We start from the raw sequence: 123,326 nt of genomic DNA, 5'->3' as shown, positions 1-123,326 counted from the left end.
GCAGACAATGTTTCTCCATCATCTTCCTGTAATGACATTAACAGTTGTGTTCAGCAATTATCAAGACATTATTAATAATCTGTGGAAGGTGAAGAATTGTTACAATTGCATGGAGGTTGGTGAGGGCATCTGGTTCCAGTAGGGCGATGACGCCATCAGTAACTGGAAGAAGATGATTAGACAGTGAAATTATTACTTGAGCCAGAATATTGCCCCATCTAATTTGCAACGCGCTGGGTTGCATGTACATATTTTATTATTTTGAATAACCAACCTCTGATAAAGGCACTTCTATCCTGGGGGGTGGGGGGATCAGAGGAGCTCCCTCCAGGGATGCCCTCAGCCACAGGACGCATACTCTGTTGGCTGAGGGCCATCTCCTCAGCCTCTGTGAGGGCTGCAGGTGGTGGACCCTATATTCAATCACATGTTGAATATAGCTGTTAAATTAGGTAGAGCAGGCAAAACAGCACAATTGATTTGATTTCAATTAAACATTAGTTTACCTGTTTGAACTATATTTGTGTACTTCATTTTCATTTGCTGCCAAGTCCTCTTGGGGCAACTCGGGTTGTTCCTGTGTAAATTGACACACACACACACACACACACACAATTTACATATTGAATAAGTGGAAGATATTAAACTTTCCTCTTATTTTATTTTACTATTTTATTTTACTCACGCATTGACTTGTTCGGCTATTTCCTGCCAAGCTCTCTCTCGCGCTCTCGCTGCCGCGGCGGTATTACTTTTTTTGGTGAAAATGGGTACCTGCTCGGCATATGCGTGCATTAATATTTCCAATTCCGTGGGTGAAAAGTAACTGGATCTACGTTTTTGGTCCATGTTTGATCATGTTATCAGAGATCCATTGATGATGGCTCTTTATAGTCAACAGGCACGCCCCCAACCCAGCGTGAACACACTCAGAGTTGATTAAGCCAACGCTGATCACCTGTTCTGAAACCGAAAACCCAGAGTTGCTTTTCAACCCTGAACTCTGAGTCAACCAACTCAGAGCGCAGGATTAAACTCAGAGTATGTTAAACCAGCTACCTGAAACAGGCCTCTGTAGTGTTTATGTTTTGTTTTTGTCTTGTTTAAAGACTCTTTTTATATTAAATACCCTTTTTGTTAAAACCTCTGCATCCTGGGTCCATCTCCCTCCACAAACCCTAACAGTGTGAGATTGTATAGCGATGTGACGCACACACATTTGAACCAAATCAAGATTAACACCAAGCAGCAACGGTTATTACACGTCATTGTGTGAAGGCCAAATATCTGGCCCAAACTGCTCCTGCCCCCATCCTCCTGCATTTGTTTAGGATTCAGTTCTTTTTTTTTGAAATTCTCTTTTTATTTAGAACATTTCCTTCACATACATTAAATACAGCTTTAGTCTGTCAAGGACATAAGAAAGGCTGTATGTAGTAAATATTAAAAATAACACGTGCAAATACAGAAAACATCTTCATCATTCACAAAGAAGTGATGAACCTGGCTGAAGTGCCATCACCTTCAAGAGTAGCAGACTTAACGTCACAAAGCATTGAACTGCAGCCACGTTCTTCACCCTGGAAACATTTCTGGTGTCCTTTTCTTTATTTGCAGCGTGTTTCTGTATTTGCAGGTGTTGTGACTTTATTAAGCGCATGTGTCATCAAATTATGGCTTCCTCTCTCCCTCATATTCTTTTTGACATGAGTTTTTTGTGTTTTCTCGTCTTTATTTTTGATTTAATTCACAGAGCTTATCGCAGAGAAAATGTGGCTTGGAGAATGCTAATCAATTCCACCAATCAGACATCATGGAAGCTTGGGTTAAATGATCAGAGAGAAGAGGCCTTGTGCTGAGTTCAGTTTGTCAGCTGAGTTGTCTGCTCTGTGGTGTGATTAATACTAATCAAATAACACATTACCTGAGAAATGGTTCAAATTCATAAGAGGTACATAGATGACCATGATAATAATGATAGAAATAAAAGGACAATAATAATTTGGCAGCCCAAGTAAATTCAGGCATATTCCTTTCTTAAAAGCGGAGGGAAATAGGGAACTAAAAGATTCAGCACAGGGCCAGGTAGAAAATTGGGAGCCAACAGGTGTGATCTGATCATATCTCTTAGTTCTATTTAAAAGTCTGGCTGCTGAGCTTTAGTTGAATTGTAGAAACTACAGTCTGTTCAGGGTTTTCAGATGAAGATCATAGGAAAGCACAAGGTAATAAAAGCATGTATGATTGATTCTGCTACTCTTATTTTTGGATCAAACTTTTGGCAATATTAAAGGGATGGTAAAAACACGATTTGATGAATTTTGGAATGGTTAACTTGTAGTCAATATGCAGTTTTAACAGTTTTGACATGTTGTGAGATGTGGTCAATAGATTGCAGTATTTCTTCGGCGATCTGTTGTTGCCCAATCCTGTTCTGAGTCGAGTTCGGCAACTCTTAGAGGGAATATTTGTTTGTTTGATCAAAAACTGTTCAAATAATGTTAATGGTATGAAGATGTATGTGTAGGGCTTTCTAGGCTGTGCCCCTTCACTTCATCCAGCCGTGTGGCACTGAGTTGGACAGGAGCTGTTTTTAGACAGGAAATCTGGTAAATTAGTTACAGACATTTTCAGGAGTTTGGCACATAAAGAACACAGCAGGAGATCTCGGTCAGACAGCTAATCTTTTAATGAATTTAACCAGATGACGAATATTTACCAAGTCCCCTGAATGCCTGAACAAATCCATTCCAAAGATAATAATTCAGTATCCATATAATTGGAACCTGATTGTTTTAAAACAATGGGATATAGATTTTATTGAATACATTCATCAAAATACATTTGCAAGGCCCAATTGAAATCATTGAGCCATGGAATTTTGTGAAATCCGTTTTTTTTATGAAGAATTATATAAACCATTACAAAATAATAAAATCACGGATTATATCCTTTAAAACTGAGTGAAAAAGAAAAACAAATCCCAGATTACGACATTCCCAAAAAATCCTTTAACTTTAACCAGCAATTACACAACACTGTGTTCACTGCACTGGAGGTCTGTGAGTGTGTGTTTGCTTGTGTGTGATTTGTGACTGTGTGTGTGTTCTGAATCAGCAATCTCAGAAGAATTATAAGTGACTTGAGGTCTCTAATCAAAACAAGCTTTTTTTGTATGTCTCAATTAAAAACTGTCCATGGCTAAAGCAGAATAGTTTCTTCGATTAAGTGTTTATTTGTGAGTATGTTTTGCATCAGTCGGTTCTGTTGACTAGTATTGATTCTCTTATGTTTATCTTTTTCTTCATAAAAGGTGATAACCTTTATCGGAACTGAACAATTTCTCAACTGCTGCTGGGAAATTGTGTAGTTGTGTTTGTGTTGACATGTGTTCAGAGAACTCTGGGAAGGGGCTGGTGAGTCGGTGTGGAGGTGAACTCAGTAGAGGAGGGAAGCGAGAATATAAAAAGGAGGGAGTGGCAGTGCAACAGTCGACATTGTCAGCAGAACAGAATAAGAAAAATCAGCGAGGAGGATGAGTAGGACTCCACTGTGGCTGCTGGCCTGGCTGGCCTTTTCCTCTGTCACCTCACTGGTTGATGGAGCTCCACTGTGAGTAGATCTGTCTTTGTTACGTCTGCTGGGGAGTTTATGTTTTCATCCCTGTCCATTTGTTTTTCAGCAGGATAACGCAAATGCATACTTAGTGGATTTCCACAAAACTTTGTGGAACAATTGTACATGGGCAATGAAAGAACCCATTAACTTTTAGAGGGGATCCATGCAGACACGGGCAAATCCAGAAACCCCCCCCTCCTATTTTTGTTCACAGAGAGAGATATGACATTTTTTTACTTTTAGTAACAATAAAATTAATAATATTAATAAATCGTATTTGTATAGCGCTTTTGAAAGAACTCGGATAAAAACATAACATCATTATATATAGAAGTTTTGAATAGCGGTTTGTAAGTGGACAGGTCGGTGAAACCTGATAAATTAGGGGAGTTCCACAGGGAGGGGGCAGCTATTTATGAGGTTCTGTCCCCCCAATTCTAATGCTTGGTCCTCTGTGGAATGGAGAGGGTTTCAGAAGTGAACGAATTCAGTTCTTACACTGTCCAGTTTAGAGTTTCATAAGTCAAGGTTATGTTGTTTTTCAAATCATGTCAGTAAGGCTCGATTATGTCCTGAGTTTGTAGAGTGATGTGTTAGAAAGGACAAAGCAAGCAAAGTCCAGAGACATGATGAAATGTTTAACTTGTAATTTAGATAAATAAAAACTTTAGCACAAACTCTGAGACAGTAGGTTGGTGCCTGAAAAGCAAACAAAACTAGGACAGCACTCAGTAGCGCGCAAACTGCTGCCAAGGTCCAAAAGTTCATTAACAACATTATATTACATTTCATCACATACCATTTCAATGTTAATGTTACGGTTTGAAGGAGGAGATGGACCCAGGATGCAGAGATTATAACAAAAGGGGATTTAATATCCAAAAAGGTCTTAAATAAGACAAAAACAAAACAGGAATACTAACAAAAGTTACACTGGCGACAAGGCGCACGGAGAACGAGGAAGCAGGAGAAGCTGGTCGAAACCGCAGGAACAAACAAACCATTTCTCACGACGTGGGGAGAAAACAACTAGTACAACCCGACACCAGACAAAGGGAAACAGAGGCTTAAATACCAAGCAGGAAGGCCGGGGCAATTACACCAGGTGAAACACATGAGGATTGGAGATCACAATCACAGACAGGAAGTGAGACACCGAGAAGCTGAAACAAGACAGTGAGAGCAAGGCTACAAAATAAAACAGGAAATAGAAAACACAAGACAGAAAACCAGAAACCTAAATGACTGAGCGTCACAGTTAAGGTAAAACACATGTGATGGGGCCTCGAAACTTTTACATATATATGTAAATACCAGAGTTGAGGATTATTATTAGACATTATCTTCTTAACCAAGGTGTAGTCGGAAGAGATGGGTTAGCCTGCCTAGTTCCAGCTAGTTCCACCATTTAGAAGCCAGGACAGCAAAAAGTCGTGATTTTGTTGAGCGTGTAGCTCGCAGTGCAGGAGCAGCAAGCTGATTGGTAGATGCAGAGTAGAGTGGACGAGTCGGATGTAAGGTTTAACCATGTCCAGGATGGAGGCCGATCCGTTACGGGCAGTCAGCACATTCATAGACATCAGCAGGGTGTTAGTTGTCAAAGAAATCAGAGCGGAGACTGTTTTAAAACATTTTATTCACTTAGCTTAATCATTTACCTCATTGGATGTATAGTCTATGAAGCATCGTAGGATAATTCTTGCAGCTATTTTAATATTTATATAATCATTATGAATTAAAATATAACTAATTCAAAACTTGGGCATATCAATGCATTTGCAGGAATTTATATGTATAGATATTATAATCTAATCATTAATTAACATATATTTTTACTCGATCATACAAGACATGCCAAATTTAAATCCTGCTCTCAGTGACAAGAGATATCTCATTTTTGCCCGTGAGTAAACACAGTTAAGTTAGCTTATTAACTTGAATATCTAATCGGATATAGTCAAATCCAAATAGTACAGCAAGCTATTTGTCAGACTAAGAAATGGGTCTGCTTCAATGGTGGACCTTTGTCCTCTTTTTATATTTTCCAAAAGTGTCAAGATTTCATGGTTTCTTTTCTGAACCACACCACATTCCTCCACAAAATGTCGTGGTAATTTGTCCAGTAGTTTAGCATAATCCTGCCTATAGACAAACAATCACACAAACACATGAAGATGAAAACACAACCTCCTATAGGTAAAAAAAGAGTAGTGTCAGTTCATATGGACGTGGGCCACTGTCCACGTCAGGCCTTCGTGTGGCCTGGACAAAATAGATAAGAGCCTAAAATAGCCCACTTGAAATATAGCAAAAGTGGCCGTGCTCTAGGTAAAATGTAATGCTGATGTAGACCTTTAGTGGCCAATATGGTAAATGGTGACTATGGCCCAAACACCACAAAACAAGTTCAGGTCACCTTTGGTTGACTTGCAGTATTGCTTAGGCTTAATTGTGGCCAAGATCTAGCAAACAGGAGCAGATTGATCAATTACCATTAGTCCTTGCTGTAGGTTGGCTAGATTACACTGTGGCATTATCACGGTGGTTTTATTTATCTTTTTCTTTTCCTCCTGCTCTGTAGGAAGGTGATGTCTGCCCCCAACTTGCTGCGTGTAGGAACGGCAGAAAATGTCTTTGTGGAGTGTCAAGACTGCACAGGAGGAAACATCAGGGTCGAAATCAACGTGATGAACCATCCAACCAAGAACAAAAGGCTGGCAACCACATCTGTGACGCTTACCAGTGTAGGACACTTCCAGGAACTGGGACAAATAAGGGTATGTGAACCACTGTTGCTGTGACTTGGCATCATTTTCTAACATGAACTCCGAGAGAAATGCTCCTCGCACATGTTCGTCCTGCTCCTCGTTCACACACTGATTTCTTTACATGCTGCCATTAGATCCCTGCTGGAGACTTTAGCAAGGACCCGAAAGTGAAGCAGTACGTCTACCTGCAAGCTCAGTTCCCTGACCGCCTGCTGGAGAAAGTCGTCTTGGTGTCCTTCCAGTCTGGTTACATCTTCATCCAGACTGACAAGACCCTCTACACCCCAAACAGTAAAGGTCAGTTCAATACGACTTCAGCGCTGACGAACTCACCCATATCTCTGCAAGTAGGCCATCATTTTTTCTTTTTTATGAATGACTGCACTGTAAGATAAACCTCTGTCTCTCTTACTGTCAGTTCATTTCAGGATGTTTGCAGTGACGCCCGGCATGGAGCCGGTGGAGAGGGACGAGCAAATTCAAAGCGAAGCTTCCATTTCCATTGAGTTTGTGGTATTGCATTTTATCTTTACATTTTACAAAGAAAAGTTGAATTATAATCAACTCAATGGCACATCATTTCCTATCTTTCACCATCAACTCCAACGAATTCTTAGATTTAAATTTTTTTTTAAATACCTTCAGTGGACCCCGTTTCTAAAACTAATCATTTCACGTTTCAAGGGATCTCTTGTAACAGTCGTCCCATCACTCATTGTTCAAGTAAAGAAGCATTGTTGAAATAGCCAAGTGGCCATCATTGAGCTGGTTGAAAACTGTTGGTTGTTTGTAATGTTAGACTTCACTAAATGTGGCAGGGTTCAGTGTTAATGGTTTTCCAATGATTTTTATTTTTAGACTCCTGAAGGCATCGTTTTACCTCTGGATCCAGTCTCTCTGAAATCAGGGATCCACTCTGGAGATTACCAACTCGGTGAAATTGTCAGGTTAGTATTTTATTAAATTAAATTCAACTTTTTTAGGCAGCTGTCAGCTTATTATTTTTATTTACAACCTGACAGCTGTAGTCTATTGGACTGACAGAAATAACAGAACAGGGACAGACTTCATGATTTATTTGAGAGTCAACCTGAGTACTTCAAATGCAATTGTGTGTGTACGTGTGTGTGTGTGTACTTGTGTGTGTGTGTGTGTGTGTATGTGTGTGTCTGTGTGTGTGTGTGTGTGCATTCATGCAGCCCTGGACTTTGGAAAGTTGTCGCTAAGTTCCACAGCAACCCACAGGAGAGCTTTTCTGCAGAGTTCGAGGTCAAAGAATATGGTGAGTCCCTTTTACCTCAAGCGTTATTTACTGTAAAACCTAAAAAGCATTCATTCATTTTTACTTCCACAATAAACTTACTTGATGTAATACATTTTTCATTCTTTAGTGCTGCCCAGTTTTGAGGTGAAACTGACGCCTTCGAGCTCCTTCTTCTATGTCGACAGTCCAGATCTCACCATCAACATCAAAGCTACGTATGTGAAGGTTTTTGTTTTGTGGTTCTACAGAGAAGAGTTGTCATTATTGGATTGATTGAATTAGAGGATGTGTAAGAGTTTTTGCTGAATAAGTCTGTTGTCATTGTTCAGTGGTGGATCTAAGAGTTTTCTGAAGCAGGGGCTATTAGGGCCCATCATTTACATGAGGCACCAATTAAATATCCAACATCAATGCATAACTCTTGATCCAGTAAGGTGCACATCTATGCATTCCTTTTTTGGCTCGATAGCTTTAAGCAAAGACACTTATCATTGAATATATTTTGAAAAGTGTTTCTTGTTCAAACACATTGTGTTCTTCAAAAAAGCTTAGAAAATAAAAAGTCTTCAAATGTTTGTAAGTATTGTGAGTAACTGACCTTGTTTTCATTATTATGATAACTTTTTTTATTTCTCAAAAAAAGGACCATTTACAAGGACATGGTCGCTTCAGTGCCCAATCACATTTCAACTGGGGCCAGGGGTGCCCGGTGGTCCTACCCCTGGATCCGCCGTTGTTTTGATTTAGTTTTTTATTTTCTTAGTATACTTTTCTTTTTATTTGTATTAAAGAGTTTATTGATATTTTCCTTAATTTTCTAAAGCGTCTTCGAGAGCATTGAAAAGCGCTATAAAAATCTGATGTACTATTATTATTATTGTCACATTTTTATAATCCCAATTTTAACTGCTCAGTTTTTCTTCTTTGTGGGTTTAAACCTTTGCTTAGTTATCTGTTTGGTGAAGAGGTGAGTGGCCAAGCATACGTGGTATTTGGGGTTCAGTATGATGGTCAGAAGATAAGCTTCCCCAGCTCTCTTCAGAGAATATTGGTGAGCACATACTATAATTCTGTCTGCCAATTTGCCAGTTGCATTGCATTTCGTTGTACTGTCACATTCCTATCTTTAGATATTAAATATTCATAATGTTCAGAATTAAGCCAGACTGACCAGAACCTCCAACTTTTTGCTTAATGTTCTACTGTGCCACTATACTGTGTTTTATTGTTTTTTATATGTTATGTCACATTAGATCCAGAATGGTAATGGGGTGGTCCAACTGAAGAGACAGCACATCACACAGACCTTCCCGGATATCAATAAACTGGTGGGGAGTCCGATATTTGTAGCCGTCAGTATGCTGACAGAGAGCGGTAAGAAAGACAAACTGTGAGTTTGTGCCATTTCAGCTTGTCTGATTCAGCAGCTCCAAGGACTTATTCAATGTCATTGAGATTAGCGTATATTCTATGTAGCCGAGAGGTAGATGTTGTTGTAGAAGTTGTTGATGATGAAGGAAGGACTCCGAGGACTTAGTATTTCCAGTATAACAGAATTTATTACACAGAAGTTTCACAGGTCAGGACGGGCATCTAGAAACCCGGAGATATCACACAGCCAAATGGTGAAAATCTGATATGCGGGGGTCTTACACACAGTTATATAGGGACATTGGTTCCGCCCTTGAGTTCAGGTAAATCACGTCCCCTATGGGACGTTTGACTAAATAAGGGCACGTTTTTGTGTCCGAACATGAAGACACACTGGTCAAAAGCATTCCATCTGGATCCATCCACCAGCTGGTCGGAGACAACACCCGAAGTCAAAGGTCATCCTCAACAGTTAGAGAACAAACCAAGCAAACATCTGGAGGACTCTCTGAGAGTCCAAAAGGCAGGCATCATAAATATAAGCCTATTATGTTTTAAGCAAACACCAAAATGTTTTACTCTAACGAATACACGACAAGATATATCCACACTATGAGCAAAAACATAAACTATTTTTGGGATATATGCAACAGAAATGCCAATTTTCATATATCAGTTTAGAATGTGACCAAATGTAATGAGGCTGTGGGTGGGTGTGCGTTTGTGTTTCTGCACAGGTGGTGAGATGGTGGAGGCAGAGTTGAGAGGTATCCAGATTGTCACATCACCCTACACCATCCACTTCAAGAAAACGCCCAAATTTTTCAAACCGGGAATGACCTTCGATGTTGCGGTAAAGTCCTGACAGATTTTTACAATTATATAAAATGACAGTGTCATTCTATATTTCGATGATGCAACATTAAGAAATTATAGGGCAAGCAGTTATTCATACATTTCATATCATGTGTTTATTTATTTGCTGTAGACAGTGCTCCTAAATCCACTGACAAAATACTGTAAAAAAGTTAGCTGTATTTGTACATTGTTTTCTACCAGTTTTTACCAGGCAACCTGAAATAAAATAAAGTACCCTATGTTATATAATTAAAAATATCTATGGATAATATATATGCAATCACAAATATTGTCTGAACTGACTGTCCAAAGAAAAGCATGAACAAAACACTTTTCAATGTTTGGTTTTGCTTAAATTATTCATCTTTTTATTTGTAATATATCGCAAGGTGCGTTTGGGTGTCTGTCAAGGTGATGTGAAATCAAATGTATAGTTATTAATATTGTATTATTATAACTATTTCTGTTGTTGTTGTTGTCTTGAGTTTGTATTTTAAAGGTTAGATAATTCCTACTCAAATCAACAGGTTAATTATTCTAATCCCACATAGCAAAATTGTTTGGGCCTACACTGTCCCACTGTCATCCAGCCCACATACTGCCTAGAATGATGGCACTTGGGCAGAGTCCGCTCCTGCATGCCAGATCTGAGTGGCCCTAATTAGTTTTTTGCTAACATTCACCATTGTTCTGTTCTGTCTATTATTGCACAGTACATACACTGCATACAAAAGTATGTAATAGAGATTTTTTGCCCTTAATAAGATGTGATTAACTGTATGCTTTGATAATACAGGTGAATATTTCTCATTGTTTGGCTGTTTGTTTCCTTGATGACAGATTGAAGTCACAAATCCAGATGGAACTCCGGCACAAGATGTTGAAGTGGTGGTGAATCCAGGTCAGGTGCAGGGTATAACCGCAGCAAATGGCTATGCAAAGCTTACAGTCAACACAGTGGCCAGAGATCAAAGACTGACGATCAATGTAAGTGTCTGAAGTTTCCTGGTTTTAATTTTTGCTCTTTTTATGACACAGTTCGTTTGGAAACAGGCGCCTATCACATGAACCTATTTCTGAAGAAAAACAAGACGGCATTAGCCTTGGTATCCAATATTGAACACATCATGGACAATCAATTAGTTATTAGTTAAAGTGTTGTTAAATTCTGCATTGTAAAAATGATACAACCGGTAAAATGTGAAGGAAACAATCGATTCCTAGAGAAATTCCTGTGTACACCGGCATATGCATGACATAATTTGACATGTTATTATAGATGGGATTTTTTCCTGAAACAAGTCAAAGCACTCATATTGACAGAGATCATTTTAGTATAACATAGTAGTATGGATAAAGCCTCAGTAGCTGGAAAAGGCTCCTCCACCACAGAGGTCATATTAGCATTTTCACCGATCCCAGTCACGGACGTAGGAAGGAAGATGAAGTGTTACATTTAAGCCATCTTAAGGTAATACAAGGATTTTTTTTTAACATCGAGTTTTAAAGATGTAATAAACTTCTGGGGTAGGACTTTAAAACCCTCATCAATTCTCGTCATGTCATTCAACAATAGGATGAGATCAGACGGGACTGTGCAGAGCTGAGATCTTTATATGTATTTCTTTATAACCATGTGTGTCTCTAATTGAAGGCCAAGACCAAAGATGATCGTATCTCACCTGAGAGGCAAGCAGAAGCCAACATGACAGCTGACAAGTACAACACTAAAAGCCAAAACTACATCCACATAGGTAAGTCTAAATAACTTCAGATGATAGGACAAGGCTTTGATAATGAATTACTGTCTGCGCCATAAACTGTTTAGTGTCTCGCACTCATTGCAAAATATCATTTCGTAGGGGTGGATACAGCAGAGCTGGAATTAGGAAACAATCTGAAAGTCAGCCTTTATCTAAAAAAGCTGTCAAATCAAGACAGTGACATCACATACCTGGTGAGTGATGTTTCTCTCTGCCTCTTGCCTCGACCTATGTAAAGTATAAACTCCGGTTTTAAGTACTTATGTGTGAATCTGTGCCCCTAGATTCTGAGCAGGGGTCAGTTGATCCAACATGGCCGTTACAAGACAAAAGGCGAAATGTTGATTGCCCTGAGAGTTCGCATCACCAAAGACATGCTGCCATCATTCCGCATCATAGCCTATTATCATCTAACCGACAATGAGGTGGAGTCAGACTCTGTGTGGGTGGATGTCAAGGATACCTGCATGGGCTCCGTAAGACTCACATCACTGCTTTTACAGAGTTAAACTATAAACAAGAAGAAACAAGACAAGCAGAAAGTGAAAAAGCTGGTTCTATATTTTTGGAATACATTTTTATGTGCTTTTCATCAAGAACGAAACTGCTCGTCTCCCTCATTCATCGCCCTTCCCTTCATGTTTAGCTGAAGCTGGAATCTACGAGAGCTGCTCCGTCCTACGAGCCGCGCAGGATGTTTGGTCTGAAGGTCACCGGAGATCCAGACGCCTTGGTGGGACTGGTAGCAGTGGACAAAGGCGTCTACGTTCTCAATAACAAGCACCGCCTCACCCAGAAAAAGGCAATTTCTTTATTATATCATTATCAATTGAAATATTTCTAAATTAAAAAAAAAGTGGCCTAAGTTTTCAATATACGTCGTTTCAGACATGAACTCCGAAGTTTGCCTTTCATACTGAATGAATGACGCAGGAAGAGATTCTCCGCTTAGACGTGTTCACAACAGCACAGACATCTCTGAAGCGTTCATGTGAGGGGAGGCGCAGGATGTAACGTATTCATCCGGCTAAAGAGATCTCGTGTTTTTTGTTTACGGCACATTGACAGTGGCATCGGCCCATATCACCAAAAGCTCTCTTCACGTTTTCATCTGGGTCTTCTACGTGTGTGGCACAGATTTTTCATCTTGGGATATTTGTTTTTTTCCCTTTTGCATCCGTCATGTGTTAGAAGGGTAAAGAAAACGCCCATTCGTTTGCCGGTGAACTTTCAGAGGATATCCAGCTCCAAGTCTCTTACTTGGACATTTGCGTTCTCACATACAGCCGCGCTGGAGAAGGTCAGATTTTCTCATGGTCAGTCCATGTGTGAAAGCATCTTATTTTTGAGGGTCACAATTCCTCCGCCAAGGCCCAATATATGATAGTCTAATAAATAGTACAAATACAAATGAAAAGAAATAGTGCTTATTTATTTGTCATTAAAAGAAAAGCAAAAAAATTACCGGATGTGCCTTAATCCATATTTGCACCAAAGAATAATGATCAGGACCGTTCCTCCAACAAGTTTGGGGGAAGTTGGTTCAGTGGTTTTGTTAAATCTTGCTGACAAAAATATCCACCAACAAACAAACCAGTAGACACAGGTGAAAACATAACCTCCTTGGTGGAGGTAATAATGTACATGTGTAGTGATGAATATCCAGTATACTGTAGTTATCTGTCATGCTGCTGATGCATGTTGTGTCTTTCAAGCAGCAGAGTGTTGTTGAAGTCCATGTTGAAGGAAGGAAGCCGCGGACCCAGTACTTACATGAGTACAATGTTTATTACACGGAAGTATAACAGATCAGGACAAGCTCTAGAAACTCAGAGAAATCACACAAGCCAAATAGTGAAATCTGCCTTGCGCTGCAAGACAAGGATTCTAATAGGGGAGCTGTAGACCCCCAAACTAGAGATAAAATAACGTCACAGGGCCTCTGACTAGATAAGGGCACGTTTAGAGGTGTCCCGGGTGCCCCTTGTTTATACGGCCACTTAAATGTCTGATCGGTAGCAGCAGCGAGCTAATGCTAGCCGGGCTCCAAATTAACGTGTAGAAGCACTACAAAAGTGGAATTTTCATAATATGTCCCCTTTAAGCATATACATATGGAACTCTCACCAAATAAAAACAAAACAAATGTCCAAAGTCAGGCTGGTCGACCCATCGAAACTTCCATGGACCTTTTCCTGCCTGGCCCCACTATCACTAAACATCAAGAAAAGAAAAGAAAGAAACAGCTGAGGTCCCAGTATATTTACCATATAACTGAAAGCCTAATTTTCCAAGTAATTAGTACACAGAGAATATAATTCACTTTTAATAGTACTCATGCAATATATAAGACATAAGAATGTATATCACTGCAGTTTCTCAGCAGCATTGACTCTCAGTTGTAGTATCAATGACGTTTTGAATCTGGATATTTTATCCTTGTTCAGAGTCCTTCAGTCCATTCGTATTGTCCATGTTTGAAGTGTCTGAATCCATTCAACACATCGGAGTCCCTGAACAATCCACCAGTGGTCTTCCCCCAATATGATCTAGAATGAAAGAAAAGAAAACCAGTATCTTTGCATACAGAACAGATACAATATCAAAAACATCGATACAGATTAACACTCTATAAGTAATTGTGAAATTTTAAGTCCCATTGTCCATTTCTCCCCTGCTAACACATCACTAACATAATAAGAAACTACTAAATAACTAAGCAGTAACAGAGGTAAATGTTATGATTATAATAACATCAGATATTCAAAATGGATATGTCTCCACTAGTGCGCCCCTTATCGTCCTCATCAACGTCCATGTCCGCACCATGTAATAATGGCATCTGAGTTTGATCTGCAGGCATCACTACTCCAACCCATCTCAATATCATAACCTTCACAAAGGTCAACAGCGTACAAAACATCACACTCAACACTAGAATGAGTGCTGCCAAAATCTGAACTAGCACTGCTCCTATATGTCCTAATTTCTCTTGCAACCAAGCATTTGCAGACCATCAAGCGTTTTCCAACAGGCCAAACGCATCTCCTATAACTTTCTATCTTTATCAATTTGAATGCTTAAAAATGCATTTGCCAGATCAACAACAGAGAATAATTTACTCTCCTTCAGAACTTGCTAAAGGATTGTTTAAGGATCTGGAACAGACAAAGCACACAGTTGTACTGCGACGTTGACAACTAAGAAATCTTGGCTGAATCGTAAATCATGTCATCCTCCGTTCTTTCTCAGATCTTTCATCAGTTTTCTCCTCCTCCATATTCTCTCCAGTTGTTGCACTCACAGGCAAAGCGGCCTAATAGTCCATAATTATAACATTCTTCTGAATGCTGTTGAAAATTTGGATCAAATCTTCCTCTCCAGGTCTGTGCTTAATCAAATGCTTACTGTGAGTTTTCTGAGGATCTCTTGGTCCTGTTCTTTCTGGTCATGTTCCTTTTTCCTATACAGCACCACTTGATGGGCTATTTGATCTGTATAAACACCCTTTTCAAGACCAACCACCTCTGCCAGTTTGCTCCTCACTGTTAGGGGCAACCCCTTCTGTATTTTGGCTAGCAAAATTGACTGCTCCATTTGATTCAAATCCGGGTCATTTCCTGTGACATTTCACACTTGATGAGCTCTCGACACATAGGCCCTCAGCTTTTCTTCCTGACCCAGTGGTTCAATAAAAATACTGTAAGGATATCAATTTTTCGGATATGTCTCTTTCAGCGCTCTGCACACTCTATCTCTATTTGCACAAAACAGTTCTGAATCATTAACAGCAGTTCCAACATATTGATTAAGTCTAGCTTTCTGTAGAATCTCTCCCATAGCATGAACTCGAAGGAGATTAGCTGAGATGAGTCTCCTAATATCTCCCATGGCAAGTTGTTCTCTCACCATAATCTCTTCCAACTTCGAAATCCAAGAATGTGCTCCATCTTGAAGAGTAGGTAACTTCTCAATTATGCTTGACATAGCTGTAGTCTGTCAAAGCTTATACTCCAAATTCTGCCCTCGGTCGACCACAGGAAACATTTTCTTGAGTGTCAACTATTTTCTTGGGCGCAAATTATTTTTCATGCACTATAGTTGGGAGCATTCTTTCTGCAGCCCTTCCCTCTGTGTCTGCAACTCCTCTACCTGGTTCTTCAGGGTTATTTGTCTTTCCATTTGTCTTGTATTTTCGACGTCCCTATCTTTCTTATCATTTGCAGCTTTGATTAATTTCTGTCCCTCATTTTCAAACAACTGGAGAATGCAAAGATCCGCTTACCTCTTTTCTTTGCGTTTTTCCCCCTTCTTGCCCTTCTTTTGCCCTGCTTTGTATGTAGACACAAGTATTTGCATTATTATAATTACATCTGGGTTCATAGTCCCCTCTACCGGTCATGGTTGGTAAATTTCAGGCCAGCGTTTATGCAATTTTTCTGATATTTTTGCAATGTTTGCGATGTCTTTAACTAAAGGATTGTTCTTCTGTACTACATCAACAGGAGTAAGTACTTTTGGACTTTTATTGCCCTTTTTCCCATAGTAGCAGCTTCCTTTTTTTCCCTTATTGTAAATTAAAAAGTTATTGCTAAGATTTAAAGCTACTTAAAGCTATTTAGATTACTCCTCCCACCTTTTTATTCAATTAATTAATCAACAATTCAATCAATCCATCAATTACGTAGTAAAACCACTAATTCACCACAGCCAATAAAAAGGAAATTGATTTGCCAACTGCAAAGGAATCAAAAGCTCATTAATGTAATAACACAACACAAAGGCGGTGGACTAGTGGCCGAAACTTGGACTATGGGCAGAAAAGGTCTCTGGTTCGTCTGTGGTTCGACTCCACGGAGAAAAAACAAAAAGACGAACCTGGATTTATCCGTCCAAAAATCCAAGAGGATTCTCCCTACCCTGTCTAGTACCCCTGAGCAAGGCACCTTACTCCCCCAACACGTGCTCCCCGGGCGCCGTACATGGTCGCTCACTGCTCTGTGTGTCCTTCACCAGATAGGTTAAAAGCAGAGGTTAAATTTCCCTACCTGCATGAGTGTGCCTGTGCATGTCTGTGCATGTGTTTGGGACAAATAAATGTATCTTTATCTTAATAATGTTTACAAAAAGACCACGCCCTCCCACAAGTGACTTGTTGTCACCAAATGTGCTCTTAATTGCAGCTAGACAATCACCCAATATTCATCTCAAATCGTCAAACAGTCACAATATTGAATCTCCGACACAGCTCAGATCAGAATAAACCATGCACAAACAATGAAACTCACATTTGCAACTCTCTGCGGAGTTTAAACCAAACAATCAAATTCCATTAATTAATTAAATGCATTAACTAGTCAGTCCGTTGCCAAGCCTCATATTTTGTGCTTTGTTTTGACTGACTACAGCATGTAGTCTTTCATGTGAATGTAAACAGAGGAATGTGCTCTATTAATATGAAAGAAGGTTTAAAATGTGTATCAGCAATAATAACTATAAATGAGAACACATAAAAATATGTAAAATGCAGGTTTTTGCTAAAGAGTTTGTGGATAAACTGTACTGGCCTTGATCAGACTGGAGACAGGAGCTGCTCATGCAGACGTCAGCAAGCCATAATCCATGTGATGCACCGGCCAGCTGCCTTCTCGTCTGTCCACCTCAATTCCTACTCATCGTAAGGGAAAAGAAAGAGGCAATGATTTAGTATCTTATCAATCAATCAATCAATCAAATTTTATTTGTATAGCCCGTATTCACAAATTACAATTCATCACATTGGGCTTTAACAGGGTGTGACATCCTCTGTCCTTAACCCTCAGCAAGAGTAAGGAAAAACTACTAAAAACCCTTTTAACAGGGAAAAAATACGTAGAAACCTCAGAGAGAGCCACATGTGAGGGATCCCTCTCCCAGGACGGACAGAAGTGCAATAGATGCCACGTGCAGGAAAACATCATCAAGATTAAAGTCTTCAAGATTAAAGATTAAAGTCTCTAGCAGCATTTGATGAGGGTAGACGTCCCGAAGGACAACCCCAACATGACATGCCAAGCAGTCCCGCTGCAATCACAGTCCATGGTCAGCAACCATCCAGACCACGATCCACCATCCAGACCAGACGCTACTCCAGTCCTCAGTCACCGTCCACCGCCGCCCACCAGGACCCATCACGAGCCACCACCGCGGTCCTGGTCCACCGTCCGTGCCCAATGCCAACGCGACACAGGGTCCGCCGCCAGCACCACGATCAGCCCACATAACTCAGAATCCGCCACACTCGATCCAACACTGCGACCCCCAGTGCGCGATCCACAAACCGCAATCCATGGTGCGGCCACAGAGGCCCTGGATCTGCGGGTGATAAAGCAAAGGGATCCCGGGGAAGGGGGATAGGGATGGAGAAGAGGAAGGAGAAGCTGGAAAGAGAAGCTCCGTGTGTCATGTGTCATAAAATAGAAAAAGTTACGTTCTTCCGCACTAATTAGCTCTAACTATAAGCTTTATCAAAAAGGAAGGTTTTGAGCCTACTCTTAAATGAAAAGATGGTATCTGCCTCCCGAACTGAAAGTGGTAGATGATTCCACAGCCAAGGGGCTTGATGGCTGAAAGCTCTGGCTCCTACTCTACTTAGAGACTTTAGGGACGACAAGTAGGCTTGAATTCTGGGAGCGGAGTGCTCTAGTGGGTTTATAAGGTACTAACAGCTCTTTAAGGTAAAAAGGTGCTATATTATTAAGGGCCTTGAAGGTGAGGAGAAGAATTTTTAATTCTATTCTAGATTTAACTGGAAGCCAGTGTAGCGATGCTAATACTGGAGAAATGTGCTCTCTTCTCTTTGTTCTCGTCAGGACATGTGCTGCGGCATTTTGGACAAGCTGTAGAGTCTCTAACGACTTACTGCTGGATCCTGATAATAATGAATTACAATAGTCCAGTCTCGATGTAACACAGGCGTGGATTAGTTTTTCTGCATCTTTTTGTGAAAGGACATGTCTAATTTTTGAAATATTACGCAAGTGGAAAAAAGCGGTTCTAGAAATTTGTTTTAAGTGACTATTAAAGGATAATTCAGGATCGAAGATGTTAAGATCCTTCTTTTAAGCGGACCCAAAAAGAGTGCAGACCAGGAACACGGCAGATTGAAGGCAGAAAAAAGGTTTATTTGGGAAGTCCAAAAAGTTAGACAGGTAAACAGGCAGGCAGGCAGGCAGGCAGGCAGGCAGAACTCAGTGGTAGGAGACAAACCAGGAAGGTGTGCAGCATAATCACACTGGTGAACGGACGATCTGGCAAAGACAGGGTGAATGAGCTGAGGCTTTATGGAGTGGAGGTGGAATTGATGAGATGAGTCTCAGCTGTGAAGGTCTCCCACAGGAGGCCCCTCCCAGCTCCAGGTTGAGCCATCTGTGGGAGGAGCACAGTGGGGGAAGGGAAGACAAGAGGTGGAGAGCCTGGTCCTGACAGAAGATCACTCCCAAGTTCCTGACTGTTTCATTGGAAGCAAGGGCAATGTCGTCTAGCGCAGCTATATCATTAGCTAATGTATCTCTAAGGTGTTTGGGGCCAAGTATTATAACCTCTGTTTTGTCTGAGTATAATAAGAGAAAATTGCGGGTCATCCAGGTTTTTATGTCCTTGAGACATGTTCGAAGTTTAGATAATTGATTACTTTGTTCAGGTTTTATTGACAAATATAACTGGGTGTCATCCGCAGCAGTGGAAATTTACCGAGTGTGTCCTGATAATGTTTCCTAGTGGAAGCATATACAGTGCCTTGCATAAGTATTCACCCCCCTTGGACTTTTTCCCATTATGTACTGTTACTAACTGGAATTCAAATAGACTTAAATAAACTTTTTCCCGTTTGATCAACAAAACATGCATAGTACTTTGGAGGTGCAAAATAAATTTTATTGTGACACAAACAATAATGAGAACAAAAAAGATGACATCTGTTTGGTGCATAAGTATTCACCCCCCTGTGTCAATACTTGGTAGAACCCCCTTTCGCTGCAATTACAGCTGCAAGTCTTTTGGGGTATGTCTCTACCAGCTTTGCACATCTAGAGATGGAAAGGTTTGTCCATTCTTCTTGGCAAAAAAGACGAAGCTCAGTCAGATTGGATGGAGACCGTCTGTGAACCGCAATCTTCAAGTCTTGCCATAGATTCTCTATTGGATTGAGGTCTGGGCTTTGACTGGGCCATTTTAAGACATTAACATTCTTTAATCCAAACCATTCCTTTGTAGCTCTGGCTGTATGTTTAGGGTCATTGTCCTGCAGGAAGATGAACCTCCGCCCCAGTCTCAAGTCTTTTGCAGACTGCATCAGATTTTCTTCAAGGATTTCCCTGTATTTGGCTCCATCCATCTTTCCCTCTATTCTGACCAGTTTCCCTGTACCTGCTGAAGAGAAGCATCCCCACAGCATGATGCTACCACCACCATGTTTCACTGTTGGGATGGTGTGCTCAGGGTGATGGGCAGTGTTGGGTTTTCGCCACACATAGCGTTTTGCATTGAGGTCAAAAAGTTCAATTTTGGTCTCATCTGACCAGAGCACCTTCTTCCACATGTTTGCTGTGTCTCCCACATGGCTTCTGGCAAACTCCAAACGGGATTTTTATGGATCCCTTTCAACAATGGCTTTCTTCTTGCCACTCTTCCATAAAGGCCAGATTTGTGGAGTAGACGACTAATAGTTATCCTGTGGACAGATTCTCCCACCTCAGCTGTGGATCTCTGCAACTCCTCCAGAGTAACCATGGGCCTCCTGGTTGCTTCTCTGATTAATTTTCTCCTTGTCCGACTCTTCAGTTTGGGTGGACGGCCTCCTCTTGGTAGGTTTGCGGTTGTGCCATATTCTTTCCATTTTCTTATGATGGATTTTATGGTGCTCAGAGAGATGTTCAAAGCTCTGGATATTTTTTTATAACCTAACCCTGCTTCATATTTCTCCACAACTTTATCCCTGACCTGTTTGGTGAGCTCCTTGGTCTTCATGATGCTGTTTGTTCAGGAATGATCTCCAACAAACTCTGAGTCCGTCACAGAACAGGTGTATTTATACTGAGATTAAATTGCAGACAGGTGGACCCTATTTACTAATTATGTGACTTGCAAATGTGACTTGTGAATGCAATTGGTCGCACCAGATCTTTGTTAGGGGTTTCACAGTAAAGGGGGTGAATACATATGCACTCAACACTTTTCAGATTTTTATTTGTAAATAATTGTGAAATCCATGTAATATTTCCCCCCACTTCCAAATGATGCACTATTTTGTGTTGGTCCATTACATAAACTCACGATGAAATAAATTTTAATATGTGGTTATACCATGACAAAATGTAGAAAAGTCCAAAGGGGGTGAATACTTATGCAAGGCACTGTATAATGAGAATAAAATTGGGCCGAGCACAGAGCCCTGTGGAACACCATGGTTAACTTTGGTGCGCACAGATGATAATTAATTTGCACGAATTGGGAGCGATCAGAAAAATACGATTTAAACCAGTTAATGGCGGTTCCATTAATGTTAATTAACTGTTTGAGTCTTTGTAATAAAATTTGATGATCAATTGTGTTGAATGCTGCACTGAGATCTAACAGAACGAGGACAGACACAAGTCCCTGATCTGAGGCTATTAAAAGGTCATTAGTGACTTTTGCCAAGGCTGTCTCTGTACTATGATTGGCTCTAAACCCCGACTGAAAGTCTTCATATATATTATTTTCCTGGAGAAACTCACACAGCTGATTGGCTACAGCTTTTTCTAAGATTTTAGACATAAAGGGGAGATTAGATATTGGCCTGTAATTGGCTAAAACCTCTGGGTCTAGAGTGGGTTTTTTGAGTAGGGGTTTGATGACAGCTATTTTAAAAGACTGTGGTACATAACCTGATGATAATGACAGATTGATAATGTTAAGTAACGAACTATCAATTAGGGGCAGAATTTCTTTAAGTAATTTTGTAGGAATGGGATCTAAGATACAGGTTGTTGGTTTAGAACCTGAGATTATTTTGGTAAACTGATCACGTGTGATCAGAGAGAAGCTGTCTAAGTAATGGGTAGGATTCTCAGCCGTTTCTGAGATCTCTGTTGTTGGGAGGGTATTAGTGCCAATTGAGGGCAGGAGATGGTTGATTTTATTTCTAACAGTTTGAATTTTATCATTAAAAAAGGTCATAAAGATATTGCTATTTAGGGATCGAGGAATACTGGGTTCGGTGGAGGTGTGACTCTCTGTCAGCCTGGCTACAGTGCTGAAGAGAAACCTGGGGTTGTTTCTATTCTCTTCTATTAGTTTTGAATAGTAGGCGGCTCTTGCTTTGTGGAGAGCCTGTTTATATTCTTTAACACTATTCTACCAGTCTATTAGATTTTCAACATTGTTGCTGGAGCGCCACTTCCTTTCTAGTTTTCTTGATAATTGTTTTAACTCATTTGTCTGGGAATTATACCACGGAGCTAATTTATTATGTTTGACATTTTTCTTTTTTAGAGGCGCAATTGAGTCTAATGTTAATCGTAATGAGTCTGCAGAGCTATCAACGAGGTGGTCGATCTCAATGGAGCTCAGGTTTTTAAAGAATTTGTTGTTTATATCTACTGCTAATACGGGTTTAAATGTAATTGGAATTATTTCCTTAAATTTAGCTACAGCACTATCAGGTAGACATCTAGAAAATGAATTTTTTATTAGTGGCAAATATTCAGTTACTGAAAAGTCAAAGGTTATTAAATTATGGTCTGAGAGAACTGGATTGCGCGGAATCACTGTTAAATTTTCAATTCTGACACCGTACGATAATACCAAGTCAAGTGTGTGGTTACAACAATGAGTAGGTTTGTGCACACACTGACTGAAACCAACAGAGTCTAGTATTGAAATAAATGCTACGCTAAGGCAATCTTTATTATTGTCAACATGAATATTAAAGTCACCAACAATAATAATGTTATCGGTCTTTAAGACTAAGTTTGATAAAAACTCAGGGAATTCCTTTAAAAATTCAGAATAAGCCACAGGAGCATGGTAAACTACAGCAAATATGATTGGCTGTTGGTGGTTCCTAGATTGGCGTGGAAGACTAAGAACCAGACATTCTAATGATTTGTAGCTGAGTTTAGGTTTAGGATTAATTGATAGACTGGAGTTAAAAATGTTAGCAACTCCACCTCCTCGCCCAATTTCTCTGGGAACCTGTGAATTTATATGACTGGGGGGAGTAGATTCATTTAGACTGACATATTCATCAGGATGCAGCCACGTCTCAGTAAGGGACAATAAATCTATGTTGTAATCGGAGACTATTTCATTAACTAAAAGAGCCTTTTTTGAAAGTGATCTAATGTTTAAAAGACCACATTTAAAAGTCTGGGTTTCCTGTGTTGTTTCAGAGGTTGTTTTAATTTGTATTCGATTTTTGTGTGGAGTTCTCGCTCTGTTTTTGTTTAATTTCAATAATTTAATCGGACGGTGAACAGACACAATCTCTATGGGGTTGTGTGACTGATCCAGAGGGAGCGCAGAGAAGTGTTTAGCACTGCAGCTCTGCTTCCTGGTCCCAACTATGGGTTGTCATGTTATAGACTGAGTAATATTCCTAGATAAGAGAGCTGCTCCATCCCAAGTGGGATGAACGCCGTCTCTCCTAACAAGACCAGGTTTTCTCAAAAAAGTTAGCCAATTATCTACAAAGCCCACGCCGTTTACAGGACACCACCTCGACAGCCAGCGGTTAAAAGATAACATGCGGCTAAACATGTCGTCACCTGTTGTGTTAGGGAGCGGGCCAGAGAAAACTACTTTGTCCGACATCGTTTTAGCAAAAGCACACACAGACTCAACATTCAATTTAGTGATCTCTGACATACGAAGCCGGGAGTCGTTGCTGCCGACGTGAATTATGATTTTATTGTATTTACCTTTTTTAGTTTTAGCCATTAACTTAAGTTTAGATTCGATGTCGCCGGCTCTGGCCCCTGGGATACAATTAACTATAGTCGCTTGTGTCGCTAACCTGACGTTTCTCAGAACCGAGTCACCAATAATCAGAGTTTGTTTATCAGCGGGTGCCTCGCTGAGTGGAGCGAATCTATTTGAAACGTGAGCTGGTGGCTCTTTAATCGTGGGCTTTTTAAGACTAGCACTATGCCCCCTCCGGACCGTCACCCAGCTGCCCTGGGCTCCCTGCTGCACGGTACTAGTCAGGGGGCTGCTAGTTAAAGCCTGAAACATGCTTCTGCGACTGCGTCTGCGTCTTTTCACGCCGCTGTGGCGCAAGACTCGTTGTCATTCATGCTTCCCCAACCCCAGCTTCTTACAAAGCAATTCCGCGCCAGAACACTAGGCGGAGTAATGCTTTTTGTCGAAGACGACCTGAGAGACGCCTTCTTTCTTCTTCATCGATTGTTTATTTACATAGCTACTGCGACTCCTTGTAGCCTTTTTCAGGCGGACAAATACGCCAGTCAGTGACGGGTTATACAACTGGACATACTTTCGGATCTCTTCTGCCAAACGTTCTTCTATTTGGTCCATATTCATTCTTCTAAATCTCCCGTTGTTTCTGCCTGTATTATGGGGCATGAACCCGGAAATGCAGCTCCAGAAGGGATGTAGAGCAGACCAATCACAACCTTGCGGGCTGAGTGAGCTTGCGGAGCTTTGCCGTAAATTTTAGAAAAGTGGAGAGAACTTAATGCGCCATAGATGTAAACATGTCATTGTAGACGAGGCCGCCTACAGAGAGGAAGTTAACAGCCTGGCTTCCTGGTGCAGCCAGAACCACCTGGAGCTGAACGCTTCAAAAACTGTAGAGATGGTGGCAGACTTCAGGAGGAGCCCAGCCCAAACCGCCCCCCTCACCATGTGCGACTCCCCAGTTAAAACAGTGGAGTCATTCAGATTCCTGGGGACGATCATAGCACAGGACCTGAGGTGGACGGAGAACATCACCTCCATCACCAAGAAGGCCCAGCAGAGGATGTTCTTCCTGCGGCAACTGAGGAAATTCAGCATGCCGCGGAAAGTGATGGTTGAGTTCTACACAGCCATCATTGAGTCCATCCTCACCTCATCCATCACCGTTTGGTTCGCTGCCTCCACTGCCAAGGACAAGGGCAGACTGCAGCGGATCATTCGGTCAGCTGAGAAGGTCATCGGCTGTGACCTGCCGGCTCTCCTAGACCTGTTCCACTCCAGGACCAGAAAGAGAGCAGGCAAGATCATCGCTGATCCTTCCCATCCCGGTCACCACCTGTTCCAGAGACTTCCATCTGGGAAAAGGTTCCGGGCCGTCAGGACTAAAACCTCGCGTCACCTGAACAGCTTTTTCCCCATGGCAGTGGGGCTCACAAACAAGCCCCCCCCATCACACTGACTCTGCTGACCCCCCCCCCCCCCACCCTCGCACATAATTTATAACACTACATTATTGGCACTACCACCAATCTTTGCACCTTAAAACCGCACAAAACACATTTACTGTATATATTATTTTTTCGATATTGTTGTTTTTTATATTGATGTTTATATTGCTCTATATTGTTGTTTTTATATTGTTGTTTGTAAAGTGCACCAACCACACCAAGGTAATTTCCTGTATGTGAAAATATACAAGGCAATAAAAAGAATTCTGATTCTGATTCTGATTCTGATTCTGATGTTTTATACCCATGTTAAAAGATCTCTTAGCTGAATATACGACATGCACTATAGATATACGTCTTTCTTATGTTGATTCAGAACTCGATTTATTTCCTTAAATCCGCAACTTTGTATCCCTATGTGTAAATGACCTCCACACTGTTCAGGTGTGGGACATGGTAGAGAAATACGACACAGGCTGCACACCCGGCGGAGGGAAGGACGGTATGAGTGTGTTCTACGATGCCGGCCTGTTGTTCGAGTCCAGCACTGCCTCGGGGACTCCATACAGACAAGGTGACACAGATTTTCTCTAATTTGTTTTCCTTTCTCACATTAAACTGATTTCATCCAACCGTCAAGATCAAAGTAAAACTATATCCCCCGTCAGTGGCTCTGTATAACATATAGTCTGTGTTGCATTTCCAGAGAGGAAATGTCCGGTCCTCACCAGGAGGAAACGATCTCCCACTATAATGCATGTCACGACCAGCTTGGGTAAGAACCACAAGTCTAAACTATCTAGTCCACACATGACTATTTGAATTTTGAATAAAAGTGAACGGCCGTAAGGTGGATAAGACTGACTTGACTAGTTTATGTATCTCTCTTTCTAATTTGCCTTAATTTAAAATGCTTTATTCCAAACAGCTCCCCTTTCATTTTGTACTTCATCCCTTCTCACCTCTGTCTCTCCTCAACCCTCTTTCCAGTGAGTCAGTATACCAATGAACTGCAGCGTGAGTGTTGTTTGGATGGCATGAGGGAGACCCCCCTGTCATACACTTGTCAGACGCGCAGTGAGTACATCTCGGACGGTGCATCCTGTGCTGAGGCTTTCCTGCACTGCTGCACAGAGGTGGAGAACCTGCGAGACGAATTGAAGCAGGATCAGCTCGTCTTGGCCCGCAGTAAGAGATGGGTGATGAGGGAAGGGGGGAAGAGGGCTAGGTGAGTCATCCAGGGCCAGACAATAGATTGTATATAAAGATGGACGACACGTCTCCGCTTTCTCCCACTATTTAGAAATTCAAATCCAAAATGTACACATCTTCGTCGGTGTCTTCTTCGTGTGTGACACCGCTTTTTCATCCAGAGATATTTGTATTTTTTTGTAGTTTTCTTCATTTTTGTATCTGTTGAATTTAAGAAATTTTGAGTTTAAGAAATGATCAATAAATAAAAGGCAGCTCTAGAGGAGGCCAGATGTATCCCGTATACTGCAGCCAGCCACCAGGGGGCGACCGAGACAGGCTTCACTTTTGTGTCCATCTCTATTTAAGATCTGTGGGTCAGACTTGTGGTTGTGAGACAATCAAAGTGGTAACCTTCCTTGTTAATGACTCTCCAGGTCAGGAGGACGACAAAAGTTACATGGACAGCAATGAAATTGTTTCTCGCACCAAGTTCCCTGAGAGTTGGCTGTGGTCAGACATCAAACTGCCTCCTTGCCCACAACAAACACCAAACTGGTGAGGCTAAAATAGACATTCAAAAATACTATACTCCGTTCATGACAACACCAACGATGACAACCTCTCTTAGTTTGTGCACTTTTTTTGTTTGATTCAGTGACTCCACATTCTTTGTGAAGAGCGTTCCTTTGCAAGACTCAATCACAACCTGGCAGTTCACTGGCATCAGTCTGTCAAGAACCCGCGGTGAGGACTCTGTGAATTTTAGTCGTACCACGATCATCTTAAATCTCTCTCACCCTCACCTCTTCTTATGCTTCTCATCGTTAAGGAATCTGCATTGGCGAGCCATTGGAAGTGATTGTCCGGAAGGACTTCTTCATCGATCTCAGACTGCCCTACTCTGCTGTCCGTGGAGAGCAGCTGGAAGTAAAGGCGATCCTTCACAACTACACCCCTGATGTTATCACAGTAAGTCTGAGCACGATGCTTTGTTGTTTCACAATGGAGTCAATGAGAGGATGATCATTTTTCTCACTGATGTCGAAGAAAGCAAAAGTAGATATTTAAGTGGTTGTTGCTCCTGGCTTTCATAGGGTTTTTTGTGGGATCTTAAAAAGTCTAACAAAGTGTAAAATTGGTTGAATTTTAGGCTGTAAAGGGTCTTAAATGTGGTAAAATGCAACATACTAAGTCTTCAATATGTTTAGGTAGGTCATTTAATTCTGAATCAGTTGCACTTTAAGATTACCATTATTTCTTTCTGAGAGAAATGTTTTGGCTTTATGCATAGTTTCTAATATATCTATATATACGTAGTTCTTTCTCTTTGCTGTAGATATTAGCACGCTCTAATGAAACTACAAACAAGACCAACATGGGACTGATAGCTGATTCTACAAACACCTTGTTCAGAGTTTGTCACAGTACACTGATACTGCCTGTAGTTTGCGGAAACCCTGAAGAAACCCTGGATTTGTGTAGTAGTGGCTGACATGGCTCCTTCGCATTCTCTAGGTCAAAATGTTCTTTTGGACCACAATTTCAACCATTCAATTGTTGTTAATTTATTTTATGTATATCAAAGTGTACCGGAAATTGTCAAATATGAGAGGAATCATCGAAGAAGAATCTACATCTTCTTGATGCAGATCTTTGACCGACTGCACATATACCTCACTCATTGATGTATCTTTGTGTCTTTCTCAAGGTGCGTGTGGATCTGCTTGAGGAGGAGCATGTGTGCAGCGCGGCTTCTAAACACGCAAGGTATCGTCAGGAGGTCAGAGTCGGGCAGCAAACCACACGATCTGTCCCCTTCGTCATCATTCCCATGAAGGAAGGACAATTCAGCATTGAGGTCAAAGCAGCTGTTAAAGACTCATCACTCAATGATGGAGTCAAGAAAATGCTGCGGGTGGTGGTAAGAGAAACACACTCTGTAATTTACCTCTATTGCACCACATATAGCAGGTGTCACCTGTATATCACTGCCTTTGCAACCAGTGTAACCTGAGTTTTTGTATGTAGCCATTTTAATTTGTAACATATCCTGCTCTTATTAGGTGTGTCAATATCATTCCCAATAACTCCGTCGGGCTCTATAAAAGCATTCACCCCCTGCCATAAAATCTGAAGGTTCTGAGCCACAAAGTTCTTACACAGCTTTTGTGTCATTAGGAACTACAATTCTACAATGCAGTCCTCATTTTCATATTTCATCAAATGCAAAAGTTATTGCTGTTCACACATATAGCTGTCAGTGTCTCCTGTGGTAAAGTAAGTTTGGCGAAGCAGAAATCTTTTAGGGCTTTACTTTGACTTCAAATGCAAACTACATCAGCCCTTTCAAAATGCAACATCAACTGAAAAGAAGAATCAGACGAATAAGGGTTGAATATTTTAACAGACACACACCTCTGTATTTTATTGTTAACCAGCCTAATATATTACTTAAAAAGTAGTTGTGATTTTTAATGTTTGTTTCTGCTGTGGTTTTTTTCAGCCAGAAGGTGTTCTGGTTAAACAGCCACAGATTATAACACTAGACCCCTCTAAGAAAGGTGTCGGTGAGTTTACCACATAAACGGCTGCATTTGATAGTCATGTAGTAATACTGTGTTTTCATTATTTCTTGAATTCATCCTGTTTCTCTCTTCAGGAGGTAAACAAGTGATAACTATCAACAGTGGAATCCCAAGGAAGGATTTGGTTCCGAACACACCTACTAGCACACAGATTTCTGTGACAGGTGGGATTATGGTACATTTGGACATGTCGTGTATCGCATGCCCGTAAAAATAATTCATGTTTATTTGCACGTTTCCTCCTGTTGATTTAAAGTGCTTTGGTTTTTCTGTTGGTTTGTGTGCCTGCAGGGATGGAAAACATTGCTCCACTGGTAGAGAACGCAATTAGTGGGCAGTCGATGGGTAGCCTTATCCAACAGCCGTCAGGCTGCGGAGAGCAGAACATGTACCGAATGACCCTACCACTCATTGCAACCACTTATTTGGACAAAACCAACCAGTGGGAGGCTGTGGGCTTTGAGAAACGAAACACAGCCCTCCAGCATATCAAGACCGGTAACATCACTCCGTTGATTTAAAAGCACATACCTAATTTCACTGTGGCTGAAGTGGTATCAATACAAACGAGACACAACATGCTACCCCTGCTCCACATATCCGAGCTACAAAACTCAAGATGTTTTCAGACCTGAACTCATGAGAATATCACACAATTGGGTCCGTACTTTCTCTCAGGTTTTTCTTCCACATATGAACAACTCTTGCCTCTAGAAGATAGAGGCAAGATGTGACATAAATTCTGCTGCAGAGATCGAGGGTCGTTTATAGCATATCAACACCAGCATAGTCTTTTATCACTAAATTCTCTATTGACATCTTTGCCAGTTTCTTCTACATGTATGGCACGGCTTTTTCATCCTGAAATATCGGTACTCTTTCTCTCATTTTGTATCTTTTCGCGTTAGAAGCGTCTTTAACTCACCCACTCGCTTGCAGAGAATCCTGCCGAGGATCTCTTGCTCACAACGGCTCATTTTAACTTTATCCAGAGTTACTACTCAGAGGCTGGCAGGAGAAACTTTGGAGCCTCTCACTCTGACATTTGCATGTTCACATACAGCTCCCCCCAACTAAGGTTTTCACCCGTTTTTACAAACAAAACTGCCATCAGTTATATTCAGTAAAAGCATTGTGTGTTTTGTTTGTGTCCAGGCTACAACAACGAACTTCACTTCCGTAAACATGATGGCTCTTTTGCTGTGTACGTCGATCACCAAAGTAGCTCCTGGTGAGGCATCATAACATCTATGAACTCATATGTAAACATCCTCTAATATGTAATGTAATGTCTCCTAACGTATATTTTACTATACTATGAGAGGATGTATATCAATATCAAATTTATAGAACTAAACAATTATCTCCTCTCCCCTCCCTAAGGCTGACAGCGTACGTTACCAAGGTGTTCGCCATGGCCAGCAGTCTGGTGGCAGTGGAGAACAACGTGATCTGTGACGCTGTGAAGTTCCTGATTCTCAACGCGCAGCAACCCGACGGCGTGTTCAGAGAAGTCGGAAGGGTGTACAGTGGAGAGATGATTGTGCGTACACTAATTTCATCAACATCAGTTTTCAACTTAATGGACATGAAGAGCAACATTACAAATTATATCACCATATACAAATATAATTAAATTTGGGCATATGCGTGTGAGTAGGGTGATGTGCTTGGCTACGATTCAGATGCCTCCATGACGGCCTTCATCCTCATCGCCATGCAGGAGTCACGGACTATATGTGCTGCCACTGTTAGTGTGAGTACCGACTATCTTGTATTTCTTAATTTAACTTAATTTAATTTAATTAACCGATTCATTTTCAGGTACTTTCACTTTTAGGGTCAGGGTTACCACAAAATATACGTATAAGCCAATATCTGTACTTTCTACTCCTTGCAATGCATTATGTAACATGTTGTATTATAGTGATTCCCCTCATCCTCTTTTTTCCTCTCCTGATGCCCAGAGTCTTCCAGGCAGTGTAGACAAAGCGGTGCAGTTCCTGGAGAGGCGTTTGGCCAGCCTCACCAACCCATATGCTGTTGCCATGACATCGTACGCCTTGGCCAACGAAGGCAAACTGAACCGAGAAGTCCTCTTCAAGTTCGCTTCTCCAGGTGCTGCCACACAAAATTATATGGATGTGTACAAGCAAATATAAAACACATCCACAACTAATAAGAGCCCGAACAAAATTGATATTATGGGAAGATTTAAGTCCAATAATATAACACATACCTCTGCCAAAGCCCAACAGTCCCATTCTGAAACCACATTTAAATCCAGATTTTTATTTGCATCTTCACCAAATTATAATGACTCATGACTATTAGTCCTCTAAAAAGTCTGATTGGTTTCTAAAGTCTGATTGGTTTCATCAAGATGAATGGGTTTATTCTCTGAGATATCAACAATTATGTCCAAGTCAAAAAGATGCCCCAAATCACGCTAAAGAAAAGTAAAAAAAAAAACTTGATCAGTCCCCCGATCCAACTCTGCACCAAAAAATATTTTAATAGTTTCTTTCTTTTGTCATGCCCCGCCTCTCCACACAATTTCATGAAAATCAGTTGAATGGTTTTTGCATAATCCTGCAAACAATTAAAAAAACATTGTTGTCTGTAAAGTATATATATTTCATAGGTGAATTTCAAGTCTTATTTCAGAAATAGTTAACATAAATGTACATATTAAAAACTAAAAGTCAAATATCTGTATTTGCCTTAATAATCCATTATAAATTGGATTTTAATCTAAATAAGCTTTTGTGTGCTCACATTTTCAAATTCCTCCGGTTTTTATTTCATTTTTTAAGCAAAAGTAGATATTCTTAGTCACTGAAGTTTGTCACAAGTTCTTATTTGTAATAAAATTAGGGCTGTGAAATGATTAAAATTTTTAATCAAATTAATCACAGGTTTCTATGGATTAATCATGATTAATCACATTACCGATTTTTTCGGAATATTTTTGTGAAAACAAGATTTATGACATTTAACTTTTCTTTTGTGCTGCAACTCAGCAGTTCTTCAGCAGTTATCATTGCTTTTCCATATGGAACATTAATATAATCTTCATCCTAAACAGAATTCGGGTTCCTTAGCCATTGTGTGGTTGAATAAAACTTTTTTTTTTAAATTAAACAGAAATTATTTGAGCTTCTTAGCCATAGGATGGTTGACATTTTTTATATTTTTTGTCACACAACCATTAACCACACCATGATACAATCTAATGCCTCTAAAGGCCCTCTTAGCTACTCGTTCTTTAGCCAGTTGGTGAGGCAAACTAACTTGTTCAAATTCTCTGACAGTAAAGCTGACCGCTTCTTTTGCACAATGTGTCCGGCGAGTGAGTCTGGTTTGGCGCACTCCACTTGAACGCCCCTCGCCAACCAACACATGCTTCGCGTTGCGGTGGTTAGGCGGGTATTGCTACGGTGAAACGATAACGTCTTCTCGCAGAGTGTGCATATCACCTTGGTTTTACTGAATGTTCGATCTTTGTTTTTTTGGAACACGATCTTCCCGTCCAGAAGGTCCTCAGGTTCATCAGAATTATCCATGTTGTTTGTTTGTTTGAATGGCAGCTGCAGTCTGACTGCATTAGAGCGGCGACTAGTGCAGAGGCGGCGGAATTGGAAGTTCCTTCTGCGCATGCGTTAAATGCGTTAAAAAAAAAAAAAACGAATTAATCCTGTAATTTAATCATAACGCGTTAACGCGTTATTTTTCACAGCTCTAAATAAAATGTTGCTTTGTCTGTTTATTTCCCCCTTAGAACTGTCCCACTGGCCTGTAGTTAATGGACATATTTACACACTGGAGGCAACAGCTTACGCTCTTCTGGCTCTGGTCAAGGTCGGGGTAAGCATGTTCCACTTACAGTATTTGTGTTTGGCCAACATGTCGAGCTACACACTATAACAGTCACAAGCCATGCCTCCTCATTAAAAGTCTGGAGGGATTATTAGATTAGTGCAATGCCTATTCTGAAATTACAATTTGGAATGGGCTGTTTGCTTGGCATGTACTAATGCTGTTTGCAATTTTCTTGTACAGTAAAAAAGCATTGCTTACCATTGATAATCGATAACTTGTATCAGGCGAGCGCCAAGTCTCTGCAAGAAAAAACAAATTTACATGATGGGCTTCTGAAAACCCAACCAAAACCGATGCTCAATCATAGAGACTTCAACCCTTTCTCCCCCTCTGTTGATAAAGGCCTTCGAAGAAGCCCGGCCTATTGTGAGATGGTTCAACCAACAACAGAAGGTGGGCGGAGGATTTGGATCAACTCAGGTAACAAAGCGCACTCTCCATATGCACCTCTAGCTAGTTATCCCGCATTTGAATTGTCATTCATTCATTCAACCTTTACTTTAACCCGGTAAATACGTTTAAGTTGATACCACATTTACAAAATAGCTGAGTACAGAAAATTTACAAAATTACAGTTCATGAAATGTTATTAAAGCTAGTAATTAAGAATAGTAAAATAATTAATTAGAAATGATTCAGTTATCAATTAATAATTTTACTATTCTTAATTACTAGCTTTATAATTTTTAATTATTTTTAATAAATAATTTCTATTTTAATAATCATTTCTCATGATTATTAATAATTAGCCAACGTCAATTCTACTACTACTATTGCACAACATAAATGGTGTCCCTGTGTGAGGGCGGAACGCTTCACGCATGCAACATAAATGGTGCCCCTGCGTGAGGCTATCTAACTCCAGCTGTAGCATAATACTGTGTACAATGATTCAGAAACCTAAGCAAGCTTGAGCGGCCCACCAGGTGTTTTTCGCACTCAAAAGATGAGTAGCATGGACCACACTGGGGCAAGGGCTCCCTCAAGGCCAGACGACCTGTCAGAGACAGTCGCCAGTCTGAGCAATTTTTATAGAAATGCTATAATTGAGTTTTGTCCGCTTTTATCTAAGCAAGCTTGAGCAGCCCACCAGGTGTTTGCGCACTCAGAAGATGAGTAGCATGGACCACACTGGGGCAGGGCTCCCTCAAGACCAGACGACCTGTCAGAGACAGTTGCCAGTCTCAGAGCTGCCAACTTTTCAAAAAACCTTGGAGTGAGATTTTGTCGGGGGTGACCAACATTTTGCCGCGCACACAGCCACACACGTTGGTGGCTCAAATATCAGGGGATTGTTGGAATTTGGCGTTGTATCCATGTTGTTCGCTGCATTCTGGTGGCCTTTGGGGCCCGAAGTCGTTGATAGGAGCGGCCGACTGGAGATGGACAACATTGGTTACATTCTGTGACGCAAAGACATAGCTGAAGGTCCACCCCCAGGAAATGTTGGTTTAAGTAGATGTTGTTTCCTGCATTCTAGTGGATTTTTGGGTGGTATGCTAAAGATGTGCAATACCTGAACTTCTTCTGATTCATGTTCCTCTGATCATGACTTGTAGGGCCTTCTAGCCTTGAGCTGAACATTCAACCAGAAAACTATTGTTGTGCCTCAATGACCACAATATAGCCTAATTAATAGACCTTTGTTTAAGATTTGACCAAGGTAGGTTGATTGACATTTTGATTACAATGGTTTTCAACTAATTCTGAACTGAAACCTAACCTATATTTTAAATAATTGTATTCTTAAGAGCAGTTAATGATTTATGTTCGCCTCCCACCACACTTTCCATCAGACAAAAAAGTGCAACAAATAAAGTGCTTAAACAGTAGCCTTTTTAAGCAACACAATGGACCCTCTTCCCCAAAATAAAATTTGTCTGGAGCCGCAAAACATATTTGATAACAAAGCTAATAAAGTTTTATATAAAGTTATACTATACTAAACTATGGTTTGTTGCATTTATGAAATTATCGAACAACAATAAAGAAAACTGTTGACATTTGATTGATATTTTTACCTGTTACAACAAAGGAAAAACCAAACGCTTATGAAGAGAAGAAAATACACAGGCAAGTGTCGGCCTACTTTGAAATAAATTAAACATAGACCTTTGTAGGGTTATTTGAGTCCTCCCCGTATTTGTGGAAAATTTATGAAATAAGAAGTACCCTATTTTTAAATAAATAAAAACATATAGCTGCAGCCTAATAGCTTAAAAATATATATTTTAGTTGGCGAAATATTTAAACGAAAAGTGAGAGCAGGTCAGGCTGGAGGCGGACACAGAAACTGCAGCTCGGTAGAAACCAACTGCAGCTTCTGCTCTGATCAAGACGCTGAGCTCTGATCAGCTGAGACCAGAGAAACTCTGTGTTTTCACTGTTTCCACTGAGCAGCCGGTGAGTCAGTGACCAGCTCCTTCACGTGAAGGAGCTCTGGTCTTGTGTCTCTGAGCGAGTGCGCGGGGCGGGGGGCGGAGCCTCGGGACCGGTGCGCTATCTGGGGCACACACACACACACACACACTCGCCCGCTCCTGGTACTTCATGACGGCCTGATACGATGATGTTTTAAAAAATGATCGTGACTTAGTCAACCACCAACATTTTCGTCTCGTCTCGTCAACAAGTTAAAATAGATTTAGTCATGCGCTTCACTTAAAAGATCCAGGTTTTTTTTGGCGTGAGAAATTGGATGTGTGGCGTGAGTGCGTGTGAAAACATGCAAAAGCGTGTGTCACACGGCGGAAGCGTGAGAGTTGGCAGCTCTGCAGTCTGATCAATTTTTCTAGTGATGAAGTGAGTTAGTTGAGTGATTATGATTTAAGTTAATGCGATCAAAGGATTGCAGAACTGACCATACACCTCAACAACACCACTGGTCCGAAATTGAGTTTATCCTACGTTCTGGGTCACCTGGCACTCCTCTGCAAACAGAGGGCCAAGCGACAAGCCCAAGAACATGTTGATGTGCTCAGAGTCATGCTAGCAGCATGCCCAAGAACAAAACTCCCACAATCGGTTTAGATCTCATTATATGAATACCTCTCAAAAGAGAAGTTGTTTTTAGCCAACGGAAACCATATCAGTACCAGGAGTATAGATATGGTGACCGAAACCCAAACATGGGATGCATTCTGGGACAGGAGTTAATACGGAGATGTGTGGCTGAAACAATGAGAAATTGTGCCACCTGTTCCTCCAGGCTCTCCTAAGAGACCAGACACTGAACCATGGGTAAAACTACACAAAACTCCCTCTCCCCTCCACATCTGAAAAGGGGGGGGAGAAATCCCAACTCCAAACAGAGAGATCACTCAAACCACTCACATCATCAATAGTTGCATGTCTTAGACCCTCTGTCAGTAAATTGTATAACGTATGTTCAGGTAGTGAACCTTCTTAGACCTCGTTGAGTGAATCTTGAAGTCCTCTACCACTACGGTTATGCAGCCCTCCTGGGTAAACTTGGCAATTCAGTCTAGACAGTGCAATTTCCTATATCGGTAGATCTGCAGAACCTAGGAATAGGATTCATCATTAATTTACCGATTAGCAAACAACAGAACGTGATTCGCCGTTCTAAACGTTGTGGTTTGACATGATAACACATGTTTACCTCAAAAACACCAGCACATATTAAAAATTTCCTTTGTTCCTCTTTCCCTTTTTTTCTCATTTCACTTTTCACACAAATTCATTGGTATGTTGACAATTACTGCCGATAAGCATTGTAGAATTGAAAGTGTGTGCCGTGTTTTAGATATGTGTTATTTTAGTCTCTCTGCCCAGATTCATGCCTCTGTCTGCCCAGACAAAATTATGCCTCTCTGTGTCCAAATTATGCCTCAAAGACATTTATGCCTCTCTGCCTCATAATAAACTAACTTTCACTGCTTCAACTCCACTCAAGGATTACCTCTCATGGATTATCACTGGACTCTCGACCATAGTTTGCCCTGGAGACCGGGGTCACAGCCCACTCTCCAGACCAAAAAGGGGGACTGTTGGGCAAGAGTCCCTGCTGAACTGGCCATGTGGTGGGATCCACACAATGAGTCGTAAAAGTAAGGCCTGTGAGCCAAGATGAAACCAGCTCTAAAGTTTCCAGCTAAGATCAAGCATGGAGATAGCATCTCCTCTGGGGGTAACTTCCTCCCTGGGGTTTTCCCAGAAACCCCTGCTCTGCTCCTGGCCGTTCCCACTCTGATCTGACCTCTGACACTCAATTGGCTTAAAGCCAGCATCATCCCATGACCACACCTCAAGGAGGCTGGGCCTCCACAGGTTAATAAAAGCCCTGGCAACCCAAAAATCGCTGCCATTTTACCCTGCTCTGAAGACATCACCAGGCCCCTTCGGGGCCTCCCAGCTGATTTAGTTGCTAAAGGGGGCAACCTTAACTTTTAGTTTATCAGCCATTTCCTGCTCTCTGAAGACGTCAACAGACCCCTTCGGGGCCTCCCAGATGTTCCAGTTACTAAAGGGGGCAATTACAGACGTTTCTTTTATTTCTTTATTCAGTCGACGTTTTATTTTGATAGGACTTTTTGTTTTTAACTTGAAGAGGCCGCGCACAGGAACTCGCTCGCCGGCCGAGCATCACAGACTTTTCTTTTCACGATCCCCACAGCTGCGCCACAGCTGTTAATCCCTACAGGACAAAGCATAATTCTGTCGCAGAAGAGACGAGGCCGAATTCCGTTCTAAGAGCAAGAGACGAATTCGCTCCATATCCGGTCCCAGCACGAAGCCGCTGCAACAGATGAACCAGCGCTATCCAGCTCAAGCCATGACGTCTTCACCTAATTCCGGGGATTCGCTGACCGCATATACCCCGAGGAACACAACACGAGATTCACTGGACTTCCCGAAAATCCGCGCGACACGCGCAAGCAACACCGCGGAGGTCACAGTAAGAGGCTTTATTGTCTGGGCAGAGACTAGTTTAAATACTTAGCGTGTCATGTTTATTTGAGTGTTTGTTTGTAGATCGCTGATCTGTTTTTAAGCCGTGTAACACGAGGGAACGATGCGTCACTTCCGGTTCCTTGTTTACATTGTCGAATGTTTTAAAGTGCCTCGCGCCGTGACAGAGAGCCTCCGGCAGCACTGTTATCGTCCGACTAAGTTTACAGAGACTTAACCTGTTAAAAGATCGGTGCACAACTCTAATTTGTGTACTGAGTGGTGAAGTCACTGTAGCTGGTCTCAGACGATGTTTTTCTCTCTCTCTTTCTCTCTCTCTCTTTTCTCCTAAACCTGTTTTTACACACGTCCCGACCTACACTTACCTATTTCATGTTACATAGAAAATTCTAGATTTAAAGAGCCTTAATACATCTCGACGCCATTCGGCGCCAGAACCAGGAGATAAGAAATCCCTTTGTCTAAAGTTCCTTTGTGTAACAGGCGACCGACCGCCATCTTGTCTTCGACCTCATGTCGTCACCGGGGTCATAAACCTCCATCTTGAAAGTACGTGAACGTAACATCTTGATCCTGGCCAGACTACGTCACTACGTGATCTCGCCATTACGCCATAGCCACTCCCTTTTCTCTTTAGACACACACACACACACACACACACACACACACACAAAGAGACACAGACAGGCAGACACACACGACCACACACACACACCAGTAGATACTCAGTTTTACATGTGTGACCATTGTGATAAGTGCTGCTGCTGCTGTTGCCTTCTTATTTGAAATATTGGAGTTTGTTAAATGAAGAATCATTGAAATAACATTAACTTTATTTCCCCTTTTGAATAAATACTTTTGTAATTAAAGTATTTGTATTTCTGTGATTATTTGTACATGTGTATGTGAATGCAGCTGGATTACTATAGCCTGTGCTCGAACTTAAAACCCTTCATTGTGTATTATATAATCATTAATATTAAATATTGAGATTATTAATTCATCTTAGTTAGTTCATCTGTTGCAGCGGCTTCGTGCTGGGACCGGATATGGAGCGAATTCGTCTCTTGCTCTTAGAACGGAATTCGGCCTCATCTCTTCTGCGACAGAATTATGCTTTGTCCTGCAGGGATTAACAGCTGTGGCGTAGCTGTGGGGATCGTGAAAAGAAAAGTCTGTGATGCTCGGCCGGCGAGCGAGTTCCTGTGCGCGGCCTCTTCAAGTTAAAAACAAAAAGTCCTATCAAAATAAAACGTCGACTGAATAAAGAAATAAAAGAAACGTCTGTAATTGCCCCCTTTAGTAACTGGAACATCTGGGAGGCCCCGAAGGGGTCTGTTGACGTCTTCAGAGAGCAGGAAATGGCTGATAAACTAAAAGTTAAGGTTGCCCCCTTTAGCAACTAAATCAGCTGGGAGGCCCCGAAGGGGCCTGGTGATGTCTTCAGAGCAGGGTAAAATGGCAGCGATTTTTGGGTTGCCAGGGCTTTTATTAACCTGTGGAGGCCCAGCCTCCTTGAGGTGTGGTCATGGGATGATGCTGGCTTTAAGCCAATTGAGTGTCAGAGGTCAGATCAGAGTGGGAACGGCCAGGAGCAGAGCAGGGGTTTCTGGGAAAACCCCAGGGAGGAAGTTACCCCCAGAGGAGATGCTATCTCCATGCTTGATCTTAGCTGGAAACTTTAGAGCTGGTTTCATCTTGGCTCACAGGCCTTACTTTTACGACTCATTGTGTGGATCCCACCACATGGCCAGTTCAGCAGGGACTCTTGCCCAACACAATTAAAACAAATGAATCAACTTAAACAAGAAAATCTGGAGGTAAAATAAGATGAGATTGACAACTAAAATTGCCCCAAGGATGAAATTGAGTTGAACTATAGATCTTACCTTATGTTGTGTAAGTGAATTTGGTCCTATGAACAATATCTTTGGTTTTTAAAAGTGTTATTTTTTTTCCCCTCGCTCTTTCTTTATCTCCAGGCTACCATCATAGTGTACCAGGCTGTAGCAGAGTACTGGGCCAGTGCTAAAGAACCAGAGTACGATCTGAATGTGGATATCTCGTTGCCGGGCAGGGTAAAGCCTGAAAAGTTTAACTTCAACCGGGAAAACAGCTATACCACAAGAACATCTAAAGTGAGTTCACACTCTCACAAACTTGCATGTTGCTTTTCTTTTTGTTTCCTCTGCTGATCCAGTGTGTACTTGTGTGTATTTTATATACTCAGATCAATGATATAAACCAGGATGTGAAAGTGACTGCCACAGGATCAGGAGAAGCAACAGTGACAGTAAGTAAAATGTTTGTTTTGTTCTTCGCGCTATCATCTGCTGTGTATCTGTTCATATTGATCCCAGATCCGACCAGATACATTTTTAACCTAGTGTCAACAAAAGCTAATTTATATTCTGTGTGACAGATGGTGTCGCTATATTATGCTCTACCTAAAGAGAAGGAGAGCGACTGTCAGAAGTTCAACATGTCGGTGAAGCTCATCCCAGGTAATTTGCCTGTCTCTTCATTTTTATTTGTTGTGATCATTTGTCATTTTCTCTGTTTGTCTCCTTGTATGCGTCTATTTTGTTTGTGTAACTGCACACTGTGTTCTTCCTGCTGAGTCCCCATCATTCTGCCATGAGAGGATTTAATGCTTGTGTGTTATCTTGCTTTTCCAGACAAAATGGATGCAGATGAGATGATATTCAAGCTGAAAATGGAGGTTTTGTAAGTACAATAATGAAACAATACTGACTGAAGTGTTTTTCATATTAGTTTAACTGTCTCGTTTCATTGAACATTGTGGATTTCCTACACAGATATAAGGACAAGGAGCGAGATGCAAGCATGTCAATCTTGGATATTGGTTTGCTGACTGGCTTCACCGTCAACACTAATGACTTGGACCTAGTAAGTGCTGTTACAGATACACACATACACACATAGGGCCAATGTGAGAAAGGACATGTTTAAAGGTTTTGAAAGGTGACTGACACGATTTGTTTGTGTGTGAAGTTGTCTAAAGGACGTGCCCGCACTATTTCAAAATATGAGATGAACACTGTCCTGTCAGAAAGAGGCTCACTGATCATCTACCTGGACAAGGTGAGATGCAAGCCTTTCTGCCCCCTTTCCCCTTTTTCTCTAGATCTTGTTCGGTCTCTACATCACATTTGCTTTAAATTTCTCCGCAGGTTTCTCACACACGACCAGAGGAGATCACATTTAGGGTTCACCAGACGATGAAAGTGGGCGTGTTACAGCCATCCACTGTTTCTGTCTATGAATATTATGACCGTAAGCCTCAAACACACTTAGAAAGACACTCAGTAGAGTACTTACCTTCCCCAAGGCCTAACAGTCGCCATAATTCAATCAAGCTGCACCAAATTGCAAACACTCCAAAAAATATCCTATTAAGTGTTTAATGTTGATTTGCACTGATGTATGCCACTTTATATTTATTTTCCATTGCAGAGAGACATTGTGTGAAATTCTATCATCCAGAGAGGAAAGCTGGACAGCTACTGAGGCTCTGCAGAAATGATGAGTGCACATGTGCCGAAGGTAAACAGGGTGGTGTCTCTTTGAAGACAAAAGCCATTCATATATCCATCCAATATCTATACCCCTTATCCTTTGAGGGTCACGGGGGGATGCTGGAGCCAATCCCTGCTGACGTTGGGTGAAGGCAGGGTACACCTTGGATAAATCAGGGGCCAACATACAGAGACAACAACCGTTCACACTCACATTCACACCTATAATCTCCTGCTTAACTTTCGACGGTTGGAGGAAGCCACAGTACAGAAGAAATCTCAAGCAAACACGGGGAGAACATGCAGAGACACGCTCAACACATGACACTAATGTAGTGCTTTCATCATCCTCCATTGTCTGTTACCTGCAGCCTTTTAGTATCTCACCTCATTCAATTTGGGTGAAGATTAAATGAGTTGGAAGGAGGTGGTCGTGGAAAGTGGCTCACAGTAAATCTCCAGAAGCTGATGTCTGTGGTCGATGCATCCATACACCAACACATGTTGTCAATAAATCAAGTCATCACTGGTGTATTTACTTTTTGCCTATTGTTTATTTCCAGAGAACTGCAGTATGCAGAAGAAGGGAAAGATCAGCAATGATCTGCGCACAGAAAAATCTTGTGAGACTACTCCTAACAGCAAAATAGATTTCGGTAAGATGCACAAAAAATGGTCTGCACTTGAGTTGAGATTTGTTTAAGACTCAACATATTGTGTGTTTGTGTAAGTGAGTGATTGTTAAATAATCAAATATGTGAGATAAGAATCTGCATCTTGTCTGTCCTCAGTGTACAAAGTGAGACTGGAGAACTTCACAGACGGTTTGTCTACTGACATTTACACAATGAGGGTATTGAAAGTGATCAAAGAAGGCAAGTATTTATCTCCTCTGTGAACCATCGAAAATTTAAATCACCTTGTTTTTTATTGAATATATTTCTAAGGCCGTTTTCACAGAAGGTTTGCACCAAGGCCCAAAACCAGGATATTGTCTTTTCGACATTGTTTGCATTGATCTGTTTTTTTGGTTTCTGATTTTTTGGTAACGTCCTGTCACCATCACCTATGTGGGCTGTCTGCCTATACTTCATTTTGATTAGTTTGTAGACAGACCTGTTGTCAGTTTGTCAGCTGGAGAAAATGAATGAACCAGTTGATTTCATTCATTTCATTGCCACAGTAATATCATTATGGTATTACTAGCAGCATTACAAACTTCAGGCACGATATTATTGGTACTAGAGACTCTAAGCATTCCTGCAAGCAGCTTGCACTTCTTTGTCTGTCCTCTTTTCTTTAATGCCGTCTCAACTTTGTCAAAAATGTTTGTGTAACCCACATGGAGGGTAGGTGCACACTGGACCAGTATAACCCAGATTCGTAGGGAGGAGTAATTAACAGGAATCAGACACCACAATGAACAAGCAGAACACAGAGTTAAGTTTAAATGAAAACAATTGTATTAACACACACAATATTTACAACATTGCCGTCATTCAGTTTAGTAAAATTAAAAATGTCTTTTGAAATGGGTGCACCCAGAAAATAAAAGTAATCCTCAAAAAATAGGATGTTCTGCTAGATTCAACTGTCCTTTGAGGTCCTTCCCCACAGTCCTACCACACTGACAGCAAGGTAGATGAATTCTGGAAGCGCTCCTCAATCCAGGTGCTCAACACGGGTGGCTCGCCATCTCCCTCGTCAGGGAGAGATTCCAATCCAACTCAAAGTTCAAGGGTATCCAGAAAACCCAGCCGGGAAAAGAAAAGAATAAACAGTGCTATAAGCTGCGCTCCAGGTCCTCTCAGTAGTTGATACACTTCTTATGGGCTCAAACATACTCCAACTTCTCTTTGTTCAGTATTATATCGAGTACCAGTAGCAGTAATATCGCTCCGTAATTCCAACTTCTCCAGTTCTCATCAGGCTCCGTCTGTCTCCCCACTCGACTGCACCTCTCTGACTCGAGTGAGGAGGCGGGACTTAGACCGTTTTACACCAATAACATGCAGTTATTTCACCTTGAACCAATAGGCTCACTTGCTGTCAAGTTTTTTGACCGGTAGAACACTTCCTGAGCAAAAAGGAAATGGCTTAATAATAATAAATTAAATACAGAAGAAAAACAGAATTGTTAATTAAATAAAAGGAATTCTCAGTAAGGAGGAAATATAAATACTATAAATGTAGTGATTTAAAATGGTTCAGAGATGACAGTTAATGTCAATTTGGTTCAACACGTATCAAGAATAAGACGGGACGGGAGGCTGAGATATCAGAAAAAAATACAATTTATTTAATAGATGCAAATGATTTAAAACAGACTGCTCAAACAGTAAAGTGACATGTGCAAAGGTTGGAAAGGCTGTCCTGGACTTGATATAAATGACAGCTTAAAACAGAGAGAAATTAGAGGCTCCAGACCAATTGTACAATGCTAAAATATCATGCATTAAAAACCAAACACCACATACTTTAAGAAAATCACTGCAAACGATATACAACAACAAAATGACAAAAGAGGGCCTCTACTTTATGGAGCCAATAATTCGCCACCATTCAAGTCACTACCACTGAATTTCACAGTCCCAGTCAACCATATATATTGCACCTTGCCATAAAACAAAAGAAAAAGAAAATAAAACAAAGAAACAAATAATCAAACCAAATAATCTAAATGAAATCTAAAGTGGGGAAAAACAGTGATCGTAACTATTTTGCTGGAGGCAGCCCTATAAAACAACCATGTTATAGTTAGGTCACACAATTTTAAACACATTTATAATATTTAAAAACACTTACAAACATAAAACACCTCCTTATCTCGTACCTTTAATTCATTAAAATAAGGCAGGGACAGCGTGCATCCACGGCGACGCCGACACTGTTGCACACACACGCACACAGACACAGCTTCACGCTGGGCTCTAAGGAGAAACTTCAGTTAATATTTGCGGACGCTTTCTTTGTGATCTCCGTTAACATTATATAACTTCCCGCAACTTACCGCGACAAACAATTTCGACCACACGTGCTGCGCTCGCGCTAACCTTCCGCACACACCCACAGGACCGGTAGTGGAGAGAGAGAGGGGGAGAGCTAAGTTGTCCCTAAATAAACTCTTCCGCCTCCCCGCAGCCTATAGGAGTCGCCGTCCTGTCAGGCCAATTAACACATCCAGAATGGAGAAAATCACACTGCTAAAAGTATAAAACTTTATTAAGAAGTGACCCGTTACATAAATAAGTGTTTTGGTAACAACTGGTTTTCCCAGAGGGTTACATTTGCCTTTGTGTTTTTTCCGTGGTCTGCATGTCTGACATCACAACCAACACATGAGGTGCTCTCTCATCTTGCTGTCTTACAAAATTAGCGCCTTCACCCGGCTGTCATGTTTTCATCACTGCTGATAAGAGCCTCGTAACCAGTGTCTACTGCTCAGTCATTTGCCCTGGAAGCAGGGGTTAATTTGTGCCGGATCCTGCCGGAATAGGATCTGGTTTTGGCCTGCCCGTGTTCCGGGACTTATTTGGGCTGATCCGGTACCTCTCGTATAGAAAAAAATATTAATACAGAGCTGCCAACTCTCACGTTTTCGGCGTGTGACACACATCCAATTTCTCACGTCCAGAAATATGTGATTTCTTACAAGTGGCCAATACGTCGATCGCGAAGGCAGTGTGGGCCGGCGCCGCCACGCCCCCCCCCCCCCCTGACAAGAGGTCCGCCGCGGATTCGCTACATCAGCCAGGGCGAGGGGTGGCGGCGGCAGCGGCTAAAGACACACTGCCGCTGACGTTTTGTAATAAATCTCTCATTTGATTTTTTTGTTTGCAACTTGTGTTTCTGCTTGCGCGGCTATATTTTGGTCACCCCCGACAACATTTTTTTGAAAAGTTGGCAGCTCTGTTAATATTAAAAAAATGTTAAAAAAAATGTATAAAATAAAACAAATATTCATATAATAATTTACAGAACAAATCCCATGAATTTCATGTTGTTTATTAAGATAAAACGACGTCATTTGAAAGACTCGGAGATCTGTTGTTGATGCACCCCGCTTCGCAGACAAAAACTTTTGAAATTTACAGCATCTGGGGAGCAAGCAGCAGAGAGGAACAAAGAGTTACCTGTTCAATGCAAATATGTCAAAAAGACAGTTGAATTTACTGTCCTTTTTCAAAAAGAAGGAAGAGTTGCATGACACTTCGAAACGAGTCAGAAAAGCCTCGACAAGCGGCAACAAGGGCAGTTGCAGCGGTCATGTTGACGAGCAAAACCGGCTGCAGCAGGAGACTAGCTCCGCAACCGCTAGCCAGCTTCTCCGACAGCTAGCCAAGCCAGGGCAGGAGGCCGGTACCGCGGCAGCAGCAGGTCAGGTTGCCCGCCAGCCGGAGCGGGAGCTAGCTACAGCGCCAGCAGTCACAGACACACGCAGTAAAACCCGAAACAGGGAGGAGGAGGAGAATCCGACATGGTCGTGATGTGGGGTGTTTTGGACAACTAAATATGGTGAGCTTACTGTCTATTAATAGGCCGCCGTGCCAATCTTTAAATAATAATAATGGAAGATTTGTGATTTATTGTAAGCTTTGAACTTTTATGTTTTACAAGTTAGATCTATGTTGAGAAATGAATTGCTGACTGTAAGTCCCACCTGTGTTGATGTGGGCATTTGCCTGTGCTGTGCAGTATAGCCTAAAATAATTGTAAATTATTGTCATAAAATTTATACCATGGATATTATTTGAAATTAAGGCTTGTAAGTCCCACAGCATTGTCAGTGGGCATTTGCATGTTTTTTTCAGCACCGTTTTCTGTATGCGTTCCGGGACCTGTGCCCGTCTCATCATCCCTGCGCTGTCATATGTACTTTGCGTTCCGGCACCTTGTCATTTACAAATTAAGCACTGCATGGAAGTGAATACAGATTGAATCCATTCCCATTGCATACAAAAGCCAGACATTAGTTAATATTAAGGTTCTTTTTGACCAGTTAAAAAAGGGGCTCTTTTTTTCTGCATTGTTGTTTCTGTAGGCAAACAGAACAATAATTGCCCATTTAAAGAAAGCCTATTTATTTAGATTTGTGCAGAGGGGCACATGAAAAGATTGATTTCTGTTTGCAAAGCAGAAAACTACCCCTAGCAGCAGGCTAACTTAGGTTGAATAGCCAGACGAAAAAACAGTGGGGGTACAGCCCAGGACCCGCATGTAGACCACTAAAATGTCTCACTATTCATTGATTTTCTACATCTCAATTCAATCCTAAAGCATCTTCTCTCATTTATTTCAATCGTAGGAAGTTTCGATGTGGGACCTGAGGGGAAAGAGCGCACATTCCTGAGTTATCCACACTGCAGGCAGTCTTTAAATCTGGGTGAAGACAAAATGTACCTCATCATGGGCACGTCAAAAGATATTCACAGAGACGAACAACATCAATTGTAAGTTTCTTTGTGTTAAAAAAAAACTGCAGCTCCCATGTTATCTACAGTTTCTGCACTTTTTCGACATCATATTTTCACATGGTATTTCACGCTGCTCTTTACAGGTATCAGTACGTGCTCGGGGAAAGAACCTGGATCGAGTATTGGCCCACAGATGCCGAGTGTCAAGGCAAGGAGCACAGACCAACATGTTTGGGCTTAGAGGATATGGTCCAGCAGTACGAGCTCTTTGGATGTCAGCAGTAGCGTAACACGAGAGAAAACTTTTTTTAAATCATTTTTATTTGCTGCTGTAACATGTGAACGATTTAAACCTTAGTACCTGCATTGTGTTGATTAAAATATATTGGTCTTAATCTCTTTGTCAGTGTCTTTTTTCAATCAAACTCTGTAATCTGCTGTGATGTGGAATTTAAGACAACTCGCACACTATGGATCATTTCATATTTGTAGAAGTAATAACAGACAGTTTTACTGTAACTGAAATGCCGTGCTTCTACTGACTAAATTGGTTAACAAGAAAATCTGGTCAACAAATACGATGGGATTTGATATAGCAGCCTCTCATAAAATGTAAATGAACATTAAATTAGGTGATTCAATTTTTGTATTACAACACGGGACCCTCCGGCATGGGACAGGGACTGGAGCTGGAGCTGGCACCGCGAGGACCTCAGATGCCGGAACACAGTGGACGTCAGCAAGGAGCCTCCGGCGCGGAGCAGGGACTAGAGAAGGGGCTGGAGCTGGCACCGCGAAGACCTCCGGCAAGGAGCAGGGACTGGAGCCGACGCCGCTCTGAGGACCTCTGACGTCGGAAAATGAGAGAAGTCAGCTGGGAGCCTCCGGTGCGGAGCAGGGACTGGGTGTGGCTGGGGCCCAGTCGGGGCTGGAGGTGCCTGATGCGCATGCTGCTGGAGAGAGAGGCTTCTGCTGTGGATGCGCCCTCTCCAACGTCCGCAGCCCGCCACAGGAAATCCCTTGAGTTTGCGGGGTACCCAAAAGACAGACACCAGACAATCAAAATAATAAACTCTTTTAAAAAATAAACTAACCTCTGCTGGGTCCATCTTTTGTGGTCGGTTCGTTCTGTCACGGTTTGAGGAAGGAGATGGACCCAGGATGCAGAGGTATTTAATATAAAAAGTCTTTTAAACGAGACAAAAACAAAACACTAACAAGTAACCACTGGCGACAAGGCGCACACAGAGGAAAGGAAATATAAGCAGGGGAAGCTGGACGAGACAGCAGGACAAGACAAACCATATATATACAACAACGTGTAGAAACGAGTAAGGAACCGACAAAGGGCAAAAGGAACACAGAGGCTTAAAAAGAGACACAGGGAAGAATGGGGTAAGTAGCCACAGGTGCAACACATGAGGACTGGGAAAGACAATCACCAAGACAGGAAGTGAAACACCCGAGAAGCTTGAACAAGACACAATGAAAGCGAGGCTACAAAATAAAACAGGAAACAGAAAACAAAGAGACAGAAATCCACAGACATAAATGACCGAACGTCAAAGTAAATAGGGAATTAAAAGATTCAGCCCGCGGACAGGTTCATGAAAAGCCTTAAAAAATAATCAATTCATTTTAGAATCAATCTAAAAGGAAACTGGGAGCCAACAGGTGTGATCTGATCATATCTCTTAGTTATTTTTAAAAGTCTGGCTGCTGAGCTTTAGTTGAATTGTAGAAACTACAGTCGTTTCAGGATTTTCAGATGAAGATCAGAGGAAAGCACAAGGTAATAAAAGCATGTATGATTGTTTCTGCTACTCTTATTTTTGGATCAAATTTTTGGCAATATTACTGAGATGTTAAAACACGATTGGATAACTTTAGTAATAGTTAACTTATAAGTTATCAAAACAAACAAAAAATGTAAAAAAAAAAAAAGCCTGGCTGGCCTTTTCCTCTGTCACCTCACTGGTTGATGGAGCTCCACTGTGAGTAGATCTGTCTTTGTTACGTCTGCTGGGGAGTTTATGTTTTCATCTCTGTCCTTTTGTTTTTCAGCAGGATAATGCAAATGCATACTGAGTGGATTTCCACAAAACTTTGTGGAACATTTGTCCATGGGCAACGGAAGAACCCATTCACTTTTAGAGGGGATCCATGCAGACACGGGAAAATCCAGAATCCACTTCCCCCAAATTTTTTTTTACATAGAGACATTTTTCCTTGTAGTAATAATAATAATATTAATGAATCTTATCTGTTTAGCGTTTTTGAAGGAACTCGGATAAATACATAACATCATTATACATTGAAGGCAGTTCTGAAGAGGTGAGTTTTGAATAGCGGTTTAAAAGTGGACAGGTCTGTGAAACCTGATAAATTAGGGGAGTTCCACAGGGAGGGGGCAGCTATTTAGGAGGTTCCGTCCCCCCAAGTCTAATGCTTGGTCCTCTGTGGAATGGAGAGGGTTTCAGAAGTGAACGAATTCAGTTCTTACACTGTCCAGTTTAGAGTTTCATAAGTCTAGGTTATGTTGTTTTTTAAATCATGTCAGAAAGGCTCGATTATGTCCTGAGTTTGCAGAGTGATGTGTTAGAAAGGACAAGCAAACGAAGTCCGGAGACATGATGAAATGTTTAACTTGTAATTTAGATAAATAAAAGCTTTAGCACAGACTCTGAGACAGTAGGTTGGTGCCTGAAAGCAAACAACAAAACTAGGACAGCACTCACAGCACACTGCTGCCAAGGTCCAAAAGTAACAACATTACATTACATTTCATCACATAGCATTTCAATGTTAAGGTAAAACACTAGTAATGGGGCCTCAACACTTTTACAAATGTAATCAGTAAACTGCTTTTATCCAAAGCAATTTACAATAAGTGCATTCAACCATGAGGATCAAACCAAGAACAGCAAGAACCATGCTAGTATAATTAGCTTTTATTTATTTATTTATATATGTTATCACCAGAGTTACCTCTCCTGGAACCGTCACCTTATCGTGGTGGAGAGGTTTGCGTGTCCCTGTGAACCTGAGGGCTGTGTTGTCTGGAGCCTTGTGCTCCTGGTAGGGTCTCTCATGGCAGAGTGGTCTCAGGTGAGGGGCCAGACTAAGAATGGTTCAAAAAGCCTCAATGAATATCGACGGAAGAGGAGATGTGACCCGGCCCGGAGGAAGCCCGGGGCCCCCGTCTGGAGCTAGGCCCAGACGGAGGGCTCGATGGCGAGCGCCTGGTGGCCGGGTTTGCCACGGAGCCCGGTCGGGCACAGCCCGAAGAAACTACGTGGCACCCCCCCTCTCTTCATCTCATGGGCCCACCACCTGTGGGAAGACCCGTTGGGGTCGGGTGCGCAGCCACATGGGTGGCAGCGAAGGTCAGGGGTCTCGACGGACCAGACCCGGGCGGCAGAAGCTGGCTCTGGGGACGTGGAACGTCACCTCGCTGTGGGGAAAGGAGCCGGAGCTTGTGAGGGAGGTGGAGCGCTACCAGTTAGATCTGGTGGGGCTTACCTCCACGCACAGTCTCGGCTCTGGTACCGTACTCCTGGATAAGGGTTGGACTCTATTCTTCTCCGGAGTTGCCAAGGGCGTGAGGCGCCGGGCGGGTGTGGGGATACTCATAAATCCCCGGCTGAGCGCCGTGGTGTTGGAGTTTACCCTGGTAGACGAGAGGGTCGCCTCCCTGCGCCTAAGGGTTGTAGGGGGGAAAACTCTGACTGTTGTTTGTGCGTATGCACCAAACAGCAGCTCAGAGTACTCGGCCTTCTTGGAGACCCTGAATGGAGTCCTGCATGGGGCTCCAGTAGGGGACTCCGTAGTTCTGCTGGGTGACTTCAACGCCCACGTGGGCAACGATGGAGATACCTGGAGAGGCGTGGTGGGGAGGAACGGCCTCCCTGATCTGAACCCGAGCGGTCGTTTGTTAGTGGACTTCAGTGCTAGTCATGGATTATCCATAACAAACACCATGTTCGAACATAAGGGTGCTCATAAGTGTACCTGGTACCAGAGTACCCTAGGCCGAAGATCAATGATCGATTTTGTGATCGTGTCATCTGATCTGAGGCCGCATGTTTTGGACACTCGGGTAAAGAGAGGGGCGGAACTGTCAACCGACCACCATCTGGTTGTGAGTTGGATCAGGGAATGGGGGAAATTTCCGGATAGACCTGGTAAGCCCAAACGAGTAGTGCGGGTGAACTGGGAACGTCTGGAGGAGGCCCCCGTCCTAGGTATCTTCAACTCACACCTCCGGCGGAGTTTTTCTGGCATTCCTGTGGAGGTTGGGGATATTGAGCCGGAGTGGGCAGTGTTCAAAGCCTCCATTGCTGAAGCTGCGGCGGCTAGCTGTGGCCTCAGGGTCTTAGGTTCCTCAAGGGGCGGTAACCCTCGGACACCGTGGTGGACACCGGTGGTCAGGGAAGCCGTCCGATTGAAGAAGGAGGCCTTCCGGGATATGATAGCCTGGAGGACTCCTGACTCGGTTGCAGGGTACCGACAGGCCCGAAGGGCTGCAGCTGCTGCCGTGTCGGAGGCTAAGCAGCGGGTGTGGGAGAAGTTCGGAGAGGTCATGGAGAAGGACTTTCGGTCGGCAAGTGTTTCTGGAAGACTATCCGGCACCTCAGGAGGGGGAAACGGGGAACCATCCAAGCTGTGTACAGCAAGGATGGGACTCTGTTGACCTCAACTGAGGAGGTCGTCGGACGTTGGAAGGAACACTTTGAGGAACTCCTGAATCCGAATAACACGCCCTCTATGTTGGAGGCAGAGCTCGAGGTTGATGGTGTTTCGTCGTCAATGTCCCTGGTGGAGGTCACTGAGGTAGTCAAACATCTCCGCAGTGGCAAAGCCCCAGGGATTGATGAGATCCAGCCAGAAATGCTAAAGGCTCTGGGTGTTGAGGGGCTGTCATGGTTGACACGCCTATTCAACATCGCGTGGGAGTCGGGTACAGTGCCAAAGGAGTGGCAAACCGGGGTGGTGGTTCCCCTGTTCAAAAAGGGGGACCAGAGAATGTGTACCAATTATCGGGGTATCACACTCCTCAGCCTCCCTGGTAAAGTCTACTCCAAGGTGCTGGAAAGGAGGGTTCGGCCGATCGTCGAACCTCAGATTGAAGAGGAACAATGCGGTTTTCGCCCCGGACGTGGAACTACGGACCAGCTCTTCACTCTCGCAAGGATCCTGGAGGGGGCCTGGGAGTATGCCCATCCGGTCCACTTGTGTTTTGTGGATCTGGAGAAGGCGTATGACCGGGTCCCCCGGGAGAAACTGTGGGAGGTGCTGCGGGAGTATGGGGTAAGGGGGTCTCTCCTCAGGGCCATCCAATCTCTGTACTCCCAAAGCAAGAGCTGTGTTCGGGTCCTCGGCAGCCAGTCAGTTTCGTTCTCAGTGGGTGCTGGTCTCCGCCAGGGCTGCGCCTTGTCACCAATCCTGTTTGTGATATACATGGACAGGATATCGAGGCGTAGTCGTGGTGGGGAGGGGTTGCAGTTCGGTGGTCTGAGGATCTCGTCACTGCTTTTTGCGGATGATGTGGTCCTCATTGGATCATCGGCTTGTGACCTTCAGCACTCACTGGATCGGCTGGCGGCCGAGTGTGAAGCGGCTGGGATGAGGATCAGCACCGCTAAATCTGAGGCCATGACTCTTAGCAGGAAACCGATGGATTGCTTACTCCGGGTAGGAAATGAGTCCTTAGCCCAAGTGAAGGAGTTCAAGTACCTCGGGGTCTTGTTCGCGAGTGAGGGTACTATGGAGCGTGAGATTGGCCGGAGAATCGGAGCAGCGGGGGCGGTATTGCGTTCGCTTTACCGCACCGTTGTAACGAAAAGAGAGCTGAGCCGCAAGGCAAAGCTCTCGATCTACCGGTCGATCTTCGTTCCTATCCTCACCTATGGTCATGAGGGCTGGGTGATGACCGAAAGGACGAGATCGCGGGTACAAGCGGCCGAGATGAGTTTTCTCAGAAGGGTGGCTGGCGTCTCCCTTAGGGATAGGGTGAGAAGCTCAGTCATCCGTGAGGGACTCGGATTAGAGCCGCTGCTCCTTTGCTTAAAAGGAGTCAGCTGAGGTGGTTCGGGCATCTGGTAAGGATGCCCACTGGGCGCCTCCCTTGGGAGGTGTTTCAGGCACGTCCAGTGGGGAGGAGACCTCGGGGAAGACCCAGGACTAGGTGGAGAGATTATATCTCAACACTGGCCTGGGAACGCCTCGGGATCCCCCCGTCAGAGCTGGTCAATGTGGCCCGGGAAAGGGAAGTCTGGGGCCCCCTGCTTGAGCTGCTCCCCCCGCGACCCGACCCCGGATAAGCGGATGACGATGAGATGAGAGATCACCAGAGTTGAGGATTATTATTAGACATTATCTTTTTAACCAAGGTGTAGTCGGAGGAGATATGTCTTTAGCCTGCCCTTGTCCTGATGTCAATGGTGAGTTCGTTCAACCATTTAGAAGCCAGGACAGCAAACAGTCGTGATTTTGTCGAGTATCTAGCTCGCAGTGCGGGAGCAGCAAGCTGATTGGCAGATGCAGAGTGGAGTGGACGAGTCGGGTTGTAAGGTTTAACCATGTCCAGGATGTAGACTGGGCCCGATCCGTTAGGGGCAGTCAGCACATTCATAGACATCAGCAGGGTTAGTTGTTAGTTGTCAAAGAAATCAGAGAGGAGACCTCATTGGATCTATAGTCTATGAAGCATCTTAGGATATTTCCTGCAGCTGTTTTAATATTTATATAATCATTATGAATTAAAATATAACTAATTCTAAACTTGGGCATATCAATGCATTTTCAGGAATTTATATGTATAGATATTTGAATCTACTTATTAAATAACATATATTTTTACTCGATCATACAAGACATGCCAAATTTAAATCCTGCTTTCAGTGACAAGCGCTCATCTTGGCCTGTGAGTAAACACATTTAAGTTGTCTTATTAACCTGAATATCTAATCGGACATAGTTAAATCCAAATAGTACAGCAAGCTATTTGTCAGACTAAGAAAGGAGTCTGCTTCAATGGTGGACCTTTGTCCTCTTTTCATGTTTTCCAAATCTGTCAAGATTTCATGGGTTCTTTTCTGACCCACACCACATCCCTCCACAAAATGTTGTGGTCATTTGTCCAGTAGTTTAGTATAATCCTGCCTACAAACAAACAATCACACAAACACATACATATGAAAACACAACCTCCTATAAGTAAAAAAAAAAAGAGAAGAGTGTCAGTTCATATGGATATGAGCCTAACTGCTGCACGTCTGGCCTTCGTGTGGCCTGGACAAAATAGATATGAGCCTAAAATAGCCCCCTTGTAAAATAGCAAAAGTGGCCGTGCTCTAGTTAAAATGTAATGCTGATGTAGACCTTTAGTGGCCCATATGGTAAATGGTGACTATGGCCCAAACACCACAAAACAAGTTCAGGTCACCTTTGGTTGACTTGCAGTATGGCTGTGGTTTAGTTGTGGCCCAGATCTAGCAAACAGGAGCAGATCGCTCCATTACCATTAGTCCTTGCTGTAGGTTGGCTAGATTAATCTGTGGCAGTATGACAGTGGTTTTTATTATCTTTGTCTTTTCCTCCTGCTCTGTAGGAAGCGCTGACGAACTCACCCATATCTCTGCAAGTCTGCCATCATTTTTTATTTTTTATTGAATGACTGCACTGTAAGATAAACCTCTGTCTCTCTTCCTGTCAGTTCATTTCAGGATGTTTGTAGTGACGCCCGGCATGGAGCCGGTGGAGAGGGACGAGCAAATTCAAAGCGAAGCTTCCATTTCCATTGAGTTTGTGGTATTGCATTTTAACTTAGCATTTAACAAAAAAAAGTTGAATTATAATCAGCTCAATGGCACATCATTTCCTAGCTTTCACAATCATCTCCAACGAATTCTTAGATTAAATTTTTTTTTTAAATACCTTCAGTGGACCTTGTTCCTCAGAGTAGAAGGAGGGCTGCCGTCCGTTCCTCACGAACTGTTCCATCCTGTTCGCCCTCCAGCCCCACACCTTCGCTTCTGAGGACGCCAGGGTGGCGTTCACCGTGAATCATCTGACGGGGCGCGCTCGGCTGTGGGGAACAGCCGAGTTGGAGCGTCGCACTCCAGCGTGCTCAGCAAAGTGTTCGGAGAAGCTTCCCGAGGTCCGGACGCTTCAGGAGGGCTTCTGGGTCTGAACCAAGGGTCTCGTTCAGTGGCCGATTGCTCCATCCACTTCCGCACCCAGGCTAGCTCCAGCGAGTGGAACCAGGCTGCCCAGTGCGATGCATTCCTGATGGGGCTCGCTGACTACATTAAGGACGAACTGATTTCGTACGAACTTCCCTCCACTCTCGACGGTAGCACCGAGCTGGCATCCCGCATCGACCGTTGCATTCAAGCGAGACAGCGGGAGAGACATCAGGGGCTCGCTGGACGACGCCAGCCCGCCCCGTCACCAGCGGCTTCAGGGGTATCGATCCATTCTGGCAGCTGGGCTTCAGGGGAGCCTGAACACTTGGAGGTGGGTCGGGCCAGTCTAACTCCAGAAGAGAGGAGGAGATGCCGCGAGGGTAACCTCTGCCTGTATTGTGGCCAAGCGGGACACTTTATTTCCAGATGTCCGCTAAAAGGTCGGGCTCACCAGGAAGGAAGGAGTTCCTGGTGAGTCATACATCTAGCTCCTCCTCCAGCCCAAGATCCCTTGACTTCTTGGAACTGTTACCCACCTGACAGCGCCTATACGGATGTTAATCTCCGGGAACCACCATGAAACACTCCAGTTTCACATCCTGCCCTCTCCTCGTCATCCTCTCCTTCTGGGGTCCCATGGCTCCGACGTCACAATCCACACCTTGATTGGACCACAGGGGCGATCCTGGGGTGGAGTTCTTCCTGTCACCAGGTCTGCCTCAAGCAAGCCGCCGCACCACGATCTTCTGCCGGGACCAGTTCTTCAACCGATGTGCTGGGGGTCCCGGCTGAGTATCTGGACTTCAGGGAGGTCTTCAGTAAGGCCAAGGCAACCTCCCTTCCCCCACATCGGCCCTATGACTGCGCATCAACCTCCAGCCCGGTGCCACGCCGCCCAGAGGACGCCTGTATTCCCTGTCCGTTCCTGAGAGGGGGGCGATCGAGACATACATCAATGACGGTCTAGCGGCGGGCATCATCCGCCCTTCCTCGTCTTCGGCTGGTGCCGGTTTCTTCTTCGTGGAGAATAAAGACAAGACACTCCGCCCCTGCATTGATTATCGTGGATTAAATGACATAACCATCAAGAACCGGTATCCCCTGCCTCTCATCTCCTCAGCTTTCGAGCTCCTAGAGGGGGCCACCATATTCACCAAGCTTGACCTGCGCAACGCCTATCACCTGGTCCGGATCCGCGAGGGGGACGAGTGGAAGACGGCGTTCAATACCCCCACCGGTCACTACGATTACCTGGTGATGCCCTTCGGCCTCACCAACGTACCTGCTGTCTTCCAGGCTCTGGTGAATGACGTACTCAGGGACATGCTCAACAGGGTCGTCTTCGTGTACCTTGATGACATTCTGATCTTCTCCCGCTCCAGAGAGGAACATGTGCATCAAGTCCAGAAGGTCCTCCAACGCCTCCTGGAGAACTCCCTGTTCGTCAAGGCCGAGAAGTGTGTGTTTCACGCCTCGTCTGTCTCCTTCCTGGGGTACGTCGTAGGGAGAGGGACCGTGGAGAAGGACTCAGCCAAGGTTTCTGTCGTCACCACTTGGCCCACCCCTGATTCCCGCAAGCAGCTTCAACGTTTCCTGGGCTTCGCCAACTTCTACCGGAGGTTCATCAGGGGCTACAGTTCGGTGGCGGCCCCCCTCACTGCTCTTACCTCCTCCAAGGTGCCATTTCTCTGGTCCACGGCCGCCAATGACTCTTTTCAGGCCCTAAAAACACGATTCACCTCGGCCCCCATCCTCCGAATGCCGGATCCTGAACGGCAGTTCGTGGTCGAGGTGGACGCTTCCATCTTGTCCAAGAGAGCAGCCTCTGACCAGAAGTTGCACCCCTGCGCCTTCTATTCCCGACGTTTGACCCAGCAGAGAGGAATTATGACATTGGGAACCGAGAGCTCCTCGCCGTCAAGTTGGCTTTGGAGGAGTAGCAACACTGGCTCGAGGGGACTAAACTGCTGTTTCTGGTATGGACGGACCACAAGAACCTGGAGTACCTCCAGTCCGCTAAGAGACTGAACTCCCGCCTGGCTCGATGGGCACTCTTCCTGACCCGCTTCAACTTTTCCCTCTCCTATCGACCGGGGTCCCGCAACGTCAAGCCCGACGCCCTGTCCCGTCGGTTCTTGGAAGAGGAGGGGGACAGGACCGACCCAGACACTATCCTGCCTTCGTCCCGTCTGGTGGCCACGCTCACCTGGGAGATAGAGGAGAAGGTCAGGGCCGCCACCCAAGACCAAGCTGGACCCAGTGCTTGCCCTCCCAACCGTCTGTTCGTCCCGCCTGACCTCCGGTCCGAGGTTCTACAATGGGCCCACAGCACTCAACTTACCTGTCATCCAGGGATCCAACGGACCAAGGACGTCGTTCAGCGCCGGTTCTGGTGGACGTCACTGGATGAGGACATTCGGGGTTTCGTCAATGCCTGTCCCACCTGCAACCAGCACAAGCCGGCTCACCATGCCCCTGCCGATCTTCTACATCCTCTTTCTGTGCCTCATCGTCCCTGGTCGCATATTTCTTTGGACTTTGTCCCCGGTCTACCACCATCCAGCGGCAACACTACTATCCTGACGGTGGTAGATCGGTTCAGCAAGATGGCACATTTCGTGCCCCTGCCCAAACTTCCATCTGCCAAGGAGACGGATAAACTACTCCTTCTCCACGTCATCCGTCTCCATGGCATCCCGGTGGACGTGGTCTCTGATCGGGGTCCCCAGTTCGCCTCAGTGTTCTGGAGGGAGTTCTGCTCGCTCCTGGGAGCCACCGTCAGCCTGTCCTCAGGGTACCACCCCCAGTCCAACGGCCAGACCGAGCGCAAGAATCAGGAGATGGAAACGGCCCTACGCTGCATGACATCTCAAGACCCTACTTCCTGGTCCGAACAACTTCTATGGGTAGAATACGCCCACAACACCTTGACCAGTTCCGCCACCGGTCTCTCCCCCTTTGAGTGCACCTATGGGTTCCAGCCACCTCTTTTTTCTGCACTTAAGAAAGAAGCATCCTGCCCCTCTGTCCAGAGCTTCATCCGCCGTTGTCGCAGGACTTGGACCCGAGACAGGGCGGCTCTACTCCGGGCCGCTGACCGCTAAACCACGGCATCCAATCGCCACCGCTCCAAGGCCCCGGACTACCAGCCAGGTCAGAAGGTTTGGCTCTCCACCCGTGATATTCCCCTCCGAGTGGAATCCAAGAAACTGGCTCCTCGCTTCATCGGCCCGTTCGAGATCCAGGAGATCATCAACCCGGTGGCAGTGAGGCTCAAACTCCCTAGATCCATGCGGGTTCATCCCAGAAAGCGCACTGGTCCCTGCCGCACCGCCTCCTTGCCTCATCGATCGAGGTCCCTCCTACACTGTCCGTCGCATCCTGTCTCGCCGGCGTGGGAGGGGATTCCAGTACTTGGTGGACTGGGAGGGTTACGGCCCTGAAGAAAGGTCCTGGGTCCCCGGGAGGAACATCGTGGACCACACCCTCATCAGGGACTTCCATCGACGCAACTTTACCCAGACGTCCAGAACCAGGCCACCTCCCAGACCACATCCTCCGACGGAGTCCCCGAACGACAGCGACGACGCCGAGGACAGGGCGGGTTCCCCCTACTCTGAGGAGGATGGCGACACTCTCCCTGGGACCGTGGAGGTGGTGATGGACGCTGGACTCTCGGACGAGTATTATTCGTACTTGTGTTATGCCTGTCTTCCAGCGTGTTTTCCCCGGACTGATCTCCTGTTACCGACCCCGTCGTTCCCCGACCTGCCTTCCTCCTCTCTGCCCTGGACATTACCTCAGCCTTCTGTCTTCGACCACGAGTTTCGCCTATTCCCTCCTGGTTACGCTCCTGCTCAGCTCTGTAGCTCCACAGCTCACCACTGGACCTGTCTGCTAGCTAAGTAACCCATCAGCTGTTGAGTTTACCTTCAGTCAGCGACACCAGGCTCGCTCCTGCTCAGATCTCGCAGAGGATCACTGTGAGCAAAGACTTTTTCACCCTGCCACTGTTTGAACTCTTAAAGACTGCAGTGAACAATAAAGGTCATTACCGACTGGTATTTCGTCTGCCTGTGCTGCTTTTGGGTCCTCACCATATCCGTGACAAACCTGAGTACTTTAACTGCAGTTTTTCTCATCTTCAGATATTTAATTCAAATTTTTGCATGTGTGTGTGTGTGTGTGTGTGTGTGCGCATGCATGCAGCCCTGGACATTGGAAATTTGTGGCTAAGTTCCACAGAAACCCACAGGAGATCTTTTCTGCAGAGTTCGAGGTCAAAGAATATGGTGAGTCCCTTTTACCTCAAGCGCTGTTTACTGTAAAACCTAAAAAGCATTCATTAATTTTTACTTTCATAATAAACTTACCTGATATATTACATTTTTCATTTTTTAGTGCTGTCCAGTTTTGAGGTGAAACTGACGCCTTCGAGCTCCTTCTTCTATGTCGACAGTCCAGATCTCACCATCAACATCAAAGCTACGTATGTGAAGGTTTTTGTTTTGTGGTTCTAAAGAGAAGAGTTGTCATTTGTGGATTGATTGAATTAGAGGATGTGTTGGAGCTTTTGCTGATTTAGTCGGTTGTCTATGTTCAGTGGTGGATCTGGGAGTTTTCTGAAGCAGGGGCCATAAATGGCCCACAATTTACATGAGGGACCAATTAAATATCCAACATCAATGCATAACTCTTGATCCAATAAGGTGCACATTTATGCATTCCTTGTTTGGCTTGATAGCTTTAAGCAAAGCCACTTATCATTGAATATATTTTGAAAAGTGTTTCTTGTTCAAACACATTGTGTTCTTCAAAAAGCTTAGAAAATAAAAAGTCTTAACAATTTCAAATGTTTGTAAGTATTGTGAGTAACTGACCTTGTTTTCATTTTTATGATAACTTTTTTTTATTTCTCAAAAAAAGGACCATTTACAAGGACATGGTCACTTCAGGGCCCAATCACATTTCAACTGGGGCCAGGGGTGCCCGCTGGTCCTTAGCCTGGATCCGCCGTTGTTTTGATTTAGTTTTTTATTTTCGTACTCTACTTCATTATTATCATTTTCTTTTTATTTGTATTAAAGAGTTTATTGATATTTTCCTTCATTTTGTAAAGCGTCTTTGAGAGCATTGAAAAGCGCTATAAAAATCTGATGTACTATTATTATTATTGTCACATTTTTATAATCCCAATTTTAACTGCTCAGTTTTTCTTCTTTGTGGGTTTAAACCTTTGCTTCTGGCCTTTAGTTATCTGTTTGGTGAAGAGGTGAGTGGCCAAGCATACAGGGTATTTGGGGTTCAGCATAATGGTCAGAAGATAAGCTTCCCCAGCTCTCTTCACAGAATATTGGTGAGCACGTACTATAATTCTGTCTGCCTATTTGCCAGTTGCATTGCATTTCGTTGTACTGTCACATTCCTATCTGCAGATATTAAATATTCATAATGTTCAGAATTAAGCCAGACTGACCAGTACCTCCAACTTTTTGCTTAATGTTCTACTGTGCCACTATACTGTGTTTTATTGTTTTTTATGTGTTATGTCACATTAGATCCAGAATGGTAATGGGGTGGTCCAACTGAAGAGACAGCACATCACACAGACCTTCCCGGATATCAATAAACTGGCGGGAGTCCGATATTTGTAGCCGTCAGTGTGCTGACAGAGAGCGGTAAGAAAGACAAACTGTGAGTTTGTGCCATTTCAGCTTGTCTGATTCAGCAGCTCCAAGGACTTATTTAATGTCATTGAGATTAGCGTATATTCTATGTAGCCGAGAGGTAGATGTTGTTGTAGAAGTTGTTGATGATGAAGGAAGGACTCCGAGGACTTAGTATTTCCAGTATAACAGAATTTATTACACAGAAGTGTCACAGGTCAGGACGGGCATCTAGAATCCCGGAGACATTACACAGCCAAATGGTGAAAATCTGACATGCGGGGGTCTTACACACAGTTATATAGGGACATTGGTTCCGCCCTTAAGTTCAGGTAAATCACGTCCCCTATGGGACGTTTGACTAAATATGGGCACGTTTTTGTGTCCGAACATGAAGACCCACTGGTCAAAAGCATTCCATCTGGATCCATCCACCAGCTGGTCGGAGACAACACCCGAAGTCAAAGGTCATCCTCAACTGTTAGAGAACAAACCAAGCAAACATCTGGAGGACTCTCTGAGAATGTCTGAGAGTCCAAAAGGCAGGCATCATAAATATAAGCCTATTATGTTTTAAGCAAATACCAAAAATTTTTACTCTAACGAATACACGACAAGATATATCCACACTATGAGCAAAAACATAAACTATATTTTGGATATATGCATCAGAAATGCCAATTTTCATATATCAGTTTAGAATGTGACCAAATGTAATGAGGCTGTGGGTGGGTGTGCGTTTGTGTTTCTGCACAGGTGGTGAGATGGTGGAAGCAGAGTTGAGAGGTATCCAGATTGTCACATCACCCTACACCATCCACTTCAAGAAAACGCCCACATTTTTCAAACCGGGAATGACCTTCGATGTTGCGGTAAAGTCCTGACAGATTTTTACAATTGTATAAAATGACAGTGTTATTCTATATTTCGATGATGCAACATTAAGAAATTATACTCCACCGGGCAAGCAGTAATTCATACATTTCATATCATGTGTTTATTTATTTGCTGTAGACAGTGCTCCTAAATCCACTGACAAAATACTGTAAAAAAGTTAGCTGTATTTGTACATTGTTTTCTACCAGTTTTTACCAGGCAACCTAAAATAAAATAAAGTAACCTATGTTATATAATTAAAAATATATATGGAAAATATATATGCAATCACAAATATTGTCTGAACTGACTGTCCAAAGAAAAGCATGAACAAAACCCTTATCCAATTTCAATGTTTGGTTTTGCTTAAATTATTCATCTTTTTATTTGTAATTCATCGCAAGGTGCGTTTGGGTGTCTGTCAAGGTGATGTGAAATCAAATGTATAGTTATTAATATTGTATTATTATAACTATTTCTGTTGTTGTTGTTGTCTTGAGTTTGTATTTTAAAGGTTAGATAATTCCTACTCAAATCAACAGGTTAATTATTCTAATCCCACATAGCAAAATTGTTTGGGCTACACTGTCCCACTGTCATCCAGCCCACATACTGCGTGGAATGATGGCACTTGGGCAGTACGCTCCTGTTTGCCAGATCTGAGTGGCCCTAATTAGTTTTGTGCTAACATTCACCATTGTTCTGTTCTGTCTATTATTGCACAGTACATACACTGCATACAAAATAATGTAATAGAGATTGTTTGCCCTTAATAAGATGTGATTAACTGTATGCTTTGATAATACAGGTGAATATTTCTCATTGTTTGGCTGTCTGTTTCCTTGATAACAGATTGAAGTCACAAATCCAGATGGAACTCCGGAACAAGATGTTGAAGTGGTGGTGAATCCAGGTCAGGTGCAGGGTATAACCGCAGGAAATGGCTATGCAAAGCTTACAGTCAACACAGTGGCCAGAGATCAAAGACTGACGATCAATGTAAGTGTCTGAAGTTTCATGGTTTTCATTTTTGCTCTTTTTATGACACAGTTCGTTTGGAAACAGGCGTCTATCACATGAACCTATTTCTGAAGAAAAACAAGACGGCATTAGCCTTGGTATCCAATGTAGAACACATCATGGACAATCAATTACAAGTGTTTTAGTATAACATAGTAGTATGGATAAAGCCTCAGTAGCTGGAAAAGGCTCCTCCACCACAGAGGTCATATTAGCATATTCACCGATCCCAGTCACGGACGTAGGAAGGAAGATGAAGTGTTACATTTAAGCCATCTTAAGGTAATACAAGGATTTTTTTTTAACGAGTTTTAAAGATTTAATAAACTTCTGGGGTAGGACTTTAAAACCCTCATCAATTCTCGTCATGTCATTCAACAATAGGATGAGATCAGACGGGACTGTGCAGAGCTGAGATCTTTATATGTATTTCTTTATAACCATGTGTGTCTCTAATTGAAGGCCAAGACCAAAGATGATCGTATCTCACCTGAGAGACAAGCAGAAGCCACCATGACAGCTGACAAGTACAACACTAAAAGCCAAAACTACATCCACATAGGTAAGTCTAAATAACTTCAGATGATAGGACAAGGCTTTGATAATGAATTACTGTCTGCGCCATAAACTGTTTGGTGTCTCGCACTCATTGCAAAATATCATTTTGTAGGGGTGGATACAGCAGAGCTGGAATTAGGAAAAATCTGAAAGTCAGCCTTTATCTAAAAAAGCTGTCAAATCAAGACAGTGACATCACATACCTGGTGAGTGATGTTTCTCTCTGCCTCACGCCTCGACCTATGTAAAGTATAAACTCCAGTTTTAAGTACTTATGTGTGAATCTGTGCCCCTAGATTCTGAGCAGGGGTCAGTTGATCCAACATGGCCATTACAAGACAAGAGGCGAAATGTTGATTGCCCTGAGAGTTCGCATCACCAAAGACATGCTGCCATCATTCCGCATCATAGCCTATTATCATCTAACTGACAATGAGGTGGAGTCAGACTCTGTGTGGGTGGATGTCAAGGATACCTGCATGGGCTCCGTAAGACTCACATCACTGCTTTTACAGAGTTAAACTATATACAAGAAGAAACAAGACAAGCAGAAAGTGAAAAAGCTGGTTATATATTTTTGGAATACATTTTTATGTGCTTTTCATCAAGAACGAAACTGCTCGTCTCCCTCATTCATCGCCCTTCCCTTCATGTTTAGCTGAAGCTGGAATCTACGAGAGCTGCTCCGTCCTACGAGCCGCGCAGGATGTTTGGTCTGAAGGTCACCGGAGATCCAGACGCCTTGGTGGGACTGGTAGCAGTGGACAAAGGTGTCTACGTTCTCAATAACAAGCACCGCCTCAGCCAGAAAAAGGCAATTTCTTTATTATATCATTATCAATTGAAATATTTCTAAATTAAAAAAAAAGTGGCCTAAGTTTTCAATATACGTCGTTTCAGACATGAACTCCGAAGTTTGCCTTTCATACTGAATGAATGACGCAGGAAGAGATTCTCTGCTTAGACGTGTTCACAACAGCACAGAAATCTCTGAAGCGTTCATGTGAGGGGAGGCGCAGGATGTAACGTATTCATCAGGCTAAAGAGATCTCGTGTTTTTTGTTTACGGCACATTGAAAATGGCATCGGCCCATATCACAAAAAGCTCTCTTCACGTTTTCATCGGGGTCTTCTACGTGTGTGGCACAGATTTTTCATCTTGGGATATTTGTTTTTTTCCCTTTTGCATCCGTCATGTGTTAGAAGGGTAAAGAAAACGCCCATTCGTTTGCCGGTGAACTTTCAGAGGATATCCAGCTCCAAGTCTCTTACTTGGACATTTGCGTTCTCACATACAGCCGCGCTGGAGAAGGTCAGATTATCTCATGGTCAGTCCATGTGTGAAAGCATCTTATTTTTGAGGGTCACAATTCCTCCGCCAAGGCCCAATATATGATAAAATATACATAGTACAAATACAAATGAAAAGAAATAGTGCTTATTTATTTGTCATTAAAAGAAAAGCAAAAAAATTACCGGATGTGCCTTAATCCATATTTGCACCAAAGAATAATGATCAGGACCGTTCCTCCAACAAGTTTGGGGGAAGTTGGTTCAGTGGTTTTGTTAAATCTTGCTGACAAAAATATCCACCAACAAACAAACCAGTAGACACAGGTGAAAACATAACCTCCTTGGTGGAGGTAATAATGTACATGTGTAGTGATGAATATCCAGTATACTGTAGTTATCTGTCATGCTGCTGATGCATGTTGTGTCTTTCAAGCAGGAGAGTGTTGTTGAAGGAAGGAAGCCGCGGACCCAGTACTTACATGAGTACAATGTTTATTACACGGAAGTATAACAGATCAGGACGAGCTCTAGAAACTCAGAGAAATCACACAAGCCAAATAGTGAAATCTGCCTTGCGCTGCAAGACAAGGATTCTAATAGGGGAGCTGTAGACCCCCAAACTAGAGATAAAATAACGTCACAGGGCCTCTGACTAGATAAGGGCACGTTTAGAGGTGTCCCGGGTGCCCCTTGTTTATACGGCCACTTAAATGTCTGATGGGTAGCAGCAGCGAGCTAATGCTAGCCGGGCTCCAAATTAACTTGTAGAAGCACTACAAAAGTGGAATTTTCATAATATGTCCCCTTTAAGCATATACATATGGAACTCTTACCAAATAAAAACAAAACAAATGTCCAAAGTCAGGCTGGTCGACCCATCGAATTATCCATGGACCTTTTCCTGCCTGGCCCCACTATCACTAAACATCAAGAAAAGAAAAGAAAGAAACAGCTGAGGTCCCAGTATATTTACCATATAACTGAAAGCCTAATTTTCCAAGTAATTAGTACACAGAGAATATAATTCACTTTTAATAGTACTCATGCAATATATAAGACATAAGAATGTATAACACTGCAGTTTCTCAGCAGCATTGACTCTCAGTTGTAGTATCGATGACGTTTTGAATCTGGATATTTTATCCTTGTTCAGAGTCCTTCAGTCCATTCGTATTGTCCATGTTTGAAGTGTCTGAATCCATTCAACACATCGGAGTCCCTGAACAATCCACCAGTGGTCTTCCCCCAATATGATCTAGAATGAAAGAAAATAAAACCAGTATCTTTGCATACAGAACAGATACAATATCAAAAACATCGATACAGATTAACATTCTATAAGTAATTGTGAAATTTTAAGTCCCATTGTCCATTTCTCCCCTGCTAACACATCACTAACATAATAAGAAACTACTAAATAACTAAGCAGTAACAGAGGTAAATGTTATGATTATAATAACATCAGATATTCAAAATGGATATGTCTCCACTAGTGCGCCCCTTATCGTCCTCATCAACGTCCATGTCCGCACCATGTAATAATGGCATCTGAGTTTGATCTGCAGGCATCACTACTCCAACCCATCTCAATATCATAACCTTCACAAAGGTCAACAGCGTACAAAACATCACACTCAACACTAGAATGAGTGCTGCCAAAATCTGAACTAGCACTGCTCCTATATGTCCTAATTTCTCTTGCAACCAAGCATTTGCAGACCATCAAGCGTTTTCCAACAGGCCAAACGCATCTCCTATAACTTTCTATCTTTATCAATTTGAATGCTTAAAAATGCATTTGCCAGATCAACAACAGAGAATAATTTACTCTCCTTCAGAACTTGCTAAAGGATTGTTTAAGGATCTGGAACAGACAAAGCACACAGTTGTACTGCGACGTTGACAACTAAGAAATCTTGGCTGAATCGTAAATCATGTCATCCTCCGTTCTTTCTCAGATCTTTCATCAGTTTTCTCCTCCTCCATATTCTCTCCAGTTGTTGCACTCACAGGCAAAGCGGCCTAATAGTCCATAATTATAACATTCTTCTGAATGCTGTTGAATATTTGGATCAAATCTTCCTCTCCAGGTCTGTGCTTAATCAAATGCTTACTGTGAGTTTTCTGAGGATCTCTTGGTCCTGTTCTTTCTGGTCATGTTCCTTTTTCCTATACAGCACCACTTGATGGGCTATTTGATCTGTATAAACACCCTTTTCAAGACCAACCACCTCTGCCAGTTTGCTCCTCACTGTTAGGGGCAACCCCTTCTGTATTTTGGCTAGCAAAATTGACTGCTCCATTTGATTCAAATCCGGGTCATTTCCTGTGACATTTCACACTTGATGAGCTCTCGACACATAGGCCCTCAGCTTTTCTTCCTGACCCAGTGGTTCAATAAAAATACTGTAAGGATATCAATTTGTCGGATATGTCTCTTTCAGCGCTCTGCACACTATCTCTATTTGCACAAAACAGTTCTGAATCATTCACAGCAGTTCCAACATATTGATTAAGTCTAGCTTTCTGTAGAATCTCTCCCATAGCATGAACTCCAAGGAGATTAGCTGAGATGAGTCTCTTAATATCTCCCATGGCAAGTTGTTCTCCCACCATAATCTCTTCCAACTTCGAAATCCAAGAATGTGCTCCATCTTGAAGAGTAGGTAACTTCTCAATTATGCTTGACATAGCTGTAGTTTGTCAAAGCTTATACTCCAAATTCTGCCCTCGGTCGACCACAGGAAACATTTTCTTGAGTGTCAACTATTTTCTTGGGCGCAAATTATTTTTCATGCACTATAGTTGGGAGCATTCTTTCTGCAGCCCTTCCCTCTGTGTCTGCAACTCCTCTACCTGGTTCTTCAGGGTTATTTGTCTTTCCATTTGTCTTGTATTTTCGACGTCCCTATCTTTCTTATCGTTTGCAGCTTTGATCATTTTCTGTCCCTCATTTTCAAACAACTGGAGAATGCAAAGATCCGCTTGCCTCTTTTCTTTGCGTTTTTCCCCCTTCTTGCCCTTCTTTTGCCCTGCTTTGTATGTAGACACAAGTATTTGCATTATTATAATTACATCTGGGTTCATAGTCCCCTCTACCGGTCATGGTTGGTAAATTTCAGGCCAGCGTTTATGCAATTTTTCTGATATTTTTGCAATGTTTGCGATGTCTTTAACTAAAGGATTGTTCTTCTGTACTACATCAACAGGAGTAAGTACTTTTGGACTTTTATTGCCCTTTTTCCCATAGTAGCAGCTTCCTTTTTTTCCCTTAATGTAAATTTAAAAGTTATTGCTAAGATTTAAAGCTACTTAAAGCTATTTAGATTACTCCTCCCACCTTTTTATTCAATTAATTAATCAACAATTCAATCAATCCATCAATTACGTAGTAAAACCACTAATTCACCACAGCCAATAAAAAGGAAATTGATTTGCCAACTGCAAAGGAATCAAAAGCTCATTAATGTAATAACACAACACAAAGGCGGTGGACTAGTGATAGAAACTTGGACTATGGGCAGAAAAAGGTCTCTGGTTCGTCTGTGGTTCGACTCAACGGAGAAAAAACAAAAAGACGAACCTGGGTTTATCTGTCCAAAAATCCAAGAGGATTCTCCCTACCCTGTCTAGTACCCCTGAGCAAGGCACCTTACTCCCCCAACGCCTGCTCCCCGGGCGCCGTACATGGTCGCTCACTGCTCTGTGTGTCCTTCACCAGATAGGTTAAAAGCAGAGGTTAAATTTCCCTACCTGCATGAGTGTGCCTGTGCATGTCTGTGCATGTGTTTGGGACAAATAAATGTATCTTAATCTTAATCTTAATAATGTTTTACAAAAAAAACACGCCCTCCCACAAGTGACTTGTTGTCACCAAATGTGCTCTTAATTGCAGCTAGACAATCACCCAATATTCATCTCAAATCGTCAAACAGTCACAATATTGAATCTCCGACACAGCTCAGATCAGAATAAACCATGCACAAACAATGAAACTCACATTTGCAACTCTGAGCGGAGTTTAAACCAAACAATCAAATTCCATTAATTAATTAAATGCATTAACTAATCAGTCCGTTGCCAAGCCTCATATTTTGTGCTTTGTTTTGACTGACTACAGCATGTAGTCTTTCATGTGAATGTAAACAGAGGAATGTGCTCTATTAATATCCTTACAATAGCTTATAAATGAAAGAAGGTTTAAAATGTGTATCAGCAATAATAACTATAAATGAGAACACATACAAATATGTAAAATGCAGGTTTTTGCTAAAGAGTTTGTGGATAAACTGTACTGGCCTTGATCAGACTGGAGACAGGAGCTGCTCATGCAGACGTCAGCAAGCCATAATCCATGTGATGCATCGGCCAGCTGCCTTCTCGTCTGTCCACCTCAATTCCCACTCATCGTAAGGGAAAAGAAAGAGGCAATGATTTAGTATCTCATGAACCCATTAGGTCCTTCTTTTTTTTTTTAAACGTATATTTATTGGTTTTATACATTTACATCAATTGACATACATACAAGAAACTTCCCCTTGCAGTATAAAATGACAGTTAATCATACAAATATCCAAAATATAGCTAACTGATGATTGAAACATAAATTCAAGGACAAAAACTTACAATGAAAATACTAATTTAATTTAAACAAAGACATTAAATAAATATATATATATACATAAAAAAATACAATCACAAACAGGGAAAAGAATACAGCTCACATTCCTCACAACAGATCAGTCACTTCACATTTCCAAATTCCTCTTCAATGTCACCATTCTTAATAAAGTTCAAAAACATCTCCCAGATACTGTTAAATTTAGAAGCTTTCGTCCTAACTATATAAATTTAGTTAATTTCATTCTAATATTATCTTTAAAGTTCTCAATATTGTATTTATTCACGGCTGTATTAAAACTCAACACTCCTTTTGTAAACAAATATATCTGTATGATTCCCTGTCGGCACCACACAGCTTATTTTATACCAGCCCATAGTGTAGCTTATGACACTCTTGATAAAAGCACATTTGCATTCTGTAGTCAATGCAAACAATTTCCTCTCTCCGTTTATTAAATTATCTTTATCCATTATTTAAAGTCCAAAAATGTCAAATTAAACTTAATTTGTTCCCAAAGTAAACCTTTAACTAAGTATTGTCGAATTTAATGAAAAACAAATGAAACAATAAAATAATTTCTTGGAACTACAAACATCAACAATCTCGCTCTCCAACAAACATACAGAAGAATTGTCTTTTTTAGCTTAAACTAAACACCATTAAAGAATTGTTTTTTTCAAACTGCGTGAGTCTGTCCCTGTGACCCACAAGAGATTGTTAACTACAGTGAAAATCTCCCTCACGTTTTTACACCCCCCTTTTCTGCTCCAAACAGGAGAGGTGCAGCGGGATGTTCATGTAGAGAGAAACAGAGACAAAGTTGGAAACCAGTTGAGTGAATGAAAGTAGTGGTTTTATTAATTAAGTCCTCCTAAGGAGGTTCGTTGTTTCATTACGTCCGCTATGAGAGCAGCTCATGGTTTCATTATTCATGATAGGGGATCATAGTGTTATTACGAAGCTCATGTTTTATTAGTCGTCTCATATGTTTATTCAATCATATCGATTTAATCCCGGCCGGTAGACAATTCCGGGAGAAGCAAATACACACACACATCCAAAAACACTGCAAATTCAACCCAAGAACACAAACAGCACTCATCCCAAACTCCCAAAAACAACTCGTTCATGTCACACAGTCAAACAGCATAATATTTGCCGCTTTTCTTTTCTCTCTAATTCTTCTTAAAATGTATGCTACGTTTATGAGATGTAAATTATTCGTTGAGAGGCTGCATCAGACACTTGTTCGTCAACAAATGTTCAGAGTGGGAACAGTCAATCGAATTTTTTATTCTACAATCTCCAGTTATTAAACTGACCTCTGGTGAGGTTTCCAAGGCCCATACTAACAGCTCCTCCCTGAGGGCTAATCTATCGAAATTCAGTGCCTCCTTGATCATTTCCTTCCTTCACACACAGGGCCTCTGACTAGATAAGGGCATGTTCTGTAAGACGCCTGTTAAAGAACATTCCTTCTTTACCCATCCATTAGCAGTTCAGAGATCATTCCAAAAAGGGAGAGAACTTAATGCGCCATAGATGTAAACATGTCATTATGTTTTATACCCATGTTAAAAGATCTCTTAGCTGAATATACGACATGCACTATAGATATACGTCTTTCTTATGTTGATTCAGAACTCGATTTATTTCCTTTAATCCGCAACTTTGTATCCCTATGTGTAAATGACCTCCACACTGTTCAGGTGTGGGACATTGTAGAGAAATACGACACAGGCTGCACACCCGGCGGAGGGGGGGACGGTATGAGTGTGTTGTTCGAGTCCAGCACTGCCTCGGGGACTCCATACAGACAAGGTGACACAGATTTTCTCTAATTTGTTTTCCTTTCTCACATTAAACTGATTTCATCCAACCGTCAAGATCAAAGTAAAACTATATCCCCCGTCAGTGGCTCTGTATAACATATAGTCTGTGTTGCATTTCCAGAGAGGAAATGTCCGGTCCTCACCAGGAGGAAACGATCTCCCACTATAATGCATGTCACGACCAGCTTGGGTAAGAACCACAAGTCTAAACTATCTAGTCCACACATGACTATTTGAATTTTGAATAAAAGTGAACGGCCATAAGGTGGATAAGACTGACTTGACTAGTTTATGTATCTCTCTTTCTAATTTGCCTTAATTTAAAATGCTTTATTCCAAACAGCTCCCCTTTCATTTTGTACTTCATCCCTTCTCACCTCTGTCTCTCCTCAACCCTCTTTCCAGTGAGTCAGTATACCAATGAACTGCAGCGTGAGTGTTGTTTGGATGGCATGAGGGAGACCCCCCTGTCATACACTTGTCAGACGCGCAGTGAGTACATCTCGGACGGTGCATCCTGTGCTGAGGCTTTCCTGCACTGCTGCACAGAGGTGGAGAACCTGCGAGACGAATTGAAGCAGGATCAGCTTGACTTGGCCCGCAGTAAGAGATGGGTGATGAGGGAAGGGGGGAAGAGGGCTTGGTGGGTCATCCAGGGCCAGACAATAGATTGTACATAAAGATGGACGACACGTCTCCGCTTTCTCCCACTATTTAGAAATTCAAATCCAAAATGTACACATCTTCGTCGGTGTCTTCTACGTGTGTGACACCGCTTTTTCATCCAGAGATGTTTGTATTTTTTTGTAGTTTTCTTCATTTTTGTATCTGTTGAGTTTAAGAAATTGAGTTTAAGAAATGTCATCAACATAAAAGGCAGCTCTAGAGGAGGCCAGATGTATCCCGTATACTGCAGCCAGCCACCAGGGGGCGACCGAGACAGGCTTCACTTTTGTGTCCATCTCTATTTAAGATCTGTGGGTCAGACTTGTGGTTGTGAGACAATCAAAGTGGTAACCTTCCTTGTTAATGACTCTCCAGGTCAGGAGGACGACAAAAGTTACATGGACAGCAATGAAATTGTTTCTCGCACCAAGTTCCCTGAGAGTTGGCTGTGGTCAGACATCAAACTGCCTCCTTGCCCACAACAAACACCAAACTGGTGAGGCTAAAATAGACATTCAAAAATACTATACTCCGTTCATGACAACACCAACGATGATAACCTCTCTTAGTTTGTGCACTTTTTTTGTTTGATTCAGTGACTCCACATCCTTTGTGAAGAGCGTTCCTTTGCAAGACTCAATCACAACCTGGCAGTTCACTGGCATCAGTCTGTCAAGAACCCGCGGTGAGGACTCTGTGAATTTTAGTCGTACCACGATCATCTTAAATCTCTCTCACCTCTTCTTATGCTTCTCATCGTTAAGGAATCTGCATTGGCGAACCATTGGAAGTGATTGTCCGGAAGGACTTCTTCATCGATCTCAGACTGCCCACTCTGCTGTCCGTGGAGAGCAGCTGGAAGTAAAGGCGATCCTTCACAACTACAGCCCTGATGTTATCACAGTAAGTCTGAGCACGATGCTTTGTTGTTTCACGATGGAGTCAATGAGAGGATGATCATTTTTCTCACTGATGTCAAAGAAAGCAAAAGTAGATATTTAGGTGGTTGTTGCTCCTGGCTTTCATAGGGTTTTTTGTGGGATCTTAAAAAGTCTAACAAAGTGTAAAATTGGTTGAATTTCAGGCTGTAAAGGGTCCTAAATGTGGTAAAATGCAACATACTAAGTCTTAAATATGTTTAGGTAGGTCATTTAATTCTGAATCAGTTGCACTTTAAGATTACCATTATTTCTTTCTGAGAGAAATGTTTTGACTTAATGCATAGTTTTTAATATCTCTATGTAGTTCTTTCTCTTTGCTGTAGATATTGGCACGCTCTAATGAAACTACAAACAAGACCAACATGGGACTGATAGCTGATTCTACAAACACCTTGTTCAGAGTTTGTCACAGTACACTGATACTGCCTGTAGTTTGCTGAAACCCTGAAGAAACCCTGGATTTGTGTAGTAGTGGCTGACATGGCTCCTTCGCATTCTCTAGGTCAAAATGTTCTTTGGGACCACAATTTCAACCATTCAATTGTTGTTAATTTATTTTATGTATATCAAAGTGTACCGGAAATTGTCAAATATGAGAGGAATCATCGAAGAAGAATCTACATCTTCTTGAGGCAGATCTTCGACCGACTGCACATATACCTCACTCATTGATGTATCTTTGTGTCTTTCCCAAGGTGCGTGTGGATCTGCTTGAGGAGGAGCATGTGTGCAGTGCGGCTTCTAAACACGCAAGGTATCGTCAGGAGGTCAGAGTCGGGCTGCAAACCACACGATCTGTCCCCTTCGTCATCATTCCCATGAAGGAAGGACAATTCAGCATTGAGGTCAAAGCAGCTGTTAAAGACTCATCACTCAATGATGGAGTCAAGAAAATGCTGCGGGTGGTGGTAAGAGAAACACACTCTGTAATTTACCTGTATTGCACCACATATAGCAGGTGTAACCAGGTATTTAAAGGCAGGTAAACCTGCTACAAAGGGGAATGACACTTTTCCCATTGCCTGAAGAGGAGTTTGCCTTTTTCCCCCCCTGGTGCATCATGTTCTACGTCACAAACTGCTTGCGAAATTGGCACGTTCAACCAGTGTCACCTGTATATCACTGCCAGTTGGATCAAACCCATGTCTGCAGCAGAGCCATTTGACTCTGGAGTCAATAACCATTGTATCCATTACCTTTTGCAGGAAATAGCCAGATGTTATTTAGCAAGATGCAATAACCGCATAATAGGTCGGCAATAGTGAAACCTTAATGAGGTCAGTGGGCCTCATTAAGGGCCACGTCATGAGTGACAGAAATGGTGAGGAGTACTGTAGACAAGCTGTATGACCAGGCTTGGAATTATTTGTATGATGTGTCGTGTATTTTTCTGTCTTGATCTTACATTTGCTAAATGTTGATCTCCTTGAGGGTCTCCATCTTGTTTATGGCAGAACCTTAGCAAGTATAACGCTCACCATGCAGCCGGTTGCCTACACGTACTCGACCTGAGGCCTGATACTGTGTGATGTGGATGTATGTGTTGCTGCTTGCAGCCCTTTGCAACCACTGTAACCTGAATTTTTGTATGTAGCCATTTTAATTTGTAACATATCCTGCTCTTATTAGGTGTGTCAATATCATTCCCAATAACTCCATCGGGCTCTATAAAAGCATTCACCCCCTGCCATCAAATCTGAAGGTTCTGAGCCACAAAGTTCTTACACAGCTTTTGTGTCATTAGGAACTACAATTCTACAATGCAGTCCTCATTTTCATATTTCATCAAATGCAAAAGTTATTGCTGTTCACACATATATCTGTCAGTGTCTCCTGTGGTAAAGTAAGTTTGGTGAAGCAGAAATCTTTAAGGGCTTTACTTTGACTTCAAACGCAAACTGTATCAGCCCTTTCAAAATGCAACATCAACTGAAAAGAAGAATCAGACGAATAAGGGTTGAATATTTTAACAGACACACACCTCTGTATTTTATTGTTAACCAGCCTAATATATTACTTAAAAAGTAGATGTGATATGTAATGTGTGTTTCTGCTGTGGTTTTTTTCAGCCAGAAGGTGTTCTGGTTAAACAGCCACAGATTATAACACTAGATCCCTCTAAGAAAGGTGTCGGTGAGTTTACCACATAAACGGCTGCATTTGATAGTCATGTAGCAATACTGTGTTTTCATTATTTCTTGAATTCATCCTGTTTCTCTCTTCAGGAGGTAAACAAGTGATAACTATCAACAGTGGAATCCCAAGGAAAGATTTGGTTCCGAACACACCTACTAGCACACAGATTTCTGTGACAGGTGGGATTATGGTACATTTGGACATGTATCGCATGCCCGTAAAAATAATTCATGTTTATTTGCACGTTTCCTCCTGTTGATTTAAAGTGCTATGGTTTTTCTGTTGATGTGTGTGCCTGCAGGGATGGAAAACATTGCTCCACTGGTAGAGAACGCAATTAGTGGGCAGTCGGTGGGTAGCCTTATCAAACAGCCGTCAGGCTGCGGAGAGCAGAACATGTACCGAATGACCCTACCGCTCATTGCAACCACTTATTTGGACAAAACCAACCAGTGGGAGGCTGTGGGCTTTGAGAAACGAAACACAGCCCTCCAGCATATCAAGACCGGTAACATCACTCAGTTGATTTACTCGCACATACCTAATTTCACTGTGGCTGAAGTGGTATCTATACAAACGAGACACAACATGCTACCCCTGCTCCACATATCCGAGCTACAAAACTCAAGATGTTTTCAGACCTGAACTCATGAGAATATCACACAATTGGGTCCGTACTTTCTCTCAGGTTTTTCTTCCACATATGAACAACTCTTGCCTCTAGAAGATAGAGGCAAGATGTGACATAAATTCTGCTGCAGAGATCGAGGGTCGTTTATAGCATATCAACACCAGCATAGTCTTTTATCACTAAATTCTCTATTGACATCTTTGCCAGTTTCTTCTACATGTATGGCACGGCTTTTTCATCCTGAAATATCGGTACTCTTTCTGTCATTTTGTATCTTTTCGCGTTAGAAGCATCTTTAACTCACCCACTCGCTTGCAGAGAATCCTGCCGAGGATCTCTTGCTCACAACGGTGTGACGTCCTGTCATTTTAGTTTGTTAATATCAGTCTTTGTGTTTTCTACTTCCTGTTTTATTTTGTAGCTTCACTTTCACTGTGTCTTGTTCCAGCTTCTCGGTGTCTCACTTCCTGTCTTTGATTGTCGTCCCCAATCCTCATGTGTTTCACCTGTGTGTAATTGCCCCTGCCTTCCTTCTTGTATTTAAGCCTCTGTGTTTCCCTTTGTCCTCTGTCGGTTTGTACTCGTTGTTTTCTCCCCATGTCGTGAGAAATGGTTTGTTTGCTCCTGCTGTTTCGTCCAGCTTCTTCCTCGTTCCTTGTTCTCAGTGCGCCTTGTCGCCAGTGTTACTTTTGTTAGTGTTCTTGTTTTGTTTTTGTCTTGTTTAAACCCTTTTATTATATTAAATACCTTTTGTTTGTAACCTCTACATCCTGGGTCCATCTCCTCCTTCAAACCGTAACAAACGGCTCATTTTAACTTTATCCAGAGTTACTACTCAGAGGCTGGCAGGAGAAACTTTGGAGCCTCTCACTCTGACATTTGCATGTTCACATACAGCTCCCCCCAACTAAGGTTTTCACCCGTTTTTACAAACAAAACTGCCATCAGTTATTTTCAGTAAAAGCATTGTGTGTTTTGTTTGTGTCCAGGCTACAAAAACGAAATTCACTTCCGTAAACCTGATGGCTCTTTTGCTGTGTACGTCGATCACCAAAGTAGCTCCTGGTGAGGCATCATAACATCTATGAACTCATATGTAAACATCCTCTAATATGTAATGTCTCCTAACGTATATTTTACTATACTATGAGGATGTCAATAGCAAATTTATAGAACTTAACAATTCCCCCTCTCCCCTCCCTAAGGCTGACAGCGTACGTTACCAAGGTGTTCGCCATGGCTAGCAGTCTGGTGGCAGTGCAGAGCTACGTGATCTGTGACGCTGTGAACTTCCTGATTCTCAACGCGCAACAACCCGACGGCGTGTTCAGAGAAGTCGGAAGGGTGTACAGTAGAGAGATGATTGTGCGTACACTAATTTCATCAACATCCGTTTTCAACTTAATGGACATGAAGAGCAACATTACAAATTATATTAACATATACAAATATAATTAAATTTGGGCATATGCGTGTGTGTAGGGTGATGTGCGTGGCTCCGATTCAGATGCCTCCATGACGGCCTTCATCCTCATCGCCATGCAGGAGTCACGGACTATATGTGCTGCCACTGTTAGTGTGAGTACCGGCTATCTTGTATTTCTTAATTTAACTTAATTTTATTTTATTAACAGATTCATTTTCAGGTATTTTCACTTTTAGGGTCAGGGTTACCACAAAATATACGTATCAGCAAATATCTGTACTTTCTACTCCTTGCAATGCATTTTGTAATATGTTGTATTAAAGTAATTCCCCTCATCCTCTTTTTTTCCTCTCCTGATGCCCAGAGTCTTCCAGGCAGTGTAGACAAAGCGGTGCAGTTCCTGGAGAGGCGTTTGGCCAGCCTCACCAACCCATATGCTGTTGCCATGACATCGTACGCCTTGGCCAACGAAGGCAAACTGAACCGAGAAGTCCTCTTCAAGTTCGCTTCTCCAGGTGCTGCCACACAACAAAATTATATGGATGTGTACAAGCAAATATAAAACACATCCACAACTAATAAGAGCCCAAACAAAATTGATATTATGGGAAGATTTAAGTCAATAATATAACACATACCTCTGCCAAAGCCCAGATTTTTATTTGCATCTTCACCAAATTATAATGACTCATGACTATTAGTCCTCTAAAAAGTCTGATTGGTTTCTAAAGTCTGATTGGTTTCATCAAAATCAATGGGTTTATTCTCTGAGATATCAACAATTATGTCCAAGTCAAAAAGATGCCCCAAATCACGCTAAAGAAAAGTTAAAAAAAAAAACTTGATCAGTCCCCCGATCCAACTCTGCACCAAAATCCATTATTTTAATAGTTTCTTTCTTTTGTCATGCCCCGCCTCTCCACACAATTTCATAAAAAAATCAGTTGAATGGTTTTTGCATAATCCTGCAAACAATTAAAAAAACATTGTTGTCTGTAAAGTATATATATTTCATAGGTGAATTTCAAGTCTTATTTCAGAAATATTTAACATAAATGTACATATTAAAAACTAAATGTAAAATATCTGTATTTGCCTTAATAATCCATTATAAATTGGATTTTAATCTAAATAAGCTTTTGTGTGCTCACATTTTCAAATTCCTCCGGTTTTTATTTCATTTTTTAAGAAAAAGTAGATATTCTTAGTCACTGAAGTTTGTCACAAGTTCTTCTTTGTATTAAAAAGTTGCTTTGTCTGTTTTTTCCCCCTCAGACCGGTCCCACTGGCCTGTAGTTAAGGGACATATTTACACACTGGAGGCCACAGCTTATGCTCTTCTGGCTCTGGTCAAGGTCGGGGTAAGCATGTCCCACTTACAGTATGTGTGTTTGACCAGCATGTCGAGCTACACACTATAACAGTCACAAGCCATGCCTCCTCATTAAAGGCTGGAGGGATTATTAGACTAGTGCAGTGCCTGTTCTGAAATAAGTATTTGAATGGGCTGTTGGCCTGTGCCAATGCTGGTTGCAATTTTCTTATACAGTAAAAAACATTTCTTACCATTGATGATCGATTGCTTGTATCAGGTGAGCGCCAAGTCTCTGCATGGAAGAGTTGCCATGACAGAAAAAACTATTTACATGGTGGGCTTCTGAAAACCCAACCAAAACCGATGCCCGATCACAGATACTTCAACCCTTTCTCCCCCTCTGTTGATTAAGGCCTTCGAAGAAGCCCGACCTATTGTGAGATGGTTCAACCAACAACAGAAGGTGGGCGGAGGATTTGGATCAACTCAGGTAACAAAGCACTCTCTCCATATGCACCTCTAGCTAGTTATCACGCATTTGAATTGTCATTCATTCATTCAACCTTTACTGTAACCCGGGAATACATTTAGGTTAATACCTCATTTACAAAATAGCTGAGTACAGAAAATTTACAAAATTACAGTTCATGAAATGTTATTCAAAGCAAATTAATCAATTAAAACAAATGAATCAATTAAACCAAGAAAAGCTTGAAGTAAAATAAGATGAGATTTACAACTTAAATTGCCCCAAGGATTAAATTGAGTTGAATTTTAGATCTTTCTTTATGTTTTGTAAATGAATCTGGTCCTATGAACAATATCTTTGGTTTTGAAAAGTATTATTTTCTCCCCATTGCTCTCTCTCTGTCTTCAGGCTACCATCACAGTGTACCAGGCTGTAGCAGAGTACTGGGCCAGTGCTAAAGAACCAGAGTACAATCTGAATGTGGATATCTTGTTGCCGGGCAGGGCAAAGCCTGAAAAGTTTAACTTCAACCGGGAAAACAGCTCTACCACAAGAACATTTAAAGTGAGTACACACTCTCACACACAAACTTGTATGTTGCTTATCTTTTTGTTTCTTCTGCTGATCCAGTGTGTTCTTGTGTGTATTTTATATACTCAGATCAATGATATAAACCAGGATGTGAAAGTGAATGCCACAGGATCAGGAGAAGCAACACTGACAGTAAGTAAAATGTTTGTTTTTTGTTCTTCGCTCTATCATCTGCTGTGTATCTGTTCTTTATTGATCCCAGATCCGACCAGATACATTTTTAACCTAGGGTCAACAAAGCTTGTACGACAAAAGCCAATTTATGTGATATTTTCTGTGTGACAGATGGTGTCGCTGTATTATGCTCTACCTAAAGAGAAGGAGAGCGACTGTCAGAAGTTCAACATGTCAGTGAAGCTCATCCCAGGTAATTTGCCTGTCTCTTCATTTTTATTTGCTGTGATCATTTGTCATTTTCTCTGTTTGTCTCCTTGTATGGGTCTATTTTGTTTGTGCAACTGCAAACTGTGTTTTTCCTGCGGAGTCGCCATCATTCTGCGAAGTTTTTTTTTCTTTATGAGAGAGGATTTAATGCTTGTGTGTTATCTTGCTTTTCCAGAGAAATTTGATGCATATGAGACGATATACAAGCTGAAAATACAGGTTTTGTAAGAACAATAAAGAAACAATACTGACTGAAGTGTTTTTCATATTGTTGTAACTGTCTCATTTAATTGAACATTGTACATTTCCTACACAGATATAAGGACAAGGAGCGAGATGCAACCATGACAATCTTGGATATTGGTTTGCTGACTGGCTTCACCGTCAACACTAATGACTTGGACTTAGTAAGAGCTGTTACAGATACACACATACACACATAGGGCCAATGTGAGAAAGGACATGTTTAAAGGTTTTGAAAGGTGTTTGACACAGTCTGTTTGTGTGTGTAGTTGTCTAAAGGACGTGCCCGCACTATTTCAAAATATGAGATGAACACTGTCCTGTCAGAAAGAGGCTCACTGATCATCTACCTGGACAAGGTGAGACGCAAGCCTTTCTGCCCCCTTTCCCCTTTTTCTCTAGACCTTGTTCGGTCTCTACATCACATTTGCTATAATTTCTCCGCAGGTTTCTCACACACGACCAGAGGAGATCACATTTAGGGTTCACCAGACGATGAAAGTGGGCGTCTTACAGCCAGTCACTGTTTCTGTCTATGAATATTATGACCGTAAGTCTCAAACACACTTAGAAAGACACTCAGTAGAGTACTTACCTTCCCCAAGGCCTAACAGTCGCCATAATTCAATCAGCTCCACCAAATTGCACAAACTCCAAAAAAAGTTTTATTAAGTGTGTAATGTTTTCACTGATGTAAGCAACTGTATATTTATTTTCCATTGCAGAAAGACATTGTGTGAAATTCTATCATCCAGAGAGGAAAGCTGGACAGCTACTGAGGCTCTGCAGAAAAGATGAGTGCACATGTGCTGGAGGTAAACAGGGTGGTGTCTCTTTGAAGACAAAAGCCATCCATACATCCATACATCCATCCACTGTCTATACCCCTCATCCTTTGAGGGTCACAGGGGGAAGCTGGAGCAAATCCCTGCTGACGTTGGGTGAAGGCAGGGTACACCTTGGATAAATCAGGGGCCAACATACAGAGACAACAACCGTTCACACTCACATTCACACCTACAATCTCCTGCTTAACTTTCGACTGTTGGAGGAAGCCACAGTAACTGAAGAAATCTCACGCAAACACGGGGAGAACATGCAGAGACACGCTCAACACATGACACTAATGTAGTGCTTTCATCATCCTCCATTGTCTGTTACCTGCAGCCTTTTAGTATCTCACCTCATTAAATTTAGTTGAAGATTAACTGAGTTGGAAGGAGGTGGTCGTGGAAAGTGTCTCACAGTAAATCTCCAGAAGCTGATGTCTCTGGTCGATGCATCCATACACCAACACATGTTGTCAATTAATCAAGTCATCACTTGTGTATTTACTTTGTGCCTATTGTTTATTTTCAGAGAACTGCAGTATGCAGAAGAAGGGAAAGATCAGCAATGATCTGCGCACAGAAAAATCTTGTGAGACTACTCCTACCAGCAAAATAGATTTCGGTAAGATTGTCTACACTTGAGTTGAGATTTGTTTAAGACTCAACATATTGTGTGTTTGTGTAAGTGAGTGATTGTTAAATAATCAAATATGTGAGGTAACAATCTGCATCTTATCTGTCCTCAGTGTACAAAGTGAGACTGGAGAACTTCACAGACGGTTTGTCTACTGACATTTACACAATGAGGGTATTAAAAGTGATCAAAGAAGGTAGGTATTTATCTCCTCTGTGAACCATCAGAAATTTGAATCACCTTGTGTTTTATTGAATTTATTTCTAAGGCCGTTTTCACCGGTTTTGCACCAAGGTCCAAAACCAGGATATTGTCTTTTCTACATTGTTTGCATTGATCTGTTGTTTTGGTTTCTGATTTTCTTGTAACGTCCTGTCACCATCACCTATGTGGGCTGTCTGCCTATACTTCATTTTGATTACTTTGTAGACAGACCTGTTGTCAGTTCGGCAGGTGGAGAAAATTAATGAACCAGTTGATTTCATTCATTTTGTCGCCACAGTAATATCATTGTTATTACTAGCAGCATTACAAACCTCAGGCACGATATTATTGGTACTAGAGACTGCAATCATTCCTGCAAGCAGCTTGCACTTATTTGTCTGTCCTCTTTTCTTTAATGCCGTCTTAACTTTGACAAAAATGTGGTCCATTGGTTCAGACCTTGGTCCGATGCCTGCTATTTTGTTTCTGGACTAAACTAAAAAGTCAGATGAGTCCGGGAAAAAAAGGGTAGGTGTGAAGAGGTGTAGGTGGCATAGCTACAGCTGAACTGAGTGAACTTGACATCCAAAACCAAAACACGAGATGCTCTCTCATCTTGCTGTCTTGCCAAATTAGCGCGTTCACCCTGCTGTCATGTTTTCATCACTGCTGATAAGAGCCTCGTAAAACCAGTGTCTACTGCTTAGTCATTTGCCCCGGAAGTGAATACAGATTGAATCCATTCCCATTGCAGACAAAAGCCAGACATTAGTGAATGTTAAGGTTCTTTTTGACCAGTTGAAAAGGGGCTCTTTATTTCTGCATTGGTGTTTCTGTAGGAACACAGAGCAATAATTGCCCATTTAAAGAAAGCATATCTATTTAGAATTGTGCAGAAGGGCACATGAAAAGATTGATTTCCGTTTGCAAAGTAGAAAACTACCCCTAGCAGCAGGCTAACTTAGCTTGCATCGCCAGACAAAAAAACTGTGGGGGTACAGCCCAGGATCCGCATGTAGACCGCTAAAATGTCTCACTATTCATTTAAGTTACACATCTCCTTGAGCATCAATCCTACTGCATCTTCTCATTTATTTTAATCGAAGGAAGTTTCGATGTGGTTCCTCAGGGGAAAGAGCGCACATTCCTGAGTCATCCACACTGCAGGGAGTCTTTAAATCTGGGCAAGGACAAACGTACCTCATCATGGGCACGTCAAAAGATATTCACAGAGATGATCAACATCAATTGTAAGTTTCTTTGTGCTTAAAAAACTGCAGCTCCCATGTTATCTACTGTTTCTGGACTTTTTCGACATCATGTTCTATGATATTTCACTCTGCTCTCCACAGGTATCAGTACGTGCTCGGGGAAAGAACCTGGATCGAGTACTGGCCCACAAACGCAGAGTGTCAAGTCGAGGAGCACAGACCAACGTGTTTGGGCTTAGAGGAGATGGTCCAGCAGTACGAGCTCTTTGGATGTCAGCAGTAGCGTAACACAAGAGAAAACACATTATTTTTTAAATCTTAATACCTGCATTGTGTTTATTAAAATGTAATGATCTTAATCTCATTGTCAGTATCTTTTTCAACCAAACTCTGTCATCTGCTGTGATGTGGAATTCAAGACAACTCACACACTATGGATCAATTAATATTTGCAGCAGTAATAACAGACAGTTTTACTGTAACTGAAATGCTGTACTTCTACTGGCTAAATTGGTTAACAAGAAAATCTGGTCTACAAATACTGTGAATAAAAATGCAATGGGAATGTGATGCAGCAGCCGCTCATAAAATTTAAATGAACATTAAATTAGGTGATTCAATTTTTGGACAAGTATTAAGGTGAGTCTGTGTGGATGGCACCCTAAGCAAAGGTGGTTCCTCTAATCAAAACGTTTTCTGTCCTTACTAACTTACAGCATTTAAGAAAACTAGAGGTCACAAGTGAGATCGGCTTGATTTCTGGACACAGAACTTACAAAATATAGCCCACAGTTTGTGGAAAAATGTACTTGGCACAAGAGGATTACAGAACGACCACAGCGCGGACGCACAACGGCGGCAGGTCCTGCTGCCACCTCCTCCTCCGCTCAGGTGAGTGCGCTGTTGCCCTCAGCCGACAGGTGGAGGAGGAACGTAGCTGCTGCCACCTTCCCGACATTCACGCTGCATGTTTTATTAGTTTTATCTTTTCCTGCAGGGAAGCGATTGATGAAGTCGCGGTTAGGTGTGGAGCGTCCCACCCAAGTGCCCTGCAGCATCGACCCTTTGATTCAAAGGCAAGATGCTTCCGGTTGACTGATGAGCCTCATGCTCCAGCGAGCAATGAGGTCGGGTCGTGTTCTCTTATCCCAAATATGAGAAGAGCGGGTCTCGGTTTGGCTCAATCAAGTATTTATTAAGAAGCAATGAAAAGGTATGAAAAGTACAGCAAAGCAATGGGCACCCAACGCATAGCCCCGGCCCTCTAGCAGTACCGGGATATTCAAGAGTCGCACCTCTCGGAGGGCGGTTATAATATTTATAAAAGTAGGTAGAACAGGATTGGTCAATAACGAGGGGGGTGTTACGGTTTGGTGGAGGAGATGGACCCAGGATGCAGAGGTTTTAACAAAAAGGGGATTTATTATACAAAAGGGTCTTTAACAAGACAAAAACAAAACACTAACAGGTAAACTTCTGGCGACAAGGCGCACAGAGAACAAGGAAGCAGGAGAAGCTGGTCGAGACAGCAGTACAAAACAAACCTATAGAAGACTACATGTAGAAACGAGTAGCACAACCACGAGTACAAACCGACAAAGGGCTTGGGGAACACAGAGGCTTAAATAGACAGAGGGAAGGCAGGAACAATTAACCACAGATGAAACACATGAGGACTGGGAAGACAATCACCGAAAGGAAGTGAAGATAGAAACCACACACAAGGGACAGATACTACAAAGAGACTATAATTAACAAACTAAAATGACAGGACGTCACAGTACCCCCCCCTCAAGGACCGGATCCCAGACGGTCCATAACCGAGACGGTTGGGAGGAGGGGGGAACCGGAGGAGGGAATCCGGGAGGTGCCCAGGGTCTCAGGCCGACAGCACCACGGCCGCTCAGGAACCTGGCACAATGTCTCAGGTGGACGGCCCAGAGGCTGGACAGTGACGAAGCATGGGAGCTCCTCAGGAGGGCGGCCCGGAGGCCGGTCAGGGACATAGTTCTGAGGCTCGTGGGGGCGGCGCCTTGGCCGCTCCGGGACAGAGTTCTGAGGCTCGGGAGGGCAGCGCCGTGGCCGTTCGGGGACAGAGTTCTGAGGCTCGGGAGGGCGGCGCCATGGCCGCTCAAAGTCAGAGTTCCGAGGCTCAGAAGGGCGGTCAGGAGCCCAACACGGGAGCTCCTCGAGCAAGTGGCCCGAAGACCAGTCAGGGGCAGAGGGCAAGAGCTCCGACCTCAACCCCGGACGTGGGGCAAGAGCTGGAGCTGGCACAGCGAGGATCTCCGACGCCGAAACACAGAGCCTCCGGCGCGGAGCAGGCACTGGAGCAGGGACTGGAGCAGGTGCTGGAGCAGACGCCGCTGGGAGGACCACTGACGTCGGAGAACGAGTGACATCAGCTGAGGGCCTCCGGCGCGGAGCAGCGACTGGAGCAGGTGCTGGATCAGGCGCCGCTGTGAGGACCACTGACGTCGGAGAAAGAGGGACATCAGACGGGAACCTTCGCCGCGGAGCAGGGACTGGAGCTGGGTGCGGAGCTGGCACCGCGAGGGTCTCCGACGCCGAAACACAGGGGACGTCAGCCGAGAGCCTCCGGCGCGGAGCAGGCACCGGAGCAGGGACTGGAGCTGGGTGCGGAGCTGGCACCGCGAGGATCTCCGACGCCGAAACACAGGGGACGTCAGACGAGAGCCTCCGGCGCGGAGCAGGCACTGGAGCAGAGACTGGAGCTGGGTGCGGAGCTGGCACCGCAAGGATCTCCGACGCCGAAACACAGGGGACGTCAGCTGAGAGCCTCCGGCGTGGAGCAGGCACTGGAGCAGGGACTGGAGCTTGGTGCGTAGCTGGCACCGCGAGGATCTCCGACGCCGAAACACAGGGGACGTCAGCCAAGAGCCTCTGGCGCGGAGCAGGCACTGGAGCAGGGACTGGAGCAGGTGCTGGAGCAGACGCCGCTGTGAGGACCACTGACGTCGGAGAACGAGTGACATCAGCTGAGGGCCTCCGGCGCGGAGCAGGTGCTAGAGCAGGTGCTAGAGCAGGCGCCGCTGTGAGGACCACTGATGTTGAAGAATGAGAGACATCAGCTGGGAGCCTCCGGCGCGGAGCTGGGACCGGAGCAGGGACTGGAGCAAACGCCGGTGTGGGGATCTCCGACGCCGAAACACAGGGGACGTCAGCCGAGAGCCTCCGGCGTGGAGCAGGGGACTGCGACCCAGTCGGGACTGGAGGTGGCTGGTCCCTGTGAGCATGCTGCTGGAGGGATTGGCTTCTGCTGTATATCCCCCCTCTCCAACGTCCGCAACCCGCCACAGGAAACCCCTTGAGGTTGCGGGGTCCCCAAAAGGCCCCGCCGCTTCCAGCGTACAGGACTACGGCTGGGGCTGGAGGGTGGTGCCTGCGAGCTGGCCTTAGAGATGCGGGGGCACTGCTCCGACCTCTGCCACCAACCGCAGACCTCTGCTGCAGGCTGCGGGGTCCACCAAAAGCCAGGCGGGTTCCAAAAAACGGGTTAGAGGAAGGGACTGTATGGCTGCGCAGCTTCCTCAACCTCTCCTGCACCTCCGGGAGGTATGGCACGGTGTGGCTCACCCAAGGGCGATCCTTAAGCCAGGCCTCCATCACCAAGATCTCCTTCAGGGTCCACGCAGGGTCTGGAGATCCATCCTCCAGCTCAGACACTAGAACATCAAAATAATAAACTCTTTCAAAAAATAAATTAACCTCTGCTGGGTCCATAGTTTGGTCGGTTTGTTCTGTTACGGTTTGGTGGAGGAGATAGACCCAGGATGCAGAGGTTTTAACAAAAAGGGGATTTAATATACAAAAGGGTCTTTAACAAGACAAAAACAAAACACTAACAGGTAAACTTCTGGCGACAAGGCGCACAGAGAACAAGGAAGCAGGAGAAGCTGGTCGAGACAGCAGTACAAAACAAACCTATAGAAGACTACATGTAGAAACGAGTAGCACAACCACGAGTACAAACCGACAAAGGGCTTGGGGAACACAGAGGCTTAAATAGACACAGAGGGGAGGCAGGAACAATTAACCACAGGTGAAACACATGAGGACTGGGAAGACAATCACCGAAAGGAAGTGAAGATAGAAACCACACACAAGGGACAGATACTACAAAATAAAACAGGAAACAGAAAATACAAAGAGACTGAAATTAACAAACTAAAATGACAGGACGTCACAGGGGGGTCGCCGTGGTTTAGATTTGGTTCTTCCTTGATGGTGCGCAGGCATAGTTCCAGCCTCTTGGCACTGGAATCAGGAAGTGATGAGGAGCGGCTCCCAGTCTCGCTCCTCCTCTGATAGTTGCTGAGCAAATCTTCACATAAACAAGCCTTGACTTAGCTGACGCCTTGTGGGTCGGTGTTGTTGTTCATTGGAGTAAAGAGTATTGTGTTCCTGCTTCATCTATGTTCTGTTTGTGTAAACATGCGCATCCTCCAAACGAAACAACGCCTTTCTATCTTCCCGTCAGAACCTGGGGCAGATGCTTGAACTCTGTGTGATGTTGACTAAAGCTAAAGGAGTTATGCTTTAATACAGAAAAGTTAGGTTTGAGAACAATTTAAAGTACAGTGTATCATATGGCACAGATTTACAGTCTCAACAACAGGCAGCGGCTCTTATCAGACCTCTTATCAAGACAGGTGTGAGATTGTACAGCGATGTGACGCACACACATTTTAATCAACTTCAAGATTAACACCAAGCAGCAACTGTTATTACAAGTCATTGTGTGAAGGCCATATATCTGGCCCAAACTGCTCCTGCCCCAGCCTCCTGCATTTGTTTAGAGTTCAGTTTTGTTGACACACAGACACACACAGACAAACATAGATTTAAATATCTTCTGCCCTCCTCCACTTACCTGTGCACTGGCAAATGAGCCAAGTCACATGTCCTGCCTGCACCAATCAGAAACTGGTGAATATCTAAGTTGGCCGAGAGAGCTCAACGCACTGCAAATTAAAAAAATAACACGTGCAAATACGGAAAACATCTTCATCATTCACAAAGAAGTGATGAACCTGGCTGAAGTGCCATCACCGACATCATGGAAGCTTGGGTTAAATGATCAGAGAGAAGAGGTCTAATCAAATTACACATTACCTGAGAAATGGTTCAAATTCATAAAAGGTACATAGATGACCATGATAATCATGATAGAAATAAAAGAACAATAATAATTTCGCAGCCCAAGTAAATTCAGGCATATTCCTTACGTACAAGTAAAGGTAAATAGGGAATTAAAAGGTTCAGCCCGGGGACAGGTTCATGAAAAGCCTTAAAAAATGATCAATACATTTTAGAATCAATCTAAAAGAAAACTGGGAGCCAACAGGTGTGATCTGATAATATCTCTTAGTTCTATTTAAAAGTCTGGCTGCTGAGCTTTAGTTGAATTGTAGAGGCTACAGTCGTTTCAGGATTTTCAGATGAAGATCATAGGAAAGCACAAGGTAATAAAAGCATGTATGATTGTTTCTGCTACTCTTATTTTTGGATCAAATTTTTGGCAATATTACTGATATGGTAAAAACACGATTGGATAACTTTAGTAATAGGTAACTTATAGTCAATATGCAGTGTTAACAGATTTGACATGTTGTGAGATGTGGTCAATAGATTGCAGTATTTCTTCAGTGATCTGTTGTTGCCCAATCCTGTTCTGAGTTGAGTTCGGCAACTCTTAGAGGGAATATTTGTTTGTTTGATCAAAAACTGTTAAAATAATGTTAATGGTATGTAGATGTATGTGTAGGCCTTTCTAGGCTGTGCCCCTTTACTTCATGGAGCCGTGTTACACTGTGAGTTAGACAGGAGCTGTTTTTAGACAGGAAATCTAGTAAATTAGTTACAGACATTTTCAGGAGTTTGGCACACAAAGAACACAGCAGGAGATCTGGGTCTGACAGGTCATCTTTTAATGTATTTCACTAGATGACGGACATTTACCAAGTCCCCTGAGTGCCTGAACATAACCATTCAAAAGATAATAATTCAGTTTCCACATAATTGGAACCTGAGTGTATAATTTTAAAACAATGGGATATCGCTTTTAGTGAATATTCATCAAAATACATTTTCAAGGCCTAATTGAATTCATTGTGCTATGGAATTATGTGAAATCCACTCTCTTTTAATGAAGAATTATATAAACCAATACAAAATATCACTATAATCCTTAAAACTGAGTGCAATAGAAAAAATTCCCAGATACGACATTCCAAAAAAGCCTTCAACTTTAACCAGAAACTACACAACACTGTGTTCACCCCACTGGAGGTTTGTGAGAGTGTGTTTGCTTGTGTGTGATTTGTGACTGTGTGTGTGTGTTCTGAATCAGCAATCTCAGAAGAACTATAAGTGAGTGGAAGTTTCTAATCAAAACAAAAAAAAAGCATTTTTTTTATGTCTCATTTAAAAAACTGTCCATGGCTAAAGCAGAATAGATTCTGCAATTAAGTGTTTATTTGTGAGTATGTTTTGCATCAGTCGGTTCTGTTGACTAGTATTGATTCTCTTATGTTTATCTTTTTCTTCACAAAGGTGATAACCTTTATCGGAACTGAACAATTTCTCAACTGCTGCTGGGAAATTGTGTACTTGTGTTTGTGTTGACATGTGTTCAGAGAACTCTGGGAAGGGGCTGGTGAGTCCGTGTGGAGGTGAACTCAGTAGAGGAGGGAAGCGAGAATATAAAAAGGAGGGAGCGGCAGTGCAACAGTCGACATTGTCAGCAGAACAGAATCAGCGAGGAGGATGAGTAGGACTCCACTGTGGCTGTTGTCCTGGCTGGCCTTTGCCTCTGTCACCTCACTGGTTGATGGAGCTCCACTGTGAGTAGATCTGTCTTTGTTACGTCTGCTGGGCAGTTTATGATTTCATCCCTGTCCATTTGTTTTTCAGCAGGCTAACGCAAATGCATACTGAGTGGATTTCCACAAAACTTTGTGGAACAATTGTACATGGGCAATGAAAGAACCCATTAACTTTTAGAGGGGATCCATGCAGACACGGGCAAATCCAGAAACCCCCCCTCCTATTTTTGTTCACATAGAGAGATATGACATTTTTTTACTTTGAGTAACAATAATAATAATAATAATAATGATGTTATTAATAAATCTTATTTGTATAGTGCTTTTGAAAGAACTAGGATAAAATCATAACATCATTATACATTGAAGGCAGCTCTGAAGAGGTGAGTTTTGAATAGCGTTTTTTTGTTGGGTGTCTAGATCGCAGTGCGGGAGCAGCAAGCTGATTGGCAGATGCAGAGTGGACTGGACGAGTCGGGTTGTAAGGTTTAATTATGTCCAGGATGTAGACTGGGCCCGATCCGTTACGGGCAGTCAGCGCATTCATAGACATCAGCAGGATGTGAGTTGTCAAAGATATCAGAGCGGAGACTGTTTTAAAACATTTTATTCACTTAGCTGAATCATTACCCTCATTGGACCTACAGTCTATGAAGCATCTTAGGATATGTCTTGCAGCTGTTTTAATATTTATATTATCATTATGAATTAAAATATAACTAATTCTAAACTTGGGCATTTCAATGCATTTTCAGGAATTTATATGTATAGATATTATAATCTAATCATTAAATAACATATATTTTTACTCGATCATACAAGACATGCCAAATTTAAATCCTGTTTTCAGTGACAAGTGCTCATCTTGGCCCGTGAGTAAAGACATTTAAGTGGCTTATTAACTTGAATATTTAATCGAACATAGTCAAATCCAAATAGTACAGCAAGCTGTCAAAGACAGCCGAAGTAGCTTTAATATGCCTATTTGTCAGACTAAGAAAAGAGTCTGCTTCAATGCTGGACCTTTGTCCTCTTTTTATGTTTTCCAAATGTGTCAAGATTTCATTGGTTCTTTTCTGACCCACACCACATCCCTCCACAAAATGGATTTTCATGGTAATTTGTACAGTAGTTAAGCATAATCCTGCCAACAAACACACAATCACAAAAACACATACAGATGAAAATACAACCTCCTATAGGTAAAAAAAGGTGTTAGTTCATATGGATGTGAGCCACTGCTGCACATCTGGCCTTCGTGTGGCCTGGCCAAAATTGATATGAGCCTAAAATAGCCCACTTGTAAAATAGCAAAAGTGGCCCAAATATACCAAAACAAATGAGTTCCTTTTTGGAAACATGCCCTGCTCTAGGTCAAATGTAAGGTGGATGTAGACCTATAGTGGCCCATATGGTAAATGGTGACGATGGCCCAAACACCACAAAACAAGTTCAGGTCACCTTTGGTTGACTTGAAGTATTGCTGTGGTTTAGTTGTGGCCCAGATCGAGCAAACAGGAGCAGATTGCTCAATTACCATTAGTCCTTGCTGTAGGTTGGCTAGATTATACTGTGGCATTATGACGGTGGTTTTTATTTATCTTTGTCTTTTCCTCCTGCTCTGTAGGAAGGTGATGTCTGCCCCCAACTTGCTGCGTGTAGGAACGGCAGAAAATGTCTTTGTGGAGTGTCAAGACTGCACAGGAGGAAACATCAGGGTCGAAATCAACGTGATGAACCATCCAACCAAGAACAAAAGGCTGGCAACCACATCTGTGACTCTTACCAGTGTAGGACACTTCCAGGCACTGGGACAAATAAGGGTATGTGAGCCACTGTTGCTGTGACTTGGCATCATTTTCTAACATGAACTCCGAGAGAAATGCTCCTCGCACATGTTCGTCCTGCTCCTCGTTCACACACTCATTTCTCTACATGCTGCCATCAGATCCCTGCTGGAGACTTTAGCAAGGACCCCAAAGTGAAGCAGTACGTCTACCTGCAAGCTCAGTTCCCTGACCGCCTGCTGGAGAAAGTCGTCTTGGTGTCCTTCCAGTCTGGTTACATCTTCATCCAGACTGACAAGACCCTCTACACCCCAAACAGTAAAGGTCAGTTCAATACGACTTCAGCGCTGACGAACTCACCCATATCCCTGCAAGTAGGCCATCATTTTTTATTTTTTATGAATGACTGCACTGTAAGATAAATCTCTGTCTCTCTTCCTGTCAGTTAATTTCAGGATGTTTGCAGTGACGCCCGGCATGGAGCCGGTGGAGAGGGACGAGCAAATTCAAAGCGAAGCTTCCATTTCCATTGAGTTTGTGGTATTGCATTTTACCTTTACATTTTACAAAGAAAAGTTGAATTACAATCAACTCAATGGCACATCATTTCCTACCTTTCACCATCAACTCCAACGAATTCTTAGATTTAAAATTTTTTTTTAAATACCTTCAGTGGACCCCGTTTCTAAGACTAATCATTTCACGTTTCAAGGGATCTCCTGTAACAGTCGTCCCATCACTCATTGTTCAAGTAAAGAAGCATTGTTGAAATAGCCAAGTGTCCATCATTGAGCTGGTTGAAAACTGTTGGTTGTTTGTAATGTTAGACTTCACTAAAAGTGGCAGGGTTCAGTGTTAATGGTTTTCCAATGATTTTTATTTTTAGACTCCTGAAGGCATCGTTTTACCTCTGGATCCAGTCTCTCTGAAATCAGGGATCCACTCTGGAGATTACCAACTCGGTGAAATTGTCAGGTTAGTATTTTATTAAATTAAATTAAACTATTTTGGGCAGCCGTCAGTTTATTAATCTTTATTTACAACCTGATATTTTTAGTCTATTGGACTGAAAGAAATAAAAGAACAGTGACAGACTTCATGATTTATTAGAGAGTCAACCTGAATACTTTAAATGCAGTTTTTCTCATCTTCAGATATTTTAATTCTAATTTTTGCATTTGTGTGTGTGTGTGTGTGTGTGTGTGTGTGTGTGTGTGTGTGTGTGTGTGTGTGTGTGTGTGCGCGTGCGTGCGCGTGCGTGCGTGCATTCATGCAGCCCTGGACTTTGGAAAGTTGTCGCTAAGTTCCACAGCAACCCACAGGAGAGCTTTTCTGCAGAGTTCGAGGTCAAAGAATATGGTGAGTCCCTTTTACCTCAAGCGTTATTTACTGTAAAACCTAAAAAGCATTCATTAATTTTTACTTCCACAATAAACTTACTTGATTTATTACATTTGTAAATTTTTTAGTGCTGCCCAGTTTTGAGGTGAAACTGACGCCTTCGAGCTCCTTCTTCTATGTCGACAGTCCAGATCTCACCATCAACATCAAAGCTACGTATGTGAAGGGTTTTGTTTTGTGGTTCTAAAGAGAAGAGTTGTCATTATTGGATTGATTGAATTAGAGGATGTGTTTAGAGCTTTTACCCCTGGATCCGCCATTGTTTTGATTTCGTTTTATATTTTCTTAGTATACTTTTCTTTTTATTTGTGTTAACGAGTTTATTGATTGTTTCCTTATTTTTGTAAAGCGTCTTTGAGAGCATTGAAAAGCGCAAAAAATTCTTATGTATTATATTATTATTTTTATTATTATATATTATTATACATTTTGATGATCCCAATTTTAGTGGCCCAGTTTTTCTTCTTTTTGGGTTTAAACCTTTGCTTCTGGCTTTTAGTTATCTGTTTGGTGAAGAGGTGAGTGGCCAAGCATACGTGGTATTTGGGGTTCAGTATGATGGCCAGAAGATAAGCTTCCCCAGCTCTCGTCAGAGAATATTGGTGAGCACATACTATAATTCTGTCTGCCAATTTGCCAGTTGCATTGCATTTCATTGTCCCATTCCTATCTGCAGATATTAAATATTCATGATGTTCAGAATGAAGCCAGACTGACTAGTACCTCCAACTTTTTGCTTACTGTTCTACTGTGCCACTATACTGTGTTTAATAGTTTTATATGTGTTATGTCACATTAGATCGAGAATGGTAATGGGGTGGTCCAACTGAAGAGACAGCACATCACACAGACCTTCCAGGATATCAATAAACTGGTGGGGAGTCCGATATTTGTAGCCGTCAGTGTGCTGACAGAGAGCGGTAAGAAAGACAAACTGTGAGTTTGTGCCATTTCAGCTTGTCTGATTCAGCAGCTCCAAGGACTTATTCAATGTCATTGACAAATATCCACACTATGAGCAAAAATATCAACTTCATTTAGGATATGTGCATTAGAAATGACCATTTTCATATATCAGTTTAGAATGTGAACAAATGTAATGAGGCTGTGGTTGGGTGTGCGTTTGTGTATCTGCACAGGTGGTGAGATGGTGGAGGCAGAGTTGAGAGGTATCCAGATTGTCACATCACCCTACACCATCCACTTCAAGAAAACGCCCACATTTTTCAAACCGGGAATGACCTTCGATGTTGCGGTAAAGCCCTGACAGATTTATACAATTATATAAAATAACAGTGACGTTCTATATTTCAATGATGCAACATGAACGAATTATATTCCAGAGGGCAAGCAGTAATTCATACATTTCAAATCATGTGTTTATTTATTTGCTGGAGACAGTGCTCCTTATTCCACAGACAAAATACTGTAAACAAGTTAGCTGTACAAGCTAATTTGATTTATCAGCTTTTGCCAGGCAACCTTAAATAAAATAAAATTACCTAAGTTATATAATTAAAAATATCTATGGATAATATATATGCAATCAAAAACATTTTCTGAACTGACTGTCCAAAAAAACATGAACAAAACACTAATCCAATTTCAATGTTTGGTTTTGCTTAAATTATTCATCTTTTTATTTGTAATATATCGCAAGGTGTCTTTGGGTGTCTGTCAAGGCGTAGTGAAATAAAATGTATCGTAATATAGTATTATTATTATTATTTCTGTTGTTGTAGTTGTCTTGAGTTTGTATATTAAAGGTTAGATAATTCCTACTCAAATCAACAGATTAAATATTCTAATCCCACATTGCAAAATTGTTTGGGCCTACACTGTCCCACTGTCATCCAGCCCACATACTGTGTGGAATGATGGCACTTGGGCAGTACGCTCCTGTTTGCCAGATCTGAGTGGCCCTAATTAGTTTTGTGCTAACATTCACCATTGTTCTGTTCTGTCTATTATTACACATATAATATGTGATTAACTGTATGCTTTGATAATACAGGTGAATATTTCTCATTGTTTGGCTGTCTGTTTCCTTGATGACAGATTGAAGTCACAGATCCAGATGGAACTCCAGCACAAGGCATTGAAGTGGTGGTGAATCCAGGTCAGCTTCAGGGTATAACTGCAGCAAATGGCTATGCAAAGCTTACAGTCAACACAGTGGCCGGAGTTTCAACACTGACCATCAATGTAAGTGTCTGAAGTTTCTTGATTTAAATTTTTGCTCTTCATATGACACAGTTCGTTTGGAAACAGTCGCCTGTCACATGAAAAAACAGACGGCATAAGCCTTGGCCTCCAGTGTAGAACACATCATGGATAATCAATTACAATTGTTGTTAAATTCTGCATTGTACAATGATACAACCGGTAACATGTGAAGGGAAAAATCGATTCCTAGAGCAGTTCCTGTGTACACCAGCATGTGCATGACATAATTTTAGATGTGTTATTATAGATGGGATTTTTTCCTGAAACGAGCCAAAGCACTCACATTGACAGAGATCATTTTAGTATAACATAGTAGTATGGATAAAGCCTCAGTAGCTGGAAAAGGCAACTCCGCCGCAGAGGTCATATGAGCTTATTCACCGATCGCAGTCACGGATGTAGGAAGGAAGAAGAAGTGTTACATTTAAGCCATTTTAAGGTGATACAAGGATTTTTTTGAACTAAGAGTTCTAAAGGTGTAATACACTTCTGGAGGAGGACTTTAAAACCCTCATCAATTCTCGTCATGTCATTCAACAATAGGATGAGATCGGACGGGACTGTGCAGAGCTGAGATCTTTTATATGTATTTCTTTATAAACATATGTGTCTCTAATTGAAGGCCAAGACCAAAGATCCTCGTATCTCACCTGAGAGACAAGCAGAAGCCACCATGACAGCTCACAAATACAACACTAAAAGCCAAAACTACATCCACATAGGTAAGTCTAAATAACTTCAGATGATAGGACAAGGCTGTGATGATAAAGTACTGTATGCGCCATAAACTATTCAGTGTCTCGCATTCATTGCAAAATATCATGTTTTGTAGATGTGGATACAGAAGGACTGGAATTAGGAAATAATCTGAAAGTCAACCTCAATCTAAAAAAACAGTCAAATCAAGACAGTGACATCACATACCTGGTGAGAGATGTTTTTCTCTGCCTCGTGGCTCGACCTATGTAAAGTATAAACTCCGGTTTTAAGTACTTATGTGTCAATCTGTGCCCCTAGATCCTGAGCAGGGGTCAGTTAATCCAACATGGCCGTTACCATACAAGAGGCCAAGTGTTGATTGCCCTGATAGTTCCCATCACCAAAGACATGCTGCCATCATTCCGCATCATAGCCTATTATCATCTAACTGACAATGAGGTAGTGTCAGACTCTGTGTGGGTGGATGTCAAGGACACCTGCATGGGCTCGGTATGACCCACATCACTGTTTTTAAAGAGTTAAACTAATTACGAGAAGAAACCAGACAAGCAGAGAGTGAAAAAGTTGGGTCTGTATTTTTCCGCCCTTCCCTTCATGTTTAGCTGAAGCTGGAATCTACGAGAGCCGCTCTGTCCTACGAGCCTAACAGGATGTTTGGTCTGAAGGTCACCGGAGATCCAGAGGCCTTGGTGGGACTGGTAGCAGTGGACAAAGGCGTCTACGTTCTCAATAACAAGCACCGCCTCACCCAGAAAAAGGCAATTTCTTTATTCTATCATTATCAATTGTAATATTTCCAAAAGTGGTTAAATAAAAAAAAAAGTGCCCTAAGTTTTCAATATAGGTCGTTTCAGACATGAACTCCGAAGTTTGCCTTTCTGAATGAATGATGCAGGAGGAGATTCTCTGCTTAGACGTGTTCACAACAGCACAGAAATCTCTGAAGCGTTCATGTGAGGGGAGGCGCAGGATGTAACGTGTTTGTCTGGCTGCAGAGATCTTGTGGTTTTTGTTTACAGCACATTCACAGTGGCATCGGCCCATATCACCCACACCTCTACACATTTCATCAGGGTCTCCTACGTGGTTGGCACCGCTTTTTCATCCTGGGATATTAGTTTTTTTCACTTTTGCATCCGTTACGTGTTAGAAGGGTAATGAAAACGCCCATTCTATGCCGGTGAACCTTCAGTGGATATCCAGCTCCGAGAAGGTCAGATTATCTCGTTGTCAGTCCATTTGTGAAAGCATCTTATTTTGGAGGGTCACAATTCCTCCGCCAAGGCCTAATATATGATAGTCTAAAAATTATAGTATAGATACAAATGAAAAAAGATAGTGCTTATTTATTTGTCATTAAAAGAATAGCAAAAAAATTGCCGGATGTGCCTTTATCCATATTTGGACATAAGACTAATGATCAGGACCTTTTCTCCACCAAGTTTGGGGGAAATTGGTTCAGTGGTTTTGTTTAATCTTGCTGACAAAAATATCCACCAACAGACAAACCAGTAGACACAGGTGAAAACACAACCTCCATGGTGGAGGTAATAATGTACATATATATGTATAGTGATGAATATCCAGTATACTCTAGATATCTGTCATGCTGCTGATGCACTTTATAAATACGTCTTTCTTATTGTGATTCAGAACTTGATTTATTTCCTTTATTCTTAACTTTGTATCCCTATGTGTAAATGACTTCCACACTGTTCAGGTGTGGGACATTGTCGAGAAATACGACACAGGCTGCACACCCGGCGGAGGGAAGGACGGTATGAGTGTGTTCTACGATGCCGGCCTGTTGTTCGAGTCCAGCACTGCAGGGACTCCCTACAGACAAGGTGACACAGATGTTCTCTCATTTGTTTTACTTTCTCACATTAAACTGATTTCATCCAACCGTCAAGACCAAAGTCAAACTATATCCTCCGTAAGTGGCTCTGTTTAATACTTAGTCTGTGTTGCATTTCCAGAGAGGAAATGTCCGGTCCTCACCAGGAGGAAACGATCTCCCACTATAATGCATGTCACGACCAGCTTGGGTAAGAACCACAACTCTAAACTATCTAGTCTACACATGACTATTTGAATTTTGAATAAAAGTGAACTGCCGTAAGATGGATAAGATTGACTTGACTAGTTTATGTATCTCTGTTTCTAATTTGCATTAATTTAAAATGCTTTATTCCAAACAGCTCCCCTTTCATTTTGTACTTCATCCCTTCTCACCTCTGTCTCTCCTCAACCCTCTTTCCAGTGAGTCATTGTACAAATGAACTGCAGCGTGAATGTTGTTTGGATGGCATGAGGGACACCCCCCTGTCATACACTTGTCAGACGCGCAGTAAGTACATCTCGGACGGTGCATCCTGTGCTGAGGCTTTCCTGCACTGCTGCACAGAGGTGGAGAACCTGCGAGGCGAATTGAAGCAGGATCAGCTCGTCTTGGCCCGCAGTAAGAGATGGGTGATGAGGGAAGGGGGGAAGAGGGCTGGGTTGGTCATCCAGGGCCAGCTACCAGGTGGCAAAACAAGACAGGCTTCACTTTTGTGTCCATCTCTATTTAGGATCTATGTGTCAGACTGGTGGTTGTGAGACAATCAAAGTGGTAACCTTCCTTGTTAATGACTCTCCAGGTCAGGAGGACGACAACAGTTACATGGACAGCAATGACATTGTTTCTCGCACCAAGTTCCCTGAGAGTTGGCTGTGGTCAGACATCAAACTGCCTCCTTGCCCGCAACAAACACCGGACTGGTGAGACAACTAAAAGAGACATTCAAAAATACTATACTCCGTTCATTACACCACCAACGTTGAAAACCTCTCTTAGTTTGTGCACTTTTTTTGTTTGATTCAGTGACTCCACATCCTTTGTGAAGAGCGTTCCTTTGCAAGACTCAATCACAACCTGGCAGTTCACTGGCATCAGTCTGTCAAGAACCCGCGGTGAGGACTCTGTGAATTTTAGTCGTACCACGATCATCTTAAATCTCTCTCATCCCCCATTTTCTTCTGCTCTGTTTCAATACTTCTTATCCTTCTCATCGTTAAGGAATCTGCATTGGCGAACCATTGGAAGTGATTGTCCGGAAGGACTTCTTCATCGATCTCAGACTGCCCTACTCTGCTGTCCGTGGAGAGCAGCTGGAAGTAAAGGCGATCCTTCACAACTACACCCCTGATGTTATCACAGTAAGTCGGAGCGCGATGCTTTGTTTTTTCTCGATGGAGTCAATGAGAGGATGATAATTTTTCTCACTGATGTCTAAGAAAGCAAAAGTAGATATTTAAGTGGTTGTTGCTCCTGGCTTTCATAGGGTTTTTTGTGGGATCTTAAAAAGTCTAACAAAGTCTAAAATTGGTAGAATTTTAGGCTGTTAAGGGTCTTAAATGTGGTATGATGCAACATACTAAGTCTTAAATATGTTTAAGTAGGTCATTTAATTCAAAATCAGCTGCACTTTAAGATTACCATTATTCTGAGAGAAATGATTTGGCTTCATGCATAGTTTCTAATATCTCTGTATTTGTAGTTCTTTCTCTTTGATAAAACTACAAACAAGAACAACATGGGACTGATAGTTGAGTCTACCAACACTTTGTTCAGAGTTTGTTTCGGTACACTGATACTGCCTGTAGTTTGTTAGATAGTTTGCGTTTCCAGGGTTATTCTCTACTTTGCTACTTCACTTTATATTCAATTATGACTCCAATATTCCTTTGTATCCGTCGTAATTGACGTAAGTCTTAAATTTCATTTATTATGGTCTAAAAATTCTTAAATCTTACTTGTGAAAACCTGAAGAAACCCTGGATATGTGTAGTAGTGGCTGACATGCCTCCTTCTTATTCTCAAGGTCAAAACAACAATTTCAACCATAAAATTTTTGTTAATTTATTTTTTATGTAAATCAAAGTGTACCTGAAATTTTCAAATATCAGAGGAATTTTTGAAGAAGAATCCTGTAATGGAAAAATTAACTAAGTATGTGTGAAACCTATGTTGTAGTTGGAAAGTAAGTTTTTGTAGCTCTTTCTAAAGGCTTTTATGACCTTTCTACATACATATACAAACTGCTCCAATAGTTTATTACCTGGACTGTTTTAATGGTCTGAACTGTGTATGACTTGAAAACTGTTAGACCCTTTAGACCAGGGGTGGGCAATTCATTTTCCCAAGGGGCCACATGAGAAACATGGACTGTTGTGGAGGGCCGTACCAGTAAGCTGAGCTCAATTCTACTCATATTAATTTAATAAGCTTCTACAGGTAAGAGTAAATGTAATGGTAAGGCAATGAAAAAGTGAGGAAGGCAAAGTAATAACAACAACAATATATCACACTTTAATCAACATTTACAAGAACAGTTGTGAACAAAATATGCACATTTTTAGCAGTATTTCAAAGATCAGCTTAAAATGAACTTTATACAAAATTGTATTACTATTTGTATATAGTTTAATCACCCCATTTACTGGTTTTCTGGGGGGGTTTTCTTGTTCAGTGAGAGAAATTTGGTCTGTTTTGGGCTTGAACAAGTGCACTGAAGTCAGGTTGAATATCTGAGGTGGATATGCAAAGGACAGCTGACAGGTGATCATCAGAGAGAAGATCTGTATCTAGATTTGTTAAACTTCATCACAGAAAATGTTTGTTCACATATGTAAGTAGATCCAAAGAGAACCAACATCTTCTGAGCATGCCTCTTCATGTATGGAAAGTTCTCCTCTTTGAGAGAACAATAAAACTCCAGCAGTGATACTGACTTAAAGTGTATCAGACTGCGGGTCAATGAGTTCGAGCTGAACATCACTGGTGCATTATCCACACTGCACGTGAAGGGAGAAGAAATCATGTGCATTTCACTTTCAACTGTTTTGAAGTCTTGAAATCTTCTTGAAAACTCACCATGCAGTGCCCCTAACATGTATGAGTACCTGCAGAGGTGATAAACTGATGGTGTGGATTCTTTCAGGGTTGGCATGTGGTTGAGAATGTTATCCTCCAACCGGATTGAAAGAAACTGCAACTTTCTAATGAAAGCCCTCACCAGGCTGTACATTTCATATGCAAATAGGCCCTTGCCTTGCACCTTGGTATTTAGCTCATTCATTAATGCAGTGACATCCACAGCAAATGCAAGATCTGCCATCCAGTCTGCATCTGAGAACTCTTGGATGTCCTTGCCTTTCTTTTCACAGAACTCTTGAATCTCTGTTCTCAGGTCCCATACTGTTTTAAGCACTTTGCCCAGACTGAGCCATCTGACAGCTGTGAGGTAGCCTATGTCATCATGTTCAGTCTCATGCTCCTTCAAAAGTGGAACAAACTGTCTGTGATTCAATGCTCTTGCCCTGATAAAGTTAACTAATTTAGTTACAACATCAGTAACATGATTTATTTTTAGCACTGACTTACACAACACCTCCTGATTTATAGTACAATGCAAAAATAGCTATTTAATTTCTGGGTTAATTTCCCTCACTTTATCTTGCATCTGCTTCAAAAGTCCCAAATTAGCCCCTGTCAGATTTGTACAACCATCGGTTTTAACACCTGCCAGTTTGTCCCATTTGAGTCCGAGCTTGTCCAAGCATGCAGTTACCTCCGTGAACAAATCACTCCCAGTTGTCGTCCCTTTTATTGACCGTGTTGCTGCCAGCTCCTCCGTAATCGCAAAGACTTTCGTCATCCCACATCCAAAGATGAGTAACTGGGCTGTGTCGTGAACATCACAGCTCTCATCTAGAGCCAAGGAGAAAATGTCAAAATCGACCCCTTTCTTTTGCAGCTGAAGCTCGAGATTTCCCGCGATGTCCTCGAACCTACGGTTCGTCTAGAGAGGGACATATTCTCATATGCCTCTTTCTTCATGTGCATATTAGTGCAGCAGAGTCCACCGAAACACTCCTTGATAAAATCCCCATCTGAGAATTGTTTACACCTTTTTGCGATTTTGTTGGATATCACAAATCTGGTCTTGACAGCCTCATCCCTGGATGTGGAAAGTTTGGCAAAAAAAACCTTGTTGCTTCTGCAGCTTAGATAGCAAAGCTTCCGATGGCCGTGCACGTTTTTCATCGGTCAAGTTTCAGTAAGTCTCTCCGTGCTTTGTCTCGTAATGGCGATTCAAATTTTAATCCTTTAAAACAGCATCCTTTGGGGGTCTAAAGTTTGGACCCCCAAAGAAACTGAACTGTGTGCTTATCTCCAAAGGAAACGTAAACGTAAACGAAAGGAAATGTAAATCAGTTTTCTGTGTTTAGATAGCTCTCTCCCTGCGCCTACAGAACCAGTCTGGATTGGCTGAGAGAGATAGCCTTAGTCCTCCTACATAAGATCATTGAGTTTGACTGTCCTGCATCTTCACTCTGAGATCCTTGTTGTTTCCCTGTGTTGATGCTTTCTGCAGAAAGCCCCTTATTAAATACTCGTAGATAACTTTGGTTTTTCCAGCCTCTTGTATTTGCAGATTTCAACCAGAATCCGAATCTTCTTGAGGCAGATCTTTGACCGACTGCCCATATACATCACTCATTGTTGTATCTTTGTGTCTATCCCAAGGTGCGTGTGGATTTGCTTGAGGAGGAGCATGTGTGCAGCGTGGCTTCTAAACACGCAAGGTATCGTCAGGAGGTCAGAGTCGGGCAGCAAACAACACGATCTGTCCCATTCGTCATCATTCCCATGAAGGAAGGACAATTCAGAATTTGGGTCAAAGCAGCTGTTAAAGACTCATCACTCAATGATGGAGTTATGAAGATGCTGCGGGTGGTGGTAAGAGAAACACACTCTGTACTTTACCTCTTTTTCACCACATTTCGCAGGTGTAAGCAGGTAAACCTGCTACAAAGGTGATGACACCTTTCCCATTGCCAGAAGTGGAGTTTGCCTTTATTTTCCCTGGTGCATCATGTTCTACGTCACAAACCTTAATGGGGTCAGTGGGCTCGTCATCAGGGCAATGTCATAAGTGACAGAAATGGCGAGGAGTATTGTAGACAAGCTGTGTGACCAGGCTTGGAATTATTTGTATGATGTGTCATAGATTTTTTTGTCTTGATCTTACCATTTGCTAAATGTTGATCTCCTTGAGGGTCTCAATCTTTGTTTATTACCGGAAGTCGCAGAACTTTAGCAAGTATAACGCTCACCATGCAGCCGGTTGCCTATACCAACTCGACCTGAGGCCTGATACTGTGTGATATGGATGTATGTGTTGCTGCTTTCAGCCCTTTGCAACCAGTTTAACCTGAGTTTTTGTATGTAGCCATTTTAATTTGTAAAATTATCCTGCTCTCATTAGGTGTGTCAATATCATTCCCAATAACTCCATCGGGCTCTATAAAAGCAAGTTCGCAAAGGCCCAGCATGAATCAGATGGTCTGGGAAGGATTTCCTTTTTGTGTCACCAGCTTGTCCCGTTCTTACCATCTCATCGTTAGCTACTATGGCTGTGCTCACTGCAGCCCTGCCACTCGTATACCTAGCACGTTGGCTTTGCCTCTGGCACACAATGAATCCTGGGATAGGTTTGGCCGGAGAAGGATTCACCCATTGGATCCCAAATGCAGTCCAATTGGGACACAGCTTTTGTGTCATTAGAAACTACAATTCTACAATGCAGTCCTCATTTTCCTATTTCATAAAATGCAAAAGTTACTGCTGTTCACATATAGCTGTCAGTGGCCAAATACTGATGATGACTAGTGATTTACTGAATGGGGAACAACCAGCGATCTCCTGTGGTAAAGTAAGTTTGGTGAAGCAGAAATCTTTTAGGACTTTACTTTGACTTCAAATGCAAACTGTATCAGCCCTTTCATAATGCAAAATCAACTGAGAAGAAGAATCAGACCAAAAAGGATTGAATATTTATTTTTTTAGAAACACTCTGTGTTTTATTGTTAACCAGCATAATATATTACTTAAAAAGTAGTTGTGATTTGTAATGTTTGTTTCTGCTGGGTTTTTTTTCTAGCCAGAAGGTGTTCTGGTTAAACAGCCACAGATTATAACACTAGATCCCTCTAAGAAAGGTGTCGGTGAGTTTACCACATAAACAGCTGCATTTGATAGTAATGTAGTAATATTGTGTTTTCATTATTCCTTGAATTCATCCTGTTTCTCTCTTCAGGAGGTAAAGAAGAGATAATTATCAACAGTGGAATCCCGAGGAAAGATTTGGTTCCAAACACACCTACTAGCACACAGATTTCTGTGACAGGTGGGATTATGGTACATTTGGACATGTCGCGCATCGCATGCTCGTAAAATGAATTCATGTTTATTTGCACGTTTCCTCCTGTTGATTTAAAGTGCTTTGGTTTTTCTGTTGATGTGTGTGCCTGCAGGGATGGAAAACATTGCTCCATTGGTAGAGAACGCAATTAGTGGGCAGTCGATGGGTAGCCTTATCCAACAGCCGTCAGGCTGCGGAGAGCAGAACATGATCCACATGACCCTACCACTCATTGCAACCACTTATTTGGATAAAACCAACCAGTGGGAGGCTGTGGGCTTTCAGAAACGAAATGCATCCCTCCAGCATATCAAGACAGGTAAGATCACTCAGATGTATTTACTCGGGCATACCTAAATTCACTGTGGCTGAAGTGGTATCAAAACAAACGAGACACGGACTTCCGGTTGGTGAGTTGAATGGAGTAGTCGTGTTTCTTCAGGCTCCCGCCACACAGTTTCCATTTTGACCATAAGTCAATATAAATGATCTCAACTTAGTGACAACTAAACACCAAACAGCACCCAAAAAAGTTTTTTGCCCAACGACATGTCGTCCAGACCAAACAAGCCGTCGAATAAGTCAGAACAAGCTGCCCAAGCGGACACTGCTATGGACAATGCTACGTTAGCAAACATGCTACCGGAGCTAAGAGCAGACCTGCTAACCAAACCGGACTCACTAGCTGTACGATTTTAAAACAAGCTGGCGGCAAAGTTAGATGGGATACAATCCACGTTAACCAACCATGAACAGCGAATCTCTGATTTGGAATCTGGGCTGAACCAGCTGCAGTTCTTGGAAGCAAAGGTAGCCTCTATTGCTGAAAATAATGCAAAGCTGAAAGCCAAGCTAACTGACCTGGAGGGGAGAAGCAGAAGGTGCAACGTACGTCTCATAGGTGTGCCTGAAGCAGTCCAGGGTTCATGGCCAACGTCTTTCTTCTCTAGTTTACTCTAGATGGGAGCAGACGGCATCTCACGTCAGTGAAAGAAGCACAGCAACTTTTGGATGCATTACCAGAAGCGTTAGAAGACTGATGCAAGTTAAAGCATTTGAGTTGTCAATAGCCTAACCTAAGCACATGTCATTGAATGGAGCAGGTATGCAATTGCGTTTTGTTAACAGAACAAATATGGCTGTTGGTGTGTTAGTTTTAAAAGATGCCAAAGTTATTTGTAGTTGCATAGAAAATAAGTGTGGCTCACTGTTTTATTTCCACCCCTTCTGGGTGGAACTGCTACATTGTACTGCTTTAGCCTATGTTGTTATCACACCTTTTGAGCCCTTAGGTGCGTGGCACAGTATGAGTTGTCTGACTGAAATGTGGCGACGCCGGTGAGCTAGTTCTGGCAGGCAACTCGAGCTGCTCTGCGCCAATCATGTTACATACATCATGTGACATACATCATGTGACATACCTCAATCTCCACAACCATCTATAATACACACCCACATTTTTAACCAGAGAGACATTTTCCATCAACCCCTCTTGCTCGCACTGCTGCTGCAGTATTGCTACCTATTGCTTCAGCGTCTCAGCGGTTGACCAAGTGACCGTTGTTCCTCCATGGATCGTCGTCTCTCTCAATCCAAGTGCTTCCTCCGAAGAAGGAGTTCGCTAATTTTAGGCTCTGTCCTTCGAGTTTCATTACGTGTGAATCGGACCACAGCGTCTGCGCCATGACTCCCGCGGGCCCCCAGCGCGCACCACATCCTGGAGGAGCTGCGCACATGAAGCATTTAATTCATCGGTTCTGAGCCACGAGTAAGTTTCAACTACTTCTTGACTAAAGGCGGCTACGCAAGGCCGAACAAATGCTGGTGGCAGCGGTGCTGCGGGGGCTTTCAACCTGTCTCCTCTGCTGAACGAAGTCTGCACTGAACATTATGAATGAAACAATTCAGTCTCGAATCACACGCCATCTTCCCTGCACGTGATGTAAACAACACTGGCGAGCCGGTTCTTCGTTTAGTACTTCCTGGTACTTCACTTCAGCAGGATTATGGGAGCTGTAGTCCCATCTCCAGCCATGGGAATCAAATTCTAGCAGGTAATCTGTTTTGTTATTCTGGAAACATTCAATTATATGAATATAATATATATATGTGGGTAGAGTGGTCGTCCTCCAACTAAGGTTGGTGGTTCAATCCTCAGTCTTCCCATCTGCATGCCAAAGTGTTGAAGATGTTGAATGCACTAATTGTAAATTACTTTCTTATATGACTTCTGGCTTGCAATGGTGTCGCAACGGACGAGCCATGTGCTATATTTGCTATATCAATATCAGGTAGACATCTAGAAAATGAGTTTTTATTAATGGCATATATTCAGTTATTGAAAAATCGAATGTTATTAAAATTATGGTCTGATAGAACTGGATTGCACGGAAGTACTGTTAAATGTTCAATTCCGACACCGTACGATAATACCAGGTCAAGTGTGTGGTTACAACAATGAGTAGGTTTGTGCACACACTGACTGAAACCAATTGAGTCTAGTATCGAAATAAATGCTAGGCTAAGGCTATCTTTATTATTGTCAACATGAATGGTCATGATGGTCTTTGATTGGACTAGGTTTGATTAAAAACTCAGGGAATTCCATTGAAAATTCGGTATAAGCCCCCGGAGCACGGTAAACTACAGCAAATATGATTGGCTGTTGGTGTTTCCTGGATTGGCGTGGAAGACTAAGAACAAGACATTCAAATGAGTTATAGCTGAGTTTAGGTTTAGGATTAATTGATAGACCGCAGATAAAAATAGCAGCAACTCCACCTCCTTGCCCGAATTCTCTGGGAAGGTGGGAATTTATATGACTGGGGGGAGTAGATTTATTTAGATTGACATATTCATCAGGATGCAGCCACCTCTCAGTGAGTGACAATAAATCTGTGTTGTAATCGGAGACGAAAATAGCCTAAGTTGACAGTGATCTAATGTTTAAAAGAGCACATTTAAAAGTCTTAGTTTCCTGTGTTGCTTCAGAGGTTGTGTTAATTTGTATGAGATTTTTGTCTGGAGTTCTCGCTCTGTTATTGTTTAATTTCAATAATTAAATCGGACGGTGGACAGACACAATCTCTATGGGGATGTGTGACTGATCCTGAGGGAGCGCAGAGAAGTGTTTAGCACTGCAGCTCTGCATCCTGGTCCCAACTCTGGGTTGTCATGTTATCCCCTCTCTGCCCACTTTGGTATCCCACACAACAACATCTTAACGGCTGAGGCAGAACATTCTATGGCCTTTTGCACTCTGTTGGCTAGGCGCTGTCACTGTAGTCACTGTAAATTGTAAAATTTGGAAAAATGTGAACATTATACAGTATCTCTTTTATGTCCTCATTTTGTATCGTCGATGCTCAATAAACATACTAGTAAAAAAAAAAAAAAAAGAGACACAACATGCTACATCTCTAGTTTAGCAGACAGAGGCAAGATGTGACATAAATTCTGCTGCAGACATCAAGGGTTGTTTGCAGCATATCGACACGAGCATTGTCTCTTATAACTAAATTCTCTGTTGACATCATTGTCAGTTTCTTCTACATATATGGCACGGCTTTTCCATCCTCATTTTGTGTCTCTTGCGTGTAAGAAGCGTCATCAACCCACCCACATGCTTGCAGTGAATCCTGCCGATGATTTCTTGCTCACAATGGCTCATTTTAACTTTATCCAGAGCCTTTATTCAGAGGCTGGCAGGAGAAACTCTGGAGCCTCTCACTCTGACATTTGCATTCTCACATACAGCCCCCCCCCCCCCCCCCCCCGGGACGTCAAGGGATTATCACGATTTAAGTTCATGTCTGAAAGCAGCTTTACTAAATACAACACATAGACGCATACACAACTAAGGTTTTCACCTGTTTTTTACAAACAAAACTGCCATCAGATATATTCAGTAAAAGCATTGTGTGCTTTGTTTGTGTCCAGGCTACAACAACGAGCTTGTTTTCCGTAAACCTGATGGCTCTTTTGCTACGTTCCTCCACGTCAAAAGTAGCACCTGGTGAGGCATCATAACATCTATGATCTCATACGTAAACATCCTCTAATATGTAATGTAATGTCTCCAAACATATATTCTACTATAAATTTATAGAACTAAACAATTCCCCCTCTCCCCTCCCTAAGGCTGACAGCGTACGTTACCAAGGTGTTCGCCATGGCTAGCAGTCTGGTGGCAGTGGAGAGCTACGTGATCTGTGACGCTGTGAAGTTCCTGATTCTCAACGCGCAGCAACCCGACGGCGTGTTCAGAGAAGTCGGAAGGGTGTACAGTGGAGAGATGATTGTGCGTACACTAATTTCATCAACATCAGTTTTCAACTTAATGGACATGAAGAGTAACATTACAAATTATATCACCATATACAAATAGAATTAAATTTGGGCATATGCGTGTGTGTAGGGTGATGTGCGTGGCTCCGATTCAGATGCCTCCATGACGGCCTTCATCCTCATCTCCATGCAGGAGTCACGGACTATATGTGCTGCCACTGTTAGTGTGAGTACCGGCTATCTTGTATTTTCTTAATTTTCTCACTTCTCATTATGAAACCATTGGCTGAGCCCTGCCCCCCTTATTTACTCCTGCCACTCCTGTCAACCTTCCTGCTCTTGCACGGCACATACAGTTACAATAATACTTGGGGCAGATTTGCTGCTCAAAAAAGTACATTTACTTTGATACTGTATTGAAGTTTATTATTAAGTAGATTCATTTTCAGGTACTTTTCACTTTTAGAGTCAGGGTTACCACATAATATACGTATCAGCAATACCTGTACTTTCTACTCTTTGCAATGCATTTTGTAATATGTTGTATTAAAGTAATTCCCCTCATCCTCTTTTTTTTCCTCTCCTTATGCCCAGAGTTTTCCAGGCAGTGTAAACAAAGCGGTGCAGTTCCTGGAGAGGCGTTTGGCCAGCCTCACCAACCCATATGCTGTTGCCATGACATCGTACGCCTTGGCCAACGAAGAAAAACTGAACCGGGAAGTCCTCTTCAAGTTCGCTTCTCCAGGTGCTGCCACACAACAAAATGATATGGATGTGTACAAGCAAATATAAAACACATCCACAATTAATTAGAGCCCGAACAACATTGATATTATGGGAAGATTTAAGTATAATAATAATAATAAAAATAATATAACACATACCTCTGCCAAAGCCCAACAGTCCTATTCTGACTGCATTTAAGTTCATTAGATCCAGATCTTTATTTGCATCTTCACCAAATTATAATGACTGAAGACTATTAGTCCCCTAAAAAGTCTGATTGGTTTCATCAAGATCCATGGATTATTTCCTGAAATATCAACAAATATGTCCAAGTAAAAAAAAAAGCCTCAATCCCCCGATCCAACTCTGAGGACCATACATGACTTAAGTATAAATAAATACAGAAATAAATGTATAAATAAATACAGAAATAAATAAATAAATGAAAAAGGAAATAAATTTATTAATACAGAATTAATAAATAAATACGTTAATAACAACAGAAAGGTCTAAATAAATGTCTTAAATATATTTGCACATTTATTTATTTATTAATGCTGACTGGTGTCCAGTAGCTGTTTGCAGCGTTGAGCTAGTTCACACTTAAAATGAACTAGTTCAAGTTCAGAGGGTTAGTTAAGGTTATTTTTTATTGGGATGATTTAGGTGTCAGTAGTCCTGACTGTGAGCGTCACGTCTGGTGTTGTAATGAGCACAAGGAGCGAGCCGAGAGGAGAAGGAGGAAACAGAAACTCCAGCTCGGTACAAACCACCTGCAGCTTCTGCTCTGCCCATGAAGCAGCTGATCTCTGAGCAGATGTGACCAGAGAAACTCTGTGTTTTCACTGTTTTTATTTATTTTTATTTTTCGATTTCAGTGTCCTTATGCTAAAGAGAGAGGCGGGCCTAACCGCAGTCTCGAGCAGGATTGGTCAACTGAGCTACACACACACACACACACACACACACAGGCCCCGTGGCTCCGCCCCCCACACCGCCACACACTCGCTCAGACAGAGACACAGGCAGTGACTGCGACTTGAGTTCGTCACCGTGAAGCAGCCGCTCAGTGACTTTGTAGAACAGTGGAAACAGTGAAAACACAGAGTTTCTATGGTCAAATCTGCTCAGAGATCAGCTGCTTCATGGGCAGAGCAGAAGCTGCAGGTGGTTTGTGGTGGTCTGGACCTAAATCATCCCAATAAAAAATAACCTTAACTAACCCTCTGAGCTTGAACTAGTTCATTTTCAGTGTGAACTGGCTCAACGCTGCAAACAGCTACTGGACACCAGTCAGCATTGAGGGGCAGAAGTAGTAGGGCTGGATCAATACACTCCTGTGACCAATCCTGCATGAGACTGCGGTTAGGCCCGCCTTTCTCATTAGCATAAGGACACTGAAATCGAAAAATAAATCAGGGAATAAATAAATAAATGTGCAAATATATTTAAGACATTTATTTAGACATTTCTGTTGTTATTAACGTATTTATTTATTTATTTCTGTGTTTATTTATACATTTATTTATTTATACTTAAGTCATGTATGATCCTCCATAACTCTGCACCAAATTTCATTATTTTAATATTTTCTTTCTTTTGTCATGCCCCGCCTCTCCACACAATTTTGATGAAAATCAGTTGAATATTTTTGCATAATCCTGCTAACAATTAAAAAAACATTGTCTATAAAGTATATCTATTTTATAGTTGAATATCAAGTCTTATTTAAGAAATACTTGACATAAATGTACATATTAAAAACTAAATGTCAAATATCTGTATTTGCCTTGAAAATACATTATAAATTGGATTTTTATTTAAATAAGCTTGTATTTGCTCACAATTTCCAATTCCCCCTGTTTTTATTTCATTTTTAGGCAAAATTAGATATTCTTAGTCACTGAAGTTTGTCACAAGTTCTTCTTTGTATTAAAAAGTTGCTTTGTCTGTTTTTTCCCCCTCAGACCGGTCCCACTGGCCTGTAGTTAAGGGACATATTTACACACTGGAGGCCACAGCTTATGCTCTTCTGGCTCTGGTCAAGGTCGGGGTAAGCATGTCCCACTTACAGTATGTGTGTTTGACCAGCCGAGATACACACTATAACAGTCACAAGCCATGCCTCCTCATTAAAAGGCTGGAGGGATTATTAGACTAGTGCAGTCCCTGTTCTGAAATAACTATTTGAATGGGCTGTTGGCCTGTGCTAATGCTGGTTGCAAATTTCTTATACAGTATAAAACATTTCTTACCATTTATAATCGATTACTTGTATCAGGTGAGCGCCAAGTCTCTGCAAAGAAGAGTTGCCACGATAGAAAAAACTATTTACATGGTGGGCTTCTGAAAACCCAACCGAAACCGATGCTCGATCACAGATACTTCAACCCTTTCTCCCCCTCTGTTGATTAAGGCCTTCGAAGAAGCCCGACCTATTGTGAGATGGTTCAACCAACAACAGAAGGTGGGCGGAGGATATGGATCAACTCAGGTAACCAAAGCATTCTCTCCATATGCACCTCTAGCTAGTTATCACGCATTTGAATTGTTATTCATTCATTCAACCTTTACTTTAACCCGGGAATACATTTAGGTTGATACCTCATTTACAAAATAGCTGAGTACAGAAAATTTACAAAATTACAGTTCATGAAATGTTATTCAAAGCACATTAATCAATTAAAACAAATGAATCAACTAAACCAAGAAAAGCTGGAAGTAAAATAAGATGAGATTGACAACTTAAATTGCCCCAAGGATTAAATTGAGTTGAACTTTAGATCTTTCTTTATGTTGTGTAAATTAATCTGGTCCTATGAACAATATCTTTGGTTTTTAAAGTGTTATTTTCTCCCCCTCGCTCTTTCTCTATCTCCAGGCTACCATCACAGTGTACCAGGCTGTAGCAGAGTACTGGGTCAGCGCTAAAGAACCAGAGTACGATCTGAATGTGGATATCTTGTTGCCGGGCAGGGCAAAGCCTGAAAAGTTTAACTTCAATTGGGAAAACCGCTATACCACAAGAACATCTAAAGTGAGTACACACTCTCACACACAAACTTGCATGTTGCTTTTCTTTTTGTTTCTTCTGCTGATCCAGTGTGTTCTTGTGTGTATTTTATATACTCAGATCAATGATATAAACCAGGATGTGAAAGTGACTGCCACAGGATCAGGAGAAGCAACAGTGACAGTAAGTAAAATGTTTGTTTTTTGTTCTTCGCTCTATCATCTGCTGTGTATCTGTTCATATTGATCCCAGATCCGACCAGATACATTTATTACCTAGTGTCAACAAAGCTTGTACGACAAAAGCCAATTTATGATATTTTCTGTGTGACAGATGGTGTCGCTGTATTATGCTCTACCTAGAGAGCAGGAGAGCGACTGTCAGAAGTTCAACATGTCAGTGCAGCTCATCCCAGGTAATTTGCCTGTCTCTTCATTTTTATTTGTTGTGATCATTTGTCATTTTCTCTGTTTTTCTCCTTGTATGCGTCTATTTTGTTTGTGCAACTGCACACTGTGTTTTTCCTGCTGAGTCGCCATCATTCTGCCAAGTTTTTTTTCTTTATGAGAGAGGATTTAATGCTTGTGTGTTATCATGCTTTTCCAGACAAAATGAATGCAGATGAGACGATATACAAGCTGAAAATAGAGGTTTTGTCAGTACAATAAAGAAACAATACTAACTGAAGTGTTTTTTCTATTGTTGTAACTGTCTCATTTAATTGAACATTGTACATTTCCTGCACAGATATAAGGACAAGGAGCGAGATGCAAGCATGTCTATCTTGGATATTGGTTTGCTGACTGGCTTCACCGTCAACACTAATGACTTGGACTTAGTGAGAGCTGTTACAGATACACACATACACACATAGAGCCAATGTGAGAAAGGACATGTTTAATGGTTTTGAAAGGTGACTGAAACGGTTTGTTTGTGTGTGTAGTTGTCTAAAGGACGTGCCCGCACTATTTCAAAATATGAGATGAACACTGTCCTGTCAGAAAGAGGCTCACTGATTATCTACCTGGACAAGGTGAGACGCAAGCCTTTCTGCCCCCTTTCCCCTTTTTCTCTAGACCTTGTTCGGTCTCTACATCACATTTGCTTTAAATTTCTCCGCAGGTTTCTCACACACGACCAGAGGAGATCACATTTAGGATTCACCAGATGATGAATGTGGGCGTCTTACAGCCAGCCACTGTTTCTGTCTATGAATATTATGACCGTAAGCCTCAAACACACTTTGAAAGACACTCAGTAGAGCACTTACTTTCCCCAAGGCCTAACAGTCGCCATAATTCAATCAGCTCCACCAAATTGCAAACACTCCAAAAAAAAAATTATCAAGTGTTTAATGTTGATTTTCACTTATGTAAGCACCTGTATATTTATTTTCCATTGCAGAAAGACATTGTGTGAAATTCTATCATCCAGAGAGGAAAGCTGGACAGCTACTGAGGCTCTGTAGAAATGGTGAGTGCACATGTGCCGAAGGTAAACAGGGTGGTGTCTCTTTGAAGACAAAAGCCATTCATACATTCATCCACTATCTATACCCCTTATCCTTTGAGGGTCACGGGGGGAAGCTGGAGCAAATCCTTGCTGACATTGGGCGGAGGCAGGGTACACCTTGGATAAATCAGGGGCCAACATACAGAGACAACAACCGTTCACACTCACATTCACACCTACAATCTCCTGCTTAACTTTCGACTGTTGGAGGAAGCCACAGTAGCTGAAGAAATCTCGAGCGAACACGGGGAGAACATGCAGAGACACGCTCAACACATGACACTAATGTAGTGCTTTCATCATCCTCCATTGTCTGTTACCTGCAGCCTTTAAGTATCACACCTCATTCAATTTGGGTGAAGATTAACTGAGTTGGAAGGAGGTGGTCGTGGAAAGTGGCTCACAGTAAATCTCCAGAAGCTGATGTCTCCGGTTGATGCATCCATACACCAACACATGTTGTCAATTAATCGAGTCATCACTTGTGTATTTACTTTGTGCCTATTGTTTATTTCCAGAGAACTGCAGTATGCAGAAGAAGGGAAAGATCAGCAATGATCTGCGCACAGAAAAATCTTGTGTGATTACTCCTACCAGCAAAATAGATTTCGGTAAGATTGTCTACACTTGAGTTGAGATTTGTTTAAGACTTAACATATTGTGTGTTTGTGTAAGTGAGTGATTGTTAAATAATCAAATATGTGAGGTAACCATCTTCCTCTTGTCTGTCCTCAGTGTACAAAGTGAGACTGGTGAACTTCACAGACGGTTTGATTACTGACATTTACACAATGAGGGTATTGAAAGTGATCAAAGAAGGTGGGTATTTATCTCCTCTGTGAACCATCAGAAATTTTAATCACCTTGTTTTTTATTTAATATATTTCTAAGGCCATTTCACAGAAGGTTTGCACCAAGGTCCAAAACAGGGATATTGTCTTTTCTACATTGTTTGCATTGATCTGTTGTTTTGGTTTCTGTTTTTTTTGTAACGTCCTGTCACCATCACCTATGTGGGCTGTCTGCCTATGCTTCATTTTGATTAGTTTGTAGACAGACCTGTTGTCAGTTTGTCAGGTGGAGAAAATGAATGAACCAGTTGATTTCATTCATTTCGTTGCCACAGGTATATCCTTATGGTATTACTAGCAGCATTACAAACTTCAGGCACGATATTATTGGTACTAGAGACTGCAAGCATTCCTGCAAGCAGCTTGCACTTCTTTGTCTGTCCTCTTTTCTTTAATGCCGTCTCAACTTTGACAAAAATGTTTGCCTTCGTGTTTTTTCCGTGGTCTCCATGTCTGATGTCACAACCAACACATGAGGTGCTCTCTCATCTTGCTGTCTTACCAAATAAGCACGTTCACCTGGCTGTCATGTTTTCATCACTGCTGATAAGAGCCTCGTAAAACCAGTGACTACTGCTTAGTCATTTGCCCTGGAAGTGAATACAGATTGAATCCATCGCCATTGCAGACAAAAGCCAGACATTAGTGAATATTAAGGTTCTTTTTTGCCAGTTGAAAAGGGGCTCTTTTTTTCTGCATTGTTGTTTCTGTATGCACATAGAGCAATAATTGCCCATTTAAAGAAAGCATATTTATTTAGATTTGTGCAGAGGGGCACATGAAAAGATTGATTTCTGTTTGCAAAGTAGAAAACTACCCCTAGCAGCAGGCTAACTTAGCTTGCATCGCCAGACGAAAAAACAGTGGGGGTACAGCCCAGCACCTGCATGTAGACCGCCAAAATGTCTCACTATTCATTGATTTTATACATCTCCTCCTCTCATTTATTTCAATAGCAGGAAGTTTCGGTGTGGGACCGACGGGGGAAAAGCGCACATTCCTGAGTTATCCACACTGCAGGCAGTCTTTAAATCTGGGTGAAGACAAAACGTACCTCATCATGGGCACGTCACAAGATATTCACAGAGATGAACAACATCAATTGTAAGTGTCTTTGTTTTTAAACAACTGCAGCTCCCATCTGCTGTTTCAGCACTTTTTCGACATCATGTTCCATGATATTTTCACATGGTATTTCACTCTGCTCTCCACAGGTATCAGTACGTGCTCGGGGAAAGAACCTGGATCGAGTACTGGCCCACAGACGCCGAGTGTCAAGTCGAGGAGCACAGACCAACGTGTTTGGGCTTAGAGGATATGGTCCAGCAGTACGAGCTCTTTGGATGTCAGCAGTAGCGTAACACAAGAGAAAACGCTTTCTTTTTTAAATCATTTTTATTTGCTGCTGTGAGATGTGAAGGATTTAAACCTTAATACCTGCATTGTGTTGATTAAAATGTAATGGTCTTAATCTCATTGTCAGTGTCTTTTTCAATCAAACTCTGCTACTGCTGTGATGTGGAGTTTAAGAAAACTCACACACTATGGATCAATTAATATTTGCAGCAGTAATAATATACAGTTTTACTGTAACTGAAATGCTGTACTTCTACTGGCTAAATTGGTAAACAAGAAAATCTGGTCAAACAAATACTGTGAATAAAAAAGCAATGGGAATGTGATGCAGGATTCTCTCACAAAATGTAAATTAACATAAATTAGGTGATTCAATTGTTGGACAAGTATTAAGGTGACCAAGGTGAGTCTGTGTTGATGGAATCCTAAGCATATGTGGTTCCTCTAATCAAAACGTTTTCTGTCCTTACTAACTTACAACATTTAAGCCTATTTAATTCCCTGGTGAGGAAATAAACCCTCAGACTGAGTGATCAATTCAATGATATCAAAGTATTTATTTAATGGTCAAGAAACAATTTACAGAGAATAGATTTGAACACAAACAGAGTTACTAAGCAAACACTTGGCCAAGCGGGACAGAATCCTCAACACCACTGCAGGTATCAAGGATCTGACAAAGGGCAAAATGAGATGTGCCAGTTTTTATGCACAGCTCAAGGGTTCACGTCTATGGAGGACCATACATGACTTAAGTATAAATAAATAAATGTATAAATGTGGGGGGCGGAGTTGACCAATCCTGCATGAGACTGCGGTTAGGCCCGCCTTTCTCATTAAAATAAGGACACGAAATCGAAAAATAAATAAATCAGGGAATAAATAAATGTGCAAATATATTTAAGACATTTATTTAGACATTTCTGTTGTTATTAACGTATGTATTCATTTATTTCTGTATTTATTTATACATTTTTATTTATTTATACTTAAGTCATGTATGGTCCTCCATACACGTCATCCTTCGATATCATGCAGGCAGGACGTGTCCAGTGGTCAGAATTTGTCAGAGTAGAGGCAAAATGCCCCCCTCCCTCCTGAGTGTATAGATACAGAGCAGACAATCCAATAGTCACAAGGACGTTTAGGCTCAAACTAACTAACATTTCCTGATATCAGGCAGAAGCAAGCATTAAGTAGAATTTATATAATGTTTTTTCAGGTAAATCCAACTGAACTTTGAGCCTAGCTGTCAGGAGAGGAGGATCTGTTACATTTCAGACAAGGACAGTTAGATTCAATAATTTCCATGACACTTGGCAGAGGGGGATTACACAACGATGTTAACTCTATTCGTCTATTAGTTCATGGAGATATTAATAAAAATGTGCATATATATGAATATTATCCTAATATATATAGCAGTACATTATATACAGTATAATTATACATTACACATACACTACAAACTTGCATGGTGAATTTTCACAATAAGACGCATACATGTGGCATAATAAAAGCAGGATATATGAAGGACATGTGTCATATTATTCCACACAAGCTATCATTACTATAAGCTATCATTTACTATTATTAGTTATTTTTCTTATATTATTAATTTACTAGTTATTAGTCTAACTGCCTCATGTCTAGCAGTCTGATTTGGGGTTCTGGAGGGATCATAGTGCAGCTAGGGTCGAGGCATGTGGTGCTACATATTGGTTAGTTTCCAAATTCCTCTCTTGATGTGATGCCCTATGCCACAGGAAAAGTCCAGAGTGATGATGAAATGCTGCATTGATCGTGTGTTGGATCTTAATCAAGATAATCAATAGGTTACTCATTGCATTTAAAGTCCATGCGGAAGCAGAGGACTCTCATCTAAGACAATTTTGGGATGTTTGTGTTTTTGCTATTTGAGCTAAAATAATAATAACATGAATAATATGATAAACACTACGAATAACAATATTAATGATAAATATAATTTATAGGAATAATATGAATAATGATATAAAGTTCTCCTGAATGAGGATATTTAGTTGAAACTTGAAAAATAGCTTATTTTTCAATTCCAGTCTTTTAGCAGAGTCTGAGGATAATGGAAATATTTTCTGGTTGTGGAAATAAGGTCCTCTGTGACTATCATTCAAATACTTGATAAGACGCGCATGGTTCTGGACAAAAACATACTTTGACCTGTTGTTTAACAAACGAACAGTAGGAGGCAGCAGCACGCAACGACGGAGCGAGTGGGCTCGCGGAAACAAAGACGGCGAAGAAAAGAAGGAGTGAGTGACGTCTTTCCGCCGTCAGTGGAGCCGCCGCGGTTAATGTCGGTGATGTCAAAGAGAGAGAAGAAGAACTAAACTTTAACTCACGCACCCGAAGACAGACAACGCAATAGCGTGCGAAACTACCCGGAAACGCAGCACTTCGTTCGCGCAGCAGCTTAGCCGTCTAGTTTCCAGCTCCGCCATGGCCAAGGTGCAAGTGCTTAACGTTGCTGTGCTGGACAACCCAAGCCCGTTTGGAAACCCGTTCCAGTTTGAAATAACGTTCGAGTGCATGGAGGATTTGCCAGAAGGTGGGATGTGTTCAGTCTGCGTATAATACCAGTTTACTGAGAATGAGTGATGCTAGCTGTTGAATACCCGATAGCATTCTGCTAACTTGGGAACTTATGTGGTATCCCGCGTGAAGAGCTGAGCGGCCCGTCATTTAGTTCGGTGATGACGTCATGATTAGCTGTCCTCTTTGCTCGTTTCTTGTGTTTCTTTTGAAGAGTTGTTAAGATTTTGGCGCTGGCGGGTTTGTGCTCAGCGGCCCGCCCACTCTTCGCAGAGATTGGCTCAGAGACGTACTTCCGAGTTATTTCCGTTAAGCTGATTGGTCGAGCGCGTAAAGTTTCTGTAGCAACAGACAAGCTGAACGAGTTGCCGCGAACTGGGGAAGCAGCCAGTGGAACCAGGGACACATTGAATAAGAAGTGTCATCAGCCTGGAGCTACTACACCGATACACTAATAAGTGACTTTATTTATATTGTTTTAAAATACACGTTTAAAAAGTGGCCCAAAAAAGAGAGAAAGCTGTGGAGCCCTGCCTCCCTCTGTCTCTAGTTGCCTCGGGTACAGAGAGCAACAGTTGCTTAGAAGCACAATGGATGAGAGGGTCTGATGTGGGAAGTGGTGCCATTCAGTTTTAAAAAAAAATAGAAAATCCACAAGGGTAACCAGTGCAATGATTGTTCTATGGCCTGGCTCAGGTTAAACCATCTGAAAAACAAATGCATACAGAGAATGAATGCCATGGAACTTATTGTCTAGTTTGACATTTCAGATACTGGAATTGTCATCAAAATGTCTCTACTCAATACGACAATCAAATTCCCAACAAGTAGTCTGAGAGCACAAATTAAGAAATAGAATACCCAGGTCTAATGTGTGTGATATTCCCTACAAATTGAGCTATTCCTTCTCACTGTTGTCCTTTATGGCTGTCAGACCTGGAGTGGAAAATCATCTATGTTGGTTCAGCTGAGAGCGAAGAATATGACCAGGTCCTAGACTCTGTTCTTGTTGGCCCGGTACCGGCTGGCAGACACATGTTTGTCTTTCAGGTGAGTAAGCTGTGGTGTTTGTAAAAGCACTAATAGTTGGGTAACTTTATACCTTAATCTAATATTTTGTTTCTCTTTGTCTTCCATGTTGGTCCTCTCAGGCTGACGCCCCAAACACAGGGCTGATTCCAGAGAGTGACGCTGTAGGAGTGACAGTGGCCCTCATAACCTGCACCTACCGTGGACAGGAGTTCATTCGAATTGGTTACTATGTCAACAATGAATACACAGACCCTGAACTAAGAGAAAACCCACCCCTCAAACCAGACTATACTCAGGTAACACACGCACAGATTTCAGTCGCTGTCTTTAACGTGCGTGCTTCTGAAATCTCAATCTCGAAATGTGGGTTCTCTGTGCACGATTATTAGTTATTTTAAATTTGTCTGCAACATTGCGTATTTATTGGTGCTGCTGCTTCCTCCTCTGGCTAATTTTCCCTTAAAGTGCCTGAGCTGCAGAAAGTATAAACAGTATGTGGGCCATTCTTGTGAAATGGGTCCATCGAGATGTACAGTGATCTCTGCTTCCCTCTGGTGTTCTCAATTAGGTATTGCAGGCAACTGCACTATTAAAAACAACTATAACAATTTCTCTTTCTATTTTTTTTCTCTTTATTCTAAAAGAAGTAGCAGGGCAGGTCATATTTAGGTTCATCATTATAGCACTGTTTTGAATATATATATTAATCCATGATAATAATGGCTCCTGGTAACATTAGTATTACATTTAATCTTTCCTTTCTTGTCCTAATAACCTGATGATTTCATTTAACAGCAATCCACTGGTGCCTGTATTTTGAGTTTCCTCCTCCAGAAAGTCAGGATCAAATTCATGTATAGACTACACCATCCTAATTTAGATTTTTAGATTCACATTTGGTTTTAACTAGTGCTGTCAGTTAAACGCGTTATTAACGGCGTTAACGCAAACCCATTTTAACGCCGTTAATTTTTTTTATCGTGAGATTAACGTGCCTGTGTGTGCGCGTGCGTGTGCGTGTGTGTGTGTGCGCGCTCCCAGATAGCGCACCGGTCCGGCGGCTCCGCCCACCACCACCGCGCACTCGCTCAGAGAGACACAGTGACATCAGAAATCGTTCACGTGAAGTCGGTCACGCTCAGTGACTGACTGCCTCTTAACTATGGAAACAGTGAAAACATAGAGTTTCTCTGGTCTCAGCTGATCAGAGATCAGCGCCTCAGGGTCTTGATCAGAGCAGAAGCTGCAGTTGGTTTCTACCGATCTTCAGTATCTGTGTTCGCCTCCAGTCTGACCTGCTCTCGCTTTTTGTTTTAATATTTCGCCAACTAAAATATATATTTTTAAGCTATTAGGCTGCAGCTATATGTTTGTATTTATTTAAAAAATAGGGTACTTCTTATTTCATACATTTTCCACAAATGGGGAGGACTCAAATAGCCCTACAAAGTTCTGTGTTTAATTTATTTCAAAATAGGCCGACACTTGCCTGTGTATTTTGTTTGTTTGTTATTTTGTTGCTTGTCTGTTTGAGTAGCTGACTGAAAGCAAAGAAGTAGTAGGCTTACCTTTTATTGGTAACCTAACTGTTACGGTTCATTGTTTCTGAAATAAGAGGCCTAAATGCTATGTTCACAGCAAACTTGAAAAAAAGAAAATATTAAGCCATGGTTTAGCTGCACTATAGGCTGAGTCCTTGTTTACCTGAAATGTGCACTTTATAATTTTATTTTCTATCGCCCTGTTTGGCAATGTTGTTTTTCAATAAAATAAAACATTTGCATAAAGCAAGCCAATTCACTTTTCCATGTTCATAAGAGCATTAAAACGGAAAAAAAAATTATGGAAAAAAAAAATGAAGGGACATTTAGAATAGAGAAAAATTTGCGATTAATCGCGAGTTAACTATGAAATAAATGCGATTAATCGCGATTAAATATTTTAATCGTTTGACAGCACTAGTTTTAACCAATGTCAGAACCTTACTCTGTTGAATTAGGGTACTGCATTAGCCCTGGACCCATAAGTCAATGAATTAATTGATTGGTTATTTTTCAAATATGTATAACGTCTTTTATACGTTGATGGTATTAAGAACAATTGCAAGATATTCCCTAGTTGTCGATTCTCAGACATGTGACAAATTTTACCTTAAGGATTTGTAGTGTCACATTGTGCCTCATGATATTTAACTGACTAATCAATTCCCCATTAAAACAACAGATTATTGAATTTAAAAACAATTACTTACTACCTTACACTGCTTAACTGTGAGCGTAAATCTTAGACAGAAACCAAAGTGTCTTTATCGCCCCCTGTTAGCTGGCTGAGACTGACTCGCAATTGGTCTATCGCATGTATCGAAGTCAATTCTGCGGATCGATATCCCAGATCGCCACTGCCCAGCCTCTGGCACAATATGGCAGCATTTGAAACCAGGATATTTAATTTGATGTAAAGATGTAATGTGTGAGGATGGTAAAAAATTCCTCAACAGGTAGGGTCTGAAAGGGCCCGATGAAAATGTTGAGTAGTATGCATAGAAACGTAAGACCTATAGTTAAACTAATTTCGATACCTAACCCGATGCTTCATCCTTTCAGCTCCAGAGGAATATTTTAGCCTCCAATCCTCGTGTCACCCGCTTCCATATCAACTGGGAGGGCTTGGCGGACAAGATGGAGGACAACGAGAACGTGGACCCATCCCCCAACATCGGCGGCATGCTCCCTCCTTCCTGTATAACAGGAAAGATGCCCCCTCTTGGACTAATGCCAGACAACTCCATGGACTGCATGTAAAAATCATCAGTTCGATATAACGGACATGAAGCTCTTATTTTCTGTAACTCACCAACAGCGCAAACGCACATATTTGGACAAGCAGTTCATGGATGTAACTACGTGACGTGTGGACATTATAAAGAAGCACAGACATGTCAGTGGGAACCCTTTTTTATATCACTTACACATTTGCATCTTGGATATTTAACAACAGTTTTCCTTCATAACAAGCAATGCCATTTTTTATTTTTTTTACCATATCTGTCTTGCATCGTGTAATATCTGAGCCAGAGACATTTTGAGTCATCAGGGTGTGGTAATTTTATAACAGGAATGTTGTGTCCTCACAGCCCCAGAGATGTGCAAGTCATACTCCTTCACAGATGTTGACCTGTTTGGTCCCCTTTTACCCATGTTATGGGCAGCGCTGTATACCGTATGTCAGAATAGGTGTAGCTCTGTCTGCTTATAGAAAACAATGCTTTGTTCTGTATGTTTGTGTCATCTCATGTAAATCAATAGGGTCTGGAGAAAACCAATCTTAGTTTTGTAATATGGGCCATTTTCAGGGGTGTGTTGCAATGAGCAGCTTTACTTGCAGTTAGCTGGACAGCTGGTGCAGAGTGCAACCTTTTACTTAAAACTGCTGCTTTGAACAGCAACTCTTAACATGTTACATAAGGGGTCTGTCTGTAGAAAACATGTAGGTAAAGGAGATACAGATACCACATTGCAGTAAAATTGCTTTGAAAATTAAGGCTCACTGTAAATAATGTTTACCAAGTGCTTATTTCATCTTCAAGATAAGAAGACTTATTTTTTTTTTGTACTTACTATATAATCTGCGTCAGTATTTGTTATAACAGTGATGGTATTAATAAAAAATCTTTTTTGTGGACCTTGTGCACCTTTTATCTTAATCACCATATCTTACACTGCTGCTCTCCTTCTTCACTAGTGAAGACAGAATCTCAGCAGCAGCAGAGAGACTCTGTGCTAGTGTGTGTGAGCGTGCATCATCCCATTCTAACCCCCTCCCCTCTCTGCCACCTTTCTTTTTTCCAGTTTCATTCATAAAATGCAGCAGCAGCATCACTTCACCATTTTCACTCTAGCCTCAAGTTGCTAGGCAACTGCAGGACCATAGGGAGGGAGGGCTGTCTGCTCTCACCCATTTTATCTCCTCTTAGTTGAAGGGACTAACTCCTCCATCCATCCCTCTGTTATCTCTGTGTGCTTCTCCCATGTCTGCACTGTTTAATCATACTCCGCGACTGGTGAGACACAGTGGCCACTGGACAGGTAAAAACACTGGAGTCTGGGGATTGTAAAAAAATGTATTGGGTGACAAAATCCATGTGTGGCATCACCTTCCCTCTCATAACTGCCTGGGGTTGTGCTCAAGCTTCTCGCATCAGGATGTGCTCTTTGTCTTTGTTTATTAACACTCTAATTCAAACACGTTTTCATTCTGGGTTGCTGGGTTTTTTACATTTTGCATTTTGTATTTGTCAGACAGAAATTATGATGCATCAGTATGTGATCGTCTTGCAATAAATCAACTATCACTGTATCATGATATCGTTATAGCGGACTATGTGTTGAGCATCATATCGAGTTGCCCTGTGAATCCCAGCCCTACACTGTAT

The 123,326-nt window shown here is 42.1% G+C and overlaps 3 protein-coding genes and 1 pseudogene across 7 annotated transcripts; all 4 read left to right on the top strand.

The window, feature by feature from the left end:
* The first annotated feature begins 3,422 nt into the window (after positions 1–3,422).
* On the top strand, positions 3,423–46,968 carry LOC128431074 (complement C3). The gene is made up of 43 exons (XM_053417296.1): positions 3,423–3,612; positions 6,200–6,395; positions 6,521–6,683; positions 6,805–6,899; positions 7,245–7,333; positions 7,586–7,668; positions 7,778–7,865; positions 8,599–8,701; positions 8,904–9,024; positions 9,759–9,874; positions 10,720–10,866; positions 11,534–11,633; positions 11,742–11,836; positions 11,927–12,118; positions 12,289–12,444; positions 25,472–25,601; positions 25,734–25,802; positions 26,018–26,215; positions 26,656–26,776; positions 26,877–26,965; positions 27,051–27,190; positions 27,930–28,142; positions 28,725–28,788; positions 28,881–28,970; positions 29,098–29,304; positions 29,962–30,037; positions 30,190–30,349; positions 30,467–30,562; positions 30,774–30,924; positions 32,588–32,673; positions 33,031–33,108; positions 39,603–39,758; positions 39,851–39,913; positions 40,043–40,124; positions 40,299–40,347; positions 40,440–40,530; positions 40,636–40,725; positions 40,815–40,917; positions 41,098–41,187; positions 41,723–41,815; positions 41,951–42,038; positions 46,469–46,609; positions 46,717–46,968. Exons 1-43 carry the CDS (start codon positions 3,536–3,538, stop codon positions 46,856–46,858), a joined length of 4,977 nt encoding a protein of 1,658 aa, XP_053273271.1. The 5' UTR covers positions 3,423–3,535; the 3' UTR covers positions 46,859–46,968.
* A 751-nt stretch (positions 46,969–47,719) lies between these two features.
* On the top strand, positions 47,720–82,639 carry LOC128431194 (complement C3-like; annotated as a pseudogene).
* Positions 82,640–89,020: 6,381 nt separating this feature from the next.
* Positions 89,021–115,406, top strand: LOC128431082 (complement C3). 5 transcript variants are annotated; one of them, XM_053417320.1, is made up of 43 exons: positions 89,021–89,178; positions 90,788–90,983; positions 91,109–91,271; positions 91,393–91,487; positions 91,834–91,922; positions 92,224–92,306; positions 92,417–92,504; positions 92,848–92,950; positions 93,148–93,268; positions 93,488–93,603; positions 94,407–94,553; positions 95,197–95,296; positions 95,407–95,501; positions 95,592–95,783; positions 95,897–96,052; positions 97,015–97,141; positions 97,274–97,342; positions 97,558–97,755; positions 97,937–98,057; positions 98,161–98,249; positions 98,356–98,495; positions 101,869–102,081; positions 103,286–103,349; positions 103,442–103,531; positions 103,659–103,865; positions 107,486–107,561; positions 107,687–107,846; positions 107,964–108,059; positions 108,428–108,578; positions 110,527–110,612; positions 110,976–111,053; positions 111,441–111,596; positions 111,693–111,755; positions 111,906–111,987; positions 112,179–112,227; positions 112,320–112,410; positions 112,516–112,605; positions 112,695–112,797; positions 112,977–113,045; positions 113,603–113,695; positions 113,820–113,903; positions 114,892–115,039; positions 115,150–115,406. In XM_053417320.1, the coding sequence occupies exons 1-43, from the start codon at positions 89,102–89,104 to the stop codon at positions 115,289–115,291; spliced, it is 4,956 nt and encodes a 1,651-aa protein (XP_053273295.1). In that variant the 5' UTR covers positions 89,021–89,101; the 3' UTR covers positions 115,292–115,406. The 5 variants fall into 5 exon arrangements, 3 of the variants coding, with proteins under 3 accessions (XP_053273295.1, XP_053273287.1, XP_053273280.1); XM_053417312.1 differs by having other exon boundaries at positions 112,977–113,066; positions 114,895–115,039; XM_053417305.1 differs by having other exon boundaries at positions 112,977–113,066.
* Positions 115,407–117,558: 2,152 nt separating this feature from the next.
* Positions 117,559–122,575, top strand: asf1bb (anti-silencing function 1Bb histone chaperone). Its single transcript, XM_053417272.1, has 4 exons — positions 117,559–117,878; positions 118,797–118,912; positions 119,014–119,190; positions 121,498–122,575. Exons 1-4 carry the CDS (start codon positions 117,770–117,772, stop codon positions 121,693–121,695), a joined length of 600 nt encoding a protein of 199 aa, XP_053273247.1. The 5' UTR covers positions 117,559–117,769; the 3' UTR covers positions 121,696–122,575.
* The last annotated feature ends 751 nt before the right edge of the window (positions 122,576–123,326 follow it).

This window comes from Pleuronectes platessa, chromosome 3 (genome assembly GCF_947347685.1).
Source record: "Pleuronectes platessa chromosome 3, fPlePla1.1, whole genome shotgun sequence".
In the NCBI taxonomy this organism is placed as follows: Eukaryota; Metazoa; Chordata; class Actinopteri; order Pleuronectiformes; family Pleuronectidae; genus Pleuronectes; species Pleuronectes platessa.
This window is presented reverse-complemented; position numbering and strand designations above follow the sequence as displayed.

Bases quoted from the DNA above. Each gene is read 5' to 3' on its own strand.
- LOC128431074 (XM_053417296.1), top strand. From the start codon at position 3,536: ATGAGTAGGACTCCACTGTGGCTGCTGGCCTGGCTGGCCTTTTCCTCT. The intron at 25,803-26,017 runs GTAAGAACCACA...CCCTCTTTCCAG, and splicing joins GCATGTCACGACCAGCTTGG to TGAGTCAGTATACCAATGAA. The intron at 32,674-33,030 runs GTAAGCATGTTC...CTGTTGATAAAG, and splicing joins TGGCTCTGGTCAAGGTCGGG to GCCTTCGAAGAAGCCCGGCC.
- LOC128431082 (XM_053417305.1), top strand. From the start codon at position 89,102: ATGAGTAGGACTCCACTGTGGCTGTTGTCCTGGCTGGCCTTTGCCTCT. The intron at 102,082-103,285 runs GTAAGAGAAACA...TTTTTTTTCTAG, and splicing joins TGAAGATGCTGCGGGTGGTG to CCAGAAGGTGTTCTGGTTAA. The intron at 113,904-114,891 runs GTGGGTATTTAT...TTATTTCAATAG, and splicing joins ATTGAAAGTGATCAAAGAAG to CAGGAAGTTTCGGTGTGGGA.
- asf1bb (XM_053417272.1), top strand. From the start codon at position 117,770: ATGGCCAAGGTGCAAGTGCTTAACGTTGCTGTGCTGGACAACCCAAGC. The intron at 117,879-118,796 runs GTGGGATGTGTT...TATGGCTGTCAG, and splicing joins CATGGAGGATTTGCCAGAAG to ACCTGGAGTGGAAAATCATC. The intron at 119,191-121,497 runs GTAACACACGCA...TCATCCTTTCAG, and splicing joins TCAAACCAGACTATACTCAG to CTCCAGAGGAATATTTTAGC.